This window comes from Dromiciops gliroides, chromosome 4 (genome assembly GCF_019393635.1).
Source record: "Dromiciops gliroides isolate mDroGli1 chromosome 4, mDroGli1.pri, whole genome shotgun sequence".
NCBI classification, from domain to species: Eukaryota; Metazoa; Chordata; class Mammalia; order Microbiotheria; family Microbiotheriidae; genus Dromiciops; species Dromiciops gliroides.
In genome coordinates, this window is record NC_057864.1 from 250,722,426 (window position 1) to 250,844,321 (window position 121,896).

Genomic DNA, 121,896 nt, shown 5'->3' on the forward strand with positions numbered 1-121,896 from the left:
ATACGTTTTTTTATTTGTGCCATAACAGAATTTGAGAGATGCACTTGATAACATGTATGATGCCCGTATCCCTGCATTATGGAAAAGAATATCCTGGGATTCCTCAACACTCGGGTTCTGGTTTACTGAACTTCTGGAGAGGAATGCTCAATTTTCTACCTGGATATTTGAAGGAAGGCCAAATGTGTTTTGGATGACTGGTTTCTTTAATCCCCAAGGTAAGTGCTCACAAGAAATATATGCATCTCTTACTAGTTGTGTGACCCTGGCCAAGTCACTTAACCCTCATTGCCCCACAAAAGAAAAAGAAATATATGAATCTAAAAATATTTTTAACTGTCTAATATTTCATGTAGCATTGTAGATAGGAAAATATTGATATATACACATATGAAAAGTCATCAATATATCAAAGTATACGTAAATATTCATTTATCTGCTTTTTGTTATCATCTTCAGGAAGCCAAGGCAGTTGATCTGCAGGGACATAGGAGCTCCTCTCTCATTCTGAGGCTGCCTTTAGGCACCATATCATAATAATAGTATCTGAGGCTGATTTCGAACCCAGGTTTTTCTGACTCTAAGTCCAGCACTCCATCCACTTCTCCACCTAGCTGCCTAGCAGGGAGAGCTGGATCCTCTGGAGTGGTGTTTTACACTGACCCACATAGATTAAAAGAAGAGAGAGCAATAGAGCTCTTTTGTTGGCAGAGCAGAACAGTGCAGTACAACTCCAGGAGTCTGGTGTGCCTCAGTGACTTCCTCGTGATTCCTTCCACTGAAGGAGTCATGGGCTCTTCATCCTCCCCTCTCCTAACCTTGACTTTGACTAGTAAATCTCAATTCCTTCTGTGGTGGCTTCTATACAACTCCCAATTCCTGAGAATTGTCCCATTACAAGGCTTAAAAACCTAGAGAACACACTCAAGCCAATCTAGTAGCCTTGGGATTGATTTCTGGGAATTTAATCCCAAATTACATCCTCTTCGAAGTCACTATTCCTTCTTTCCTCAGCAAGGGGTTATGTAGGCAGGGGGATCAAACCAGTGAGGATGAAGGCAAATTTTTAATCACCAGATTCCCACCTAAAGTTCACAAAGGCTTCTTATTCTTCACATGTTGCAGTGACACCTTTATATAACATGTCTCTAATTCTTTGTTTCTAATATGATTAAAATTCCTCTGTTTTCAAAAAAAAGTGAAAAAAATTGATCCATGTTTGGAAATATTAACACTACATCAAGATATGAGACTATGCATGGAAGAATAGAAAAAAGCTTCAGTTTTCAGGCCATGTAGGTGATAGATGATAGATAGATAGATAGATAGATAGATAGATAGATAGATAGATAGATAGATAGATAGATAGATAGATAGATGATGGATGGATGGATAGATGGGTGGGTGGGTGGATGGATGGATGGATGAATGGATGGACGGATGGACAGATGGATGGATAGATGGATAGATAGAGCATTCTTCAAGAGACATAAATTACTGATAGTAATTACTCCAAAAACTAGGCTGATTAGACAAAATATCATGTGGCAAAAGTCATAATCAATGAGTTGGGAAGGGTTTTTTCCTTTTTTATTAGCTTCTTTACTAAAAAGCAGGCCTTCCATTCATCTCTTCATTTGATTAACAAACATTTATTGAATGCCTTCCATATGCCAGAAACTGTGCCTGACACTGTGAAGGCAATTAAATCCAGAAAACATAATAACTTTCAGGTTTTACTATGTTGACCATTTCTTCTGTTCTCCAGTTTGACTATTTCTCTGCCAAAACCTGAGATATAACAACTGACTAAAAGTACAGAATTTTATAGTTCCATTTATAACAATAATGTAAAACATTGTACAGTAAATTCAGTTAATAAATTTGTAATATTGTCTGAATAGACTATACTTTTAAAGTTAATATGCCAAACATAATTTCATAAGCAAGCCAAATTTCATATAATACAATTTAATTTTCCTGAATTTACAAAGTGACTTGAGATTTGTATAAGATACTACAAATAAGTATTGCTTATATATTAATTTTTTGTAAAATTTTTCATTTGCCCTCTTCCCTTAAAAAATAGCAAGAAACTTTTTTTTTTATCCTGGCTTTAACATTTTTAGAAATTTCTACATTTGAGACATTTCTCCTTCTGGATGACATATCCACATTTTGGGCAGGCTGGGTGATATTTGTGCTATGTAGGCTCACATACTCCAAATAGAAAGCTTTCCATAGGCCTAAATAATGGAATGTCAGGTGATTTCAAATAATCTGTCCTTTAGCTATAAAAACAATATTACTCTATCAAACTAGCTATGCACTAATTTGAAATGATAATTTATTGATTAGTAAATTAAAATAGAATTTTAAATGAGAGGTTAGGGTAATACAAATTTAATTAAGCTGCTATTTATGAGCGACCTACCTCATGACAGATCTTATGCTAGGCCCTACAAATATAAAAGCAAAAAGAAGAGTTCCTGCCTTCAAGTAGCATTTCCTTCCACCATTCTAGTGAAGAGAAATAAAATGTACGTAGAATATTAAATACAAAATAAATACAAAAGTAATTTTTGTTGGAAATCAATCAACAAACATTTATTAAGTACCTACTGTGTGCCAGGTGGACAGCTAGGTAGCACAGTAAATAGAGTGCTGGCCATAGAGTCAGGAAGACTTGAATCCAAATCTGATCTCAGACACTTACTGACTCAGTGACCCTGGGTAAGTCACTTAACCAACTCTTTGCCTCAGTTTCCTCATCTATAAAATGGCCTGGAGAAGGAAATGGCAAACCATTCCAGTATTTTTGCCAAGAAGAGTCAGATACAACTGAACAACAATTACAACAATGTGCCAGGCATTGTGCTAAACTCCAGGGAAACAAAAAGAGGAAAAAGAGTCCCTGTCCTCAAAGAAGGCAGTCTAATGGGGAGACAATGCAAACAATATATACAAAGCAAACGGGATAAACGGGAAATAATTAACAGAGGAAAGGCACTAGAATTAAGAAAGGTTAGGGAAGGCTTTCAGTAAAAGATGGGATTTTAGTAAGGAGGGCAGTAACAACTTGGCATGAGGATAGGGATGGGGAACCAGGATTGGCTTCCTCCAGGATGTAACAGGATCTGAGCTTTGAAGCAAAGTAGAGATGCTAAGAGATGCAGGTGAGTAAGTAATACATTCCAGGTAAAGGCTACTCTCCATGCAAAAAAAGCCCAGAAATAGGAGACGAAACAGCATGAGCAAGCAGCATTTTGCTGGAATGTAAAGCACATGAAGAAGAGGGAGGCACCATAAGCGAGAAGTGACAGGCTGGTGCCAGACTGTGAAAAGCCCAAAGACCAAACCAAGAACTCTGTGCCTTATCCTAGAGTCGAGAAGAAGCCACTGGGTTTGATCGAGCATGGTCACTTCCCTTCCAGAAAATCAGTTTCACAACTAAGTGGAGGATGGATTGAAGAATTGAGAGACCAGAGGCAGGTGCCCAACTAGGAGTCTATTTCAATAGTCCAAGTGTGAAGGATCTAACTAGGATGGTGGCTGTGTGAGGAGAAAGAAAAAAACCTAAGACAAAGATATTGTGGTGAAAGACAAGACTTTGTAACTGATCTCGAAGGGAAGGGAAGAAGGGAGGAAGATTCTCAAGTTGCCAGCCTGAGTGATTAGAAGGACAGTGATACTTCTGACAGAATTAGGGATGTTAAGAAAAGAAGGGGAAGGATTGGGGGTAGGGGGGATCTAAACATTCTCTCATTTGCCTTTAACCATTAACTATCTTAATCCCTTCCATATTTCTCTTGTTTTCAAGGGAAGCCTTCAAAAAGACCCCAGTTATATCCAAGCTCCTCAGGGTTTGGAGCTTATATCCCTACAGCCAGTCTTCTGTTCCAATTGCCCTGGAAAAGAAATTGTACCTCTTATTACTTTCTGCTAATACCTGAAATGGCCGTAGGGCTACTCTTCTATGACTCTCATTTGTTCTCTGCTTTCTTTCCTTTCTCTTCTTTATTCCTTTCCTTTCTCTTCACATAAAATGGGAAATGCAATCCGTGGGCCTTGGCAAAAGTCAGAAAAGAAACACATTCAATCTCCCCCATGCAAACACGTAGGGAGCATCACATGATTTGAGAGTGCTATGATAGTACTTTTCTAATCGGTTTTGGAATCTAAAGGAAGTGTGATGATGTGAAAAGGGTCCTGACCTGAGTGTCAGGAGAAATTAGTTTTTGTTTGTTTTATTCTTTTTTTTTTTTTTAGTGAGGCAATTGGGATTAAGTGACTTGCCCGGGGTCACACAGCTAGTAAGTGTTAAGTGTCTGAGGCCGGATTTGAACTCAGGTACTCCTGATTCCAGGGCCGGTACTCTATCCACTGTGCCACCTAGCTGCCCCTGTTTGTTTTATTCTTGAGAGAAATGAGTGTTTTAACTTACTGAACTTCTAGCTCTGTGTTACCTTGATCTTGTCTCTCAATCTCTCTACCTCAGTTTCTTCCTCTACATAAAACTAGACAATTGGTTAATTTCCTTTAAACACTAAATCATAAATCATATGTTCCACATAAATTATATGTGCCACTGACTAGTTGTATGGCCTTGGACAAATCACTTAACTTGGAATCATGGAATCTTAGAGCTGGAAGGGAATTTTATAAACTGCCCATTCCCATGTCTCCTCATAAGGGAGTGACATGATGTGTTTTGTGCTTAAAGAAAATCACTGCAGTTGTTCAAAGACTGGGATTGGTACACCAATGAGGAGGCTATTGAAATAATCTTGGCAAAAGGTTATGAGGTCCTAAACTAAGATAGAAACTACAATAATAGAAATAAGGGTTTGGAGGAGAGAGATATGGAAGTTGATTGGATTTGTGGAAAGAAGAGTAAGGAGTCAAGGATAATATGGAAGTTATTAATTTGGGATACTGGAACAATATTGGTGCCTTTGACAGAAATAGGTAAGTTAGGAAGAGGGATGGGTTGGGGGGTGGAGTGCAAATAATGAGTTCTGTTATGAGAGATAGAGTAGGAAAGAAGAAGAGAGAGCTGAGAGAGAGAGAGAGAGAGAGAGAGAGAGAGAGAGAGAGAGAGAGAGAGAGAGAGAGCTCTGTTTTCTCAGCAAAGTATGGGGCAAGATCTTCCCATTGAGAGGGTAGAAGGAGAAAGTACTTTGGGGAGACAAGTGGCAGGGGAAGGGGAGGGTGATACAAAATCAAAATTACTGGCAAATTCCTGAGCTGCATCCATGAAGGGAATTTCCACACCAAGAGTACCCTATGCTGATCAAATTACAAGCTTGCACTAAAACAAAAGAAAAACAAAACAGATTTAAAATACAATTGCACAATGATTTCCCTACAAACACACGTTAAGTATTACCAATCAGGAGATAGCTTCCTTTCCTATATGAAAATATTTCTCCTATTTATGTCCATTTCACTTGACCATCTTCCTAAATACAATATGATGTCAGATACAGGTTGTATGTATCTTTTCCCTTGATGTTCAGTGATTCTGCTGCTGCAAATGATGATACCATGACTCTGAGTGACTAAAGAGACACTGAATCACCTCGTATATGAATAATTTGCTGACCGCTTAATGTCTGAGGCTGCTGTTTCTGTGATGTATTGTTTTCTTGGACATTTTGTGGTATGTGCCATTTGGGCTTCTACATATGATGGTCCTGGGTCAACCACAGCACAGTTAACGAGATATTTTCATCCATCTTAACAATCAGTTGTGCAGCAATTGACCAGATGAACTGAAGGGAAAACTTCACATGTACAATTCTGTGTTTCTGTTTTATAAATAAAGCTGTTCAGTTTAGAGATCCTACATCTGATTGCTACATGCAGCCAGTTTGCTTGTTCTGGGATTCCTCATCAATCAGAGCCTATACTTTGTGGCTTAAAAAGAGACTGCTTGGGGCAGCTAGGTGGTGCAGTGGATAAGGCACTGGCCCTGGATTCAGGAGTACCTGAGTTCAAATCCGGCCTCAGACACTTAACACTTACTAGCTGTGTGACCCTGGGCAAGTCACTTAACCCCAATTGCCTTACCCAAAAAAAAAGAGAGAGAGAGACTGCTTGTAAGATTTCTTTTGTTCACCTTGCCCCAAGTGTTCTCCATACAAAATTGTGGGGATGGCTGAGGGAGAGGAGAGAAGAAGAAAGGGGGGAGTAAGGAGGAGGAGAGAGAAAAGATGGAAAGAGAAAAGAAGGGGAGAGGAAGGAAAGGAGAGAAAAAGTATGGAGGGAATGGGGGAGAAATAGGGAAAGAGAGAAGGTGGAAGAGGGAGAGAGAGGGAAAGGGAGAGAGAGAAAGAGAGAGAGAGAGAGAGAGAGAGAGAGAGAGAGAGAGAGAGAGAGAGAGAGAATGAATATGAGAATGAGAATGTATGCTTGTATTTCAGCCGGAAGTTGAGCGGTGGTGAGCTGGCTTTGTTTGTGCCCTTCAACACCTCATTGTTGATGACCATGTTTTGCCATTTGATTGGAAGCGTAACTCATGAGTGCTGCTAATGAAACTGAGCTAGAAGTGGAATGTGATGTCACTAGTGGGTCTAGGTCTCATACCTCTATATTAGAATGGGCCGCACAGTATCATTCCTTTGTAAACATCTAGAGATTGGCACCATCTTGAAGCCAACCTATGATAAGATTTTTTTTGGTCCTTTACCAGCTTATCACTGCCATAGCAGGCTTTAGTTACCACTTTTAGCTCAGTCTCTCTTACAAGTCAAGAGTTTAAGCAAGGTAGGGTGTTGGCCCGAACAAGATGGTAGACAATCTCATCCTTCAGGCTGCTTATTCATTTGCTTTTCTATTTTGAATCTCTAAATCTCTTGCACATAGCTAACTTTTCAGGCCTTTCCCATCAACAGACAATTCTGGAATGATTTTTTTTTTGGATGGGGCAATGAGGGTTCAGTGACTTGCCCAGGGTCACACAGCTAGTAAATGTCAAGTGTCTGAGGCCAAATTTGAACTCAGGTCCTCCTGAATTCAAGGCCAGTGTTTTATCCACTGTGCCACCTCACTGCCCTGGAATGATTATTTTAAAGATATTCACAGTTTCCAATTCTTTCAGTGTAAGAACTGCCAAAAGGCCAGTGGAAATTTAGGATTATAAGGGACTTTGAGAATCCATGGAGCCTAGTTGTTTTTGTATCAAGGTAAGAGTGGTAAAATAGAAGGTTATGAACATTAAAGCTGCAACCCAAAATCATGGTTTCTCTAAGCAGAGCTCCCTAGCATATGAGTGTGAGATATCAAGAGCTTTCCCTTAGATTAACCATAGAATGGTTGTAGAAACTTTCTATCACAGTAATCTCATCAGCTCCAAAATGTTCAATTGTCACTTCTCTGAAGATGTCTCTATAATCTACATATCTGTATCTAATCTTCTGCTGAGCTCTAATCCCCACAGCTCCAGCTGGTATACTCATTAATATGCCCAAAGGCCCATGAGCTCATTATGTCTAAAGTAGAACTCTTCCTAAAATACAGATCTCACCTTGCTACTCCCCTTCTCATGAAACTTTAGTGACTCCTTATTACCCCTAGGATAAAATGCAGATTCCTCGGTTTAGCATTTCAAGCTTTCATGGTCTGGCTCTAGTCTCCCTTTCCAGACTTATTTTACATGACCACCTTTCATACTTTGAACGTTTCAGCCAAACTGGCCTTCTTGAGAATCCTCAAACTTGGCCGTCAGTCTCCTGTCTCTGCCTTTGCACAGGCTGTCTTCTGTGCCCACAATATGTACCCCCCTCCTCACCTTGACTTCTTAGAATTCCTCACTCCCTTTAAGACTCAGTTCGTGCACCACCTCTACAGGAAGCCTTTTCTGCCCCTCCTATTTGTTAGTATTTTCTGCCCCCTCAAATTATTATTTGCAAACATATCTGTTTACACATTCCCCTCCCCTCTATAGAACATAAGCTTTTTGCAGGCAGGGACTAGTTTTCATTTTGTCTTTGTCTATATGGGCACCTAGCTCTTATAGCAGGATATATACATGCTTAATAAATGACTGCTGGATTGGGTTGGATTGGATATTCCTGCTCTGACTCTAGTAGCCCTCAAAACAGTCCTGAGCCTGGATCAATAATGATCAGTCAAACTGCCTGAGGACAGAAGGAAAAAAGCCACCTTCCTTACTTCAAAAGGAATTTTCCTACCTTTATCAGCCCTTCTCTTTGTTGAGTTCCACTCTTGTTTTCTGGTGATTTTAGTTTTTAAAAAAAAGGTCCCTGTGTTGGAGGTTAGGAGAGAGTGGGCTGTCATAAACCTGTGGGGGTGGGGGGCAGGGATACAAGATTCATGTGCCTTCCAATCACAAAATGATCTCCAGAGCCTGAAAAACTGAAGAGAAAAAAGCGTGGACCATCCAGTACTTAGCTCTTTCTATACTGATTTGAATGCAGAAGGTGCTAATGTTTGATACAGAAACTTTACCTACTCTTAGTCCATGATAATTAATAAACACCAGCTGCCTTCCAAATTTACTTTTCCCGACCCCTCCCCCCCCCCATCATGTTTGTGCCTTCTCTCTGGTGATTATCCCTGCTCCATCCTCTATGTATCTTGTTTGTACACATCTCCCCCATTACACTGTGAATGCTGGGAGAGCAGGGACTGCCTTTTGCCTGCCTTTGCATCCTCAGCATTTCCCCAGTTCCTGTTACAGTGTAGGTATTTAATAAGTGCTTATTGACTTGACTCCAAAATCTAGCTGGGTGAGACGATATAGAAAGGAAAGAATACTACTGTTTTTTACAAAGCTGAACCAGCGCTACAAGTCAAACAACTTTATTCAGAATGCTGAAATTTCAGATTACTGTTATTACAGAGATTAATGATTAACAAATTTGCTTTGGTCAGAAATTTTCCATCTATAATCTTAGCCCAACAGTGATAGGGGGAGGCAGGAATCAGGGAAGCCAATGCTTCCTCTTTAGGTGAAATTGGATAGTTGTTTTAAAAATTCAAATGTGTTATAAGTCTGGAATAATATTTAATTAAAAAGAAAAAGGGAAGTGTTCATTTAGGCCAAATAACATTCAAGTGCTGAACATTTTGACCATCTGGTTTTTTTTGTGTGTGAGTGGGTCATTTCACAAAAAATAAAATGTGAAAAAAATAAAATGTGGGTTTTTTAATAACTTTCTTTCATTTATTTGTGCCTCGCTTATCTCAAAGCAACAGATATGGACAGATAACTCATATTTCTACAACTAAAGTAATGTTATTTTGTATATTAATTATTAAAGGATGGATTGATCTCATAATAAAAGTCCTTCTCCTCAAGCTTCTGTAAAGTAAAATTTATCAATAGGTAGTCTTTGAGGTTATGCAGGCTGCAGAAAATACAGCTTTTGACTCCATTAGAGGCAGTTTTATTCTAGAAGAAAGATAGCCATTCATTTAAAAAATTCAATAACAATTCAAAAACCAAATCATTTTTTGAGATCCATGTCACCACCTTCTTAGAAAATCAAAACAAAGCAACAAGGTTTGTAATGAGAGCAAGAGCTCTCCTCCATGTGCTCAGGATGAGAGTAACCCAGAGACATGGCACACCAGATCTACTCCCTCTGTCCTGTCCCCCCACTTCCCACTTATCTGGTCTTTAGTACTAATAAATTTTTTCTAATTATCTACATAAAGATTAATACTAGGGGGCAGCTAGGTGGTGCAGTGGATAAAACACCGGCCCTAGAGTCAGGAGGACCTGAGTTCAAATCTGGCCTCAGATACTTGACACTTAGTAGCTGTGTGACCCTGGGCAAGTCACTTAACCCTCATTGCTCTGCCAAAAAGAATAATAATAATAATAATATACATCCCTCATCCTATTCTAAGAGACACAAGGGGAGAGACTGTATCTTCTCTGTATGTAAGTTTTATATCTGAGCTGAGTTTGTGTGTGCTACTACCATTTGTAGGTGAAAATAAAAGGCTTATATGGTGCACTGAGCATCTCTAAAACTCCGTGACCACGTTGCTCACATCATTTACATTTGCTAGTAATGGGAAGATAAGATGAGAAATGATGCCATTAGGAAGAACGTTCCAGCTAATGCCATGAAAATTTCCCATGTAGTAGGTGCATTATTGAGGGGAGAACCTGGCTCACTCCTCACCTAAACTAAAGGCACCTGATTCTGGGCCAAGAGCAATATAAAGTGAGTGCAATCATTCCTGCCTTATAGGAATTTACAATGTGGGAGAAACTTAAAATTCCAAAGGAGAGTTCAATCATCTACTTGAATAGATGGATGGTTGGAATCAGGCTTCATGCCCAGTAAATTATGACCTCCCAAGCACATGGAACAAACCCCCTTCAAAGATGAAAGATTCTGTGGTATTATGTAGTTGAACCCAACCGAACTTAAAATCCACTCGGACCTACTATGCCTAATCTCATGTCATAGACCACATGGAGACTCAGCACTGACTGATGATAAGATTACTATCAGAGAACCACTTGAACAGCAGCCATTTGTTACCAAGAGCAAAACCTGACATGAAGTTATAAAGGGAACACACACACACACACACACACACACACACACACACACACACACACACACCCCAAACACTCATTTGGATCCTTCTGTAAATGCAGGACATCTAGAATTTAAAATGAACATCACAGTCATCAGTTCCCCTTGGTTAAGTGCCTACGGGGTGCATGTTACTGATGAGGCTGATTGTCCCAAAAATGCACTTGAGGCTCAGTGGCTACTGTCACATTTGCTGTACTTTGCTTTGTGGGCTAAAAAGCCTTTCTTCCTTGAAAAGGGTTCTGCTGCATGAACCCAAAAGGTTACATTGTTCACCTACACAAGTCTTTGCCTGCAACAACTATTTGCTCAGGTTAAATGGTTGATATTTTTCTTATGGAATTTTGGGTTCCTTTGGCAGGATGCTAAATCGTACCTCAGTAAACTAAGAAATTCATGTTCTTCTTTGAGAGTCTCACTTAATACCAGAGGACATTTGGACACTTGGGAGAACTTGGTTCAATATTGCTTGAAGCAACACTTGGGACATTACTGCTTCTCCCGCTATACTAAAAGGGAGACTGGCTTTTTCTTCTGCTTCTGCCCCATGCCTCTAAGGGTGGATCACCAGGAACCCTCCAAGATTTATAATAAATTTAGAATAAAATAAATTCTAGTAGAACAATTTTGCACAATGATATATATTGGGAATTCTCCTTAACCAGAATTCTACACTGTTGTTATTGCTGTTGCTGTTGAGTCATTTCAATTTTGTCAGACTCTTTGTGACCCCACTTGGGGCTTTCTTGGCAAACATACTATAGTGGTTTGCCATTTCCTTCTCCAGATCATTTTATAAATGAGGAAACTGAGGTAAACAGGATGAAGTGACGTTCCCAGGGTCACATAGCTAGTAATTGTCTGAGGCCAATTTGAACTCAGGAAGATGAGTCTTCCTGATTCCAGGATCAGCCTTCCATCCACTATGCCACCTAGTTGCCTCTATGCACTGCTGCCCATGAAGGCCTTCAGCACATTGGGCAGCTTCTCTGTAAAGGATTTGTGGTAAGCTATAGATAAGAATTGCATAGTATCTTGGAGGAAAGGGGTGTACACATTGATGAGATCATCCTTTGACATGCCAAAGTGTTCATGATTTGTATCCTCATGAGGCCCAATTGTTTGATCCAACAAAAAGGAATTCTGTGGTAGGATCATAGCTTTGGAGCTACACAAGGGAACATAGAGCCCAGAACACAGATGGGAAATGAAGGCCAAGGGTCACACAGCTAATAAGTGTCTAAGGGAGGTTTGGAACTCAGGTTGTCTTGATTCCAAGTCCACTGCTTTATCTACTGATTCCCATTATTATTCTGAAATTTGATCTGGAGGCAATAAAGTTCTTTCAGTTTCTTGATATTGCATTGAAGTTTGGGACATAACAGTTGTTATTAAATGCCACTTTTGAATTGCTTTTGAATGGCCTTCTCAGCAAGGCTCTTTTAAAAGAGGATCATTGTATAATGAACTTTTACAGATTTGGGGAGAGCAAAATATAGCAAATCTAATCTTAAAACAATGACAATATTGGTATTAGGTTGCCGTACCTCTCTTTACACATAATGATAAAAATTAAAGTTTCTAACATTGGACATCTTACCAATTCCTTAAATTAAATTAAATTAAATTTTTCCATTATAGCGAGTCATGATCTACAGTAAATGGAAAATGTGCTTTGGTTATAGTTTAATTCCAGCATTAATTGGAATGCTATGATTAGAATATATCTGACTCATATCCCAAGATTTTATTTTTCAGATGGAGGCCATTCACAAGCAGGGCTTAAGGGGTCTCAGGTCCCAAATAACTATCTAAGTTGGTTAGGACTCCTCTGGAATGTGTCCAGTTGAAATCTCCAGGAAAGTGTGTTGTATGGGGACCCTGCCTGAGGCAAAAAGAGTACCCTGCCATGGGTGCTACATCCCCCCCCCCACCAGGGATGCCAAATAAGACTTCACTTTATCTAGACGATATGACAAATTTTCTTCCTGGCAGGAATACTGTTGACAGAACTCCAGGGACATGGGAGTCAGTACCCATGACTCACTGGCCAGAAAGGTGTTGCTTTGATGAATAACCTCTCAAAGAAGAAGACATCACTGTTCTCTTCAGGGAGGTTGGTCTTGTAGCAGAAAGATATCTCTTAGATACAGATTGCAACTTGATGATTGACAGCTGGGTAACTGAGCAGGGTTACTGAAGGAGTTTGAACTCTTCTTATTTTTATGAAATAGATACCCCTCCAAACAGCTGACTCTTTCTTTTTCAGGATTTCTCACAGCAATGAGGCAAGAAGTGACTCGAGCCCACAAGGGCTGGGCATTGGATACGGTGACAATCCACAATGATGTGCTGAGACAAACTAAAGAAGAGATCGTAGTGCCACCTCTGGTCTGTACCATGGGGAGGTCACTTGGTAGTTGCTGGGAGTCTGATTCAGAAGGCAGGGCTCAGATTTCTAGCCCCACTCCATGCTTTTGGAGAGCCATGAACCTCCCTGTGACCATTCCTTCCTCCATAACCAAGAGATCTCATTCCTGCCACCACCTTTCCTCTCCATTCTGTCAGGGTTCATGAAAAGGGCTATCAAACACTTGGAGCCCCCATGGAGAAGTCCCCTATAAGTATGAGCCTGAGGTTGCTCAGATCTCAGCACTTGTGGTAGAATTGCAAGATCACATATTTCCCCACAAAATGACTCTTTTGAACTGAGAAGAGGGTTAGTCTCTCCCTTGATCCCTAGTCCTTTTCAAGAACCCTACTCAAGAAGCCTCAGTGGATGCCAAGTGCCTACAAAATGAAATCTGAAATCTTCAGCCTGGCACACCAGGCCCTTCATGATCTGGCCTTACTCATGTTTTTGAATGTTCTCTCCCCTCATGGCAAACAGCAGCAGTGAATGCCTAGGGCTGTGTTTTATCCAGATTGAAGTCTAAACCCTAAGTCTGCACTAAGACTTCTGGAACACCCTGTATAAAAGCTGTAGCTACTCCCATAATGAGCTGTAGGGGGGGGTTTAAGTCACCAGACCAAGTGTTGTGATTCTTGTCCAAGTCCAAGCAGGCTCTAACTCGTTAATGCCTTTTCTAAAATGTGGCACCTAAAATTGGACACAGTGCCCCAAATGTGGTCTGAGCAGAGTGGACCTTCCATCCCTGTGAACATTACATGTCTGTTATGATGGCCTAGAACCAAACTAACTTCTTGGATTACTGCATTTAGGTAGCTGACTCCCAGGGAGGTTGTACATTGTAGTTGGTGCTTTACACTCTGGTACAGTTTTTCATATTTCACACTATGAAATGTAATCTCATTCTCTTTCACCTCCTCTGTTCATCTTTGCTGAGGCCTTTTTCTTTGTTCTCCTTTGTAAAAGGGTAATGATTACTATGACAGAGAATCACTGAGTCAGAATCTTCAAGTTACAAGTAGTTTTCAAATGACAGATGAAGAAACTGAGGTCCAGGAGGGAGTTGTAACTTTCCACAGATGTACAGTTACTCAGGGGTAGAGCCAGGGCTAGAATCCATCCCTTCCTCTTACTTCCTAATCTAATTCACTTTCCAATACATCACCCTGTCTCCCTATAATTTTTCAAAATAAAGCATGCCCTCCATTTCAACACAGTAACTAACTAGCACCTTAAACCCCATTTCCTAGACCCAGACTCTTCTTCCCCTATCAGAGGCTGTTATCAGTAATTCCTCTTTGTTGTTCAGAGGAATTAGGCCCACTTCAGCCTCTGCATTGCCCAACATGAGAACCATGACTGGTGGCTCACAGCCTTTGCAGAAGTAATAGGCTAGAAATTTACTCTTAGTGTACTTGTACAATCCACTTTTGCGATTTTGTGCTCTTCAGTGGCTTTGTACCAAGAATTAGAGAGTAATTCCCCCACTTCAAATGGAAAAAAGTGGTAAAAGGATTCTTATAATGTAGTTATTTTCCCTCAGCATAGGTTGTACCCTCACTCTTCTATAAGCTGGGGGAAATTCAGTTCGACATTTTACTATCCATGTTTTACATGATATTTGCAGATTATATCATAGGATTTAGAATCGCATGGACCTTAAGAAAAAAAAAACCTGGCCCAATAAAAGCTGTAACTACCATGAGGTGACCAGATCTTGGCCGCAGGGTGTTGTCATGGGGGGAGGGGGAGGAAGGGGAGACAGGCTTCTCCCCTGTGATGCCCACTGCCATAATCCCCTTCCACACCATACCACTGTGGTAAAATAATCCCCAGTTCCCTATCACTTGGGAACTCTCTCTCATCTTTCTCCCAAACCCTCCTCACAGAGAGATGAGGCACCTCTCTCCCAGTAAACTTGTATCTTTCCATTCCCCCAGCTCAAGTGAATTTGCTCTGGGAATAAGCATGTCTCATGATAGCTCTGAAATGAATCCCCTCCTTTAGTAGTTATACTTGAGCTTTTTTCCTTTCCCCAAGCTTGAATGCTCTTCATAGGTCATCATTTCCCGATAAACTTACATATTTTTAAGCCATCAATTCCCTTGTGTTTTGTTTTCTCAGGAAGGAGTATACATTTATGGACTATATCTGGATGGAGCTGCCTGGGACAGGAGGAATGGGAAACTCACTGAATCGACCCCAAAGGTGCTCTTCACACAGCTTCCAGTGCTACATATATTTGCTATCAACTCCACAGGTCCCAAGGACCCCAAGCTCTATGTGTGTCCTATTTACAAAAAACCACGGAGAACGGATCTAACCTTCATCACAGTGGTATATTTGAGGACCATCCTGTCCCCAGACCACTGGATTCTGAGAGGAGTGGCCCTCTTGTGTGACATCAAGTAAATTCTGTCCCAGCCACAGCAAGGTCTTCATCCCTGCTGATGGCTCTGAACCTTATGACTCCCCAATTCTATTGATTTTCTTTAGGGAATGTGACATGTTTTCTTTAAAATTATGATGATAAGCTTATTTCCTCCCATGATTACTGAATTGCACTTTTGAAATACCATATTGACTAGTTGGCATTAGATACTTTTTTTCAACAACAGTATCCAACATGCAAATTCTAACTGATTTTTTTTTATTTCTAAAAATCAGTGGAGACATTCATTCCACTGCATGCTTTATCTAAGAGGATTTTATAAAGTATGACTTGAAAGAACTAAAAACCAGGTAATGATTTATTCAGTTCCAAAATTAACTTTCCCCCAGGCAATTTTTTTTCTCCAAATAAAAACAATTTATTGTTATGCCATCCGAGTGTGAGTGTGTGTTAATGTATGGTTCTGAAGGTTTCTGGTTTAGTATTCTTGCTCTATACATGAACTGGTACTCAGGAACCTAAGATAGTTCCATCCCCTACAGAGAGAAAGCTGGGGAGGTAATGGAAGAGGTGGTAGAGGGGAAGAGGGGGTAAGGGCTAGGGCAGGCAGGTTACAGCTTTTTTCTATGGAGTTTTTCAATTCCCAAGAAAGCTGAAGTGTCCCAGGATTCCCTCATTGTTATGACCAGGTACAATTTCCAAATAATGGCTATAGATCCCACCAAGTGCATCTGGCAATATGCTGGATGCTCAAGAGGCAAAAGACTTAAAAGTGGCCACGGCTTATTCTGCAGCGCATACACTGTGTGACCCTTTATTCCTCATTGGAAGAAATGGCAGTTTAACAAAACCAACATCCTCCCTGTTTTGCATATTCATGCAACTAGACTATAAGGAAAAGTACATTCCATGAAGCTCCTACACTTGGCTTCCCATTTAGAATTCTTCTGAATACCAGCTTCATTAACAACCTGATTCACTCTTTGCTCCTTCTGAGGAGGGAGTAAGCCTTTGGTTGCCATCACCATCTCTCCCATCTTATCATCTGTCAGACTCGTCCTATGTGGAGAATAAAGAGGGCAAATCAATGGAATGTCACGTGTCTTATGAGATGTACAAAGAAAATCTTGGGGGAAATTCCAGAATTTGTATTAAAATATTTTCAGACAGTAGAAAAGTTCTTAAGAAATGCAAATAGTAACAGTGAATGTCTAGGGATGTGCTTTATCCAGATTTAAGTCTAAAGCATAAGTCTGCACTATTTTTGGGAAACCCCGTATAAAAGCTGTAGATACTCCCATAATGAGTTGTTGGGGGCGACGGGGGCGGGGCTCGTAGAATTAAAGTCACCACACCAAGTACTGCAATTCTTTTCCAGTCCAAGCAGACCTGAAACAAAAGAGTGGTTATACATGATCTTCTAATCAAATTTTTAAAAAATCTAAGACAGCATTAGTAAATCATCAAAACTTACGTACTAGAGCAAATCACAGAATACTAAGTTGCTAAATCACTATGAAAAGGCAGTCATGCATGCATGACTGCCATTTTAAAACAACTTTTATAGTTCCCAGTAAAATATAGACATTTTCCTGTTTATTTCCTGCTTATCTTTATTTTTCTAATAAGAAGTATTTTTATTACTCTATCCCTTCCAAACCTCCCTCCCCCCTACACATACACATATAGAGCAAATTGTTAAAAAAAAATAAAAATACCTCAATACATATCTACAGTCTGGCAAAATAAATTCCCACATTACCTATGTCCAAAAATGTATGTCTCTGCATAAAGTTAAAGTTCACTTAATGTTCATCACTTCTCTGGAAAGAGACAAAGGGTAGGTTTCATCTTCATTCTTTTGCACTTATGGCTCATCATTGCAATAATCAAAGTTCTCAAGACTTTTAAAGTTGTTTTTTTTCCTATAACTGATGTCACCATAAATTATTCTAGTTCTGCTCACTTTTCTCTGCATCAGTTCATAAAGGTTCTCTCTGTTTCCTCTGAAATTTTCCATTTCAGCATTTTTTATGGCCAAAACATATACATTTTGCTGAAAGTGTGGTTCAGTTGCCTCAAGATTCAACAGCTTGGAGCTATAAGAAGGGCCCCATAGAATTTGAGATGCTAATATTTTCAAACATCTCTAATGCCTAATGGAAATGGGAGGGTAAATGAAAACAGCATTGACAAATATTAGAATTCTGGTCAATGCAGTGACCGGTTGTCAGTTCAGGAAATTGGGGATAAAGCATTGAGACATGGTAGACTCCAGGTGCAGCATCATGCACGTGTTGCCAGATGTGGTCAATATGTTGATTTGCATCACTGTCATTAGGAAATGACTATGTAAAGAAAGTCAATGAAAAAATGTAATTCAGAAAAGAAAAAAAAACACTTATTCCTCCCGTGTCAATTCTGAGCATGTGCAATAAAACTTGCTATGATCCCTTTTTAAAAAAACCCTGAGGAAATAAATTATTTGCATATAATATATCCATTGCCACAGATCTTTTTGCTTAATGCTGCATTTCCTGAGATATCTCAATACCACCACTGCCTTTTCATGCACCATAGAAGAAGGAATGGAAGGAAAGTGTTAAAGGACATATTCTCAACCAGAGAGGCTCATCTGTGCTCCTGAGCTGGCAGCTTCAGGCTCCCTCAGGACCTCCAGGAAGTGTCTGAAGCGTCTTGAATGGGTTCTTTCATTCATAACTGGCCCTGCTGAATTGGAGGCAAAAGCCTCGGATACCTTTTCTCTTCAGAGATTTAGTGACCTTCTTTTAATTAATAGCTTCCATTTGTTCCAATTACCATGAAGGCTATGGAGCACTTAGAGCTTAGTCGGACATCAAAAACACCATGGTCGGGGCAGCTAGGTGGCGCAGTGGATAGAGCACCAGCCCTGGAGTCAGGAGGACCTGAGTTCAAATCCGGCCTCAGACACTTAACACTTACTAGCTGTGTGACCCTGGGCAAGTCACTTAACCCCAATTGCCTCACTAAAAAACAAAACAAAACAAAACACCATGGTCATCTACTGCATCCTGGGCCATCACTGGTTGTCTTAACTCTTGTCTTGCCATGGTACTTCAATGACTCTGGAAGAAAAAGTGAAGCCGACGACTCTATACAACTCTGCCTCCCTTAAATCCAATTCACTGACAAGCAAAACATCACCAATAATACCACTGGTCCTCTTTCAAAATGAACAACAAACAACAACATCAGCTTACATTTATATAACAGTTAAAGGTTTGCAAAATGCTTGACTAGGCTGGAATCCTAGCCTTAATCCCAACTAGGTACCCCTTGGAAAATGGATTCACTTAGGCAAGCCTCAGTTTCCACATACAAAAAATGGAAATAATGCCAACCTCAAAGGATTTTTATGAAGGAAAGCACTTTGTAAACCTTTATGTACTTATGCAAACATGATTTATTACTATATAACAAGACAATATGTGAAAAGTACCAGTCAAAATTCTGCAGGAGTTCAGAGACAGGGAAAGGTCACTTCTGAATGGAAAAATTAGGAACTCTTTCCCAGAAGGGTGAGGCAATACTTGTTGAAGAATGATAAGCTTTCAAAAGGTTTCTCAAAGAGAACAGTTTTCCCAACTCCTCTTAATCCTAATGCCTTCCCTCTCAATTATTTCCTGTTTATCCTGTATACAGATTGTTTAAACATACTCCTTTGCTTGTTGTCTCCCCCATTAGACTGTGAGCACCTTGAGGGCAGGGATTATCTATTGCCTCTTTTTGCAACCCCAGTGCTTAGCACAGTGCTTAGGATATAATGCACACTTAATGTTTATTGATGGACAGAATGAGATAAAGGGACTGGCATAAGCAAAGAAGAAATATTGATGAAATGGATTGTAGTAGTTAGAGATCATTTCATCCAATCCATTCTCTTTTGTAGATGAGGAAATCAAGGCCAAGAAATTAAGTGACTCATTTGCCCAACATCACACAGGTAGTATAGCAGAGCTAGGATTCAAACCAAGCCCTTTGACTCCCCCCATCCAATCTGTGACCTTTCCACCACACATGAATGAAATTTTGAACCTGGGTAGCTAAGAGAATGGTTGTATCATCCACAGAAATAGGGGGCTTTCTCAGTCTGGTCTGAAGGGGAAGATAATACATTTGGTTTTAGACATGTTGCCTTTAGGTGCTAAAAGGCTATCCAAATGGAGATGGGAAATGTTGGGTGACAATTTGGAAAAAGGGCAGGATTGTAGATACAAATTTAGGAACCTTCATGCATAGATCTGATTTTTAAAGCTGTTATAGTGGCTTAAATCTTCAATAGCTGTCCGCTTCATAATTTTGCTCAGAGATGGCCTTGGATGGATATATTTTAGTAATTCTCATTTAGACAAAGGTTGGAATTGCTGTTTCTATGTCTATGAGATTTTAAAATGCTATCTAAATCTCTGGAAAGAATTCCAATTGTCAGCAGGCTTATCATTGTATGATGTCCATGATCTTTTTAAAAGATTTTTTCCTACAATATAGAGATGTCATACTTTATTAAAAGAACACAATTCAATAATTATAAACCTCTAAAATTCATATTTGTGCTTAGAAACAAACATTTCCAATTCATTAATTTGGTGGTTTCAATTTCTGGGGGGGAAATATATAAAAGATAGAGTTAATATCAAATACAAGTAGGCATGATGGTTTGGAAAGCAATCTAATTCTTTTTTTTTTTTTTTTAGTGAGGCAGTTGGGGTTAAGTGACTTGCCCAGGGTCACACAGCTAGTAAGTGTTAAGTGTCTGAGGCCAGATTTGAACTCAGGTACTCCTGACTCCAGGGCTGGAGCTCTATCCACTGCGCAAAAGCAATCTAATTCTTCAAATTAGAGAGTTTGTTAAAAAACAATTTTTTCTTACAGAAAATAATTGTGACTTATTCTTGAATATAATGCTGAGTTTTATACCTTTTTGTACGTTCTTTGTCAAATAGATTAGGTATACAATAGCCCACATATCCTTCCTTTGGTGTCCCTAACTTTTTCTCCATGTTTCTGGCCCTAGGCCACATGGCCTTCAAAACACATCAAATAAAATGGTACATTTACAATTTCTTTTAGCATTGTCTAATTCATCTGATTCTTCTGAAAATCCCTGATAATGGACCACAAGAGTTTGTTTTTAAGGGGAAACCTACAGGTTGAGGATAATAACCATATCTTAGGCTTTCTTTCTGTATCCAAAAAAAACCCAGGTCTTGAAGAGAATTTTGGGTTAGAAGTCATCGACTCAGTCAATTTGGAAAGAACTGAGACAGGTCACAGAGGATCAGGAAATGAAGCAGAGGTAGCTTCAATGTAAGAAATTCAAAAGTCAGTGCTTGGTGATGAATGGATGACTGAAAGATGTGAAAAAATGAAGCCTGAGAACCTTTCAAACACCAGCCACCATCTCATTCTCATTTATCTTTCATTCAGAGTGCTTTAAGGGGTGTGTTTATACCTTAATCTCCAACTCAACCAGTTAGACCACTGAGGGCTTGCAGGAAAGTCTCAATGATTTCTTAGCCCTTCCACATTTATATTCACAACCAAGACTACAAATGGAAAATCACTGAAGACTGAGGAGGAGGCCTTATCTCCTTGGAGAAATAATGAATCCATTAGGGACAGCCCAGAACTATATGGGACTATTCCATTTCTGTTTGTTTTCTTTTTAAATTTTAGTTTTCCATTCTAATATACTTAAGACCCCAGATTTAAAGCAATGTAATAAGAAATATTTACTTCCTTCTCTTTATCCTACCTCCTTCCTTTTTTTGCAGGGAAATGAGAGTTAAGTGACTTGCCCAAGGTCACACAGCTAGTAAGTGTCAAGTGTCTGAGGTCGAATTTGAACTCAGGTCCTCCTGACTCCAGGGCCAGTGCTTTATCCACTGTGCCACCTAGCTGCCCCTCCTTCCTTTTTCTTCCTCCCTCACTCCTTTTTTCTCCCTCCTTCCCTACTTCAATTCCCTGCCTTTCCCCAATAAAAAATCCAAAGAATTCATTTGATTCCTCTTTATAATTACTGTACTATCTTAGCACCTAGAAAATTGAAATGATCCCTTTTCCTTACCTGAGTTCAGTTACATCATTTCTGATTTGGTCATACATTAAAGGCATCTTTTGTTCATACTAGTTAGCACCATGGACTCTGTATACTTTGAGTTGTGTGTGGGAGATGATCAGGAAATAATGAATACCAAAAGAGGGGAAATCTCTCCTCTAAGAAAGTTCATGACCAATCTATGATTTAGGAGATAAGTACAAGGAAGTTCTCTGAGGTACCAGAGGTTAAGTGATGAACAGTCATTGAGTGTCCATTTGAACCTAGGTCTTCCAGAGTCCAAGCTCATTGTTCTCTTCATCAAGCCAGCCTGGAAAGTATAAAAGGGAAATGCATCAAGCCTCCAGTTCAGGATATCCTGGAAAATCTAGATTCTGACCTTGGAGAGCTCCCTGTCCAAAGATGGAAGAACAGAACAGACCCCAGAAAACATACACATAACAGAAACACAAAAACATTCAGCATACCTGCTGTTCTCTGAGTCACTGGTTCTCTCAGAAGATTTCCAGGGTTTTGCTATGTTGCCTTAGAGCAGGGACATCTGTACTTTGAACACATGGAGGGAAGCCATGCATTTTAGCATCTGGCTTTGTGAAAAGCTGTATTCTTGAACACTCAATTCTTCATTTACATGCAGTCTTCTGATGTGAATATAAACATGTCTGAGTAACACTGGAGAAATGAAAATGTTCTCAGTGTGCACCTGACTCAACAGCAATTCCTTATAGAAGCTATTGGGTCTACAGAAGTATTATCTGAACCTATTTCCATTCTCTCCAAGAAGTGGCCAAGAGAGCAGATTATAATTGCTCTGTTCCTTCTGGGGCCCATGTTAGTAGCTTCCTTTGAGAATATGGGATATGAGAGTTTAACAGCACATCCATTGGTTCTAAAAAACAATTTTCATCAAACAGGTGTCCTAGGGGAAATGTAGAAATTCCTCTTTGCCAGCTGATGTGTCCCCTGATTTGCCCTCCAGAAACTTTCTCTGTGTCTAGCTTCCCTAGGGTATGTTTGCTTATCATAGTCCCTCTTCATTTCCAATAAAAAATATCTAACTTGCCCTGGGACAAAGATTAGATGGTCAGGACTCTCATTTCCTGGCACCTTCTAAGTTTCTCAGAGATTGCATCTGTGAACTTTGAGTCTCTTTGGAATTTGCCTCTAGCCAACAAGTGTACAGATCTTCCTGCCCATGAATTCCACAGTTCTTCTCAAATACATAATAGGGGATGTCACCATGTGACTAAAGAATTGAGGGCCCCCCATCTGTCTTCAGTGATTTTCCATTTGTTCAGTTCTTATAGCAAAAATACTCTGCCTTCTGCCTTCTCCCTGTCTCCCTTCCATTGTTCCTCTCACATTGTCCCCATTCTAAAGGACACCTGGATACCATCATGATAAGAATCCCAAAGAAGTTGGCAGATAATAGAAAATGTGTTGCCATTTCCATCTTCTCTTTTATTCTTTCCAAACCTAAGAACTTGTTCAGCTGTTTAGACAGCACACATCAGAGAGTTTGCCTGTTATGTGTCATCCTCTCCTGAGGAAAGCTGAGATATTTTTTAAAAGAAGATTTCTTGGTGTTTATGGAATATCTTAATCACAAATCATTCCTTAAATGATTTGCTCTCCGTCTGTTACAAAATGGGCTTGCTTATCCTTTGTAGTCTTTCATGTTTGATGCAAAAGAAGTCAAAGTTGGTAGCTAGGTGGTGCAGTGTATAGAGCATTGGCCCTGGATTCAGGAGGACCTGAACTCAAATCTGACCTCAGACACTTAACACGTACTAGCTGTGTGACCCTGGGCAAGTCACTTAACTCTCATTGCCCTGAAAAAAAAAGAAGTCAAAGTCATGAAGTGCTTCAGTCATGCATTCCCTTGGCTTTCCCAAATCTTTGAAATTACCCAGGGTGTCCCCATCAGTTTCTTCTCCTAGTGTTGTTGAAAGAATATTGGGGGGGGAGAGGAAATTTTTTAAATAAATAAATTTTTTGAAAAAATTTTGGATCTCTGTTAAAGAGCATAGGCTCAAAATCTGGTTCTGCCACTGACTAGTTGTGTGACCTTAAGCAAGTCAATTAACCTTCTTGGGACTCAGTTTCCTCTTCTGTAAAATAGTGGGGTTGGACTATATGGCTTTTGTCATCCTTTCTAGCTTTAGCTCTTTGACATTATAATCCTATTATCTAAAAAATGAGGGCACTCTATTAAATGATGCCATGAACCTTGAGGTGGCACAATGAATAGGGTGCTGGACCTGGAGTCAAGAAGATCTGAGTTCAAATCCAGCCTCAGAGACTTACTAGCTGTGTGACTCTGGGCAAGTCACTTAATCTTTCTTTGTCTCAGTTTCCTCAACTGTAAAATGGGAGTACTAATAGTATTAATAATATAATAATAGTATTATTAATAATAATTAGCACTAATAGTCCCAAGGTTGTTAGATAAAATGAGATAAATTTATAAAGTGTTTATCACAATGTCTGACACATATTAGGTACTAAATAAATGCTTACCCCTTTCTCTCCTTTCCAGGTCTAAATCAAAGTTCCTAATACCATAGGAAAGAGCTTATTTATAATCGAACTTGGGAGGATGGGTCTGAAGAATCAAAGAGGCACAGAATGTTTTCTGAGCCCATTCTTGCCTCCAACACCCAACCTGCTTTTTCTTCTCTCCCAGATCCTGGCCTCCTAAGAACCCTTCATTTTTTGAGAACATGAACTCACTTTCCCAGAGTGAGAATTGGTCCCAGAGAGGCTGCTCTGATGGTACATTTGCTCACATGTTGCTCACTCCAAGATCCAGGCCCACTGAGAAAAGGTGGTCACTCAGAGTTGCTCTCTGGGGCAGTTACAAGTCAACCCCAAAGACTCCCAAGATTTATCTGGAATTTTTGCCCATTCTTTCAGAGACCCAAGTTCAGAGACGAAAGAAAAGATGCTGATCTCTTGAGGGAGAGATGGGAAGAAATGGGGAGTAATATCTGAAATATTTCCTTTTTTAAAGAAATTAATTTTTAAATCGACAAAAATGTATTTTCTATCTTCTACTTTTCCCCCTTCCATTTGGGGGGAACAGGAAAAAGGAAACAAAGGAAAAGAAATGCTTTTGTAACAAACATGCACAGTTGAGCAAAACTAATTCCTTCATTTGGCTGTGTCCAAAAATAGGTCTCGATTTGCACTTGGAGTCTATCATCTCTTTCTCAAAAGGTAGGTAATATAGGGCAGCTAGATGGCTCAGTGGATAGAGTACCAGCCCTGGAGTCAGGAGTACATGAGTTCAAATCCAGCCTCAGACACTTAACACTTACTAGCTTTGTGACCCTGGGCAAGTCACTTAACCCCAATTGCCTCACTAAAAAAAAAAAAGGTAGGTAATATGCTCCATCAAGTCCTCTGGAATCATGACTGGTCATTGCCTTGTTCAGAGTTCTTAAACTTTTTTGTGTTTACAATGTTGCTATTGTAATGATTCTCCGGGTTCTGCTCACTTCACTCTGCCTCAGTCCATATAAGTCTTCCCAAGTTTGAATCTATTACTTTCATCATTTCTTACATCACAATAGTATTGCATTGCATTGATAAGTCATAATTTGTTCAAACATTCCTCAATTGATGGCTATCTCTTAGTTTCCAGTTCCTTGATTTTTATAAAAAGAGTTGCTATAGATATTTTTGTACATATGGTTTCAGGGATACCTCCAGAGCCTTTTATATGATAATCCCTTCCACAGCTCTGGAGTTACTAAAGTTATCTGAGGAAGGCAAAATAGTTCTGATTCCTACCAGGACTTCTCACTTCAATCCTCTCTGTATTCTTCTCCAGAAGTAGAATTGGAGCTCTTTTAGCACCTGGTCTTGATTGTTTCCACCTCCAAGCATCCTTCTGGGCAACCACAAATCGATTTACATACAAACGAGCAGGCATCTGCCACATCTAGGTACAAAGACCACGGGCATTGCTTTTTTCCAATTACCCTGGATAAGACTGGCTTATCTGCCTCTAAGTCAATTTATATATTAATTTGTCATTTCACGGAGAATATTTAGCATTGTAAGAAAAAAAAAAAGAAAGCTATGCCAAATAAGCCAACTCATACAACTCAGAGCCTACAAGGAATTGATTTTTCCCCTTCTGCATCTGTTCATGAAGAAATAAATCTAAAGTTTTACTACTTTAAAAGCAACAAATGCAAATATAATTGAAAATTGCTAGGATCTGAAGTCAAGCTGTTCTGTCAAAGATGTTTATGGACTTAACCACTGGAGCCTAGCTGTTCCTTCTCTAACTTCAGACACCCAATACTGATGCTTTCTGCATCCCTCACTTCCCTTTTCAAACACTTATCCTGAGTGTCCTGTCTTTTAGGTCTAGTTTCTTAAGGATAAGTAAAGGGGAGGCAAAGAAATGTTGTTCCTGGATATTTATATATCTCTATGTCTATATAGTCATGTCTATATGTATACACATATATACATATGTATATGTATGTGTGTATATACATACATATGTACATACACACACATACATATCAGTGCTGCCCAGAAGGATGACAGTGAAGTAGGTGACCTTTGAGGGTCCTTTAGGGATGTGCAAAATTTAAGATCCTCTGATATTTGTTACCAGAGACAAATTTCTTAACTGCAGATATCAGGAGCTATGCCAGATATGGACATTCTCTACAGTCATCTTCCAAAGAAGAACTTCTGCCACCCTCAACCAGAAGAGCCCATCTCCACATCCTCAAATGATGAAAACACATTTCTAGAGACCTTTATGAATCACAGAGCACTACCTTCACCATTACCCTTTCAGGTAATAACAAAAACCAACAGCACTTAGATGGCTCTTAGGTTCATAAAGCCTTCACCCATATTTATCTGAGGACCTGAGTTCCAATCCTGCCTCAGAATGTGTGATTATGGGCAAGTCATTCAATTGCCTTCAGCCTCAGTTTCCTCATCTGTAAATTATACATAATAATAGTACTTCCCATGTCAGAGTTGTCATGAGGATCAAATCATATCACATATGTAAAATGTTTTGTGAATCTTAAAGGATATGTCAGCTATTATTACCCCCTGCCATGGAATGCCATACCAGACATAGTCATTCTCTAAGGGTATCTCCCTGAAAAGGAGAATTTCTGCATTGGAATGTATTACACTGAGACAGTTACTGAGGACCCCACCAGAATACTTTGAGAGGACCTGAGAAGAGAGGAACATCTCAGGAAGATACTGAGTAAACAATTTTGAGTTTAAAACAACAACAAAACCCCCACAACTTTCTAGTAGTGTTTAGTTGGCCTGAGGAAACTTTCTATTTGAGAATCCCAGTTAATGTAAGTTGCATTTCTCATTCTGGTCACAGTGGGTTTCTAGCCTTCAGCTGAGGTGTTGAAAGGGCTCATTGGGCAGGTCCCCAGGTGACGGCTGTTTCTTTTCCATTTGTTTTCCAGACACGTGAAATGTCGAATGTTTCCTCTCTGACTCTAAAGAGCTTTGTTTGGGTGTGGAGGACTACATATGCCCATTGGCGCCTGCCTCTGTTAACCCTCTCCTCTGCAGGGAGACACAAGACAAACACACTTCCCAGACACTGGACAAGATTGAGTAGCCTTCTGAAAGGAGCAGCCACAGTCAGGGCTGTTACTTGAAGTCCCTTTCACAGCTCCAATATGGTGAGGTGAAAGAAAAACACCAAGATGGAAATGACCCCCTTTCAGAATAATAGCTGACTATAGTCATAGTAGAGTCTCTAACGCATTCTCTCTTCACATTGTCTCATATGAAGTTCAGATCCAGTCTCAGACATTTCTAAGCCATGTGACCCTGAGCAAATCACCTAACCTCTCTTTGCCTCAGTTTCTTCAACTGGAAAATGGGGACAATAATAGCACCTACCTCCCAGAGTTGGTGTGATGATCAAATGATATGATATTTGTAAAGCTTAGCACAGTACGGGGCACATGGTAGGCATTTAATATGTGCTTGTTTCCTTTCCTTCCTTTCCTTTATGACCACACTGGGAGGTAAATAGTGCAAGTATTACAATCCTCACTTTGCAGATGATGAAACTGAAGGTCAGAGAGAGATGGGGAGAGATGAAGTGATTAGGTCAAAGTCACACAGCTCGTAAACAGAATCTTCAAGATTAGAAGCTTGCGTTTTCTTACTTAAAGCCCAGTATGCTTCCCAGTACTCCATGGTATGTTTCCAAATTTCTGGGACTGATTCATTCTCCTTCTGCTGTGAAGCAGATTTGTTTATCCTCTATAGTCTTCCCCGGGTGTCTGTCTAGGAAGACAACTCCATTCATAGTGGAAAAAGCGCTGGTTTTGTAGTCTAAGGACTCGCTTCAAACTCCAACTCCACAGCTTACTACCTGTGTGACTCTGGGCAAGTTCCCTCTCCTCTATAGGCCTCAGTTTCTTCATCTGTAAAATGGTGGGAGAGAGAATAGATCATCTTTAAAGTATCTTCCAGCTTTCTCAGTCATCCTGTCAGTCTCTTGTTATTCAGCTGTTCCAGTCCTATCCTACTCTTTGTGACCCCATTTTGGGGTTTTCTTGCAAAGATACTGGAGTGCTTTCCCATTTCCTTCTCCAGCTCATTTTACAGATAGGGAAACTGAGGCCAACAAGGTGAGGTGATTTTCCTGCGGTCACACAGCTAGTAAATGCCTGAGGCTGTATTTGAACTCAGGAAGATAAGTCTTCCTAACTTCAGGCCCAGCGCTCTATCCACTCACTGCACCACCTAACTTCAATCTCTTAACAGCCAGCTGTGGAGTTACTTCATCTGTCTCCTTATCCATCTTTCCCCAGAAGCTAAGTGGCACAGTAGATAGAATGCTGGTCTTGGAGTCAGAAAGACCTGAGTTCAAATTTGATCTCAAATACTTATTAGCTATGTGAACCTGGGCAAGTCACTGAACCCCTGTCTGCCTCTGTTTCTTCATCTGAAAAAAACAACATGATTCATAATAGCACCTTCCTCAGAGAGTTATTGGGTGGATCAAATGATAAATATTAGTAAAGAGCTTAGCCCAGTGATTAGCACAAAGTAGGCATTTAGGACTTTGTATCAATATACAGGCACTGGGGAACACAACCTCTTCCCAGTGACTGTCCTTTGTCAGCCCACACCTCACAAAGTAACTTCGTCCGCTACAACTCCAGGTTGCCACTCCCACCATGCCTTGGTCCTTCTCCAAGCACCGTGGAAGATGTGGTCAGATCTGGAAGAGGGCATTGTGGAGGAGGATTGAGGCAGATGGGAGTAAGGAGAAACCAGCTGATATGGGGAATGGGGTTTATACATCAGCAATAGGGGGCAGCTAGGTGGCATAGTGGATAGAGCACCGGCCCTGGAGTCAGGAGTACCTGAGTTCAAATCCGGCCTCAGACACTTAAAACTTACTAGCTGTGTGACCCTGGGCAAGTCACTTAACCCCAATTGCCTCACTAAAATATATATATATATATATATATATATATATATATATATATATATATATATATATATATATATACACACACACACACACACATCAGCAATAGTGGGATTCAGAATTGTGATGATGGGGGGAGTATAATGGGGTAGAAATAACCAATCAGTGAGGAATGAGTCCAGGAAGTGTACCAGTGGTCACAGAAATGTTCATTGAGGGGGACTCAAACACAATTAGACCAGTTGAGATCCAACCTCCTGACAGGTAGTCCTGAGAGGCCCCTGGAGGCCCACTTCACAACAAGCAGGAGCAGGGAGAAATATAGTTTAGTCAGGAGACAAAGGTGCCTTGCCTGCAATGAATAAGGTTCTGAGGAACAGGAGGCAGAAGAGCCTTGAGCCTGGAGAGTTCTGATGCTAAAGATGGCCCTGTGGAAGGGCCCATCAAAAGCCTTCTAGCCAACCAAACATTAAGTTTTACAAAGAACTTTTACAAAGGGCAGACAGGTGATGCAGTGGATAGAGTGCCAGGCTTGGAGTCAGGAAGACCTGAATTGAAATCCAGCCTCAGACACTTACTAGCTGTGTGGCCCTGGTCAAATCCCTTAACTCTGTTTGCATCAGTTTCCTCATCTGTAAAATGAGCTGAAGAAGGAAATATCCAGTATCTTTGCCAAGAAAACCCCAAATGGGGACATGGAGAGTTGGACATGACAAATGAATGAACAACAACAAACTGTTTAAGAGAAACATTGTGAGTTTTCTTGTCCCACCCCCTTTGCAGAGAATAGCGGACTCAAAAATGCAATGTGGTAGAATTCTATATAGGTGAACAGGGCTGTCACTCCCTCTTGTCCTCACCCTTGTGCAGGCAAGACTAATCGCCCATTGAGTGTGACTACTTCTTCAGCCATTCCTTCAGATACTCTCTTATGGGAAGACTTGATCCCCAAAACCAAGGGAAACAAACAAACAAACAAACAAAGAACATGGTGAAGAGTCTGGCTAAAATCCCAGCCAGGCTAGTCATATCACTCTAATACATACCCAGGTACTGCTGACCTAGAATAGGGATTCTCAACTAAGGTCTCTGTATTTGTTTTTTAAAATTGGTAACTTTTTCAATATAACTGGTTCCCTTTGTAATCACATGTATTTTATGTATTTAAAAGCACTATTCTGAGAAGGGGTGCATAGGTTTCACCAGGCTGCCACATAGATCTATGACCAAAAAAAAGCTAAGAACCTCTGGACTAATTGTAGGATTATATCAGCAGATGTAGAAAAAGCTTTTGACAAAATACAACACTCATTCCTATCAAAAAGACTTGAAAGCATAGGTATAAATGGATTTTTCCTTAAAACGATAAGAAGCATCTACCTAAAACCATTGGTAAGCATTATCTGTAATGGGGATAAACTAGAAGCCTTTCTGATAAGATCAGGAGTGAAACAAGGATGGCCATTATCACTGATATAATTCAATATTGTACTAGAAATGCTAGCTATAGCAATAAGAGAAGAAAAAGAAATTGAAGGAATCAGAATGGGCAATGAGGAAATAAAACTCTCTCTTTGTATAGATATAATGGTATACTTAGAAAATCCTAGAGATTCAACTAAAAATTAGTTGAAGCAATTAACAATTTTAGCAAAGTAGCAGAATATAAAATAAAGCCACATAAATCATCAGCATACACACACACACACACACACACACACACACACACACACACATATATCACCAAGAAAGCCCTGCAAGAAAAAATAGTAAGAGATATTTCATCTAAAATATCCATAGACAATATAAAATACCTGGGAGTGTGCCTATCAAGACAAACCCAAGAACTGTATAAAAATAACTATAAAACATGTTTTATACAAATAAACTCAGATTTAAATAATTGGAGATATTCACTGTTCATGAGTGAATTGAGTCAATATAATAAAAATGACAACTACACCTAAACTAATCCTCTTATTCAATGTCATTCCAATTAAACTACCAAAAAATTATTTTATTGAGCTAGAAAATGATAACAAAATTCATTTGGAAGAATAAAAAGTTATAAATATAACAGGAATTAATGAAAAAAACCCATAAAGTAGGCCTAGCAGTACCAGATCTTAAAATGTATTATAAGGTGGTAATTATCAAAACCATCTGGTACTGGCTAAGAAATGGAGTGGTGGATCAGTGGAATAGGGTGGGTATACAATAAACCATAGTAAATTATTATAGTAACCTCCTGTTTTATAAACACAAAGATTTAAGCTTTGGGCATAAGAATTCACTATTTGGCAAAAATTGCTGGAGAAACTGAAAAGCAGTGTAGTAGAAACTAGGTATAGAATAATATCTTACCAAGATAAGGTCAAAATGGATACATGACCTAGACATAAAGGGAGATAGCATAAGTTAATTAGATGAGAATGGAATATATTGTCTATCAGATTTATGGATAAGAGGAATTTATGAATAAAAAAAGAGCATTGTGAGATATAATATGGATAATTTTGATTATATTACATTTAAAAGTTTTGTATAAACAAAACCAAGGCATCCAAGATTAAAAGAAAACAGAAAGCTGGGAAATAATTTTTACAGCCAATGTCTCTGATAAAGCCCTCATCTCTCAAATATATATTGAACTGAATCAAATTTATAGGAATACAAGTCATTCTCCATTTGACAAAGGAACTCCACCCATCCCAAAGGATTTGGGGAAAGGAAAGCAGAGGAGTATGTGGATGGGGGACGAAAGCAACACATGGAGCTGGAAAAAATCAAGAAACAGGAGGCAGTGGAGGGAAGTAAATCAAAATTTGCCCCTATTACTTGCTGGTTCAAGGCAAATCCTCCAGGGGATCAAGAACTGGAATGCCAAGGTGATTTCTGCCCAAGAAAAACAGGTATTCAGGATAGAGCACCAGCCCTGGAGGCAGGAGGACCTGAGTTCAAATCCGGCCTCAGACACTTAACACTTACTAGCTGTGTGACCCTGGGCAAATCACTTAACCCCAATTACCTCACAAAAAGAAAAGAAAAGAAGAGAAAAGAAAAGAAAAGAAAAGAAAAGAAAAGAAAAGAAAAGAAAAGAAAAGAAAAGAAAAGAAAAGAAAAGAAAAGAAAAGAAAAGAAAAGAAAAGAAAAGGAAAGGAAAGGAAAGAAAAGAAAAGAAAAGAAAAGGAAAGAAAAACAGGTATATTCAGCTCCAATGTCCCAAGTTCCTTGGTAACACAAAGGCAGTGCTATAGAGATAAGGACTAAGCAGATCCATGTAGCTCTGGTTCATGAGTTAATTGATTGATTGATTAGTTGGTGAATAGCACTTATTAAACCCATAGTAAGAGCCAAGCACTGTGCTCAGAGCTAGGGAAACAAAAATAAAAACAAGGAGCGTAGAACACAACCTGTTTCTAGAAGCTACAGATATAAGACAGAGATTTAGGAGTCATCAGTTCCAGTTTCAGGAAACTGAAGAATCAAGGTTCATCCAGCCCCTGGAAAGCCTCTCCTTAGGGCCTTTATATAATAATTGATAACAATGATAACTAAAATTCATCTAGAGCCTGCTATATGACACATCCTGAGCTAAGTGGTTTACAGATATTATCTCATTTGATCCTCACAAAAACTCTGGGAGGTAGGTACTGTTGTCACTCCCATTTTACAGCCGAGGAAATTAAGGCAGGTGGAGGTTAAGTGAATTGTCTGGGATCACACAGCTAGGAAGTGTCTGAGGTTGAATTTGAACTCAGGTCTTCCTACTCCAGACTCAGTACTGGTCTATCAGCTTCACCACTTAACTGCCCTAAGCCAGCTGAGCCTGGACTTAGGGAGACCTGAGTTCACATTTAGAGACTTATTAGCTATGTGACCCAGGCAACTCTAAATGATTCAGTTACTTCAACTATAAAATGGAAGGAATACTAGCACCTACCTTGCAGGGTTGCAGTGAGGATCAATTGAGATATTTGTAAAGCTCTTAGTAAAGTGGCTGGCATATAGTAAGTGTCATATAAATGCTTATTTCCTTCCCTAGCAATGCCTTCCTATTCCAAGTAATTCTTGTTCCTGTATTTTCATAAACCCTCCATAAAGGATCTACTCAATTATCTAGATTATGGGAAAGGCATGGTTTTGTTGTTGTTCAGTCATGTCTGACTTTTCATAACTCCATTTGGAATTTTCTTGGCAAAGACTCTGGAGTGGTTTGCCACTCCCTTCTCCAGCTCATTTTACAGATGAGGAACTGAGGCAAAACATTAAACAAGGTTAATTGACTTTGCACAGGGTCACACAGCTCTAATAAGTATCTGAGGCCAGATTGGAACTCATGAAGATGAGTCTTCATGATTCCAAAGCCAGTGCTCTATGCACTGTGTGCTGCTGAAGGCATGGGTAGGCAGCAGTTATTCTGAAAAACATCTGAAGATTTTAATGGAGAACACGCTCAATATGAGTCAGCAGTATGATATAACAGCCAAAGAAGTTAATGATGTTTGGGGCTGCAATAAGAAAGAAACACCTTCCCAGAATAGGGAGGCTATATGGTCCCTCTATATAGTGTCTTTGTCACACCTCATCTGAAATACTGTGTTCCTTTCTGAGTATCTTATTTTTTTTTTAAGTGAGGCAATTGGGGTTAAGTGACTTGCCCAGGGTCACACAGCTAGTAAGTGTTAAGTGTCTGAGGCCGGATTTGAACTCAGGTACTCCTGACTCCAGGGCCGGTGCTCTATCCACTGCACCACCTAGCTGCCCCTGAGTATCTTATTTTTAAAAGAATGTTGATAAACTGCAGAGAGCATGGTGAAAGGCCTTAAGCCCATGATATAGGAGGATCAATTGAAAGAACTGGGAATATTTAGCCTGGAGCAGAGAAGACTGGGGAGGACAGTGATAGCTATCTTCAAACATATGAAAAGCTATAAAATGAAAAAGGGATTTAATGTTCTCTTCAGGGGGTCAACTGGGAAAGACTTGACTCCTCTGTTCAAGATAATGATCCAAGACAATTCTAAAGGACCCAAGATGAAAAATGCTATCCCCCTTCAGAGAAAGAACTGATGAACTCTGAATGTAGATTGAAACATTCTTTTTTTTACTTTCTTTACTTTTCTTGTTTTTTTCTGTCTGTGTTTTCTTTTGCAACATAGTTCCTATGTAAATATGTTTTGCATGACTTCACATGCATAATCAATATCAAATTGCTTGCCTTTTCAAGGAAGAGAGACAGGCAGGCGGTAGGGAGAGAATTTGGAACTCAAAAAAAATTTTAAATAATGTTTTATTTTTCTCCAAGTATGTATTAAAATAACTTAAAACTTATCTTAAAATTTTGAGTTCCAAATTCTATCCCTCCCTCCCACCCCTCTTCCCTGCCTGAGATATTAAGCAATTTGATATAAGTTAAATATCTTCAATTATGTAAAACATTTCCATATTAGTCATTTTGTACAAGAAGAAAAAGACAGGAAGGAAGGAGAGAAGGGGGAAGGAAAGAAGGAAGGAAGGAAGGAAGGAAGAAAGAAAGAAAGAAAGAAAGAAAGAAAGAAAGAAAGAAAGAAAGAAAGAAAGAAAGAAAGAAAGGAAGGAAGGAAGGAAGGAAGGAAGGAAGGAAGGAAGGAAGGAAGGAAGGAAGGAAGGAAGGAAGGAAGGAAGGAAGGAAGGAAGAAAGGAAGAAAAGAAGAAAGGAAGAAAGGAAGAAAGAAAGAAAGGAAGAAAGAAAGAAAGGAAGAAAGAAAGAAAGAAAGAAAGAAAGAAAGAAAGAAAGAAAGAAAGAAAGAAAGAAAGAAAGAAAGAAAGAAAGGGAGGAAGGAAGGTAGGCAGCAAAGTGAAAAATAGTATGGTTCAGTCTGTATTCAGAAAATATCAGTTCTTTCTTTGGAGGCAGCATGTTTCATCATTAGTCCTTTGGGATTATCTTGGATCATTGTATTGCTGAAAATAGCTGTCATTCATTGTTCTTCATTGTACAATATCATTGTTACTATGTATAACACTCTCCGGATTCTGCTCACTTCACTTTGCATCAGTTTATGTTAGTCTTTCCAGGTTTTTCTGAAATCATCCTGCTTGTCGTTTCTTATAGCACAGTAGTATTCCAACACAATCATATACCACAACTTGTTTAGCGATTCTCCAATTGATGGTCATGTCCTCAACTTCTAGTTCTTAGAGCTGCTATAAATATTTTTGTACAAGTAGGTCCTTTTCCCTAACTAAAAAAAAATTTAAATGAATGTTTAAAAAATTTTACAAGTAATTGGGAAATATTTTTTAAATAATAAAAAAAATATTTTTAAAACCCTTGATCTCTTTGGCTGCAGAGATTAGAACCAGGAAAAGTGGGTAGAAGGTTCAATGAAACAAACAAAAGACTCATATAAAAGGGACCATAATTGGAATTGTCCAAAAATGGCTTCTCCTCAATGGACATCTTCAAGAAGAGTCAATATGACCCCTTTTCAAGTCAATGTTATAGGGAGGATTTTTCATGTGTGTGGGTTGGACTAGATAGCTACAATAGTCCCTTCCAACTCTCAAATTCTGTCATTCTATTATTCCTTTGGATCTTTTCATATTCCATAAGCAGTGGTTCAGCACTTGGCCTGTCCACCATTTTTATTCATCAGTCTCCATGTCAAGCCCATCTCCTTTTCTGATCATGCATTTCCCACATGACTTCTTTTATTCCACTTCTTGCTCACAAGTCATCACTGGCAACATGCTGCTGCAAACTACTTATGTTCACCATGCACATCTCTTTGTCCCCATCGTCCTTTGCATCACCCTCAGCTTTGATTCTTCAGGGACTTTATAATGTGAAGCCATTTACCATCACCTGAAGAGCACTGATGTTAAAAAAGATCTGTTGTGTGTGTGAGTGAGCAACTTGGGAGGGCTGAATAATTTTCAAAATTCCATCCAGCCAAGTTTCCTCTTCTTCTTTTAGGCCCAAGTGCATCAATCAATCAATAAACACTTAGAAGTACCTACTGTTAGACCCTGGATACAAAGATAAAAACAAAATAAACATTACCCTTGAGAAATTTACCTAAAATCCCTCAAGAAATCCAACACAAGAGGAAACATCCAAATTATAAAATTGACATATAGAGCAAATGAATAATAAATGCTTGTTGATTTATATAATTATATTTAAAATTCATTCAAAAGAGATAATAAAGTAATGGGTTGAGTGGAGAAGGTACTGTGGCTGGGAGGACCAGGAAAAGATTCATGCAAAATCTGGCACTTGAACTGAGTACTGAGGGGAAATGTGTGATTCTAAGATATAGAGGTGAGGGAGAAGTGCATTCTAGGCATGGGGGACAGTGGTTACAAAGGAAGGGAGACAGAAGATTGGCTGGACCATAGAGTATATGGCAGTAGCATGGTACCAAAATATGAAGAGCTTTAAATAACAAACAGAAGTTTATATTGGATCTTAAAAGTGAAATAAAGTCACTAAAATTTAGTGAGCAGAGGATTAACACAGTCAGATCTGTCCTTTGGGTCAACGGATATGAACAGGGGGGATCTAGGTGACACAGTGGATAGAGCATCAGCCCTTAAGTCAGGAGGAACTGAGTTCAAATCTAGCCTCAGACACTCACTAGATATGTGACCCTGGGCAAGTCACTTAATCCCAATTGCCTCAAAAAAGAAAAAAGAATATAAACAGGTAGTTTTCAGCAGATGAAATAGCCATATGAAAAATTGCAAAAAAAAAAGGAAAATATAATTGTAAATTAAAGCACCTCTAGAGTTCTACTTCACATCCACCAGATTGGTAAAGATGACGAAAAAGAAAAATGACAAAAGTTGGAGGGGCTGAGGGAAAACAGGCACGTAAATGCAGTTAGTGGAACTATGTCCATAATAACTGCATCCTACCATTATGGATAGAACTATGCCTAAAAAGTCACTACACTGTGTATACTCTTTGACCAAATGTTACTGTTACTAGGCCCACATTCCAAAAGGATCAAAGAAAGAAGAAATGGATCCATATGCTCTTTTTGTAGTGACAAAACTGGAGACTAAGAGGGTATCTATTAAGTGGGGAATGGCTGAACAAATTATGGTGTGTGGGCATAATGGAATACTATTGTATCATAAATACAATATGAAAGGAATAGTTTCAGAGAAACCTGGGAATACTTACATAGACTGATGCAGAGTGTGGTGAATAGAACTAGAACAGTTAATACAATAAGAACATTTTAAAGACAACTTTGAAAGCCTTAAGAATTCTAATTTCAGAGGATCAATGATGAAGCTACCCACCTCTTGACAGAAAGGCAATGGACTCAAAGTGCAGGATGAGACATATATTTTTGGACAGAACCAATGCAGGAACTACATATTGACTATGCGTATTGGTAACAAGGGTTTGTTTGTTTGTTTGTTTTCTTTAGTAGTGGTCAATAGAGGTGGAAGAAAGAGGAAAAAATGAATGTGTGTTAACCGAAAAAAGTAAGATTACTTTTAAAAGTTACATTTTTTAAAAAAGAACACTTTCCTGGAGCAGCTAGATGGCGAAGTGGATAGAGCACTGTCCCTGGATTCAGGAGTACCTGAGTTCAAATCCGGCCTCAGACACTTAACACTTACTAGCTGTGTGACCCTGGGCAAGTCACTTAACCCCAATTGCCTCACTAAAAAAAAAAAAAAAAAAAAAAAAGAACACTTTCCTATCTGTGTCCAAAGCACCTGAAGTGAATGTCCCAGAAGACTTGATGGTGGGTATGAGATACTGACAGGCCAACTCAGTGGCCTGCATTCATGATAGTTATCTCTCAATTCAACAGAATCCCTTCCTTAGCATAACATTTGTATAGGAAAAGTGACTGGCATATTCTGCACTACCCGTGGGTGAAAGGATCCGTGATTGGCCAAGGGAGAACAGAAAGCCACATTTGCCATTCTCATTCAATATTCATTCAGGAAGCCCCTATTGGTCTTGTGGCTCTTCCTAAGTTCCTTGCTTCATAGCAACCTTCTTTTTCCAGTTTCTCCTCTTTACACTGGACATCAGTCTAAAGGATGTGGGGACCATCCCAGTCATTGGAAGTGGGTAGTGTCATGGAATAAAAAGAGCATTTTCCTTCATCCTTTTCAAAAAGAACTTGGGCAGGTCACCTGATGCTTCTCTCCCCATCTGTGAAATGGGGAGATTACTCACTTACTCTTCAGGCTGTCCAGGAAGGTTGGTAATGAAAATGATTCTGTGACACTTTAAAAATACTATGTGCTGTATCAACCCAAGAGAGGAATAATAACTGTAACTCAAGAGGTTGTAAATTATTTCCATCTGACTGCGGGGGAGTTGGCTTGGGCCCCAGTGGCTGATCAGTAGAGGTTGGGTTGGTGATTAAGAGACATCATTAGTGTTTTCTCACTGGAGGAGGAGTAGCAATTGGTCTAAGAAGAAACACACACACACACACACACACACACACACACACCCTTCCCCAACTCTTTGGCTTCCAGACTCAAAAGATCTAGCTACAGCTGACAAATCTAGGATAGCAATGTTGTTGGTCCTTGTGGTTATCCCAGGACAGAAGAAGCTAAATCCCTTGTCTTGGTGATATACTAATAGCTGGCACTTTAAGGTTGACAAAGCACTTTACATGTGTTATCTCCTTTGATGCTCACAATGACCCAGTGAGGTAGGTACTATTATTATCCCTGTTTTACATATAAGAAGCCTGAGGCTCACAGAGGCTCAGCTCACAGACAGTATCTGAGGCAAGATTTGAAACTGAGTCTTCTCAACTCTAAATGCTATATGCTATCTGCAACACCATCCAGCTGCCTAATGATGGGTCCATTGAGAGTAAAGAGGAAGATGTTCCTTCTTTTTGTCCTCAAAAGGGGGGGGTCTCTTAGAATTCATGAAGCTAATCAGATTTCAAACTTCTTGAGAGTAGGGTATGTATCTTAGCTTTCTTTTTATACCCACTACCTAGCATAGTGCTTTGCTTAGCCAATATTTACCGAAATGAGATAAAACTCCTTCCTTTCTCTAGCTTGCCCAGTTTTGAGTAAGGAACCTAGAGCCAACAATAAGAGGTTCCTTTGTAAAAGAGGTCCTACCACTTCCCATAAAGTCTAGAAAAGTCTTATGAGGAAAAATAAAGGCAGCACAATACAATGGGGAAAATGCTAGATACAGAGTCAGAAGTCGTTGTTCAGTTGTTTTCAGTCATGGCTGACTCTTCATGACCACATGGGTTTTCTTGGCAAAGGTCCTGGGGTGGTTTGCTCTTTCCTTCACCAAATCATTTTACGTATGAGGAAACTGAGGCAAACAGGGTTAAGCAACTTGTCCAGGGTCACACAGCTAGTATCTGTCTGAGGCTGGTTTTGACCTCAGATCTTGCCCAGTACTTTATCCACCTCTCAGGGCCTCATTTTCCTCATATGTAAAGTGAAAGCACTAGACTAAATGCCCTTTAATATCCCTTCCAGCTCTAAATCTATGGTTCTATCTGCCTTTTAAAGGAACTGATAGGGGCAGCTAGGTGGCGAAGTGGATAAAGCACCAGCCCTGGAATCAGGAGGACCTGAGCTCAAATCCAGCTTCAGACACTTGACACTTACTAGTTGTGTGACCCTGGGCAAGTCACTTAACCCCCATTGCCCCGTGCAAAAAAAAAAAAATTAGAAAAAAAAAAAAGAGGTTATGATTGCTACTGGCACAATTGCTTCCTTTGAAGGATGGACTTAGTGGTAACAGTGGCTTTGGGAAATTGTATTTCCCTCCCCCTTGGAAGATGCCAAAATAAAGCATCTCAACAGTAATACACCTTCAGGATAGTCTCCTTGATTTCAACACATCCATAGCGGAGCAACTAGAGGCACATACACCAATGGGGGAATAGAGTTCAACTCTGTCCCTTTTTAGGAGATAGTTCTTACTGACTTCCCTTGGCCTGCCTATCTGTACAGGCCCTCCATCTCTCCTCTGTTCCCTCCATCTCCCCTCTGTCTATTTCAGTGTGAGCACTGTACAAATCAGGGCTTGATTTATTGTTTTGCTGACCTTCTAGATTTAAGAAAGCGATGGAGAAAAAAAACATTATTAATCATTAATTGTTAATAATTTTAGTATTGTGTTATTGATTTTATTATTATTAACAATAATGTAGATTAAACTTAAAAGTATGTCATATGGGCTTTCTGAGAGATGGTTGTTAAACATTTACCAGTACACCAGTGGCTAGAAAGGAGTTTGGAGATCATCACTTAACCTAAAGTCTGTGAGCTTGGGTTTTGTTCTTGTTTTTAATATTTTGATAACTGTATTGCGATATCATTGATTTCCTTTGTAACCTTATAGATTTTATTTTGTATATTTGAAAACATTATTCCGAGAAGGGATCTATAGGCTTTACCTGAGGAATTGCCAAAGTAATCTATCTCACACACACACACACACACACACACACACACACACACACACGTTAAGAAATCCTGATCTTAGGGGCAGCTAGGTGGCGCAGCGGATAAAGCACTGGCCTTGGATTCAGGAGGACCTGAGTTCAAATCCAGCCTCAGACACTTGACACTTAACTAGCTGTGTGACCCTGGGCAAGTCATTTAACCCTCATTGACCTGGAAAAAAAAAAAGAAACCCTGGTCATGTCTAACCCCCTCATTTTATAGAAGAGAACTTAGGTCTAGAGAGGGGGAATTGACCTCCCCATGGTCATGCAGACAATAAATGGCAAAACTAAGATTTAAATCTAGGTCTCTTGAGTCCAAGTTCAAGCCTCCTTATATTGAGACATGCTAACTCAAATAGATCAGGACACTGGAGGTGCCCCCCTCCCCAGCCCCCATCATTCTCCTAGACCTGAGTTTTCTGCTCCCAGGATTGACTGGCACATAAGAGGCCATTATTTGCCTCCCTTCTTACCTAGCCTTAATTACTGAATTGGGTGTTGCCTCAGTCAAACTGAGATCTGGAAAAGACCTTAACTTCAAAAGGCCAAGGACTCCGACTGCATCTGGAGCCGTCTCTAGTTGTCCTGGTGTATATCTTGCCGTTGTACCCAGATGGCTCTGAAGGAGAGAGTGAAGCTGGTGGCTTTTAACAGCCCTTCCTCACTTAAATCTAATTCACTTGCAAGTCATGTCATTGCCTTCCTGACCACCTTCATGGTCCTCTTCAAGAAGGAAGGACAAACAATGAATGAAGAAATGAGTGATTCCTAACTCAGGAGTTAGCTGATGCAGTGGATAGAACATTGGACCTGGAGTCAGAAAGATTTTGAGCTCAAATCCAGCCTCAGACACTTACTGGCTATGTGACCCTGGGCAAGTCACTTAACTCTGCCTCAGTTTCTTCATCTGTAAAATGAGCTGGAGAATGGCAAACCACTCCAGTATCTTTGCCAAGAAAGCCCCAAATGGGGTCATGAAAAGTCAGACACAACTAACAACTCAGATGTCTTTTCTTCCCAGAGTTTAAATCACATCTTCCTTCTAGTCTTCTAGTCATACCTAGGGAGTTTGCTCTCTTAGTCTCAATCTTTTGAGCCCAAGCCTTTTTCTCTTTCTCTAACTGACTTTCTGACTCCACTGAGATAATTTTTTATTGCATTGTTTTCTAATCTCAAAATCATTTAGTTTTTTTGGACACTTATAGGCACCAGTAAACAGTTGACTCTATAGTCATATGACAGCTTACACAAAGAACATCAAATAAAATAATGAGGATAATACCAAAAAAGATGGATTTGAAACTCAGGGGAACAATTCAAGTTAGACATACTGGGTGATTCCCCAACCTGAAAAAACTGAAGTTATCTACAGGATTAAGAAGGGTTATGTAATTTCCAATCCTGGAACATTTTAATAGCTTCTCACATTTCTACAGAGTTAAGGTTTACACCAGGCTTTCCTCACAATAATATCCTGAGATAGGTAGGAGTATAATTGTTTCAATTTCATAGATGAGGGACCTGAGGTTTAAAAAAAAAAAAGGAAAATTACCATCACCAAGGTAGGAAGTGTTTGAGCTAAGACTCGAACCCAGGTCTTCCAGCTCTGAATCCAGTCCATCCAGAGTTATTTCCACTATGGGAGGCTACCTATAAGAATAAGACAAACTCATCTTTGTATTAGATGGTATGTGTTGTTGATTCTAAGAAGACAATGTGCCTGATTTGTTTGTGGAGACTGACTCATAGCTGATAAATTCATTGACAGAGGCTCATCTCTACACCCCCCACCCCTGTCTGCCTCCAAAGTCCCTTCTTCAATCTCCTCTTCCTAACCTCTTCCCCCAACTGCTCTTCCTCTGCTTCCGATCCCTCCCCTCACCCCACAGCAGGATCCCTGACAGATCTCTAGTGAGAGAAATTACATTGGACATCTTTTATGCAGACTCAGGCTGAGTTTAAGGGGAAATAAATCCCTGCTTTGGTCTCCAGTAAATTATTATTCTGGTCCCTGGAAATGCACTGTCTTTCTTCCTTTCTGACAGCTCAGTCACATTTGGAGTCTCTTTTCCTGAAGGAGAATGAACCCATGACACACCTCCACCTCGATCCCAGATGAGAGGATAATTGCACCCCTGAAACTGGTCATTCCACTGGGCAAAGTCCAAGAATTCAATGCCATTCAGGTCAACAGACATTTTCCCAATACCTTTAATATGCCTGAGAAGCATGTTGGGTTGTGGACTGAAAGCTGACCTTAGAGCCAAGAAGATCTGAGTTCAAGACTTGCTTCTGCAGTACTGACTGTGTGACCCTGGGCAAGTCACTTGAATTTTCAGTGCTTTGGATTATTCTTTAAGATGATAGTTTGCAGAGAAAGTGCTAGCCCAAGTCTGTATAAGAAATTTCCTTATCTAGAAGTTCCCTATGCCAATGAAATCACACATCCAGTTCCTGTCCCTGAGAGAAATGGTTATTTCTTTCTTCTATTAATAACTAATTATTGAATAAGAACCAAGGTTTTTTTTTCTTTTCTACTTCCTCATCCAGAAATCAACTAGTATGGGAAATCTTGCTCAAAGACTTAGCTAGTCTAAGATCTAATTAGAAGGTAAAAGAAATTCTAAGTTTGGGCTAATGGGAGGATTCCTGTTCATTATGTTTACTCAGGTCTGGGAAAATGTGGATCCTCCCTTTTTTCAGACAGGTGATATGGAAATTGATAAGTCTCTTTGCCCAAGACTTGGGTGATCCAAGTCATGTACCCCCAAGACCCTCATGAGAATGAGCCCACATCTCATTATAATATTCATTCTCTCATTAAGTGCTAACCAATCAGAGTTGACTGACGCTCAGGAACATCCACACTTTCAAGGGTATATAAGCTGAGAGCTTACCACCATGAGAGTCTTTGGCATTCAAGATGGCCACTGACCCCCTTTTATTAATAAATGTGCTGGCATTATTAATAAAATTATTAAATTGCCCAGAAATTATGTCTCTCCAACTTTTAAAATGCCATAGTTCCTATCCTGTTTCTAAATATACAAAGATAAAAATGCCAAAATCCCAGATCAGAAGCCTACAATCTAAAAAAATAATAATAATTGACACAAATAACATTAATACAGATTAGAATGTGATAAGCACAGAGGACGAGTCAAAAAAGAATGAAAGAGATTGGCTATATCTTTTCTGAAGGGGTTGTGGTGAGGATAAACAAAGAGCATCTAAAACAGGCTTTGAAGGAAGGGAAAGATTTTGATAGGCAGAAATATTGAAATTAGTAGAAATGAGATCAGGGAAGAACTATTAAAATTTCAAATTGCACTAAGATCTTTGGGGCACTATGGTTTGGTGTAGAAAGAAAGGTTGGGACTTATTTGGGGACTAGAGGACTTCTCTCTTCCCTCTTTGCTGCCACTGCTCCGTTTGACTATGAATTTCTTAAGGATAGGGACTGTTTTTGCCTTTCTTTGTATTTCCTAGGCACACAGTGCCTAGTACGTGGTAGGCACTTAATAAACACATGTTGACTTGGAGGCAGGCTCAAATACCACGAAGTGGATTTTATATTTTATCCTGTAGATAAACAAGACTCGCTTAAAGGGGAGTGACATGGTTAGGACTACTATGATTTAGGAGGATTATTTTGCCTCTAGACATCTGTGGGGAGAGTGGACTGAAGGGGTATGGGGTGGGACTAGAGACAAAAGAGACCAGTATTTTAAAATAGTCCTGGTGAGAGGTGATGAGGACCTGGCTGAACTAAGGTGGTGACAGTGGGAGTAGATAAGAGAAAGCAAGTGTCAGGGATATTGTTGTCCCAGTAGAATCAACAGCACCTGACAAGAGATTGGATTAGGGCTGGGAGGGTAAAGATGAAGATAGAATCAAAAGTAGCCCCTCCATTATTTCCAGTCACTATTGCTTGGGGGTATCCCCTAGATCACCCTAATGGAGACAGCCCAGGCCCAAGAGCCTTGGAAATAGGAGGTGGTGGTTGAAGTAATGGTGGTGGTTTCACCAAAAGGGAACATGATACTTCTTCTTCTTCTTCTTCTTCTTCTTCTTCTTCTTCTTCTTCTTCTTCTTCTTCTTCTTCTTCTCTCTCTCTCTCTCTCTCTCCCCTCCCCCATTTTTGCCTTGCTGCTTCAGCTAGGTTGGCTTATCTTGGTGGTGCAGATGGTGAGCCCCTTCTCCATAGGCTTTGTTCACCTGAATGACACCTACTCGGGGAGAGGCTGTAAGTCCAGGTGGTGGTCTGGGGGTGGTGCTATTCCTGGGACTCAGCCTCACTTGCATGTCAGTCACAGTTGATTAAAAAGGAAGGAATTAAAGAGCTCTGCTCCTGCACCAGGCCCTCCAACACCCTTATCTCTGGGCATAACCAGGGGGAAAATGAGACTTCTGTCAACTCTCCATTATTCAAAGCTTACTGATCAATCTCATGAGCGGTCCAAATCCCAGAAGTCCAGAACCTCAGAATTGGAAGATAATTCAATAACCAACCCCTATCTGAAAAAAACTTTTTTTCAGCATACCTTTAGATTGGAGATCTCCAATTATGGGGAATCCATCCCCTCTCCCCTCCCCCACCACACACACTCCAGGCAGCCCAGTCCAATTTTTGGAATTAATTTTAGGAAGTTTTTCCTGGCATCAAGCTGAAATTTTCCTCTCTGCAAATTCTAGATATTGTTCCTAGTTTTATCTTTTGTGGTCAAACAGAATAATTCTAATATTACTTGTGCATGACTTCCCTTCAAATATCCGAGGACAGCCATCTTGTCTACTACTCCTTCCCAAGCAGTCTCTTCTCCAAGCTAAACATCTCCCATTCTATGATTCTCCTGTGGCATGAATTTTAATGGCAAGACTACCCTTTTTACCTTCCTTCTGCTTGTCAATATCTTTCCTAGACCGTAGTGCCCAGAATTGATTACGGCACAGCACAATGCAAATATCACCTTAACCCCTTGTTTTTTCTTGCCCTCTTCCTTTTGAATAAAGGGTTAATAGGGAAGAGGCAGGATACCAACTTTTTTTGCGGGGAGGCAAGTGACTTATCCAGGTCACACAGCTAGTAAGTATCTGAGACTGGATTTGAATTCAGGTCCTCCTGATTCCAGGGCTGGTGCTCTAGTCACCTAGCTGCCCCAGGATACAAACTTAAATCTGTGCCTATTACTTCTCCTTAGCATTTCTGATGGTACATGCAGGTTTAGTTAGGAGCCTGAAGAAATAATTCATTTCATAAGCAGTTATAAAATGTTTCCTCTAAAGTAGAATACAGTCCTGGACACCAGCATAAATGCCATAGAGACAACCCTGCCCTCCTGGAGCTTAGAGCTTGGTAGGGAAGAACAAGACACATACCCAGAGTATAATGCGTGTTGGAATATGATGTGTATGAGATATACATACATGAGTAGGAGAAGGGAGCCCCCTTGAAAAGGGGACATGGGGAGGTGGGATAAGCCTTCCAGGAGGGGTAAAATTTCCAAAGAGACACATAGGGAAGAGGGTTCAATTATTCCATGAGTTATATTCTATGACGATGACAGCCAAATAGACACATAAATATTCATCAAAAATGAGAGGAAGCTGTGGATCAGAGAGAGCCAACCTCGAAAACAGGGTTCAAGTCCCTCCTGTGATATGTACTAGTTAAGCATTACTTTGGCCAAGTCACTGAACCTCTCCTTATTCTAGGCAACTAAGACTATAATTAGCAGAGATGGTGCTGATTTGCAGTGGTAAAGGGATTTTCCACATCAGGGAGTTCCTGATGCCCATAAAAGCATAGGCCCAGTCCTTACCCTATGGATGTCTAATTCTTCTGCGTGAGTTTCCTTCAGATATGTGAAGACAGTTATTGTGTCTGCCACCCTTCCCCACCAGTCTTTTCTCCAAGCCAAATATTCCCCAGACTAACACACACATACACACACACACACACACACACACACACACACACACACACAGAATGTAGTAAAAGTCTTAGTGTAGTTTTAAGCTATAAAAGCTTAAAGCCTTGATTGCCAGGTTAGTTTGGGTTTGTGGTTTTTTTTTTTTTCAGCAGGCGATGGAGAAGCAAGAATTTTTAAAACATGATTTGCTTTGATTTATTTGGGGGGAGGGAAGGGAAGAATGGGATAGGAGGCATTTGGATTTTAACCATGCAGTTATTCTAAAGGTTGGGCCGGGAGCACAAGAAGGGGAGGGCGGGTGGAGGGGGTGGAGAGCCGGGTTTCGGCGAACTCTGACAAAGTAACCACGCAGATTCATTCATACTTGCGCCCCCAATCCCCAAGCTTCGGAGCGGCGCCCCAGCGGAGGGCGCTTGTGGAGAAGGCGCAGAGACTCCGCGGCTCCTGGTCCGGTTCCCCGCTTTCCCGGGGCACCCAGCCGGAGCCAGGTCGGAGGTGCAGGGTCCCTGCCGTGTCCCTTCCTCTCCGCGCCGGGCCCCCTCCATCCAGGGGTGCCCCACCCCGGGCCGACCCGCCCCCAGCTCCTCCCTGACAGGAGGGGGTAGGGGTGGGGGGGCGGCTCCAGCCGGGCTCCTCCCTCCCCCGGGCGCGGGCCGCTAGCTCCCCGGGCCGGCTCCGCTCCGCTCCTTTCTCAGTGCAGCGGTGCCTCAGGTGGCGGACATGCTATGGTCCTGACCCGCCCGCCATGGCCAGCCCCCCAGTCCCGCTCCGACTCACCCTGCTTCTCCTAGGCACCGTGGGCAGGGCCGGCCCCCGCCCTCAGGTAGGACCCCCTGGGGGCGGGGAGGAGGGGGGGAGGAGGGAGGCCAAGCTCTGGATACTACCCCTCCACCCTGGGCTTGCTGCCCTCAGCCCCACCACAGCCTCGACCCCTCTCCCCAAGCTTCCTTCCCCCTCTCCCCATCCCAGGGGAGCTGCGGACACTGGTGTCTGTGTCCCCAGACATCGCAGGAGCGGGGGCGGGGAGCGGGCGCACGGGGCAAACTCTGAAGCCTTCAGACCTTCAGACCTTAGGGAATAGGGTAGGGACGCCAAACGGGGAAATGGGCAGGGGGGTCAGCCGAGCCCTTTGGCTACTTCGGGAGTTATGGGTGCTTTGAATCCAGGAGCTGGGACCCGAGGGGCGGGGTGTACTGGAGTCGGAGGTTCCTGCTCCCCGCCACCCTTGCAGTAACTCCTTACCCCTCACTTCCTGCCTCAAGCTCATCTGCACCCCCCAGTCCAGCAGACACACTCTCTGCACCTTCCCTCACCATAAAACTCAACCCCACATCGTCTCCCCACTCTTTCGGGCTCTCTCTTCCCTAGTTCACTGGCCTGCCCCCCTCCCCGAGACATCCGGTCGTTCAGATGGAGCCCGATGCACACGCACCTCTGTTAGGCCCCCGGCTAGCGGCCTCTCTCTCCCCTTCCCCCCCTCCTTCCTTCCCCTCCTAACCCTCCCTTCCTCCCCCTTCCCACCGCCCCCCGTGCTGCCCTTCTCCAAACCTACCCTCAGCCCACCAACACTGCTCTCTTAGCCGGATTTCCACCTCCCAGACTTACTGTCTCCCTTCCTGGGCTTTAACTGCAGGGGATGGAGAAGACTTGTCAGTTTCCAAGTCCCCTCACTTTCCTCCCATTCTCTGACACTACTCCCCTTTGCTTTCTCCTCTTCCCTCTCCCAGTTTCCATTTTCTCCTCTGCTTTCCCTCTCCTGGTTTCCATTTTTCTAGTAAGGTCTCCTAAGCTCCAGTTTTGGGGCTCAAGGAAAGCTGAATGGAAAGGAGGTGGGGGAGACCAGAGTTGGAAGCACCTTCAGAACCCTATCTCGTCTCCTCCTCCCACACTGCCCTTCATCTCTCAGACTTTGACTCAGAGGACACAACCTTAGAGTTTCTAGCTCCCCTTCCTGTGACTAAGGTGATGGGCAGCCTTGCTGCTTCTCCCCCTTATCTAGTCTCTGTCCTTCTCAGTCACCTTCTTGTCCCTCCCACTTCTGCACCTCCAGGGCTCTTTGGCTGTGCCTCAGTACCTCTTTCTCTGCCCTACCTCCCAGCCTAATTTTTGGGAATCAGAGCCTCTGCAGCAAATCATGCAGAGAGGCCCCAGTATCCCTTCCTATCCAGGCTCTCCTATCACACAGAATTCACTTCATTCCTCTCTCCCCTGTTCAGGGCTTCTCTGTCTCTGTCTCTGTGTCTCTCTCTGTCTCTCTCACCATTTCTCTCTCTCTCTGTCTCTGTCTGTCTTTGTCTCTCTCTCCCCCCGTGATTTCCTTCAGTCTTTCTGTTCAAGATCTCACTGGCCAAATGGGGTTCCCATCTCCCATCCACTCCAAGGGCCACAACACCCTGTTATTGCTTATCTCCCTATCTGCCTGCCCTTCCTTCTTTTCCTTCACAGGCTTGTTGCTGTGGAATAGGGAAAAAGGCATGATGTTTGTCAGGTGTTTTCTTGAAAGGAAGAAAAGGTGCTGGTTTTGATCACCCTTGTTCTGGTGCCATAGACTTCTCTTTTTCTGCACCACAGCCCTGGAGAATTCTCATATTTGGAATGGGGGTGGGAGAATCTTAACCTTTCCATAAGAGTCTATGAGGACCTATATGGGGCTCTGTCTTCAGACTAGGAGATGGGAAAGTCCAGTCCCTGGCTGAGAAGCCAAAAAAAGGTACCTACCAGATGTGGTGAACCAGATGTGCTTCATAACAGAGAAAATGAATAAACTTTCCTGTTCTATGAACTTCCTGTCAGAGATTCCCCCTTCTTCCCTTGTCCTCTACCTTCCCATCAACCTGATTCCTGCCCCTGGATACTCCAGGTCTGAGATTCTCTTTTCCAGCCTCCCCACAATCAGATCTGCCCTTCCCCACACCTGACCAGTCAGCCTGTCATTTCCCTTTCTCTGTGGCTGGTGTTTTCAGGGACATGAAGCAAGCCAGACCTGGTGGACTCTTTACCTTTCCTGGGCATGAATGGCATGTTTGTCAGTTAAGGTGCAGAGGCTTGCCAGGTTGTTTTAGATCTAATTTACTTAAGTCCCCAGCCCCACTTTCCCAGAAGCATATGAGATCAAGAGTAAAGCCACCACATTTACTATTCTTATTCCCCCAGTAAAAGTTTATAGACATGGTGGGATTTCTTGGATGGGGATAAGTGAGTGAAGTGAGAAAAGGAAATCCTATCTATATGACTTGTGGTAGTCCCTCTGCTTTGGCTATGGTAGAGGGTAGAAGGCCCCTTCCCACACATGCCATCTTCCCTTCTGAAGCACCCAACAGCCCACTTTATATCTGTCCTTTCCCTCCCTCCCCAGTCACCTGAATTCAGGGTTTGTCTCCTTCTCCTAGACATTTGCTCCAGCAATTATAATTTAGGGATGAGAATTATTACTTTGTGGATTAGATTAGACTTGTTACCCCTAAATGATGAGTAATGGGGGCAGCCAATGAAGTTGGTAGCCGCATTCTAACAGAGACTACTTGTGTTCTGAGGATATACCTAGGGCATGTTGGTGATCTACTACTTTCAATTTCTAGTCAGGACTGAACTAATGGGAAAGGAGTGAAGGTAAATGGAAGGATTAAGTTTCAACTCTACAAAGACATGACAGACATAATTACTAAATGATTTTCATTCATTTCTACCTGTGAGGTAAATAAGATCAGAATAATTCATTCGTCATTTCTACCCTTTCCTTCCCTCTCCACCAGAAATATCTCCCTCATCTGAGCTAATGCCATTTTGTACTCTCATAATGCACTTTGGCATTATAGGTGACATTATATTTGTTTACAGACCATTGTTCTCCCAACAAACATTAAGCTAGGCAAGGACAGTGTTTTTAATAACAAGAAATAAACATGTATTAATTACCTACTGTGTTCAAGGAATTACGTACTTGGTGCAGAATGGGAGAAGGCAGAGATGAGAACTGGACAGAGAGTAGTCCAGTTTGACAGGAAGTAATATGAGATGAAAATAGGAAAGCCAGACCAGAGCCAGATGGTGTGGAGCCTTGAATGCCAAGATCAGTAATTGACACTTTAATTGGCAAGCAATTGAGAGCCACTGAATTTTTTTTTTTTTTAGTGAGGCAATTGGGGTTAAGTGACTTGCCCAGGGTCACACAGCTAGTAAGTGTTAAGTGTCTGAGACCGGATTTGAACCCAGGTACTCCTGACTCCAGGGCCGGTGCTCTATCCACTGCGCCACCTAGCTGCCCCTTGCCACTGAAATTTTTAAGGAAAATAATAGATTGCCCAGAACAGGAAGATAACACGTAATGACGTGAAAGATGGATTGGGAAGGTGATAGATTTTGGAAGTGGTCACAAGGGCCTTAACTAGGGCTAGCAAGGAGAGAACAGATGTGACAGTCATTGCTGAGGTAGAATTGACAGGACTTGGTGACTTGGAGAATGATTGAGAGGAAAGAGTCCATGATCTATGATGTTTCTGAGGGTACCAGCTTAGGTGAGTGGAAGGATAGAATAGGATAGAAATAGAGAAGTTAAGGGCAGAAACAGGTTTCTGTTCATTGGTGGGAGGGGGACAAAGTCCTGCCTCTCCTTATATGACCTTGGATAAGTCACAACCTCTCTGGACCTCATTTTTAATTGCAGGGTTTGGTCTAGGTGGTCTCTGAGGTTTCTTCCAGCTTAAAATTTGTGATGCTATGATCCTGTAAGTTAGTTGTTGGAGATGTTGAATTATAGATGCTATGGAGCAGTCAAAGTGGAGATATCCGGTGGACAGTTAGAAATTCAGGACTAGCACTCTGGGGGAGAGGTTAGGGCCAGAGATATAGTCTTGGGAGCCATTGGCATAGAGGTGATCATTGAAGCCATGGAAATGGATTAGATTTTAAAAAGGGAGACAACATGGAGAGAATAAAGGTCAATGGCCAGAGCATTGTGGGGGCAACCTCATCTAAGGAGCAGAAGGGTGAAAGAGGAATTGTCAGAGTGCTTTGTCGCAGTAGTTGAAAATCAAGAAAGAGGAAATGATCAATACTGTCAGTGCTGACATGAAGTCAATACGGGGATAGAAAAAGGTATTAGTGGAGTTAATGTTAAAGAGGTGGTTTATGACCTTAGAGAGAGTTCTTTCAGTAGAGTGGTGGAACTGGAAGCCATATTGTAAATGGTTGAGGGATGATTGCGTGTTGAGGCAGTGGAGGAAGGAGTAGAGCCAGAAAAAGGGAAGGAGAGATGAGGGGCAATGGTCTCAGGGGAGAGTGAGGTAAAAATAAGGTAGAGACCTAAAAATTTTTGTGAATCAAGGGGAAAGTGGCAGCCAAATGGCACAGTGGAGTCAGGAGGACCTGAGTTCAAATCCAGCCTCAGACACTTGACATTTACTAGATGTGTGACCCTGGGCAAGTCACTTAATCCCAATTGCTTCACCAAAACAAACAAACAAAAAAATCAAGGGGAAAGAACTGTGAGAGAAAGAGAAGGGGGGAGGGTAGGAGAAAGGAAGAGGGGAAGTGAGAAAGAGGAATGAGACAAGAGGGAGAGAAAGGGAAGGAAGGGGAGAAGAAGGGAAGCAGAAGAGGGAGAAGGAAGTAGGAGAGGGAAGAAGAAGAGATGGGGGGGGACAAGGAGAGAAAAGGAAAAGAGGGAGTAAAGCAAAGGAGCCCAAGTGAGAGAAAGAAGAAAGTCTGTGGGAGAATGAAAGAGAAAGAGGAGAAAAACTGAAGATTCACGAGAGAGGAAATATGTAATGTAGCCAAATCATGATAGAGGTTTAGGGATCAAAGTTTATTCTAAGGAAGAGGGAGAGCTACGTATTAATCTTAGTGGTAGAGGATGAATGAGGAGTGAAAGAGAAAAATTGAGTGAATTCATATTTTTGTTCAGTCATTTCAGACTCTGTGATTCCATTTGGGTTTGTTTGTTTGTTTGTTTGTTTGTTTTGACAAAGATACTGGAGTGGTTTGCCATTTCCTTCTCTAGCTCATTTTATAGATGAGGAAACTGAGGCAAGCAGAGTAAAGTGACTTGCCCAGGGTCACACAGCTAGTGTCCGAGGCCAGATTTGAATCCAGGAATTGCTGCCTCCCCCACCCAGCACACTACCCACTACACCACCTAGCTGTCCATATTCATATCAGTTGGCCTCAATCTTCTGGGTAAATAGGAAGTACAGTCATTTGTTGTTTCAAGTGAGGAGAAAGGAGATAGAGTTCAGGGTCTGAGGAGATTCAACATTTGTAATTTGCTTCAGGGAATAAACTAGCCAATCAGAGCTGAGTAAAAGCATTACTATGAAGTGGTGAAAGCCTAGTTGAGATTAGAAAACACTGACTTGTAGCAGACCCAGGCAGAACAGTTTTAGGATTTGTTCCACTGCTGGGGAGTAGGACTGGAAAAGACAGAGAGTAGAAGTCTCCAAGGAATGTGTTTTAGTTAGCAAGGTGGAGGAAAATGCAAAGGTGAGGAATTCTACTGTGAATGAAGAGAGGATCACGGAAATGTTTGGATAGGCAGGAAAGGAACACCGCAGCACACTGAATAGCCTTAGAGAATAAGGGGGCATTTAAGGATGAAAGGTCATGAGGAGGACAAAAAACAGACATGAGAGGAGTTAGGGGAATATACAAGAAAATGCATACAAGAAAAAAGGAGTTGGAGAGCTAGAAGGATAGCAGATTGTGGGCAGAGCCCTAGGGGAATTGGAGAGGCCAGCATCTTGGAAGGGAGACAGTTTTGAGAGATGAAGTTTAAGGTGTGACCACTCCAGAAGATGAGTTTGGGGCATCAATCACTTTTGTTTCTTCTACAGCGCTTCAGTGGACTGCCTGTGTCTGCGGGCAAACACTTACCGCTCCCACATCATGACTTTCACATCCGGGGTTTTGCTATATGGCGTGTTGGATAAGAAATTAAATGGGGGGGGGGCAGCTAGATGGCGAAGTGGATAGAGCACTGGCCCTGGAGTCAGGAGTACCTGAGTTCAAATCTGGCCTCAGACACTTAACACTTACTAGCTGTGTGACCCTGGGCAAGTCACTTAACCCCAATTGCCTCACTAAAACAAAACAAAACAAAACAAAGTAAACAAAAAAAAAAGAAATTAAATGGGAATTTGGGGGGAGTTTTGCAGAAGCCTCAGACAACACACAAAGGCCAGCAGATGATGCAGAAAATGTTTAGAAACTCAGAGATGGATAAAATATATGTATAGTATTGTACAACATTAACATATTTTATCTTTTAATACCATAATAATTCAGACCTTCACTGGTGCGACGGGAAGGCCAAAAAATTTCACGTGGATTTTCCAGATAGCCGGGGTGTTGTGCCTTTAATGTGCTTGTGAAGGGCTAACTGTATATTAGGCACCTAGTGTGAGCTAGAAGCTTTCACTTATGTGACCTTGGACAAGTCACTGTCCTCTGAGCAAGGAACTGACCTCTGGGTCTCAATTTTTCCATCTGAATTAGGGGGGGGGGCGGGGCAATGAGAGTTAAGTGACTTGCCCAGGGTCACACAGCTAGTGTCAAGTGTCTGAGTTTAGATTTGAACTCAGGTCCTCCTGACTCCAGAGCTGGTACTTTATCCACCGCACCACCTAGCTGTCCCCTCCCATCTGAAATTTAAAATAAAAAGGCCACATGTGCTAATGTTCCACAGAAGATGGAGCCCACCATCCTTCTGACCATATTTTGATTGCCTCTGTGCCTTTTCTTATGTTCTCTCCACTTGGAATGCTCAAAACCTTTTATTTCCACCTTTTAAACATCCCATCCATCTTTTAGGGCCCTGTTCAAATGTACTTTGGAGTCTGCCCTTTCTCTTCAGTCTATAACCCCCCTCAAATCTAGAACAGCATTTAGATTATACATCCATTAACACTTAACCATGATGTAGATGGAAACAAGATACCTGTTTTTATATAACCCTCTAGACCAAGAACTGCATAAAGACAGGGACCATGTCCCCTCTGTTTTTTTAATCTTATTTTTAATATCTTTTATTTTTATTTCACCTTCATAGCCAGATTCCTCCTCCTGTCCCCTACCCAAGCCAGCTCTTGTAACAAAGATTAAAAAACAAAGAAGGGAAAAAAGGACTTCACAGCAGAAGCAGCCCAGCAATCCGTCAATAGTCAACTAGCATTTATTAAGCCCCTGCTTTATAAATTAAGCTCCTGCTTTGTGTCAGGCACTATGCTAAATGCTGGGGATACAAAGGAAGGTGAAAAAACAGTCCTTGCCCTCAAGGAGTTTACAGTTTGATGGGGAAGACAAAATACAAACAACAATGTGTGCCCAGACAAGATATAGGCAGAATAAATCTGAAGGAAGGAGCTAAGATTTAGGGGGACTGGTGACCAAAAATTTAGCCAAGTCTGATGGCATATTCAACATTCTGTATCCATAGTCCACCACCTCAGCAAAAACAGAAGGAGGGGGATACATTTTCTTCATTCTTTGGGGGAACTGAGCTTGGTCTTCATAATTAAACAGTCTAGAGTTTCAGGGGTTTTTGTTCTTTCTGTTTACATTGTATTCATCTTTTATATGTTTCCCTGGGTCAGCTATCTCACTCTCTGTTAGTTCATACAAATCTTCCCCAAGTTTCTTTGAATTTTAATCATCATTTCTTGCACCTGCAATTAACGTTTAGGATGAGAGCAGTGTTCTCTGTCTGGCCCACAGGTACCTGGTCCAGTTGATGTCAAGAGAGCCTATTTGGGGAGTCAGAGCTTATCACACAATTGATCCTTCTTGGTTTCCAATGACCTATTCTTCTGTCTCCTTGATATCATCCCAGGCTCCAGCAGCTAAACTGTCTTATTGGGATGGAAGAAACAGAGGCACAGCTAGGAATTTTTGTGCTTGGTCCTCACGGACCTTGTGACTGGAGCAAGCATGGCATGAAAGTACTCAATTCGGTGGAGGGGGTTGGTGAAGGGGCAAGGGCACATCAGACAGGGAATCATCCTGTGGGATACCCTGGGCTTCTGTGAGTAACCACTGTCCAGGAAGCTGCTGGGGTTGGGGCTGGGGTGGGGTAGAATTGGGTAGAACTGGGAAAGAGCTTATTCAAGAGCCTCAAAGGGGCGGCAAGTATTGTTTGTATCCTACAAACTTGTTCCCCCCCACACATACACACTCCATCTCTGGGGAAAAAAGAAACCCCTAATTGCTTACTCTGTTTATGGCTCTAGGACATCAGAGAGTAAGATCCCAATGTAGCATTTGTTCCAGACTGGAGATAAGGAAGGAGGAGGAGGGGGATTCAGTACAAGAGAACTGACTTGAAGTACCACCCAGAGGAGACAGAGGAATCCCAAATCCCAGGGCTCAGGGATATTTTCCTGAAAGGCACCTGTCACAGATATCGGCCTCATCTTCCTTGGGCTAGGGAATTGTTCTCCCCTTCCTCCTATCAGTCAGGGAAAGTTTCCTGAAAGAGAAAGGAATTCTGGGAGCCACTCTGACCCTGGTGTTAGCTGTTTGGAAGGCAGGGGACATACCTCTCCCCAACTCCATCCCAGGAAGTCTGCTTAAGAAGGTACTGTGTGGGGGCAGCTAGGTGGTGCAGTGGATAGAGCACCACCCCTGGAGTCAGGAGGACCTGAGTTCAAATTCGGCCTCAGACACTTAACACTTACCAGCTGTGTGACCCTGGGCAAGTCACTTAACCCCAATTGCCTCACTAAAAAAAAAAAAGAAGAAGGTACTGTGTGAAGCTCTATTAGTGTAGTTGCCTTGATGTGAGCTGGGCTTCCCCCTGACTCCAAAACTAGAGCTAAAACAGCTTTCTGTTCCCTGGCTCTCTGCCCTAAGAAAATGTCAGCTCCCTCTTGCATGGGGAGCTGCCTCTGCTGGCTGACAGTAGATTAGGGGTAGCTAAGCCTGTATTCAAAGGATGAGGATGGGTACTGCAGAAAGAGTGCTGGATTCATTTACAAGGGACTTGAGTTCAAATCTTGACTGTGTATCTGTATGACTTTGGACAAGTCAATCATTCCCCTTTCCCCGGGCCTGGTTGTTTCCCCCCCCCCATTTTGTGAAATAAGTGAATGGGACTAGATCCCTAAGATCCCTTCTAAGTACTGATATGATATGATTCTGATGTGGTGGGCCCAACTTTATTACCCTTTCCAAGGTTATTTGTATTTTTTAATGAACAGATCTGAGCATTAAATCAAAGAATTTCTGATAAAAATAAACTTTAGGCATCAGGCAAGGTAGATGTATTTCTTTTTGCAGAGTGAAGGCCCCCTTGTATTTCTGAAATCTTACAATCTGAGCAAATTCCTGTTCTCTCTATAGATCAAAGGACTTTTTGTTTGTCCTTCATTCCTGAAGAGGGCCATGATATCAGGGTGATGTCATGACTTGCAGTGAATTGGATTTAGTTGAAGGAGGGCTGTACAAGGTCACCAACCTCACTCCCTCCTCCAGAGCCATCTGGGTTCAGTGGCAAGATATACTTTAGGACGACTGGAGATGGCCCCAGATGTTTAAAGCAATTGGTGTTAAGTGACTTGCCCAGGGTCACACAGCAATTAAGTGTCTGAGGTGAGATTTAAATTCAGGTCCTCCCAACTTCAGGGCCACTGTGCCACCTAGCTGCCCCAGATCAAAGGATTTAGAGCTAGAAGGAACCATACAGGCCATTGGTCCAAACTTAACATTTTACAAAAGAAGCAGCTGAGGTTCAGATTTTAAGTGACTTGACCAAAAATACACTGAGCATAAAGGTTAGAGGTAGGATTTGAACCCAGGTGAGCTTTTTGAAAAGAGGAGGCTAAGACACAACTCATCCCCACACACAAACATACCTTTCTTGGTGTCCTCTTTTACCATCGCTTCTCTTTCCCTCCCTGTTCCTTACAGCATAAGTCCTTGACCCACCATGAGTAGTAGTCTCAAAACTGGGGAAACAGAATTGGGTGTCAGGATATCTGCGTATCTACTGCCTGGCTGTTTATCAGATATGGTTGTAGATATAACTTGGTGTTTTCCTGGGAAAAGAAGTCCTATACTCTGACTCTTCAGATCCCCCAACCCCTGGCTTCCACATGCTTGGGGCAACCCAAGTGACACACTGAATTCTATCAGCTAATAAGTCTCATCTCTCAGGAGCTCAGACCGGCAAGCCCAGCTACAGAGTGAACGCAAGCTAACTTCCAAATAAAACCTCCCTGGTGGTTGGAGAAAGGTATTAAAAAGACTCAGAGAAGACTCTCTTCTGGTCTTTGTTAACTCCAAGCTGGGATGCTGAGGTGTACCCCAAGACAAGAGCAGATACAGCAAGTGAAATTGAGGCAGTAGGGACACATTCTCCTCTTGGGTTACCTCTCTGATTAGGGAAGTTTGCTACAGAAGGGCATTAGGAATTGAGTTCAGATGCCAAAAATCTTGGTCTTATCACCTGAAAAAAATATCTTGGTTCCTCTTAGCATTTTCTTAGCAATCTCTACATGGGCAGAGATTTGGCAACTGATTGCCCATGAAGGTATAGGATGAGGGAGGTGTCACAGATGAATTTCAGGTCAAGAACCTTAGTGATTGAGACAATGGCATTTCCCTCCACAGAAATAGAAAAAAATGGAGGAGGGACAGGTTTAGGGCCATACTAATGAGTTCTATTTTGGACATGTTATATTTAATATTTCGATAAGCATTCAGGCGGAGAGCTTCCTAAAATACTACTTTAATCATGCTATTTCCCTGCTCAGGAACCTACTCGAAGTTCCCAATACTATGAACTAAACAGTGAATTCAAGGCCTTGCACAATCTGGTTACAGCTAACATTTCTAAGCTTATTATTTAATTAATGATGTATTTTACAATACTTTATTAATGCAAAGCACCACTGGCTCATCTGATCCTATACACTCCAATAGATGACCAGTCTTAAAAACCTGCTCTCCTGGGTCCCTAACAAGAGACAATCCATATAAAATGCATTTACAAATCTTATAGTGCTGTATAAATAGCAATTGTTATGTGGTTGTGAAGCCATATATCCCAGAGGGGAGGAACAGATAGAACCTGGCTAGCTCCCCAGATGTCCAGTGGAGAAAGTATGAATATATGGAGAGAGAATATGGCAGTCTTCCCTCCCACTACTAGAATGGGAGCCCTCTGAGAGCTAGGATTATATCTGTCCCATCAAATTGGAATCCTAAGTTGCAGATATTGAAGTGATCTGATCCAACTCCCTAATTTTGTAAGTGAGGAAACTGAGGCTCAGGGAGGTTAAAGTGACTTTCCCAAGGCTGCACAGGCAGCAAGTTACAGAACCATGGAGACCCTGTCTCTACCTTCAGTTCCTTTGCTATTTATCTATTTGTTCATTGTTCATTCATTCATTCATTTATTCAGTATGTACTTGTTACATACTGGGATTCAAAGATACATAAAGTATTTAAATTCTACTTGGGTGGAGCAGGGGTGATATGATTATGTGTGTGTGTGTGTGTGTGTGTGTGTAGAACAAGCATTTATTAAGATGTCAGGCCTGTTCAAAGTGCTTTACAAATATCTCAAACGCATAGATAAGAGAATGCCAGGCAATATGAGGCTGGCACAGAACACTAACAGGTGGGAAAATCTGGGAAGACATAATGGGAGTAAAAAGACACCTGAGCTGAGCCTAAAAGGAACAAGGCAATTGGTCAAGTTAGAGCTGGAGAAGAAGAGCATTGGGTGTGTTCCCAAGAAAGGTACGGCGTGCTGGGAGATGGGACGTCGAGGCGATTCTGAGAAGGCTGGATTGTGTCTGCTCTTCCCCCTTGCATTCCATCAACCTTTGACAAGACAGGCAGCCATGGCAGACGTAGGAAGGCCTCACTTAGATGAACACAGCAATGATGTGCGGAAGGGGGAGGGAGAGGGGGAGAAGAGGCAAATCCGGGAACTCTGCCAGTAATGATGGGCTTGGGTGAGGGGCTGTTGAAGCCTGGAAAGTTAATCTGTTCTGAAGAGCCCTCCACTCTGGAGAACCAGCCAGCTGCCTGGAGGAGGCTGATAAAACCTTTTAGCCTCCAGGTCACCTGCCCAGTCGAGTGACTAGGAATACTGGAGAGGCAGTGGTGGGGCAGTTAGAAGAGGAGAGATAGAAAGGAGGCCACCAGTCCTTCCTCTCATTCTGTGCTCACAGCTCTAGGGTAGGCCCTAGGGGAAGAAGAAAGTAGAAGATAATGCCTCTGTGCCCTAGGAACTCCCAGGCTGCTCCTGCTGCTCATGGTGCTGGGTGCCAAAGGCTACATAAAATAAATGCTACAAACAAATTTACCTCAAAGAGCCAAAGAAAAAGACTGGATGGGGTGGTTTGGGTGGCCAACCTTGGGTGCCCTGGGTTCATTGTCCTCCTTTTCCACTACACGTGTCAGAGTTGATCTCTCAATTACCTTACATGGATCAGGAGTGCTACCTGAAGCCTGTTATTTTGGTAGGGGTTGATGGGGTCACGACATAAAGGGATCACTCTAGGTCTGTCAGCTATAGGGAGCCTTGTCCTCTCTGATCAATGAAAGTAGAGGGGCCACTGGGGTGAGGAAGTGGCGGTGTTTGCTCAGATGGGCTGGGTTGGAAAGGGCAAATGGAGGAGGAGGAGGAAGATGGGAGTTCTGGCTTTCTAAGGACAGGAGGAACAGGTGACCCTAAGAAAAAATGGTGAGACAGCATAGTACAGGGGAAAGCGTGCTGGATTTGGAGTCAGATGACCTGTATTCAAATCTTCCCTTTGTTACCACCTTTGTCACTTATCACATAATTCTCTGAGACTCAGTTTCCCTATCTGCTAAATGAATTGATTGGAGTAGATCAAAGCTTTGTAAATTGTGGGTGGTGACCCCATATGGGGTCACATAATTGTATGTGGTGGTTGTGAAAAATTTGTCAGTAAATGTTTGGTTTGTAGACCAGTTTTATAATACCTGTGTACAAAAAAAAAAAAAAAGCTTATAATACCTGTGTACCCGGGGTTGAGTAAAAATTCCTTGGGCAAAAAGGGGTCATAAGTTGAAAAAGTTTAAGAAGCCCTGGAGAAGATGGTCTCTAAGTTCCCTTTTAGGTCTGAATCTATGATGTTAAGCAGAAGGGATAGCTATAAAGTAAGGATACTATGTTTTGTTTTATTGAATAACAAACTTGGCAGGTATTTATACATTCATGGCCTTCAGAGTTCCCTCTCAGGATTACACACACATTCAGGATTTAAATTCAATGAGCATTTATTAAATTTATGATGATAACAATAACTGGTGTTTATATAGCACATATTATCTCATTTGAGCTTCACAATGACCCTCCTGAGGTAGCCAGTATTATCCCTATTTCACAGATAAGAAGACTAAGGCTCAGAGAAGGTAAGTGACTTGCCTATGATCACAAAGCTAATAAATGTCAAAGGTGAGATCGGAACCCATGTCTTCGTGACTCTAGATGCAACATTCTTCTGCTCTATCAGGCACCTCTCTAGAAAACAATAACTTTGGAGTTTTCAAAGTTCTTTACATTCATCATGTCCTTTCATTTCAACATTATTTCATGCCTACTACCTTTCTGAGAAACATCTAGTGGACAAATTGGACTATAATAGAGAGTACCCAAAGGGGAGGAGTTTAAAATAAGACTGCAGAGTCTTATGGGAGTGGGAGTCAGATGGTGGAGAGTTTTCATCATCAGGCTGAAGCTTTTGTGTTTTATCAGTAGGGAGCCAGGGAAAGTTTTTGAGTAGTGGAGTGACATTGTCTGGTCTGTGTTTTAGGAATATCAATTTGATGTTCTATTAAAAATATGGTCTGAAAAAGCAAAAAAAAAAAAAAGTAGATGCTTTCCAGTTGGGGAATGGCTAAACAAATTGTGATACATGAATGTAATAAAATATTATTGAGCTATAAAAAATAAATAAATAGGGATATCACTTTGGCCACTGTGGAGAAGATGGATGGGAAAGGGAAAAGCCTGGAATCAGGGAGAGTAATTAGGAGACCCTTCTAATAGTTCAAGTGATGGCCTAAAATAACATGGGTGAGTGTTGTGTGAAAAGAGAGAAGGGGGCAGATGGGAGAGATGTGAAGAATCACAATGAGTTAACACATAAAGTGCTTCACAAACCTTAAAATACTATATAAATGATGTTGTTGTTACTGCTGCTGCTGCATTCTACAAACATTTACTAAATACCCACTAAGTACAGAGATTGGTGTTAAATGCTGAAACAGATACAGGGTGGAGATAAGTTACAGTATCTGTCCTTTTAGAGATCACAGTTTAGTAATAAGAGAGATCAGTCTTGTTACTTTCTAGCCCCCTCAATTTTGCCTATAGATGGCTGTATTCCTCAACTTGGTCCTGTGTTGGCTCCAAGTGACTCAGGTCATTTTTACCTTCAGAGAACAGTTATTTGCCTATTACCAGCAAGGTTCACAAAGAATGTACAGTTGAGTGAGGAGGTCTAGAAAGGTGGGCACAAACATGTAGATAGCCTGGGGAGAGGGAGGAGCCCAGGGCCCCTTAAACTCCCCCCCACACACACCTCTTTTCACCCAAGAAATTTTTACATGACTCCGGGCATATCTAGGTATATAAAATAAGTATACAAAGCCTTTTAGTGTTGCCAAATTTTTCATGACCCCCCACATTCAGTTACATGACTTATGGGGTCGAGACCCACAGTTTAAGAAGCTTTGTGTTAGACTACTGAGAGGCAGTGGGGCCTAGTGGATGAGTGCTGGACTTGGAATCTGGAAGACTTGGGTTCAGAAACCATCTCAGAGTGGCAGCTAGGTGGTGCAGTGGATAGAGAACTAGCCCTGGAGTCAAGAGGACCTGAGTTCAAATATGACCTCAAACACTTACTAGCTATGTGACTCTGGGCAAGTCACTTAACCCCCAAAAAAGAAAGAAAAGAAAACCATCTCACACTTATTAGCTCTATGACCTTAGTCAAGTCACTTAACCTCCTCTTACCTCAGTTTCCTCATCTGTAAAATGATGGGATTGGACTGATGGACTTCTAATGTCCCTCCTAGCCCTAAATCTATGCTTGTGCTTGGAAGGTGACAGTATTCATGTGGACGTATCCTTGTTGGTCTGTTTGATTTCAAAGCAGTTAAATGACTATACTTCATGAAGAAAATTCATCTTCACAGCTCTGCTGCTGTCAGATGCCTACCCAGCACCCTGATGCCTGCCCTCCCTCACTTACCTGGCCATTACGTTTCCATCAGCTTGCCCTCTGTGACAGGACGTTATGCTCCTGGTCTCTCCAGATAAGCTAATTTATTCTGATGCCCATATGGAGATAATGAGTTGTGTCACCTCTCAGGCAACATATTGCCTTTCAATGGGCACCTTCCATACAGAATGCCTTACCTTAAAGAAGGACTCCTTGGGCAATGATGGGAATTGTAGGCATGGAGACATAGTGGGATGGAATGATAGACTTTGCTCTATCTTTAGGGTCTCCCTTAATACTAGTGTTTTCCCTTTGAGACTATATCCAATTGACATTATATATTCTTTGTATATACATAGTTCTTTGCATGTTGTCTCACCCATTAGAATGTGAGTTCCTTGCCAACTAGGTGGCACAGTAGATAGAGCACCGGCCCTGGAGTCAGGAGGACCTGACTTCAAATCTGGTCTCAGACACTTGACACTAGCTGTGTGACCCTGGGCAAGTCACTTAACCCTCATTGCTCTCCCCAAAAAAGGAATGTAAGTTCCTTGAGGTTGGCTTATACCTTTCTTTGTCTCCTCAATGCTTAACACAGTAATTGGAATGTGGTAAATACTTTTAAAATGTTTGTTGACTGACACTAATAATAGTTAACAACCTCACACCCACCTGTAAGGTAAGTGAGCAGCCTCAAAGTAGAAAGCATACTAACAACAGAATCAAAGGATCTGGATTCAAATTGTAGTCTGATCATTTCCTGGAATCTCAGAACTGGAAGACTTATTGGCCAACCCCTATCTGAACAAGAACCCTCTCTAAAACATCCCATACAAGTAGTCATCCAGTTCCTCATTATATGTGAGGAAAATGAGGCCTGCCCAAGTAGTAAGTGTCAGATTCTGGGATTTGACCCAGAATCACTGAATTTGAGAGTTTTAGTTTGTCAGTGGCCAATTGGTCCAACCCATATGCAAAAGGAATCCCCACTAGAGTGACGCTGGCAAGGCTAGCCTCTGCTTCAAGACCTCCAAGCGGGGAGAGCCTCTTGACAGAAGCCATCCTGATTGTGGATAGCTCAGATTGTTAGAAAGTCTCTCCCAATGCCAAGTCTACATTTGCCTCTCTGAAAATTCCACTCTGTGTCCCTTGTTCTGCCCTGTGAAGCCAAACAGAATAACACGAACCCTCCTCCACATGGCAGTCCTTCAGATCCTTGGGAAGACAGCTATTATTTCTCTCCTCTATACTAAACACTTCCAGTGACTTCAAACCAATCCTCCTCTGACATGAACTGAAGGCCCTTCACCATGCTAGTAACACATTCCACCTTGTTCCCATTGAACTATGTTGCCCAGAACTGAACACTGTTGTCCAGATGAATTCTGACAAGGGCAGGAGACAGTGGGAGTATCACCTCCCTATTTCTGGAAGTTAGATTCCCCCACTTAATGCAGCTCACTTCAACATCCGAGGAAGTCATCACAACAATGCTGTAAAGAATAGGTGGTCTTATACTGAATGTACAGATAGGGAAACAGAGGCCCAGAGAAGCTAAGACCTGGAGATCACACAGCAGTGTCATGCCAAGTGAGGACTAGAGCCCAGGTCCCCAGACTCCCAGTTACGATGGATCCAGTTTTCGGACTGTTGCGGACTTTCAGCTGTATCTCCCCCCATCATATTACGTGGACCCTCTGAAATCCGACCACTCTATGCAGAGTCCATGACCCATCCCTTACAGACTCCCTGGCTTTTGAGGTCTTGGCAAGGCAATAGAATGGGCCTCCTGGGCTCTGCTTCCTGACTTGTTTCCTCACCTTGGATTAGTTCTTTTCATCTGTAGTGACTTCCCTTCACCTTAGACATAGGCCTTCTTGATACAGAATAGGGAAAGTATTCCCTGCTGTCTTGGGATTTCTGAGATAATGAAAAACAAATGAAACAACCTGGAAAAGTAATTTATATGGAATGGAAAGTGCCCTATAAAAGCAGGCGTGAGGAACAGCTCCGTGGTTAATCCAATCCTCAGTCTGAAAGGACAGGAGGCATCTTGGCCATTTTCCCCTGGGATGGGAAAGACCATATCATTCCTCTACCTAGAAACCTTCAAAGGTTCCTATTGCCTCTAACATAAAACACAAAAGTCTCATCCACATATTAAAAACCATCTGACTCCCGTCTCTCTTCCCAGTCTTATTTTAGTGTTTTAAAGGAATTTCCCTTACATTGCCCTAACCAGATAAGATGATTCGTGTAGTTTATAGCTTCTCCAGGAAAGGAGCCTCCCAAAGTCTACCTCGGCTACTCCCCACCTCGCCATCCCCCAACACTCAAGCATCTAATGTCTTCCTTCTTATTGTTGTTTCAGCCCCTTTCCTTTGATCACCTCCTCTAGGGAGCTCTCCATCCTCTCTGTAGACAGTCCAGAGGCATCTAAGAAGTGTCTATTATGTTCCAGTCACTGTACCACTTGCTAAACAGGAAATGAAGCTGACTTTGTCCTCAAGAGGATTACATTCTACTGGGGGTGAGGGCAAAAACTTGTATGCTGATAAAGAAATGCAAAATATTTTCAAGAATTTTCAAGGGATGGGGGAGTAACGTGAACCAATCTGAAAAGAGAGATGTGGAGCCAGTCTAAGAAGAATTTAAATTTTAATTATAAAGAGGAGTTTGTATTTTATCCTTAATAGGCAATAGGGAGCTACTGAAGTTTCTTGAAGAGGACAGCAATATGGTCAGACTTATGCTTTCAGAATATCAATTTGGCAAGTGGAAGATAGATTGGACAGGGGAGGGACTGGAGTTGGGTATCCAATCATCAGACTGTTGAAATTGTCCAGGTAAGAAATAGGTGATAAGGACCCAAACTAGTATGGTGTTTATATGAATCTGGAGAAGGGGATGGGTGTAAGAGATATGTGTCTAGACTTCATAAAACTTGGAAACTTATTAGGTGATGAGGGGTAGGGTGTTGAGGGAGACTGAAAAGTTGGGGATGCCATCTAGGTCCTAGGTATCATTTAACTGAATGTGGGAGTTGTGAAAATTTTGGCAACAGTAAAAGGTTATGTATACTTATATACCCAGGGTCGCATAAAAATTTCTCAGGCAAAAAAGGGATAACAAGTGGAAAAAGTTTAAGAAGCCCTGCTCTAGGTTCCCCTAAGCCTGCAAGTTAGATCAGGATGGATCTTGTGACTCCATAGAAAAGGTCCTTGGACTTTGCCTACCTTTTCTTCCCTCTCTGCCCTGAGATTAATGCTACATTCCTAGGGATTATCTGGTTTGGGCAAGGAGAGGACATCATTGGTGGGACAAGGAGTTGAGGGTAAAAGAAAACTGCAGATCCAGGGAAGGCATCCATGGGACGATCCATGGACTTGTCCCTCTCTAAAAGGATGCTGGACTTGGAATCAGTAGACATGGTTTTAAGCCCCAATTTGGGCACTTATTGGCTGTGTGATGGTGAGCAAGTCGTATAAGCTCTGAGTCTCAATTTTCTCATCTGTGTAATGGGGATAATACCTACCTCATAGTACAAATCAGCACCTTCTCTGTGCTTTATAGTCTGATGGAGTTGCCTAGAGCACTGAGAGTTTAAGTGATTTTCCAAGGTTCCATATCCAGTTTGAGTCAGAAGCCAAGCTTGAACCCTGGTCTTCTTGACTTTAAGGCTGGTTCTCTATCAAATATGCCAAGCTGCCTTTCATTACTACTACCATTTATTATTGTTGTTGTTATCTTCCTATAGGGTGCAGCTGTATCCTTTTCAGAGACAGTGTACAAGTGGAGGGAATATCAAGTGAAGTGTGAGCAATTCCTAAAAGAGACACCTCTCCCAGCCACAGGTGAGCACTCACCATGTCATACTCTATAGCCTCTATCTTTGAGGAGGCGTACACTGATTTGACTTTCCTCCCACACTCCACCCCACTGCTGCCCCAATCAGATTCTCCCCTTCTCCTGATACTACTATACCAAACAACACCCTGTCTCTTGAATATTCTGGTAAGGAAAACCTTGAGCTGGTTTCTGAGAGTTACAGAGAAATAGAATCTAGAACAAGAAGGAACCTTGGAGAGCATCTAATCTAACTACTTATTAAAGAGATGAGCAAATGGAGACTTGGAGGGATGAAGTGATTTACCCAAGGTCACCAAGATAGATAGAAGTAGAATACTCAGGCTTGAAACGAGGTTTTCTGATTGCAAATCTAGTGCTCTTTCTACTACATTATGCTGTCTCTCAAAATCCTCCCCATCACTCAGGTCTAGCTCAAATGTCTCCTCCCCAGATCCAAGTTCTTTGCCCTCTCCAACCCAACCCATAAATGACTACTCCTTTCTTGGAACTCTCAACCTTCTAAACACTTTCCATCTATTCTATGTGCTTATCACTGTCAGACTTGTATTATAAGGGGGCAGCTAGGTGGTACAGTAGATAAAGCACCATCCCTGGATTCAGGAGGAGCTGAGTTCAAATCTGGCCTCAGACACTTGACACTTACTAGCTGTGTGACCCTGGGCAAGTCACTTAATACCCATTGCCCTGCCAAAAAAAAGCTGTATCTAAACTTCAGGTATGAAAGGCTGAGAATCTAGAACTTGGGTTGGCATCATTTTTAATGGGAATCATAGATTTGGAAGGGATCTCCGATGTCATCTCATCCCACCTTAATGGGATCCCACCCTCCAAATTGGCAGGAGGGCAGAGACTGAGGTATGTGGGCACCGAGGTGGGGAGAGCAGAGGAGAAGCAATGGCTGGCTAAGAGCCATTTCTGACTATGGGGATGTTAATGTTGGAGATGTCTGTTCTTACACTCTCAAAGAACTCAGGGAAATTCCAGTTTGGGAGTACAGGGCAGGGGGTAAACGTGGAATAGGGTAGGAAAGAAGAGGCCTAAAGCCCAGCACCCTAGAAAAGGAAGGGGTGGGCTTTCCATTTTTCTCCTTCAGAGATGGACAAAGGGTCCAGAACAAGAGAGGGACATAAAGTAGGGCTGGGGGTGGTACTTACCACACACTCACAGAGAATCTAGGAACTAGAATTAAAACTCAGGGCTCTTCTCCATTTGGTCAGCCAGATTGCTCTAATCAGTGCAAGAAATTGGGGAAGGATAGATGTGAAGAGAACACTGAACCTTTGAAAGGGACCTTCCCTACTCCCATCTTCCCCTAACCAGCTGTCTTCCCCATTCTTTCTCTGCAGGAAGCATATTTTGCAACCGGACCTTTGATAACTATGCTTGTTGGCCAGATGGGATCCCTGGGACCTATGTCAATGTCAGCTGCCCCTGGTATCTTCCCTGGGCCAGCAGTGGTAAGAACCATCCTTCTGGGGATGGGTCGCTGGTTTGGGCTTGGGGTAGTGTAGATGGGAACTCGACATGCTGAGGTAAACAGAGTCCAGAGGCTCTCTGTTCTTGTCTTGAGATGGGTAGTTTGACTATACTCCTGGAATCCCTACACCCTATACCCCATCCCTGAATACTACTTTATCATCTCACCCCCACCCTTCTGAGTCTCTATGTGCCTGGGACTGGCACCATTTCACCTACCAATCTCTATTCCTCTATCTCTCAATCCTCTGAGCCAACCACCTAGTAAAACAACTAGAAAATGGAGGGTTGCATTTTCCTTCCTCTCTCATCTCCCCCTCTCCCTCTCTCTTCTCCCCTTCTCTCCTTCCCTCTTCTACTATTCTTTCCTCTGTCCTATTCTTATCTTTCTCCCTTTTTCCCTTCCCTTTTCTTCCTTCTCTATTCTTTCCATTCCTCCCCAGTCCCTCCCATATTCTTATACAGCCTTCTTCCTAGCTATCTATCATCATCCACTCCAGCTTTCTCCCTCTTTCCCACCCTCCTGTGAGAATATTCAGCATGGGGTGACTTGCTCTGTTTCCTCTTTTCTCCCCCAACAACCCCCCCCCTGCAGTGCTTGCATCATTAACAAGCCTTGGGAGGCAAAGCTCACCCAGATAGCTGGGTTTATATTTATCTTTACATCCTAGTTAGGAGTGGGGGTAGGAAGGAGTCAGGCCTCAAGATGATGATTTCCTGTTCTTTTGTGGGGTCCCCCACTTGACCTAACTGATCCCCTATCCCTTCCCTATTTCTTATCTACACTAACATCTTTTTAGAGACATTAATTCATTGAAGTTTTGCTTTTAATCTTCTATTGTCAAGTGATTTATCTGGTGATTCACCAAGCTTCAATCAAGGTGGGTTGAAGGGGACCGTGGGCCCCTGAGATTGGCCAACCCAGTACTGTAGCATGTGCTAGAGCAGAACCCCCCTAAGCTTTGGTGGGAGAAGACAAGGGCATAAAGATACATTCTGGTTGCAGTATAGTGCATTTGAGCTCAAAGGATCCCATGTCTGCTACTTACTACCTGACTGACCTTGGGCTAATCATTTAACTTCTCTGGGCCTCAGTTTCTTCATCTATAAAATGGGAGCAGGGCTATTGGACCAGCTGGCTCTGAGGTCCCTTTCAATTCTAATGATGAGTAAAGAAAGTGTTTCAAAGACCTCCACACCCCACCCCCAACACACACACACACACACACACACACACACACACACACACGCATGCATACACGCAACTTATGTGGTGACCTCTCCTACCAGTGGCACTGGGAAGGAGAGTGAAGTGCTGGGCCAGGAATTACCATGTCCTGAGGGGGAAAAAAGGGGTACCTTGCCTTGGATCTGTCTTTTCTCAGAGTGATAGAAGGGAACAGAGACATCCTGGTTTCTTGGTAGGAAGAATAGGGATTAGCTCCCCAAGATTAAACTGGGCATTGGGGTAGTGTGAGGAGGGCAGACAGGGACACTGGTGGTAAGTGGCCACCCACGCCTGCCTCTTTGTGCTTGACACCCACCTTCTCTGGCCTAGCCTGATTTAGAGCTGATGGCTTGGGAGCGGAGGGCTGGCCGGTGGTTGTCACTGGTATAATTCATTACCTATCATGCCTCCTCTGGGGCCTGGCATTTCCTAGGGAAATGGTTCCGTAGGCTCCCAGAGACAGAGAAGATGCCTAGACAGATGTGCTCCTGCAGCCTCCAAAGCCTTCCCATTGGTGAAACCTGGGAGGAGGAGCAGGCTTGCTAAGAGAGCTGCATTTTTGCAAATAAAACCCCGAGTCTCTGGGAAGGAGACAGGATCTGTTCAGGGACAGGGAAGGTTCCTCTTCGGCAAGGAGGCTCTCTCCAGAACTGGCCGGCCTATGGAGCAGAATACCTGGGGTGGGCCCACTGCTATTCCCTTCCCTCTGGGGAAAGAACAAGCCACTGTCTCCCAGGGTAAGCTCCTCAGCTAGCTACATGGGCCCCTCAGGCAGAAGTCCCTGCCCTGGGCCTCATCCCCAGTGGTGAGCTGAAATGGATTCTGTTTTGCCACATCTAATAGTACCCAGGCTGCATTGAGGGAGGTCATGTTTTAAATGGAACTGCCACTAGTCGTGAAGGTTAAAATACATTTCTTATTCAGTATTGAGTCCTCTTGGCTGTCCAGAGCCATGCAGTCACTGAAGGGTTTGGGTAAGGGAGAGACATCTATCACCCTGGCCCCTGAGCTTCAATCTTCACGAAGGAGATAAAATCCATTTACTTAAAATATTGTCATTTAAAGAAACATCTGTTAAGGACCCAGAATGTACAAGCAAAGTTAGGAAAGTGGGTGAGAAAGATACAGGGTTAATAAGGCTGGGTCCCAGCCTGGAGGACTTTCAAACACTGAGATTTCATAGGAATCTTCATATTCAAGGGTTTGGAACCCACGTGAACCTGTAACAGCCAAGAGAATAGGAAGGAGATAAGTGCTAGTCTGGGAGAGCTTCTTGAAAGTACTCAGGGTGCCTCAAGATGCTAGTTCTCATTTAGCTTTCTCATCTTTCTCCACTGGTGGGTGACTGAAAAGACCTTCAGCAGCAGCAGCAGTGAGAAGCACTTGCATTAAACCTAATTCTAACCAGAGTTTCTATTGCATAGCTTGGTGGAAGGGAGCAAAGTGTGGATGGCCTTCTACCACTTACAATGGGTCCTATGCCTGGGGAGGACCTAGGGGATGGGCACCCTGCCTCATCTCGCTTCCCTCTACCCAAAATATGGAAAGGAATAGCAATATCCTGGGTTTCTGGTAAAAAAAAAAAGAGTAGGAATTAACTCCTTGTGTGGGGGTAGGAAGGCAACTAGGTGTTGAAGTATAGAGAGAGTCAGGCCTAGAAGAAGCTCATCTTCATGAGCTCAAATCCAGCCTCAGACTGGCTGTATGACCATGGGCAAGTCACTTCACCTGGTTTGTCCCAGTTTCCTCATCTGTAAAATGAGCTGGAGAAGGATATGACCAACTACTCCAGTATCTCTGCCAAGAAAACCCCAAATATGGTCACAAAGAGTCAGACACAACTGAAATGGCTAAACTTCAGTGACTCCAGGCCCTGCACGTTATTCACTAATACACTTAGTTGCCCCTGGAGCAGTGTGAAGACTAAACATGTGAACTGCTACCTGTAATTGTTCCCTGTGGCCTGGGGGGAGATGTTCGACCTTTTTTTCTTCTTCTTCTTCTCATTATAGCCATGTGGAAGCCTGATCCTGAAAATGGATACCAAAAATTCCTCCTTTCCATGAACTCAGAGCTCCCTTTTCTTCCCTGCACTTCTCACCCCTAACCCCATTGGCCCATCTTTTCCCACTTCCAGAGGTTCTCCCCAACTACCCAGAAGTTTAGGAAGAGAACCTCAGGCTGGTCCTTACTTCTCCAGCTACAGGGAGCCCAAGCCATCATCGCTCAGCCTCTAACCCACCCCAACTCTGCCTGACTCTTCCAGGCTCCATCTATCACCTTTAATTTTATTTGAGCAGGAAATAGGCCCTCATGGTGGCCCGTTTATGAATGAACAGAGTTTTATTGCTTTCTCCATGAAGATAATGACAGGCGTCCCAGCCCCCTGCCAGCCGCCACCTGGCTCATGGGACTAATTTACTCTGCTTTCTAACACTCAGAATCACCCATGGCTACTGCCTGGCCCCCCCTCTTCCCCCACTGAGTTAGGGACCCATAGAAGTGAGTGCTCCATCAGCATAATTGCTTTTACCACCCAGACTGCTCCCTGTCCCAGGAGCTAATGAAGCAGGAAGCATTAACCTGCCGTGAGGAAATCCTGGGCACCAGACTTGGGATGGGGCAGAAGAAGATTCAGAAGGGACAGGGGGGGGCCTTAGCAGGGTCTTAACCCTTGACCCTGACCCATAAAATCAGCTGACAGATCCCTTTGGTTTTCTTAAAGTAATAGTCAGATGTATGTGTAATAAATAACACATCAATGGATGTATGATCTCACAGATATGGGCTTTTCCTCTGTTGGTATAGAGAGCAACCCAGCCACATCTTCTCAGTCTATGTAACACCTGTTCACATGCTCACCTAAATGTTAAGGACCCAGCGGTTCCACTCAACTTGATGGAGACTTTCTTCTGGGTCTCTTGACATTGTGGACATCAATGGTATAGGTAGGCTGTCTATTGGTTATACCTTATACCCTGTACATGACCATCTCAGTTTCTTTTTTTTCCCCCCAGGGCAATGAGGGTTAAGTGACTTGCCCAGGGTCACACAGCTAGTTAAGTGTCAAGTGTCTGAGGCTGGATTTGAACTCAGGTCCTCCTGAATACAGGGCCGGTGCTTTATCAACTACACCACCTAGCTGCCCCCTCAGCTTCTTTTTCTGGTGATATATCCCTCTGGTAGGGCATCTAGGTGGTACAGTGGATAGAGCACTGGCCCTGAAGTTGGGAGGACCTGAGTTTAAATCTCACCTCAGACACTTACTAGCTGTGTGACTCTGAGCAAGTCACTTAACCCCAATTGCCTTAAACATCCGGGGCCATCTCTAGTCATCCTGATGTATATCTTGCCACTGGACCCAGATGGCTCTGGAGGAGAACGTGAGGTTGTTGTTGACCCTGCACAGCCCTTCCTTACTTAAATCCAATTCAGTGGCATGACCTAATGTCATGGTCCTCTTTTGGGAACGAAGGACAAAAACAATAATCATCTCTCTGGTAACCAGCCCTGGCATCCTTTCTCCTGTCCAGTTCTTCACTGTTTATAGCCTACACATGCTTACAATGCTTCATTCCATTGCCTTTGTGTGATATCTGACTTAATTCAAGTGAGGTACAAGGCAGGAAGCCTTGTGCTTGCCAAAGGCATTTTGATATTGTCATGGAGGACACATAGTGTGGGATTTAATAATAATAACAGCTAACATTTATATAGTACCTACTATGTGCTAAGCGCTTTAAAAATATTTTCTCATTTAACTCTCAAGAGAATACTATGAGGTAGTTGCTATTATTATCCCCATTTTGCTGAGGTAGACAGAGATTAAGTGACTTGCTCAGGCTCACATAGCTAGTAAGGATCTGAATCTGGATTTGAACTCAGTTCTCTCCCGATTCTAAGGTGTTTTGCTCTATCCACTGTGCCACCCTAGCTACCTGAGTCATTTGATTGAGGTAAACCTATCTAGAATCATCTCATACAGACTCAAAAATAACTACATGAAGTTGGATTCACCTCCTTGGGTTGGATCTGTCCTTGGCCCTGGGCTATCAACATTTTTATCAGTGACTTAGATGATGACATCAAAAGCATACCTGCTCGGGGCAGCTAGGTGGCGCAGTGGATAAAGCACTGGCCCTGGATTCAGGAGGACCAGAGTTCAAAGCCAGCCTCAGACACTTGACACTTACTAGCTGTGTGACCTTGGGCAAGTCACTTAACCCCCATTGCCCTGCAAAAAAAAACAAAACAAAACAAAAAATAAACAAAAACAAAAACAAAAACATACCTGCTCAATTTGCAGATGACTGAAGCCTGGGAGAGATAGGTAGTGTTGAGTTGAGTGTTGAGTCAAGATCCTAAAGATCCAGTATATAGAGCACTGAACCCAGAGTCAAGAAGACTCTGAAACTACATCTGGGTGGGACCTTTGAAGTCATCTAATTCAACCTCTTAGCAAATGGAGAAACTGAAGTCCCCAAAACAATTGGCTGACTTGCTCAAGGTCATACAGTTGTTCACATTCAGTCATTTTCAGTTATGTACAACTCTTCCAAACCCATTTAGGGTTTTCTTGGCAGAGATACTGAGCAGTTTGCCATTTCTTTCCCCACGCATTTTACAGATGAGGAAACTGAGGTCACAGAGTTTCAGGGTCTGAGGCCAGAGATTTGAACTCAGGAAGATGAGTCTGCCTGACTCCAGGGCTAGCCTTCTATCCACTGTGCATCTAGCTGCCCATTCTACAGTTGAGGAAATGAAGGCCCAAATATATTAAGTGACTCAATCAAAGTCACATAGTTAAAAGGGTGACAAGCCAGGATTCTAACTCAAGTCCAGTGACTTTGCTTTTTCATGTTGCTTCTCATATTCAATCAGTTACTGATTCTAACATTTCACTTCTGGCAGCAGCTCTTGAATCCATCCCTTTCTCTCTAGCCTCACCGTAATCATGAATATAATGGAGAGAGCAATGAATTTGGTAGTCAGAAACCTGGCTCTGCTACTTGTCAATTATGTGAGGCAGCTGGTGGTAACAATGGATAGAACGCTATGCCTATAGTCAGGAAGACTTGAGTTCAAATCTGGACTCATATACTTACTAGCTGTGTGACCTTGGCAAGTCACTTTAACCCTGTTTTGCCTCAGTTTCCCTGTCTGTAAAATGAGTAACAGTAGCATCTAACTTCCTCAAGGATTGATTGGAGGATCAAAGGAGATCATATTTGTAAAGCAACATAGCAGAAAGTCTGGCAGAGTCAGTGCTATATGGAGTGCTTATTCCCTTCTCCTTGGTAAGTCTTCCCACTTCCAATTTTCTTAAGGATTGATGTTTACTGCTCAAAAAATCTTCACTAGCTCCCTGTTGTTTACTGATTTAAGGATAAACTTCTTGTCTGGCACTCAAGGTCCTCCATATGTTGTTGTCTTACTTGTCTAGCCTCATATCATATTATTATGCTCCATAAACTCCTATGATCTAGCCAATGTGAACCGACTCTCTGACCCATTCCCCAACATACACTTTCCTGTTTGTGGTTTTTGTTCATAGTTATCAAGGCCTGGGACATCTTCCTTTTCTTGGCCCACTGAATTCTACCCATCCTTTAAAGATCAGCTCAGATGCTTTTCTCTGATCCTATAGTGAAGTATCTACCTTTCTTCTTGGACCGTCACAGAGTAGATTTTGAGTTTCTTGGTTTTTTTGTTTTGTTTTGTTTTTTGCAGTGGGTGGGAGGGATGGAAGAGACAAGGGAGCCAGATTTCATCAAATTGGGGGAAATCTCAGATAAGGAAAATCCCTTCTCCTATGTACAGATACGTTGGTCCCAACCCGCCAACCTACACTGGCAATCCTAATCTTAGCACTTCTCTGTGGCTCTGAAGTTTTAATAACGGACCCTGTCAAATAATAAGTATGTTGTCAGAGGCAGAACCGGATCCCAGGTATCCACAATACCATATTCTCTCTGCATCTGATTCCTTGTAATATGAGGTACTAATAATAGTTATTAGTGTCTGTGTCATAGTCCCCTGGTAGATGTGAGCACCCTGAAGACAAACCCTTACCTGTCATTTGCATTTTCCCCAGCCTCTATACAGCACTTAGGTTTGTGGAATAAATTAATAAGTTTTTTTTAATCCACTAAAGTAAAAAGATAGTCTTTAGTCCCTCATTCAGAGTTATTCTGAATTCAGAGTTGGTGTAACCACAATGAATGACTTTGTGTTTATTTGTATTTGCATGGTGTCCTATAAACCTCTTCCTTGGGGGTGTGTTCCTGTTTTTTCCTTCTAAAAAAAAAAGCTTCTCAGGGAAACCATAGACTAAGTCCCCCCCAAGATAAGGACATTCAGAATACTGTTGCCTGAAAAAAATTGGTCTAGAGAGTGTTGCCTCTGCTCCAAGCTGGGCCCCAGTAAGCCCTTGACACATTGTTCCCCAGGGGATCAGAGTCAGAAGGGATCTCACATGTCATCTAGTCCACTTGTACCTAGGGAGGAATCCCCTCTATGTACCAACGAAGTGGTCACCAGTCTTGGCTTGAAGATGTTAATCAAGGGGGAGCCCTCTGCTTCCTAAGGCTCTCCATTCTGCTTCTGAACAGCTCAAATGGTTATTAGGAAAGGGTTTTTTGGTTTTTGTTTTTTGTTTTGTTTTTTTTTTACCTTGAGCCTCTCTGCAATTCCTACATATTCATTGCTCCTCCTTCTGCCCTCTGAGGCTAAGCAGAACTCTTCTAATCCCTCTTCCAGTGGACAATCTTCAAATATTTGAACCCATCTATCACCTCCCCTCTAAGGCTCTTACTATTCCAAGCCAAACTCCACCAGTTCCTTCAACCAATCCTTGTATGGAGTGGTCTTGGGGCCCCTTGCCATTCTCTTTGCCCGACGCAGGAGGGCTCCTTCAGACATTCTACAGCCTTCCCTAAAATGTAGCACCAAACCAGATGTGTTCTGAGCAGGGTTAGAATTCAGTGAGAGTGTCACACTCATTGTAATAGACACTATGCTCTCTTAACACAGCCTAGAGGGGGCAGCTAGGGTGGCACAGTGGATAAAGCACCGGCCCTGGATTCAGGAAGACCTGAGTTCAAAATTTGGTCTCAGACACTTGACACTTACTAGCTGTGTGACCCTGGGCAAGTCACTTAACCCTTGTTATCCTACAAAACAAAAATAAGAAAACAAAATAAAAAATATTATTCTAGCCGAATGGCCCAGACTCTGTTCTGAGGAGAGGTCCATAGGTTTCACCAGCATGCTAAATGAGTCCTTGAAACAAAAAAGGTTGAAAAAGCCTTTGACCTAGAAGAATAGGAATGAATAAGGATGAATTATGGGGACCCGAAGTCATCACAAGGGGAAAAACATAAATTAAGGTGTTCAAGAGCAAAAAAGCTTTGAGTCAGATGTTGTTCTTTTTTTTTTTTTTTAGTGAGGCAATTGGGTTAAGTGACTTGCCCAGGTCACACAGCTAGTAAGTGTTAAGTGTCTGAGGGCCAAATTTGGATTCAGGTACTCCGTGACTCCAGGGCCGGTGGCTCTATCCACACTGCGCCACCTAGCTGCCCCTAGATGTTGTTCTTTGCATCTGACTCTTTGTAATTCCATGGACCATACTGTCAATGGTTTGTTTATTTGTTTTCTGACAGTTACTAGAATGGTCCACCATTTCCTTCTTCAGTGGATTAAGGTAAATAGAGGTTAAGTGACTTGGCCAGGGTCACACAGCTAGTAAATATCTGTGACTAGATTTAAACTCAGGTCTTCCTGACTCCAGGCCTGATACTCTATCCACTGCACCACCTAATGACAAAAGTGAGATTCAAATACCAAGTCTCTCCAAGGTTCACAACTGTTTTCATCCTGAACCTGCTTTCTATCTTTATAAAAGGAGAGAAATTCTGTAGTTTGCCATGTACATGCACATAAGAAATTATAAAACTTTATTTGGCATATAACATTTTTGTTTAGCGTCATAAAGTTTTAAATGTTTATCAGGACACAGTCAAATAAATTAGTGAGGCCCTTGATTCTGTTTCCTGTCAGCCACCAACTGTTTTATTCTCGGTATATTTTTTGAAAGTGATTACTCCCATATCACATTCAGTTCAGTTTTTTTCTTGCTTTGGATTTGATTGAAAACAGGACTGAGAATCTCAGAGCTAAATTGTTATAAACGGAAATTAGAGCCTTCTAAGTTAGTTTAGTGAGATGAGGTTAGGCTTCTCCAAGCATTCTACAGTGCTTTTATCAGCACCAAAAAAATTCAGTTTCACTGCTTAGAAATTCAGAGTTTCTGGTTATTGTAGAGATCAATTAGTTTGTCTTTCACTATATTATTTTTGCTGATTTTTTTTTCTAGCCTCTTATGAAAAAAACAGTTGCATAGACAAACCTCATTCATTTGTAGGTGGAGTAGTGAGTGGAGGGAGGGTTCTGAACTTGGGAGTCTGGAAGACCAGAGTTCAACTCCCAATATGTGACCCTACTGCTCTGTGTCTCAACTTCCTCATCTGTAAAAATAAGGGAATTGCACTCTGCAGCCTCTAAGGTCCCTTCCAAATCCCTGTCTGTGATCACATGATCCTGTGAATTATTCCCTTGAACCATTTCAGAAGTTTTAGAGGTACCATAAATGCCCCCTCCTTTTCCCACCCCCACCTCCTCATCCTTTCCTCCCCCAGTCCCAGAATTTTTTGCTAACACTACTATAATTAGTATATTTCCATAGGATAATATAGTTATTTGCCAAATATTCCCTGTATTCCCCCAGTTCCTTATACCCCTTGAGAGTATTCATAGCTCAAGTTTAGAACCTCTGCTCCAAGCCAGCTCCCTTATCCCTTTGCTGCTTATCAAACTAAGTATGAATAAATATCTGAGGCTAGATTTGAACTCAAGAGGTCCAGCGCTCTCTCCACTGTTCCATCTAGTAGACACAAGGTAAACTTAAGGGAGAAGAGGGAGTGGGAAAAAATCCTGCCAAGAAATGACCTTTGAATAAAGTCAGGGATTGAGTGAGTCTAAGAGATGGAAGTGAGAAAGGAGAGCGGTTGATGCTTGGGGAACAACTGAAGGGTAAGCCAGGTTTGAGTTAAAGCCAGAAGGTAAAAGGGATAAGTTGAAAAGTTCAAAGATATAGGGTAAGGGGTTCTTAACCTGGAATAAGTTCTTATGAACTTATTGATAACTATTTTTAACATAATTGGTTTCATTGGGGGGGGGGGTTTTGTTTGTTTTTTTAAGTGAGGCAATTGGGGTTAAGTGACTTGCCCAGGGTCACACAGCTAGTAAGTGTTAAGTGGCTGAGGCCTCATTTGAATTCAGGTACTCCTGACTCCAAGGCTGGTGCTTTATCCACTGCATCACCTAGCTGCCCCTGATTTCATTTTTAATCCTATATATTTGGTTTTGCTTTTAAAAACATTAATATTAGGAGTCCACGGGCTTCACCAATCTGCCAGAGGGGTCCATGACCCAGAAAAGGTTAAGAACCCATGTTATAAAAGGAGTTTGCTGAGAGCAGAGTGGGAATTCCAGAAGGAGCCAAGTAATAGATGATGAGAGAAGCAGATAGGCAGGAGCCCAGGAAGAAGGTAGGAATGGAGTCAGAAGTGATGGATATGGGGGCAGCTTGGTGGCGAAGTGAATAAAGCACCGGCCCTGCATTCAGGAGTACCTGGGTTCAAATGCTGCCTCAGACAGTTGACACTTACTAGCTGTGTGACCCTGGGCAAGTCACTTAACCCCCATTGCCCCACCAAAAATTTAAAAAAAAAAAGTGATGGATATGCCTCTTCATACCAAAGCAGAGTTAGCTCCTGGAAGACCAGGGTTGGGGAGCCAATACAAAACCAGGAGAATGGTACTTTTCTTTCTTTTCTTTTTCTTTCTTTCTTTTCTTTTGTGGGGCAGTGAAGGTTAAGTGACTTGCCCAGGGTCACACAGCTAATGAGTATCAGGTGTCTGAGGCTGGATCTGAACTCAGGTTCTCCTGACGCTCTATCCACTGTGCCACCTAGCTGTCCTGAGAATGGTACTTTTAACCAGTAGAGAAATTGTTGAGGTGCTTCAACATGGAATTTGTTCCCATTGAAGTTTGAGAGCCTGCCTCCATGAAGTCGGCTCTCCAGATATGCTGCTACCCAGGCTTCCAGAGCCAACCTCTAGAAGGAGCCAGTCTTCTGGGCTCTAGGAGGGGTCAGGCAGGCAATCCCATAGGGGCTGGCAGCCTCTCAATAAAGGTTTGCAAAACCAATTAGGGCTATAGCTATGAGATGCAAAGAGAGCTTTTAAACTGCCCAAGAAGCAGAAACTGGAAAAGTCCTCAAATACCAAAAAGAGAGTGAACGCTCCTCACAAGAAGTTTCTATGCTAATTACAAGTCAGTCTTTTTCTCTTCATTAAAAAAAAAAGCTGGCCCCCTCCTGATCTTAAGGACATTTTGTTAACCCTGCTCTAATTACTTGAAAGCTATAAAAATACTCTCATTTGAAGGACTCTATAATTCAGACTTTTTTTCTGCCCGTTTTTACTTGTTTCTCCCAATTAATCTGAACTGGTATTACTTCAGCTCCACTCCCAAGGTGAGGGCCAGTCAATGGAGCAAATGATCTGAATTTAAGTTTAATGTGTGATTCTTGGGAGCAAGTCCATGGGGACCCTTTGGGGACAGGAGGCCAACGAATTATTCTCTAATACTGGAATTTGAGGTTCAGTTGTGGGGAAGAGTAAGCTTTCTGGCAATTTAGTACAAGTGGAAAGAGAACTGACTCTGGAGCCAGGAGGAGCTGGATTCAAATCTAATAAGTACCTGTATGACCTTGGGCAAGTCAGTTACCCTAACCTAGCCTCAGTTTCCTCACCTGTAAAATTAGGGGATTGGAGTATGTGGCCTCTGATATCCCATCCAGCTCTAAGTGTAGATGCTACATTGCATAAAGCTGGGCAGAAGAAGGCAGTGGCCTAGGGAAAGTTCCCCTCCAAGCTAACACCTGGGGGTAGGGAGGAAGGGGAACCTTCCATCCTCCCAATAAGAGGTCTGGTTTGCACTGCAAATAGCTTTAAAGAGGCCACAGAGAAGCTGGCATTCATCATGACTGATCTTTTCCACTCAATTCAACAAACATGAAATGCCTACTGTGTGCAAGACATGGGAACAAGATTGAATTTCGTCAGCCGTAGGGGTCTCTTTCGGTTCTAAATCTAGCATCACAATGGGCTTGGGGGAGGGGGGGGGAGGGAGAAGACAAAGATAAAATGAAGCAAGTCCCTGCTTTCTGGGAGTTTATAATCTAACCCAGTGAAGAGAGAGATGTACCAGAATAACAATGGGCGGAGGGAGTGACTCATTTGAGGTCACTTGGCCTGTGCTAGTAAGCCACAGGCCAAAAAAAGGCTAGTAAGCCTCTTTCCTAGGTGTTCCCACCTACACAGCTGAGGTTAGTTGAGGTCTGACCTATTCTCAGGCTGCTCTCATGGGAATTTTACATTTACCTTTTCAAGGTAGCAATGGCAGCTTGTGTATGTGTATGCTTATGCATGTATGAGAATGAGAGTGTATGTGTGTATTTATATCATGTGTGTATATATGTATGTGTGTGTATTGTGTATATGTGTGTATTGTGATGGTATTGTAGTGTGTGTATTGTGTATGCACCTGTGAAGGTATGTGAGTATATGTGTGTGTATTGTGTGTAGGGTATGGTATTGTGTATGTTATATTGCATGTATTGTGTGGATGTGTGTATTGTGTATGCATGAATGTGAGGATGTGAATGCACGTATGTGGTATATGTACTATGAGTGTATGGGGGAAGGGGCAGGACAGGTTGGGAAGTGGGGAGAATTGTGTGAGAGAAGGGAAGGCAACTTCACCACTGGATTCCTTTCCATTTTCCTTCCCTTGCAAATCTGGCTATCCAGACCTCTCCTACTATATACCCCTTTCAGGGAAATGTGGGTCATTCACAAAGGGCAGCTCAGGAGCTCACCAGGTATTGCTTCTGGACCTGGAGTCAGTAAGATCTGAATTCAGATTCCACCTCAGATAATGACTAGCTGTATGATCCCTGGGCAAGTTGCTTAACTTCCCTCATCCTTGGTAAAGTGAGGGTTGTGGGGTATTAAAGGAGAGGATTGCATAAAATGCTTACACCCTGTATAAATGATAGATAATTGAGCTAGATTCTCCAGCTTCCTTTGCCTATAGCTGATCCTTCCAGGGCAGAACTGAGAGTTATGACTGATATTGAGTGTTGGTTGGTGGAATTCTAAAGCAACATGCCTATGGGGAAGTCAGGCTTAAATGGGAGGTAATGGGAGGGGGCAGGGTGCCATACAGGGACTGACATTCCCTGTCAAAGAGTTGGAGGGGGCCTTAGAAATCATCTATTTTGACTTCCTTACTCCCTGTGACCTTGGACAAGTCATTACCTGAGTCTCTGAGTCTTCATTGGTTGATGCAGCAGAGTGGCTCAGTGGTTACAGTACTAGATCATAAGTCAGGAAAACCCAATTTCAAACTTAACCTCAGACACCTAGTAGGTGGGTGACCTTGGACAAGTCCTCTCTGTGCATCAGTTTCCTCATCTGCAAAATGTGTATAATCATTGCAACTACCTTCCAGGATCAAGTGAGATTATAGATTTGTAAGTGCTTAATCACCATGCCTGGAACATAGTAGGTGATTCATAAATGCTTTCTCCCTTTCCCTTCTCCCCTCGAAGACCTCTAAGGTCCCTCCTAGCTCTAAATACTTTAGAATTCTCATTTTAACTGAGACCTAAAGATGGCAAATGGCTTATCTTTGCTAAATTTCACACACACACACACACACACACACACACACACACACAGTGTAAACTATAGCCTGTGGGGACTAGAACCCAGGTCACCTCAGTCCCAGGCCTAGGTTCTCTCCAGCAAAACTCCTAGTTTCTTCTAATGTTTTTGGCTTGCTTGTGTGTCAGTCGCTTAGGACAAGAGTGATCAGCTTGTCCTCATCATCTCACTTAACAAGGCCTGTGTATGTAAGCGCTCTATCAATTATCCTTCATTAGCATTAAGTATTAAAACGCCCAGATACGTTCCTGGCCATCCCAGGGGTCCCTGGGGCACTGAGCCTGGCTGGGGAAGGAGGAGGGGGCATCATTTTTCCTCCTGCATCTTGTTCAAGATGGGCTTGCAAGTCCAAATCATTGTGAGCCTGACAGGTCTTGTCAAGACGAGGTAAAGGCCCTGTGCGTGCCAAGGAGGCTCAGGAATATTTCATGAAGCTAGACCCTCCTGCTGGAAGTAATGCCCCAATTAAACACTTGTTCTGATAAACAAGCACTGCTCAGATTGAAGCTAAGCCAGGATGGTCCATTAATCATCTCAGGATGAATTTATTTCAGCCATTGTCCCTTTACCTCCCCTCAAGGGAGCACCTAGGGGTTCAGTTTTACAGACATGAAGGTCCTTCCCTGTTTTAAGTCCTAAGATCTCCATGGGGCACTCAGTCATAAATCTGGGATGGAGCAAGACAAGAATAACTTAGTATTTATATAGTACTTTAAGGTTTGTAAAACACTTTACAAGTATCATTTGATCCTGGGAGATGAGTGCTATTATTATCTTCATTTTGCAGCTGAAGAAACTGAGGCAGACAGAGGTTAAGTGACTTGCCCAGGGTCACACAGTAGTAAATGTCTGAGGCAGGAATTGAACTCAGATCTTCTTCACTACAGACCCACATTCTACGACTGCATTGTCTAGCTGCTGAAATTAATGATATCCTGATCCTTTCCTAGGTTGTCTTCCAAACAGGTAATAATAGCGAATATATAGCACCAACTGTATGCCAGGCACACAATTATTTTCTCATTTGATGTTCATAACAGCCCTGTCTTCCTGACTTCAGGCCTGCTGATCCCACTGAACTCCACAGTTCTTGCCTCAGTTTGCCCTCAAGACTCTCCAAATTTGTACCTCATTACTTTACAGATTAAATGGGGGGGGGGGGAGGGAGAATACCCACCTAAATTAGTTAAGGAGGAGGATAGAATCCGAATAATTAGAGGAGTCTTTAAAAGTGAAGTTTTAGGACTTTAAAGTAATTAGAATTAAGATAACAAAAATCCCCTGAGGGGACCTTCTTTAATGAATGGAAAAGAATACTCTGTAATTAGCATATCAATGGTAAATTAATACCCACTTCCATAGTACTTTCGGTTTTTCTACTGTTGCTTCTCCTGGGTAGTTTTGATCTTTTGAGAGACCTTGGATTTTATTTGTTGTTGTTCAGTAAAGTCTTTGTGACCCCATTTGGGGTTTGCTTGGCAAAGATCCTGAAGTGGTTTGCCATTTTCTTCTCCAACTCACTTTACAGATGAAGAAATTGAGGCAAAAAGGGTGAAGTGACTTGCCCAGGTCACACACCTAGTAAGTGTCTGAGGCCAGGTGAGTCCTCCTGACTCCAGGTCTGGCATTGTGCCACCTAGCTGTCCCTTTGGATTTCATCCACCAGGCAAATCCTGCAGCCCCTCCATCTTGAGTTGTGACTAAAAAAGTAATCCCTTGGTAACTGCACTGCTGGGCTAGCCTTCTGGTGGAACTCATGGTGGAACCCTGGCAAGGCATTTATTTAATATCCCAGGGCCTCAGTTTTCTCATCTGTAAGTTCTAATTATTCTTCCTGTTACCTGAGTACAGGTAGAGACACTCCCTGCTTCTCAGATGGCTGCTTAGCATCCTTCAACCACCTCTTAACTGGGGGGTAGAGAGAGGAGAGATGTTCAGCTGGAGCCCAGGTATTCTCACACAAGACAGGGCCCATCAAATCTGTCAATTGTTCAACAAATATTCATCAGATGTTAAGCACTGGGAATCTAAATAAATGCAAAAATATTGTCCTTATCCTCAAGGGGCTCACATTCTGAAGGGTGTATGTGGTGTGTGTGTGTGTGGTATGATGATGATCTTATTTCCTTTTATTTATTTCCCCATCCCTTACCACAATGAATGTTAAATGATTGACTGATTTGAACACAAAGGCACTGTCCCATGTGTGAGAATACCTGGGATGCCTGGGCTCTAGCTGAGAGAGGCATTATGTAAAGAACTAGGTACATACAAGTGTGTGCATATACATATATATACACACACGTGTGCATATATGTGTATATATACATGTGTATCTGTATATATGTACATACAAGTTTTGTTTATATGTAAATTTATAATATAAATATATATTTATTTAATATATTTGTATATAAAATATATGTATGCACATGTAGATAAATATGTACACATACACACATCTATAATACATTTAGGTATGTATAGATGTGTCTGCACATGTGTCCATGTGTGTACTATATGCATATGGTGTGTATGTATATGTGCATATGTATATATTGTATATGTGTATACATATGTATACATGTGCATATAAGTTTTGTTTATATATAAATTTAAAATATATAAGTATGTTTCTGCATATATTTATATTTATTTAAATGTATTATATATAAAGTGTGTGTGCACATGCATATAATACATACACACATCACATACATACATGTATAGATGTGTGTGCATGCGTGCGTATTGCATATGTATGTATATATATGCATGTATACACAGAGAGAGTAGCTAGAAAGTAACCTCAGAAGAAAGGTCCTGGCATTAGGTGGAGGGGAGACAGACTCGGCTGAAGGATTTTGAGGTGAGACATGAAGGAATCCAGAAAAGTTTAAAAGAAGAGAAGAGCAAGGAGAGAATTGCAGAAAAAGGGACTGAGAGTGAAGAGGCAGGGAAGGTCAGGAAGGCTAATGGAGCTGGATTATAGGGCATACTTAAAGGGGGGGTATAAGGTCAGAAGACTGGAAGGTAGGAAGAGGCTTTTTTTTTTTTTTTAGTGAGGCAGTTGGGGTTAAGTGACTTGCCCAGGGTCACACAGCTAGTAAGTGTTAAGTGTCTGAGGCCGGATTTGAACTCAGGTACTCCTGACTCCAAGGCCGGTGCTCTATCCACTGCGCCACCTAGCTGCCCCGGAAGAGGCTTTTAAATGCTAACGGCATATTTTCTATTTGATCTTAGAGGTAAGAGGGAGTTTATGAAGTGGGAGGGAGGAGGAGTGACATTGCCAGATCGCTTTGACAAGGTGAATGGAAAATTCATTGCAGTGGAGCAGGGGACCATTGAGATTCTGCGTAGATGGTTACCTACTAGGGTCTAAGTGTAAAATGAAAGGATGGGACTGGATGATTATAATAATATCTAGCATTTATATAGCACCTACTCTGTGCTAGGCCCTTGACAAATATTATCTCAGTTGATCTGTATAACTACCCTGAGAGGTAGGTGCTATTATTATATTTTGTTGTTGAGTCGTTTTGGTCATGTCCAACTCTCTGTGACCCCATTTGGCATTTTCTTGACAAAGATATTGGAATGGTTCGCCATTTCCTTCTCTAGTTCTTTTTACAGATGAAGAAACTGAGGCAAATAGGGTTTAAGTGACATGCCCATGGTCATACAGTAAGTGTCTGAGGTTAAATTTGAACTCAGGTCCTCCTGACCAGGCCTAGTGCTTTCTCCACAGCACCATCTGGCTGCCTCAGGACTGCTAAGGTCCCTTTCAGCTCTAGACTCTGTATCCTATAATCCTAAACCACTTAATGGGCCTCCAGTTTCTTCCTCTGTTAAAAATGAGGAGTTTGGATTGGAGAGTGGTCCCAGAGGTCTCCTCCAGTTCCAGATGGATGCTTCCATGACAGATCCCCTCTCTCATCCAGACTACTGTAATAACTCACAGGAATCCTTCAGCCTCTAAGCAGCCCCTTTCAGAACTTGGGCTCTGAGTCTGGGAGGGTCACCTCCACAACACAATAGCCATGGGAGGGAGACTTTAATTGAGGAAATGATTCACCCCTAAATTCTCAGCCACACATTTAGTTTGCTCGGGAAACCTTTCCTTGGGGACAATGTCATGGCTAACTTCAGCACCAGCCTTGCCCAAAGTTAATGCAGACTCTGAGCTAGCAAAATCATAATGAATGAAGTTTTACTGCATTGTTCTCTTGGGGCTTCTGTATAAAAATAGTGAGGCGGATGATAGCTGAGATTTCCACTCTTCATATTATACTTTGTTCATCTTCTTTATAGAGGATGAGGAAGGATGAGGCCCTAAGTTCCAGACAGCAGTGGGGACAGCTCTCCTGAAGAAATATTTTGTGTAGCGGATACAACTGGCCTGGAGACCAGGAAGCTGTTCTTTAGTTGTGTCCAACTCTTCATGACCTCGTGGACCATAATGTCCATAGGATTTTCTTGGTGAAGAAAATGGATTGGTTTGCCATTTCCCTCTCCAGTGGAGTAAGGCAAGCAGAAGTTAAGTGACTCACCCAGGGTCACACAGCTAGTAAGTGTCTGAGGTTGGATTTGAACTCAGGTCTTCCTGATTCCAGGTCCAGCACTCTATATCCACTCTAGGATCTTTGCCAAGAAAACCTCAAATGGGATCATGAAGAGTCAGAATGAAATGACACAACAACAACAAAAAACTTTCAGTTGCTTCAGTAGGCAACTCAAAGGGCTAGAAGATGCTAACCTGAATAGGTAAAACAACCTTCTTCCTCTGGGAGTTCCCTTAACAATGAAAGCACAGATCTAGTCTCTAGCATTATTCTTTTAAATTAATTTATTTTCAGAAGCATTTATTATCTGTCCTTACCACCCTCCCCCATCAAACAATTAAAATAAAATGAAATGCTCATAGCAAATATTTTAGTCCAACAAAGTCAATTCCCACATTGTCCATACCCCAAAATGTACTAAGTTCCTCTTCAGTTTAAGTCTCTCAGCTTTCATCTTCAGTCTTCTTGACTTGTGGTTTCTCATTGCATTTATCAGAATTCTAAAGATGTTCAAAGTTGTTTTTCCTCTATAATGCCATTACATAAATTGTTCTCCAAGTTCTAAGGGGCACATGTGTCTGTATTGACCTAACTAGCCTGCATGTTGACTACCCCCTTGTTAGAAACGCAGCTCAAAGAATCCAAGCAGGCAGCAGAGTGTGGTTGAAGGCATCTTTATTCAACTTCAAAGATGGGCACTCTTCTGAATGTGCCAGAGGGTGCACTGAAGTGAGGTCCCTCACCTCTATTTATACCCCTCAAGGGGCCCCTCTGGACCAATCACATTAAGGTATTTTAATATCCCCCTATTTACATTTCAGTTATTACAGTTACTATTTATACAGAATAATGGGGGCAGCTTTTAGTTATTTCTCCCAGGCCAATAAGAAAGGAGCTTAGTGGCCTCTCAGGACATACTTGTAATGTATATAATAATTCCAAACCATACTCAGAGTATACATAGTCACAATGACATATAAATGATAAATGAATGTAAATGGCTGATAATATTAAACATTATTACATAATCTTCTTTGAGCAAGTAAACCATATCATCTTGTATATGAATTCTCTATCTAGTATGACAATAACAGATACTTGAAATGATAATCAATTTATCAAAAAGAAATAAAACCTCAATCAGCAAGACTCAATATGTTCATTGATAAACCAAGCAATAGGGTTCAATAACCCTGTAATCAAAATTGGTAATAAATGAACAGTATCCTCTGGCAATTGTAGGGAGACAGCCCCATCTGAAGCACAAGACATAGTTGTTCTAAGTTTACAAAGGAAATCATGACCTAATAGATTTACAGGGGCATCAGGCATAAGTAAAAATGAATGTTCTACTGTTAAAGGACACATAGATACCATGTGAGGGGTTAACTCTGCCACTCTTTGGGCTTTTCCCAAGACTCCTACCACATTTAAATATCCTACAGCTTTACATCCAGGGTCTAGTTTACTTACTAATACTGATTTAGAGGCTCCTGTATCTAACAGACAATGATAATGTGTCCCCAACTTTGAGGGTGACATGGGGTTCATTACTCTGGGGAGGTGAATGGATTGGTATAAGGGGGTTAATATATTCAGGGTCCAGAAAAGTGAAATTTTCAGTATCTATTGTCCACCCCTCCCCTCTCATCGTCACTCCTGTGCCTCCCTCTGAGGGAATCCATAGTTACCCTGATTCTGGTTCTGTCCTTCTGTACCTTTCTGATAGGGTCTATGGTTATACTGATTCTGTCTCTCTGTATCCCCCTGAAAAGATCTATATCCATTCTGATTCTGCCTGTAATAAGGCCTATAATTACCTTGGTTGTTTCCTCTCTGATAAAAGTTTCCATAATTATTCTGATTTTCCCTAAAGAAATGTTCAAGGCTCTCGGTCATTGCCTTCTTAAGTTCCTGTTTTCTAGTTCTACATTCCCTCAACAAGTGTCCTTGTTTATCACAGTAACAGCACACCTTAGGGTTTTTGTGCTGGCCTTTAGATGCCTGACCAGAAAGCACTGGTGCCAGAATGCTCTGCTTGGCCCTACTTTCCTCATTTGTCTTAAAGATATAGGTGGCAGGGGGCAGCTAGATGGCACAGTGGTAAAGCACCGGCCCTGGATTCAGGAGTACCTGAGTTCAAATCCGGCCTCAGACACTTGACACTTACTAGCTGTGTGACCCTGGGCAAGTCACTTAACCCCCATTGCCTCACCAAAACAAAACAAAACAAAACAAAACAAAACAAAACAAAAAAGATATAGGTGGCAATTTCTTTAAGCTTTTCTATAGTCATATCTTTCCAGCCTGGACACGGTGTTACAAAATATTTGTGGGTTTCTGGCAAGGATTTGTGGATGAACGTGTTAATCACAACATAGGAATCCTTTGAATCTAGTGGGTCCAGTCTTGTGAATTGCCTAGCAGCTTCACAAAGTCTATTATAAAACCTATTAGGTTGTTCGTTAGGCTCCTGAGAGAGTTTTAAGAATTTCTGCCAGTTTTTGGATTTTTAGACCAAGATTCCATTCCCTTCAGAAGTATTTCTCTAGCGTCTTAATTCTTGGAATTATAATGATATACAACACTGCAAGACTTCTCCAACTGGATGTCCCATTGGCCACTTTAACTGAATGCAACTCATCACCTTTCTCCCTAAATCTGTCCCTCCTCCAAACTTCTCTATTTCTGTGGAGGGTACCACTAGCCTTTCAATCACCAAATTTACAACCTTCAAATCATCTTTGACTATTACCACTCTGTCCCCCCTACCCCCTCCAATCAGTTGCTAAATATTGTTGATTCTGAGTCTCCTGAACTTGTTCCTTTCTCTTTATTTAGACTCTTTTATCTCCTCTCATCTGGAGTACTTACTCTATTAGCCTCTTAATTGCTCTTTCAGCATGCTTCCAGTCTTCCCTTCATCCAATCTGTCCACCATAGAACTACCAAAATTATATTCCCAAGACACAAGTCCACCTATGTCGCTCCCAGCAACAAATAAATAAATAAATAAATCAGTGGCTCCCTATCACCTCTAAGATAATCATAACAACAAACATTTTATAGCACTTACCAAGTGCTTTATAATTATCATCTCATAAGAACTCTAGGAGGTTGGTGCTATTTTTACCCACATGTTATAGGTGAGGAAACTGAGATGAATTGACTTGCCCAGGGTCACACAGCTAGTTTGTGTCTGTGGCTGGGTTTGAACTCAGATCTTCCTGACTCTGGGCCCAACTCTCTGTCTATTGTGCCATCTAGCTTCCTGATAAAATAGATTCTTAGTCTGATATGTAAAGCTCTCCACACTGACCAAAGAAAGGGCTATAAAGCTGTGCATACCCTTTGACCCAGCAATACCACTATTAGGTCTTTTTCCCAAAGAGATCATAAAAAAGGGAAAAGGACCCACATGTACACAAATATTTATAGCTTCTCTTTTTGTGGTGGCAAGGAATTGGACATTGAGGGGATGCCCATCAATTGGGGAATGGCTGAACAAGTTGTGGCATATGAATGTAATGGAATACTATTGTGCTGTAAGAAATGATGAGAAGGCAGATTTCAGAGAAACCTGGAAGGACTTGCATGAACTGATGCTGACTGAGAGGAGCAGAACCAGGCCAACATTGTACACAGTAACAGCAACATTTTGTGATGATCAAATGTGGTAGACTTGGCTCTTCTCAGCAGTGCAATGATCCAAAACAATTCCAAAGTACTTGTGATAGAAAATGTTCTCCACATCCAGAAAAAAAAAGAAAGAACTATGGAATCTAGATGCAGATTGAACAATACTATCTCTGTTTTTTTTTATTTTACTTTTTCAATGTCTTTCTTTTTTGACTGATTCTTCTAGCACAGTGTGACTAATGCAGAAATACGTTTAATGTGATTATACATATATAACCTATATCAGATTGCTGTCTTGGGGGAGGGAGGGGAGGGAAGGAGAAAAAAATTGAAACTAGAAATCTTATAAAAACAAATGTTGCACAGTATCTCTACATGTGACTGGAAAATAATAAAATATTTTTATGGATAAAAAAAAAAACCTCTCCACAATCTGGCTCCCACTTATATTTCTAGACTTCTCTTAGATTACTGCTCATTGTGAACCTGACATTCCAGATTAATTTTTGTTGAATGAATGCTCTGCCTTTTATACAGAATGCCCCTCCCCCTTCCCCAACCCCGGCATCTTCTATTTACCTCTGCCCCCAAAGAATCCCCAGCTACCTTGGAGGCCCAGTTTAGATGCCACCTACTTCTCTTTTGATCCCCCATCTGTTAGCATTCACTCTATCCTCAGTTATCTTTATTTACTTTATTCTCCAGTAGAATGTAAGGACTGAGAAATGCTATCTGATCTACTAGTTGAAATAGCTAGTTACCTTGGAGAAAGCACCCATGTGTAGATGGCCTTGTAGGGAAGAGGGAACCTTCAACCTTCATGGGGAGGAGGGGTAATATCAGAGTATATTCTAGGCTTAGAGATGAACATAGTGGCCCTTTCCTTTGATTTAGCTATAGATTTATGTTGCTGTGTACACCTCTATATCTCTCCTCTGGTTGGAGAGTGGGGTGGTGCACTACCTCAGGACAGTGGCTGTGCCTGTGGCAATCAGACTGAGAACAGCCTAAGGGTCGAGTCTTTGCTGGCACCCCCTCCACTCATCTGTGTTTCCCTGAGGGCAGGAATAGTGTGTGGTTACACACACCCCTCTCACTGATACTCCCTTAGGGTAGAGAATTTTCTACTCTCCACCCCTTACACACACAAACACACACACACACACACACACACACACACACACACACACAGAGCTGAGGGCTTCCTGAAGGGCAGGACCTGAGACTCATCCCATTGGAGACATAAGAACTCTGTTGTTTCCACTTTTATCTCCCACAGAATCCAGCACAAAGCTTTTGCCTCCAGCAATTACTCAGGACACTGTGGAAAAGAGCAGGAGGTAGACACTGACCTAATGTTTCTCAGGGGAAACATGACAGGCAGTAAATGGGGGCTGGCCAGCTTGTTCCCCTCAGAGCAATGGTGAAGTCGTTAGTGGGTGTGATTAAGAAGCAGTAAGCAGGGATGTGGAAAAGACTTGTCTCATTAAAGACCTATTGGCACCAAACTGCCTCTTAAAAAATGCCAAGTATGATGGTTTGGAGCAAAAGAAAGTGACACAGTCTAAAAATCTTTCCCCTAGGGTTCCTCCACCTTAAACAGACCCAGCTAGCTTGCTCCTCTGAACTTCCACTCTCTGGATTTTCCTCATGTCCAGGTCTTCCTCTCCTCACTCTCCCCTACTTCCTTTCCCCTTGAGATGCCTTGGCCTTCTCTTCCTCCTCCTAATTCCTCCATCAGCCTTGCCCACACACACTTCACCATTCCTGCCATTGTCCTCACCCCATCTTTCCTCTGGCAATGGGCAGCATCCACAAAACCATACCCATCTTTGATGCTTTGAAGAAGACCAGCATCAAGGGCATCTTTGTGGAGGAGGGGTCAGAGAAGGTCTGAGGCCACTATGGGGGTATTTGTCAGAGGAAGAAGGCTGACTTCTCACTCAGGGGAGAGGAAGAGGGGGTTGGGATGACTGAGATGGGAGTGGAAGGATTTTTCATTAGTGACTTGACACTTTTGATCCTACCTATGGGAATCTGGATTGGGGTTGGGGAAGGAGGGAGAGGGGGTTGGAGATTGGAGGCAGGAAGACTGTGAGATACCTAATAACCTAATTACTTATTCTGGCATGTGGAAGGGAGAGAGAAGCTAGGATTTGTGTTCTTTCTGGTAGCTAACTGCATCTTCCTGTCCCTATTTCCCCATATCTCCATCTCTGCCTATTTCTCCATGCTCTCCCAATAATCCTTTCTTTCATAATCTCCTGTATCCCCATTTCTTTCCATATCATTATCTCCCATTCTTTCCTCCCATTTCTTATCTCCATATGTTCTACCCAACTCCTCATATTTCCTCTCCCCAACTTTCTGTCTCCTAATATCTCCATTCCTGCTTGTTTCTACTACTCATCATATCTTCCTCTCTCCCATATTTCCATCTCTCCCAATCTCTTTCTTTGCACATCTCTTCTCCCCACTTTCTTGTGCTTCTTCGCCTTATATCTTTCTCTCTTCCCAATCTCACTGAACCATTCCTCCTCCCCATGTCTCCTTCTCTCCCATCTTGCTATCCCTCCCTTTCTTTTGTCTCCTCTCCTCCTCATGTCTCCTTCTCTCCCCATATTTCCATCTTGTCCATCTCCTTGGGTCTCCCCTCCCCTCTCAGTGTCTCAGGGACACGTGTATCGATTCTGCACATCCGAGGGCACATGGCTACACAGTGACAACTCCACCCTGCCCTGGAGGGACCTGTCAGAGTGCGAGGACAACAGGCCAGGGGAAAAGGTAAGGTGAGCTGGGGTGTGAATGGATAAAGGGAAAGGAAGGGCAGGGAGATGAGAAAAGAAGAGGGGAACAGAGTGATCCACTTGCATGTGAGAAGGAAGCAGGACAAGACATCAGCCCAGGATGGAAGGCTCTGGGAGATAGGAGGTCACCTGGATGATCCAGGTTCTGTGCAAGTGGTGCTGGGGGAAGGGGAGAAGGTACGTTCCTGCTCTAGCAGGACATTCTCCAAGCATTCTTCCCCCTACTCAAGGGACCCCTGGTCCAGTGTCCCTAGGGGCATGCAGACAACTATCCTTCTCTGATTCTCTCATCCCTTAAACCAGAAGCTCATTCTTGTGATCCAAGGGAGTGGGCAAGGAATGGGGCCATGGTTGGGGACGGTTTTCAGCCCCAAGTAGACTCTCTGGACCAGATGCGCCACAGCTAGGGAGATCACTCTCCTGCTGGTCTGAGTGGGGAGGAGGAGGAGGAGATTGGAACTTAACAGCCCTGTCCCTGTCCCTGACCCTCCCCCAAACCCACACCCACACAGAGTCACCCAGAGGAGCAGCTTCTGTCTTTCTCCATCATCTACACTGTGGGCTATGCACTCTCCTTCTCAGCTTTGGTCATCGCCACAGCCATCCTCCTTCGATTCAGGTAACTAATGGGAACTGGACAGGTAGAGCACTTGAGAGTCAGGATGGGGTACAGTGGGGATGGGATCTTATCTATAGCTGCAGCCTGAATCTAACTTTGCAAGGGAGTGTTATAGTGGGAAGCATGATGGCCTTCCAGGCAGAAGACCTGAGTTTGGATCCCCTTTCTGGATTTCACTTTGTCATCTTATGACCGTGACGGGGTTGGCATCTGAGGACCCTTCTGGTTCTAATTCTCGAGTCCTAAGGAATGCCTCTGGGAAATTCCATCTTCTCTTCACTGGACTAAAATAAAATCAGTGAGAATTTATCGAGTGTCTATTATGCTAGGAAGGAGGCGGCTGGGTGGCTCAGTGGTTAGGGTGCTGGGCCTAGAATCAGGAAGACCTGAGTTCAAAGCTAGTCTCAGACTCTTACTAGCTGGGTGACTCTGGGCAAGCCACTTAACCTCTGTCTGTCTTAATCCACTGGAGAAGTAAATGACAAACCATTCTAGTATCTTTGCCAAGAAAACCCCAAATGGGGTCATGGAGAGTCAGACATGACTGAAAATGGCTGAACAATAAAAATAACATTATACAAGCAATCTCGTGTTAGGCTTCATATAAGTGGATTCATCCTAACTCTCTCATTCCTGTTTTTCAAAGATTTCCATAATATCCAAAAAATAACAAATAGTAGAAAGGTCACTAGAATTAAGTCCAGATTTAAGGACACCCAAGTTTTCATTTCCATTAGCTCTGTAATCCCAGGCAAGCCAGTTCCTTTGTGTGGGCCTCATTTGTAAAGTGGAAGGGTGGGAATAGCTGATCTCCCCAGTCCCCTGTTGGATGATTCACTGAGATGACCTTCCTGGTGTTTATTAGCTCTCACAAGAAAGTCCTTCCCCAGGGTCAAGCCTAAATCCTTCCTGTTGTCATTCTGATCTGTTGCCTGGGGCTATAAACTAGTCTTGAAAAGCTAGCTAGGATCTGTTTGAGTTGGGGGGAAGAGAGGAGGCCCCTCCAGGTGAGGAGAATAGCATGAACCGGGCAATGTAGTGAAGAATGAGCATGATGGGTGTGAGAGGCTGGCAAGGGAAGGGGAGAATAAGGAGACTTTATTCGTGTTGGTGTTCAGGTATTTTTTTAAAAGGCTTCAAATGCTGAGTGGAAGGGTTTGGAGATGGACCTATAGACAATAAAGAGCAATGGGAAGGTTTTAGGGTGATGAGGGCTTGGCTGAAGAGATAAGGGATTGTCTGGCTTTTCTTTGTATCTCTGACACTTAGCCCAGTGACTGGCACACAGTGACTGAATAGAATTCAGGACTTGGTAGGCAGGCAGTTTTCCCAGTTCAGATATCCGGCTCCTTTTGCTTCATTGGGGGTTGGCAGGGCAGGGAAGGAGTCTCATTGGGGGGCCAAAGGGGACCTGTTTTGTATTCACCTGCTTATTGCCACAAAGGAAGGAGTGTGTTCATGTGTGGGGTGTGTGTGTATGTGTATGGTGGAGTGGATATGATGCTGACTCTGGAGTCAGGAAGACGAGTTCAAATCTGACCATAGACACTACCTAGCTGGGTGACCCTAGGTAAGTCACTTAACTATTCTCTGCCTCAGTTTCCCCATCTGTAAAATGGGGATAATAATAGCACTTAACCCCCCCGCCAGGTTGTTGTGGGGATCAAATGAGACATTTGTAAAGTACTTACCACAGTACCTGACATGTAGTAGATTTCATTCATGTGTACATATATACATATACATACATATATACATATACATACATATATACACTATATATACACATGCACACACATACATGTGTGTATACTGCTATTGCTGCTCTGTGGTATGTGTGTGCATACATGCATGTATGTGCATACTTGGGCATGTCACTTTGTACAGGGGAACTATGACAGCTGATGCCGACCCACCTGGTATAAACATGGTAGGAGGGGGTGGGATGAGGTAGGACCAGCACATGGAGGCTGGTGCCAGACAGCAGTGGGGCTAGGGACTGTGCTTTCCCCACAGACACCTGCATTGTACGCGGAACTACATCCACTTGAATTTGTTCATGTCCTTCATCCTTCGAGCTTTGTCCGTCTTCATCAGGGATGCTGTGATGAAGTGGATGTATAGTACAGCTACCCGATACCAACAGTGGGATGGCCTCCTTTCCTACCAGGTCTGTGGGGGGGAGGGGCATTAATGGGTGTATATATGGGTGTGGGTGTGAGGGGTAGTGGGGGTTTTAAAGTATGAGAGGAGGATAGTGAGGGGAGGAGAGAGTTGGGATAAGAAGGGAAGGGAATAAATATTTATTAAATACCTACTATGTGCCAGGCACTGTGCTTTATAAATATTATCTCATATAATCCTCACAACAACCTGGGAAATAGATATTATTATGAAGAAAATTGAGGCAGGCAGTGGTCAAATGACTTGCCCAGGATCACTCAGCTAGGAAGTATCCGAGGCTGGATTTGAACTCGGGTCTTCTTGACTCCAGGCCCAAAGATAGATAGACAAGTAAGTAACAGTAGTAGTTGTTTTGTCAATTAGTTGTGTCCAACTCTGTGACCCCATTCGGGGTTTTCTTGGCAAAGATACTGGAGTGGTTTGACATTTCTTTCTCCAACTCATTTTATAGATGAAGAAACTGAGGCAAACAGGGTTAAATGACTTGTCAGGGTCACTGTGTCTAAGCCCAGATTTGAACTCAGGTCCTCCTGATTCCAGGCCTAGAGCTCTATTCACTTTGCTACCTAGCTGCCCTAGGTAGCTAACCTAACCAACTAATACTGATTGAACTAGTAGTACTAGTAGTGATAAAGATGGTGATGATGATAGATCACATTTATATAGCACTTTAAGGTTTGCAAAATACTTTCTATATCAATTAACCAGGATCTATTAAGCACCTGCTGTGTGCCAGGCTCTGTTTTAGGTACTAGGAATACAAAGATAAAAATGAAACTTACTAGCTTTGTAACTCAGGGCAAGTCACTCCCTCTCCCTGTGCCTCAGTTTCCTCATCAATACAATTAAGGACTCAGACTCAATGGCTTCTGAAGTCCCTTCCTAAGTCTATGATCATATGAGACAGTGCCTGCCTCAAGGAGCTTACACTCTATTGGGGAAAACAATATGTACATGTATAAAGATATATAAAATGTATACAAAAAAATACAAGGCCATTTTGATGGGGGGAAAGCAACAATAATTTACTAAGAGCCTACTATGTGCCAGACACCATGCTAATTATTTCATAATGTTAATGCTAATAATTTGATCAAGACAATTACTGGATAATAAATAATTTGATAATTATTTGATAATCACTTGATAATGAGGGCAAACTTTAGGTAGGGAGATGATTAGCAACTGAAGGGAGGGGTGGTCAGAAAAGATCTGATGGAAGTCAGCTGCTACTGTGAGCTAAGTTGTTTTTTTTTTAAATGTCATTTCATTTGACTGTCGACATTCTTCTGTAAGGTGATCCACCTTATTATCCCCATTCTACATGTGAGGAAACTGAGGATCAAAGAGTTGTATGACTTGTCCAGGGTCATATGGGTAGTGTCTGAGGCAGGGTTCAAATCCAAGTCTTCCTAATTAGCAAGTGACACAGAGTCCAGCATTTCATCCACTATTCCACCAGTTCTTAAACTTTTTTGGTCACAGAACCTCTTTACTCACTTAAAAATTACCAAGCACCTCATAAAGGGCTTTTGCTGTTGAAGATCCAGGGGTGTTCTGAAGCCAAGCTCCAACTTGAACCAGTTAGGAAGTTTTCAATGTGAGCATGTACAACTCATCAGTTGGTGTATGCTGCACATCTGGACAGCTAGCTAGGGGGTGCAGTAGACTGCTAGACCTAAGTCAGGAAAATTCCTCTTCCTGAGTCCAAATCTGGCTTCAGACACTAACTCTGTGACCCTGGGCAAGTCACTTCACCCTGTTTGCCTCAGTTTCCTCATCTGTCAAATGAGCTGGAGAAGGACATGGCAAACCACTCCAGTATCTTTGCCAAGAAAACCCCAAATGGGATCATGAAGGGTCAGTCATGACTGAAATGATTGGACAACAACAACAACAAACCAGAGATTGATTTATTTTTGTTGTTGAGGATCTAGACTTAAAGTGATGGATAAAAAGGTTATTTATAAATATTAAATTTTAAAATGTGAAGGCTAGTTGTTAAATATTTACTAGCACATTCCTGGTTGTCCATACTGATATTTACTTTATTTAAAAGGAGAAAATCTTAGTGTTATTATTAAAATGGTTTTGATCTCATGTCCCCAGACCACACTTTGAGAAACCATTGCACTATACTAATAATGAAAATTAGTTCCCTGTACTGAGTCTAAGAAGATATGAGGAAAGGAAGAAAGAAAGTCTTCACCTTCAGGGAGTTTCTAGTCTGATGAGTTCCTGGGTCAGGGGGCCTCCAATATTGTGGGAGTAGTCTTTGCCCTTAGGATGCCTCCAGTTTTAGAATGGGGGAGATTTTGTCTCTGCTGTCAGCAAACTTCTAGTCATATAAGGGAGACATTCTCTACCCTAAGGGAGCTTCCAGTCTTTTGGGGGTATAAATAGTCCCTACTCCTAGAAAACCTTCCAACTTGGTGGGGGAGGTGGGGGAAGGAAAGTCTAGTTCTTGCCCTCCAGAAGCTCCTGGTATGATGAGGGAAGAGACAGACCCCACCCTAGGGGAGCTCCAAGTTTATTGAAGCAAAGACTTTTTAGCCATGAGCACTGACGTGGGTCTTGCCCCCCCCCCAACAGGAGTCTCTGAGCTGCCGCCTGGTGTTTATCATGATGCAGTACTGTGTGGCCGCCAACTACTACTGGCTTCTGGTGGAGGGAGTCTACCTGTACACCCTCCTCGTGCTGTCCGTCTTCTCTGAACAGAGGGTCTTCCGACTCTACGTGTTCATTGGCTGGGGTAAGGGGGCATGTGGAAAAAGGAAGCTGGTGCCTGGGTCCCTCGGGATTATCCCATAGCAAACTGCAGGTTCTCCCTGTGGGGACCTTTCTACCAGGAGGTTTGAGGCAGGAGCCATATTGGAAGGGGGAGAGGCTTAAGACAGTCATCCTTCACCTACCTCTTCCCATACAACTGGATCAGGGAGCTATAGGGCTTCAGCCACCAACTCTACACTCATCCCTGTCCAACAGACCTTTGTGCCAAGAGTTGAGAAGCTACAAAGAAAAATGAAATCGTCCTTGCCCAGAGTAAACTTACAGTTAGAAATAGGGTGATGGGAGATTGGTACCTCAGAGCCACGTGCTTTGTGCCTTTCTCCCCAAGAGAAGTCCAAGGATTTCTCTTGGTTTCCCTTCCCTTCCCTTCCCCCCCTCCCTTCCCTTCCCCCTAAATAAACTACCATCTTATTCTAAAAAAAAGAAAGAAAGAAATAGGGTGATAGTTGGGCACATCCCTTTGGGGACATGGTCACTGGTCTGAGTATTTAACAACTGGTATTTCTGCTGTGTTTTAAGTTTTACAGAGGCCATTCCTTACAACAAACCAGTGATATAGGTAGCAGTTATTTGGGGAGGTCGAATAGGGTGGGGGTGGAGGTTGGCAGAGAACCAAACCCATGATTACAGTGAGAGGCTATCTGGGTGTGAAAATTCCCTTCACCAACTCAAATCTGTGTGTGCTCTGCAATTTGTAGGGAAGAGGGTTGCCTGGAGCACAGAAAGTTTAAGTGACTTGCCCTAGGTCACACAGCCAGTATATTACACTACCTCTCTGTTGTAATTATTATCACCATTTTATGAATGAAGAGATTGAAGCCCAGAAAAGCAAAGTGTCTCATCCACAGTCACTTGTGTGGGAACTAGGGCTTGTACCCACCTCTCCCGACACTGAAGTTCCTTTATGCTAGTTTATGCCCTGCTACCCCCATCCCCATGGTCATACCCTTTTCGTAATGTCCAACCTCTACCTCCCTACTTCACTAGGTCTTCTTGGAAGAGGAATACTCTCCCTTCAGTTGGCTGACTTCCCCCAGTCCCACTCAAGGTCATAATCCCCATCCAAGAGCCCCTTCACCCCACAGGGAGGGGTCCCCACCTCTCCAGATCCTTCTCTCAGCATCCAGTTGGGTCAAAGGAATGGCCAGTAGTGTTTGCTGGGAACAAGAAGACAGAGCTTCTGTCTAGGATAGGACACTGTGGGACCTTGGGATTTGCCATTGTGTATGTTTTGGGGGAAGGGTTCTCCTGAGGGAGTCTGAGGCCACAGGTATGTTTATCTGTGCTTTGTCCCACCCTCATCACCCAACAAAATTTGCTCTCCCTGTTGGGTCTCAGAATGGAAGTAGGGAGAAGATGGGTCTTTCTGAGTACCAGATTGAGCAGAGATGGGCTTCCTTGGTTTCTGGTGGATGGAAGGGGAGGTCTGGGAAATCAAAAGATAGCTGATGTGACAGGAAGCCTGAAGCAGAAGACTGGGGAGTGAGATATCTGGAAAGGAACAATGAGTTTGAATGGAGCCCAGCTGGAAATGTTTTAGCCAAAAAAGTTTGCTGAGAATGGCTGTGCCCTTTTTTTTGCTGGAACATTTCTGGTTGTGTTTCTGCCTTTCACCAAGCAAAGACTCACCTGAGGGGAGTGTGTGGGGGGGGGAGCAGTTTGCAATTATGGGTGGTGGGCAGGGAAGGGAGATAGGACTTGGGAGCCTCCTAAAGCTGACTTGAGTGTTGGGCCTGGAATCAGGAAGACCTGCATTTGAATTTTACCTCAGACACTTATTAGCTGTGTGGCCCTTGGGCAAGTCACTTCACCTCTGTCTGTTTCCCTGTGAAATGTGGGTAATAATAGTACCTACCTTGCAAGGTTGTTCTGAGGATCGAATGAGATAGTATTTATAAAAATGCTTAGCAGCCTACCTGACATATAGTAGGTGATTAATAAATGCTTAATCCTTTCCTTCTTTGAACTGAGAAAATTTTGGTGGTAACAGCACTTGTGGAAAATATCCTGTCCCCTTCTACCTCACCTCCCTATTTTCTTGTATGTTACCCCATCTCATCCTCCTCCAAACTGTCCCCCCTTGCTATCTCTTCCATCATTGTCTGCAGCTCCAGTCCCCCTGTGTTCCAGTGTCAGAGAGACATCAGACCCTCTCTTCCTTGCACGTGCACAACCCATCCATCAACTCCTCACCCTTCCTTCCAAAGAATAACAGTGGCCTGGAAAGAACACTGACTGATTTCCAGTCAGAAGAACTGGGTTTTAGGATTTCTTCTGCTACTTACTGCCTGAGTGCTTAGCTTAGTGCATGGCACATAGTAGATATTTAATAAATGCCTGTTGACTTGACTTGATGACCTAACATGAGTGATCATGGATCAATCACAAACAAACAAAAAACCACCACCATCACCAACAAAAACCAAAGGAGTAGATTATGAAGGGACTTTAACTTTTTGTGTCCTAGGCTGAGGTATGCTGGTAAATGTTTAACATCCAGCTTTCTGGGGGAGATGGGAAAGTAATACAGGACATATTTTTAAGTTTGATCTTCATTACTAACATTTTCTCCATTACTTCCTTAAATCTAGACAATTAACAAAACAATAAATCAAGTCCTGAATTTGCAGTGTTTGCTGGCTTCAGAGGTGAAAATGCTCACATTGAAAACTTAACAATTACCTTCTACAAGGGCTGATTGGAGCTGGCTCTAGTAGCATACTCCTGGTCCTGGGCTTCTTTGGAAATATAGTGAAACCTATGGACCCTATATCTAGAATAATGTTTTTAAATGTATAAAGCGAACTACATAGGATTACAAAGGAAACCAAATATATTGAAATGCTTTTTTTTTTAGTTCACAGACCCCACATTAAGATTTCCTGTTTTAAAGGCAGTAGAAGGGAGACATGGAAGGTTGTTGAGGAGGAAAGTGACACAGTCAGACTTGTGCTTTAGGAAGATTAGTTTAGCAGCTCTGTGGAGGATAGATTGGCAAGGAAAAAGACTGAAAGCTGGGCATCCTGTTAGGAGACTGTCCAGGGCTTGAAATAGAGAGGTTGCTATGTAAGTAGAAACTAGAGGACAGTTGCAAGAGAGGTTGCCTAGATCAAATCAAGAATATTTGGCAACTGATTGAACGTGAGGTCAGAGAAGAGGGAAAAGTCAAGGAATGACTGAGATTGCAAACATAGGTGCCTGGAAGGGACCCTCAACAGAAACAGGGAAGTTTGGAAGAGGAACAAATGGGAAGGTGTTGGGCACGGGATGGAGATGATGAATTCCTTTTGCGGCATGCTGAGTTTCAGATACCCATTGGGTAACAGTTGGAGATGCCCAACAGATGATGTGAGGATGGAGCTCAGGAGAGAGATAAGGCATGGATATCTAAATCTAGGTGTCATCTGCATAGGGATGATAATTGAACCCTCAGAAGTTGAAAAGATTGTCAAGAAAGAGAGCCTAAAGAAAACAGAGTAGGACTCGAGTCGGAGGCTTTGTGAAAAGTAAGAGGACCATAAGACATGGATAAAGGATCCAGAGAGTTGAGAAGGAGCCACCAGATAGGAAGACCCAGGAAAGAGTAATATCATAGAAGATTAGAGAGGGTTAAATATGCTGGAGAAGAGGGAAAGCAACAGTGTCAAATGGAGCTAAGAGGTCATGGAGGATGATGACTACTAAGAGATCTTGAGAATTAGCAATTAAGACACCATTGGTGACCTCAGCGAGGGCAGTTTCAATTGAGTGAGGAGGTCAGAAGCTATATGCAAGGGTTAAGAAATGGGGAGGACAGGAAAGCTCATCATCTGCTTGGGAACTGTCACAGAGCAGGGAACTGACCAGCCTCCCCATCACAGAGTTGTGGAAATGGAAGGAACCCAAAAGAGCCACTTAGCCCAGGGGTCACAAATTCAACATTTCAGGCTTATTTTCAGTTTTTCTGTTGATACTACTATCTAGGATTCATTCATCTGATACACTATTTACCTGAAAGAAACAGAAAGCAAAATATGAATTGTGGGTCTTTAAATAGTTTAGAGTAAAGGGGGCTAGGGAAATGTGTGAGTGCATGAATATGTGTGTGTGTGTGTGTGTGTGTGTGTGTGTGTGAGAGAGAGAGAGAGAGAGAGAGAGAGAGAGAGAGAGAGAGAGAGAGAGAATGCATGCAGATTTTAGATCTGATCTGTGATCTGGTATAAATGTGTATAAATGTGTATAAATGGAAAAGAAGACAGTATTTGGAGTCAGTTAAAATGGATTAGAATTTTGACTCTTACTAGCTGTGGGACCTCAGGCAAATCCCTTAACCTCTCCGGGCCTCAGCTTTTGCCTCTATTAAAATAAGAGGGTTGCACAAAATGACCTCTGAGTCCTTTGCTAGCCCCTCATTTCACACATAAGGAAACCCAAAGTCACACAGCTAATGATCTAGTAACAGAGTTAGGGCATAACCCCAGTGTTTTGGTCCAGTGGTCTTTCTACTCAATCATCCTGCCCCTCAGCCTGAGAACCCTCAAAGTCCAAAACCATGTCTCCTCTGGGCTCAGGACCCATTGAAGGAGAAAGCTGGGATGTCTCTAAACTTCTCTCTAATATCTCCCTCCCCATTTTTTCTCCCCCTTTCCCCTCTTAGAAGTCTCTTAGATGGGGCAGCTAGGTGGCGCAGTGGATAGAGCACCAGCCCTGGAGTCAGGAGTACCTGAGTTCAAATCTGGCCTCAGACACTTAACACTTACTAGCTGTGTGGCCCTTGGCAAGTCACTTAACCCCAATTGCCTCACTAAAAAAAAAAAAAAAAGAAAAAAAAAAAAGAAGAAGTCTCTTAGATCTGGGTTCCAAGAAAGTCATCAAGGCACAGTGGAAGGAGTCAGTTCAAATCCTGATTGTCTCTATGACCTTGGAAATGTTAATTAATCTTTCCAGGCCTTAGCTTCCTCATGTTTAAATGAAGGGGTTGGATTAGATGAATTCCAAAGTTCCTCCCAGCAGTAAATCTTTGATCCTGTGATCCCTGTAGTCTAATCTGCCAGGGGTACCCAGTAGTGGACAGAAGAGTGGACTCTTAGGACTCAGTTAAGATAATCTGACCTATCCCTATCTGTCTGCTAGCCAAGGCAAAGCTCTCCTAAAGGTGGATGAGACAAATCACCGGATATCTGTCCCTTCTGGGAAACAGCATCATCATTGTTAGTGCTATATCACCATGGAGACCAGAAAGCGGGCAAAGGCAATGGAAAGGCACCAGGTGAAGACAGAGAGACCAAGTGTTAAGGGGGCTTCTAGGTGGGTAGGAAGACTGGTAGGGAAACAAAGCACTTTCAAGGTCTCCTGATTATTTGAAGAAGAAGGTGACTGTTCAAGTGGAGAGACAGCAAGCAGGGACAGGCTCCCCTCTCCCACACAATCTACCCCTGACCTCTACAAATAACAGCTCTTTCCCTCTTTATCTCTCAGTTTTCTTCCCTCTTTCCCCTCAAGAGAGAAGATACTCAAGAGAATGTGCCCAGTGGAGTCCCCAAGCCCTGCAAAGTCAGGGCAGTTTGAGAAACTATTGGTTGTTGTTCAAGTTAAGGATTTAAAAAAATTAATCATTGGTATCTTTTGTTTTTACCTTACCTTTGTGTCTAAATCTATCCTTTCTTCCCCTTTCCCTTCCTCTCATCCGTGAGCAATCCCTTGTAACAAAAAAAAAATTAGCAAAACCTACTAACACACAATTAAATATATGCAGCATCCCATCCCCACAGACCCCCAACTTTTCAGAAAATCGGAGAAAGTACATTTCCTCAGGGCTCCTTCAAGATCAGGCTTGGTCATTATCCTTTCACAGACTTCAGAAACTGAGGAATTTCAATAATACCTCCCAAGACCCGAATCCCATGTTTGTTTAATCACTACCAAAGGCAGCTGTGCAGGCCATAGGCAGAATATGTTTTGGTAGCTTGAGGAGAGAGCTAAAGTGCCAGGGAATCATTGTTTTCCTGAATGAGTTTCATCTTCTTATTTCTGGTTGAAATCTTCCTCCCCATTCCCCCTTCCTATCCCCCCTTCCCACAGCTTGGTTTCTCTGTTTTCTAAATAGAAAAAAAAAAAAGATAAAGTTAGCAGAGTGTTTGTAATGCTTCTTAGTCAGGGCAGGACTTTCTGTGTTTTGGTGTTTGTTTAAAAAAATTTTTTTAAACAAGAAAAAAAGTCTTTGTTTAGGAGATGTTGCAAGTGCAAAGGTCTGGTCAATTGTGGCAAGAGTACCTGATCTCCAACTGTTCCTGCCAATTCTTTCTCTATGTCCACCATGCTCCCCACTACCACCATCTCACTCTGGCTGAGGGTCAGTCTGCTAAAAATGGGCACTCTGGTGAACAGAGGGTTGAGGATTTGGGAAGAAGAGAAGAAAAAAAGTCATTTTGGATATCTGTTTTGTCCTGATTTTTGGAATTTATCACATCCGTCCCCTAGAACTTCCTTTTAAGAGCAGGAACAGAGTAACAGAATGGGACAAAACTCTAGACTCAGAGCCAGTATATTTCAGTTCAAATCTTGGCTCAGCCACTTTAGCTGTGTGACTTTAGACAAAGAGCCTAATCATTCTGGTTCTCAATTTCCTCATCTATAAAATGGGGATGATGATACATTGTTTATTTCATAGGATTATAGTGAGGAAAGTGTTTTGTAAACATGAATGCACTATTTAAAAATCTAAGTCCCTTATTTAAAAAAAAAAAAAGATTATTTCTTCTTGGATCCTGGCCCATGCATAAAGATAACCAAGAAAAGTTTTCTGATGGTGATGGTGGTAATAGTGATAATAATGGTGAAGGCTAAGGAGTATCCTGTCTCAGAAATATCCTCTGGCTTAAATAATAGAAGGAATATTTGGCTATGCCAACATGTTAAAAAAATGTTTTGTTTATTGCTCAGTTGTTTCAGTCATGTCTGACTCTGGGGTTTTCTTGGCAAAAATATTGGAGTGGTTTCCCATTTCCTTTTCCGGCCTTCACAGATGAGGAAATTGAGACAAACAGGGTGAAATGACTTGACCCAGGCTCACACAGCTAGTAATTGTCTTAGAGCAGATTTGAACTCAAGTCCTCCTGACGTCAGGGCCAGCACTCATCCACTGTGCCACACTTAGCAGCACCTAAAAATTATTATACTACCTAAATTAATTTATAGATTTAGATTTCCAGACCAAACTACCATATTAACACCTTGTCTGTAACCTAGAGCCTCAGAGAGTTACCTATAACACTAAGAGATTATAGTGACTTAACCAGTATAAGTGAAAGGGAGCATTTAAAACCATATCTTCATGGCTCCCTATGTACTATGCTACAGCTGCCTCTTAACAGTTGGGTGGTACAGTAGATAGTGAGCTGGGCCTAAGGGATCCAGCCTCTGACACTTACTAGCTAGCTGTGTGACTTTGATCAAGTCATTTAACCTCTGTTTGCCTCAGTTTCCTCAACTGTGAAATTGGGGTGTTAGCAATGATAATACCTACCTCCCAGTATTGTTGTGATGATCAAATGAGATAATATTTGCAAAGTACTTAGCACAGTGCCTTGCACATAGTAAGAATTTAACAAATTCTTGTTCCTTTCCCTTCAACTAGGCAAATACATATCAATTTCCTTCAATATTGTATTTATATTGTCATTTAATAAAATATTGTTTTCTATATTAGATGTTAAATATTATTATACATATTAAAAATAAAAGAAATATCCCTCAGAAGGAAATGCCATAAAGACATCCATATACAGACATAGACATAGACATAGACGTAGACGTAGACGTAGACGTAGACGTAGACGTAGACGTAGACGTAGACATAGACGTAGACGTAGACGTAGACATAGACATAGACATAGACATAGACATAGACATAGGCAGACCTGTACACCTAAATATACATTTTTACCTTTCCCCAAAACAGACAGCAGTGAGAAACTGAGTCTCACAGAGAAAGATAGAGACAGAAGAGATTCAGAGTAAGAGACATCAATACATAAACCTAATCAGAAAGATTTACAAAGATACAGTGCTAGAGAGAAATATGTAAATATAGACATCCTTAAGTCTCAGCCCTTACCTATAATGAATTCCCCATCTTGGTGTCTGGTGATGGATGGATAGATAGGTAGATATGTATACATTGCTATATATCTAAATATACTATACATGTGGGGCAGCTAGGTGGCGCAGTGGATAGAGCACCGGCCCTGGAGTCAGGAGTTCCTGAGTTCAAATCCGGCCTCAGACACTTAACACTTAACTAGCTGTGTGACCCTGGGCAAGTCACTTAACCCCAATTGCCTCACTAAAAAAAAAAAATATATATATATATATATATATACTATACATGTGTGTGTATCTGTATCTATCACCAGACTCCAAGATGGGGATATATATGTATGTGTGCATGTATACACATATGTACATGTATCTATGTGTGCATTTGTGTATGTTTATATGCATCTATACATACATGCCTACATAAAAATAGGGTATGGACTAGCTGGCCTCTGAGATTTAGTGATTCTCTGGTCCTTCTGCCTAGTGCAGTAGATGAGGTGTAAGGTGTGGAGAGTGAACAGTGAAGGGGAAAGACTTGGGATCTTCTGAGCTCCAATCCTTCATCACCAACTGCCTGCTGAACATTTCTATCAGGTTATTCCTTATGTATCTCAACATGTACAAAACAGGACTCATTATCCTCCACCCCAAACCTCCTCTAAAATTCTCCCCTGAACCCCACATCCAATCAGTTGCATTGTTGTCATTCAGTCATTTGAGTTATATCTAACTCTTCATGACCCCATTTGGGGCTTTCTTGGCAGAGATACTGGACTGGTTCTCTCATTTCCTTCTCCAGCTCATTTTACAGATGAGGAAGCTGAGGCAAAGAGGGTGAAGTGACTTGCCCAGGGTCACACAGCTAGTACATGTCTGGGGCCAGATTTGAACTCAGGTTTTCCTGACTGCAGGCCTGGAGCTCTATCCACTGCTAGATGGCACTAGCTGCCATAAACCCGTATCCAATAGTTGCTACATCATTTCAATTCTACCATCTCTCTCTCACAACCACTCCCCTTCTTTCCACTCAAAGGGCCACCTCCCTAATTCTCAAACTCTTAACATCTCTCACCTAGACTAATATAATAACCCCCTAATTGGTCTTACTGGTCTTATTGGTTTTTCCCATCTCTCCCCTCTCCAATCCATTTTCTGCACAGCTGCCAAAATCATCATGCTAAAGCAACCCGATCATGTCACTGCCTGTGCTCAAGGATCTTTAGTGGCTCATCCTGAAGCCAAGCTCCCACCCACCTTTATAGCTTTATTTCACCTTACTCCAGACCAACCCACTTGCTGTTCCTGGAACTCTTCATTCCACTACTCTGTTCCTTTATAAGCTGTCCTCCCATGCCTACCCTGCACTCCACCTCTTTGAATCCTCATCTTCCTCTAAGACCCAGTTCAAGTGCCTTCTCCTCCATAAAACCCCTTAATCATATCTGCTTCCTCAGGTTATCTTTATTTAAGTTCACAGGCATGCACATAGGGTGTGCGGAGTGCACCTAGGCATATTCTAATGTCTCAAAGAATTGGTTTATCTTGCGCCTTGCTTTTAAAGTTTGTATTTTTAAAGTAAAGTTTAGTTAATTGTTTTAAATTGTTTAATGAATAAAAATGTCCATTATGATTAAGTATTCAATAAATGTTTGCTTTAAAAAACAAAACATAAAATGAAATTCTCTGGCTGTACGCTCTGATGAAAATGTGCTGTAGGGACCTTTGTTTAACTCATCTGTTTGATGCATTTTATTCCTCCCTATCCCCCTTGAATATAAGCTCCCTGAGGGCAGAGACTTTTTTCATTTTCCTTTCTATCTTCAGCACCTTGCACACTGTACTGTATACGGTATGTACTTAATAAATACTTTTAAAATGTTTTGTATTTATGAAGCACCTACTATGTTATAGGCACTGTACTAAGTGCCGGAGATACAACAAGCAAAAGACTGCCCCTGTCCTCAAGGAACTTACATGCTAATGGTTGTTGGATTGAACCCAAAGGATGTCAGAAGATGGACTCACTAGGCCCTTCTCCCCACCCTTCATTTCCCTGACTCCTTGTCCATATGTATCTCTGTTTAATGTCTCTGTCTGTTGTTGGTCTATCCTGAATATATGAGAGCCAGACCTGTCTCTGTCAGTTGATGGTGATCCCCCCAGGTTAATGGATGATGATGGTGGTGACCAAGATGAGGATGATCCTATGGTGAGATAAATAGGACAGAAGCCTCCAAGTCTGAGCCCCAACTTCTTGCCAATAATGGGAATATGGATACATTGCCTAATGCTATTGGGTGGGACATCTACACAAGACAGATTCTTAACCTTTTTTGTCATAGCCGTCTTTGGCAATCTGATAAAGTCTATGGACCCCTTCTTAAATGAATAAAGTAAAACATATAGTTATTTATCTATATGTTTGTATACATATGCCTATATGTGCATACATGTGTATGCATGTATACATATATATGTATATTGCATGTTTATTTATATAAAGCAAGTTCATGGGCCCCAGGCTAAGAACCTCAGGGTAGGTATAGCTAGTGTAGGGCTCACTTCCTTACCTGTCTCCTTCTCTACCTCCCATTAGTCACTCAGTGATAATATGACCTGAGGGGTGGCCAGAATTCCTTTTGGTTGGCTGGCTGGCCCCACAGCCAGCCTCTCTCTCACTCTCTCTCTGTCTTTTCCCCCAGGTGTTCCCCTGTTGTTTGTCATCCCATGGGCCATCGTGAAGTACCTGTACGAGGATGAGGGGTGGGTGCCTTGCTCAGATGCTGGTAGTTGGGTCTCCTTGAGGGTTTCTGGGGGCTGGTGAGGGGAGCTGGGCTTAGGGTGGGGAGTCAGTCCTGAGGGGTCCATGGGAGTCCTTAGGCCTGGCTGTGTGACTGCTGTCTGTGGGGAGGTAGGGAGGAGCCAGAAGTGTATACTATGACCCCATCCCACTAGGGCCCATTTCCCCAGTCCTTATAATTCTGGGACACCTTTATAGGTCCTAGGTACTGGGACTGCATAAAGGTGTTTGGAGAAACAGCATTCCTGGTTGTGCCTTCCTGGCTGTGCTCTGCATGTGCTGTGTAGGTGTGCCTGTCTCTTCGTATTTGTATATGGCCATGATTCTTTGCCTGTGGGCTACTGTGTGTATCATATATATGTATGTGCATGTATGAATCTCTCCTTTCCCCAGATGTTGGAACAGAAACGCCAACATGAACTATTGGCTGATTATCCGGTTGCCTATTCTCATGGCCATAGGAGTGAGTGACCTTGGGGAGGTGAACCCAAGTGAAGGGAGGGAATTTATTTAAGGCTTTGGTGGGAGGTAGGGTGAGAGTGGAGGGGAGAGACCAGGGGGTTGTTAGGAATAGAGGGGAAGGGAGAAAGAGGGGAGAGAAAAAGTACATTGCTTTGTGATGTTATTGCACACCCTCCCCTCTCTATTCCACAGCTGAATTTCCTCATCTTTATCAGAGTTATCTGCATCATCATCTCCAAACTGAAGGCCAACTTGATGTGCAAGACGGACACTAAGTGCAGGTGATGGGACAAGTTACTTAAAGGGCAGATCCTCATTCTGCACTGTATTCCTTCACCTAGGCTTATGTGTTTGCTGCTCAGTGTTGGTCATGGTCATGGACGTGTGGACCTGTCTCCCCCAAATTAGGGTCATAGAACCGAAAGAGAAAATAACAGTTGATCCTTAATTATCTTTTTCTTTCTTTCTTTCTTTCTTTCTTTCTTTCTTTCTTTCTTTCTTTCTTTCTTTCTTTCTTTCTTTCTTTTTTTTAGTGAGGCAATTGGGGTTAAGTGACTTGCCCAGGGTCACACAGCTAGTAAGTGTTAAGTGTCTGAGGCGGATTTGAACTCAGGTACTCCTGACTCCAGGGCTGGTGCTCTATCCACTGCACCACCTAGCTGCCCCTGATCCTTAATTATCAATGGTCATAAGATCAATGAAAGCCTGGATGACTGAGATTCATGGATATTCCCCAGTACATCAAATCTCTGGACAAGCTTCAACATCTGCACCAGCTCTTTTGGGGTGATTTGGGAGCACTGAAGTTCCTTTCTGGCATCTGTGATGCTAAGCTGGAAAAATTGGAAACACATGCATGACACAAAGCAGCAAACAAGTTGAGGTGAAAGTACAGCATAGGGTGGTGACCTCAGTGCTCCGGGGTGGGAAGAGCAGGAGTGATCATTAGAGGCTAGTAAATCAGAGAAGAGAAAGACTTTGAGTTAGGTTAACCCAGAAATAGTAACAGAGTCAGGAATGGAACCCAAGGTCCTTTCCCCATAGGTACTGTCAGACCTGGAAGGGGACCTTAGAAATTGCCTAGTCTCTGGTTCAATTCCCTTATTTTATAGGTGAGGAAACTTGGGGACCAGAGAGAGAAAGTGAATGGCCCAAAGTCACACAGGTAGTAGGTAACAGAATCTGCCTTCCCGTTTCCCAGCTCCCCCACCAAGTTTCCCTAGCAACTCATAGATGCCTTTTTCTGATCCCCAGGCTGGCCAAATCAACCCTGACCCTCATCCCCCTGCTGGGGACGCACGAAATTATCTTTGCCTTTGTGATTGATGAGCATGCCCGAGGGACCCTGCGTTACATCAAACTCTTCTGTGAACTCTCCCTCGCATCCTTCCAGGTAACATCAGAGAGCAACGGGGATTGGCAGAGCAGCTAGATAATCCACATTGAGCCCCTTAGACCCACAGAAAGCCTCTCCTCTCTGATCTATCATTCGGCTTTCACACCTACCCTGGGAAGCAAAGGCGTGGCAGGCACTCTTCTTATCCCCACAGTACAGAGGAGGGAACTGAGTTCTAAAGATCCTTGTTTCCAGGACAGGGCGTGAAGCTGCAATGTTCCAGAGTTGGGAGCGAGGCAGAGTATTTGAGGTGGTGGGGCGCTGAGGACTCCCCAGTCTTGGTCTCTGGAGCCTTAGCTTCCTGACAATAACATTTGGTTTCAGGGGCTGATGGTGGCCATCTTGTACTGCTTTGTTAACAATGAGGTAAGGAGTGGGGAATCTTGATGGGGGAGGTGAGGGAAGGGGTGCTAAAAATGTGGGGAGAGGCTGTTGCCTTGACTGGTCCTTTGTTAGCACTGGGCGGAGAATACAACCCCTCCTTCACTAGATTTTGCAACCTACCTATGGATCCCATTCATAATCCAGCTCCTCGAGCTTCTTTCCACAGAGTACCCACTTTGTAAGGAATCTGAATGTTTTTCATCCCAGAGACATTTTCCCCTTCTCTCTGTTGACCACCAGCCTCTACCTAGGCCCCTTACCATATACCTACATTTTGCCCTTATCCAGTGGAAGTTTAGGAAAATAACCTCATTTGAATGGCAGTTTTATCCCAAGAAAATTAGAGGTCTGCCTGTTACTAAGAGATCATAAAATGAATGTCAAAGGTACAGAGAAATTAATTGATTAATTAACCAATTAGTGAATTCAGCCAACCTTTATGGAGCCATGCCCTGTGCAGAGGAAGATACAAAGTTCCCACCGTCAAATAGCTACCCATGTAGTAGGGAAATACTTTGTGTACTACAAAGAATATTAAATGCATGAGAGAGAGCTACAAAGTGCTTTGAGTACACATAGAAGAACAATATTACTCCTAGCCAGAGTATCAAGGAAGGCTACTTTAAGAAGGTGGCATTGCAGCTAAATCTTAAACACTGAATGGGAATTCAGCTAGAAAAGAAGATATTGGCAGTATAAGGAAGGGCTTCAGCACTGAATGGGTCTAGGTAGTTGGAAAAGTAGGTTTGGAGATCATGAATGGAGTTGTAGGTTTGGGAGTCACAAGCATTAAGGGGAGAATCAAAGCTATGTGAGTGGATAGAATCAAAGTGAAAGAGAGCTCAAAGAGAAGACAAAAAGTAGGACTGCTGAAATTTAGAAGGTAGGAAGAGGGAACAGCAAAGGAGACACAGAACCAGTGGTCAAAGGAATAAAAAGCTGGGAGTAGACATAAGTATGGAGCCAAGAGACAAGAGAACCTCAAGGAGGGCATGGTTGTCAACAGTGTCTGATGCTTCAAAGAGTGCTAAGAAAAGTAAAGACTGAGAAAGGCCATTGGATCAAGCAATTAGTAGGTCCTTCATGACCTTGAAAAGAGCAGACTCAGTAAAGCATGGGCTTATTGTTGTTTAATAGTTTTCAGTCCTGTCCAACTCTCTGTGACCCCTTTTGAGTTATTCTTGGCAGAGATACTGGAGGGGTTAGCCATTTCCTTCTCCAGCTCATTTTTACAGAAGAAGCAAACAGGGTTAAGTGACTTTCCCAGGGTCACACAGCTAGTAAGTGTTTGAGGTTAGGTCCACCTTACTACCTAGCTAAAGCATGGGGAATGGAGGCCAAATTACAAGTACTGAGGAGTGATTGAGTAATAAGGGAAGTGAATTCTTTAAAGAATTTTAGCAATAAAAAAAGTCAAGAGATGGGGCAGTAGCCTGAATGGGGTAATGGAGTAAAGAGGTTTCTATTTATTTTTGAAGATAAGAGAGAGTTGAGAATGCTTGTAGGCAGGTGGAAAGGAGCCAGAAAAGAGAGAAGAGCTGAAAATCTATGAGAGAGCATGCCTGAACTTTGTCTTTGCATCTCTCTCAGCACAGTGCAAGGCTCCATAAATGTTGGCTGAATTCATGAATCAGCCATGACATGGAGGAAGCAGAAAGGGATGGGCTCAAGGCCACAGGCAGAAGGGTTAACCTTGACAAGGAGGATGACCACTTTTCCCTCTAAAGATTGAAGAGGAGGAAGGGAAGGTGGCTATAGAAATTGAGAAGGGACTGATGAGCTAAGAGAGGTGTTGAGGGAGCTTGTGTCAGAGGAACCTCTGAAAAAGAGAAGTCCTCTGCTTTGAGTGCATCTATTTTTTTTTTGGTGACACAATTGGGGTTAAGTGACTTGTCTAGGGTCACACAAGTAGCAAGTTTAAAGTGTCTGAGGCCGGATTTAAACTCAGGTCCTCCTGAATCCAGGGCCGGTGCTCTATCCACTACCTAGCTGAGTACATCTATCTTTGAGGGCTTTGAGTAAGGCTGAGAGCTCAGGGAGAAAGGTTTGGTACATTTGCTGTGGGGAATGTGATGGGGATCAAGAAGAGATGAATGTAAAAGTTGCCAGGCAGCAGCAAGGACTCATGCCCTGAAGGTTCACTGGTTGTGGTTTTTTGTTGTTGTTGTTGTTGTTCAGTCATGTCCAATTCTTCACAACCCCACGGGCCCACTGTCCAAGGAATCTTCCTGGCAAAGATACTGGAGTGGTTTGCCATTTCTTTCTCCAGTTTTATGCAGCCAGGACCTTAAGTGACTTGTCAAGGGCAGCAGCTGATAAGTATCTGAGGGCACATCTGAACTCTGGTCTTTCTGACTCCAGGTCCAGTGCTCTATCCACTATACCACCTAGCTGTCCCAGCGTTCACTATCCCAAGATGTTATTTCTAAGAGCTGGCCTCCCTTACAAGGGAAGAAAATGCAGCTTCTTCATTCACTGACAGCCCTTAGGATAGAGGTGTGTATGTCAGTGGGTAGGGGCTGCGGGTGGAGGGGTTGATGTTCAAGTCCTTCTCCCCTCCAGAGAATAACTAGTGACCTTGTTCATGTGAGTCATCACCTGAGGGGGTGCCACTAGAGCCAGGCTGTTAATAAGGACAATGAAAGTCAACTCAAGGATGGTTTTCTCCCTGGCTTTGGAGAGGCAGAACAACAAGGATAGAGACGATTTGTGATTCATTTAGTTTGGCCAAGGAGAGATGGAATCTATGATCTCTTAAGGGACAGGATTGAAGAGGTGGAGGGGAGTTAGTATGAAAAATGCCCTTGTTCAACACTTTCTCCACTTTGGGGAAAACTGCTTAAATAGAAAAAAATAAGTGCTGGTGAAGAAAGAAGAAAGGATAGGAAAAGGACCTACACCATGTCAGACACATCTAAAGAGCCCAGAACTAGAGGAGGGGAGGGAAAGGTGACTTTCCCAGGGACCCACCAGACCAGGCCTTTCAGGAGGCCAGGACATGAACAGTTCTCAGTCCTTCCCCTCACTTCAATACTTCCCCCACACTCGGTGAGAAACGGGCTAAGTCAGGCTCCCCTCCTAGGTGACCTTCAGATCAAGAGCCCACCAGAGAGTGCAGAGACGACGCTGCTCTGGAGTGCCACTGCTAGAGCCCTGAGGCAGGGGCCCTTCTCCTTCCTTTGTGAGGGGTTTTCTTCCCTGCATCCACTTCTTTCTCATCAGATTCGTCCTACCTCCAGCCCACATGAATCTCATTTAAGATTTTGTGGACAGGGGGCAGCTAGGTGGCGTAGTGGATTAAAGCACCAGCCCTGGATTCAGGAGGACCTGGTTCAAATCCAGCCTCAGACACTTGACACTTACTGACTGTGGGACCCTGGGCAAGTAACTTAACCCCCATTGCCCTGCAAAAAAAAGAAAAAGAGAAAAAAAGATTGTGTGACAAAGATGGGAAGGCACATGCCAGATCCTTCAGGCTGTGTCTCACTGTCTTCTTTTTTCCAGACCCTTCCCTACCTCCAAATTGTTTCTAGTCTGGGGGCTTCCCATTGGCTTTGAGCCTTGCCATGCAGTCCCTGTACCACAGGGGCTAAGATAAGAGTGATCCCTAACTCTTCTCTGTTAGAGGTCATTAACAAAAGGATTTTTCACAGTATCTATAGAATATCAAACCTGGGAAGGTCCTTAGAGATCATCTAGATCTAGCCGCCTTGCTTATAGAAAGGGAGGAAAGGCAAAGCACAGCAAGAAGAAGCACCTTGCCCAAGGTCTGAGTTCAGACTAGAGCCCAGGCCTTGTGACTCTCAGCTCACAGATCTTTACATACTGATCTCCTCAATAAGATGGGGGAGGGGGACAGCTAGGTGGCGCAGTGGATAAAGCACTGGCCTTGGAGTCAGGAGGACCTGAGTTCAAATGCGACCTCAGACACTTGACACTTACTAGTTGTGTCACCCTGGGCAAGTCACTTAACTCTCATTACCCCACAAAAAAACAAAAAACAAAACAAAAAAAAATATGACTGGATCATAAGAACATAGATTTAGATCTAGAAGAGAGCTGACAATCCAGTGAATGTTGGCCAACCTCTTAATTTACAAATGAAGAAACCAAGGTATCAATAGGGTAAGGGTCTAGGGCAAGATTTGAACTTGGGCCTTCCTGAGTCCAAGCCCAGCCCTCTATCTACCAAGCCACCTAGGAATGAAGAGACATTGAAAACTGATCTAGTACAGCTTAAAGGTCCAAGTCTAGCAGAAGAGATCCTGCTTATTCCCTTCTTCCTACTCGTCAGGTTCCTTCTAGATTCTGGGGATGGCTCAGCAAAGTCAGTGCACTGGCACAAATGATTGGTGATGGATGAGGGGCAATCAAGACTGCCTTGCCTTCAGTTTTCCCCAGTGGGCCCTTTGGAAGGGCTTTAAAAAAAAAGTGAACAAAACGTTGAAATATGTGAAACTAAAAATGCTTGGCCTCTTGTGTTCCCTTCAGGAATTATTCACAGGTCTTATGACCAAACCTCCCATCTTCTCCCCACCCCCCTGCCTGAGTGCTGATTTTCTGCCCTGGACCTAGATCTGGGTCCTTCATTGTATGGCTCTCAGAAGGGAAGATAGGCACATTTCCCCTACCCATCCCAGGTCACAAACCATTGCTGAGGCTTAGAGCAATATCATTGGAACATGGGGAATACCTGGGGGAAGAAGGCATTAATGAAGTACCTACTATATGCCTGGCACTTTACAAATATTATTTCATTTGAACCACACAACAGCCTTGGGAGGTAGATACCATTATGATTTCAATTTTACATTTGGGGAAACTGAGACAAACAGAGGTTAAGTAACTTTTCCAGGGTCACACAGTAAGTATATGAGGCCAGATTTGAATTCAGGTCTTTCTGAGTTCAGGCCCACCACTCTACCTACTGTACCAGCTAGCTGCCTCCTCACCAAGGAGTCAACAGGGGAACAAGACTCCATGGGTGAATAAAAGTTGGCTGAGGAGGGTGAGACGGGTCCTTTCTATCTTCTACAACCACATCACTTTCCCAACACACTTTCTTCTCTTTTTTCTCTTTTCCACCTTCTCCCTTTGTAGGTGCTGCCTACTTCACCTCAGCTCCCAACATACATACCCCATATGCACACTCAATTTCTCTTCTCCCTAGATTCCTGATTATATCTTCTTGGATTCCTGTTGGAACAGAGTATCTACTTGCCCACAATCCCCATCTTTATCACCTTTTTGCTAGTGATGTTGATTGTGTAACATTGATAGGGACAGAAATGGAGAGCCCTTCAGTGGGCTCCCAGGCTCAGATATGACTTTGTGGTCAGATCCCCCAAAGCTATTAGACCATCACATTTTTCTTTTGTCCACAAATAATACATTGACCTTAATCATGTATCCTCTTTACCATTGTCTTCTTCCAGTGGCAAGTTTCTGCTTTCTCCTCCCACTTTATCCAACTATTATCAAAGATGGAAAACACTCAGACTTTCTTACCCACCCCTGCACCTAGTCTTATGAATATCTAACAGGTAGGAGTCTGAGGAATCAGTTGGGCATAATGGAAGGAGGAAAGGACTAGGAGTGAGGAGACTTGGATTCTAGCCCAGCCTCTGCTACTTATTACCTGCATGGCCTTGAGCAAATAACTAAACTTCAGTTTCCTTATCTGTAAAATAGAGGTGATAATACTTCTATTTGCCTCACAAGGCCATGGTGAAGACTACATGAGGTCATGTCCATGAAAGTGCTTTGTAAACTGCAAAGCACCATCCCTGTGTGGGGTTTCCTTGTCATTGAATGCTTCATCTTTACATATCATCACCTGATCTTCATTAGGCTGGCTGCCTGATTTCCTTTAGGTCTATCCCAATTCCTTTCAGGCTCTGGCCTCTTCCCAGCTGCTTCTGAGAGAGAAATGCCATGTGTTGCCATCTCCCAGGAGTCCACAAAAGCACACAAGTCATTCCTTGGGGCCAATTCCACAGATGGTGAGAGTGTCTCTCTATGCCCAGGGTTGCTATGGCAATACTTCAGGCCTATGGGAAAGATGGCCAGAAGGCTGACTTTGGGAGCTGTCACATCCATTCCAGCTACTGAAGACACAAAGGCATAGGAGAACTGAGGCAATGCAGGGAGAGAGGAGAGGAAGGAAGGGATATGGGAGGTAGTGTTGATTTTTGCCAAAGTTGGTTTTCTCTTGGCGTTGCTTGGAAAGAAGGAAACAAACATTTACTTTTAAGAACCTACCCTGGGGCAGGCACTTGGCTGAGCACTTTATTTCATTTGATCCTCACAACAATCTTGGGAGATAGGTGCTATAATTATCCTGATTTTATAGTTGAGGAAACTGAGGCAGAGAGCAGTTAAGTGATTCGTCCAGCATCACCTACCTACTTAGTGTCTGAGGCTGGATTTGAATTCAAGTCTTCTTGACTTCAGGACCTAGATGGTTCTAGTAAATGTTTAATAATAATAACAATTATAATAAGAAGAAATAATAAAAATTATAACAAACACTATAATAAAAATATGATGAAATAAAAATAAACCTAATATAATTTTTAAAATAATAATAATGATTATATCTAGAATTTAGATGGCTCAGAGTCCATCTAATCCAACCCTCTCAGAAGAAACTGAAGTCCCGGAAGTTAAGGGGAATGATCCATGGTCTAATAGTTTATTCATTTTTATAACTTTGATGGACCTGATGCCAATGCATCTATATGAGTAGGGGCCTAATTGCTAAAGTGCATTTCAGTACTGTGATTGGAAGAGTGAGAAATGTTTAAAAGTCTTGTCTTCATGACATCTGTCCTTGTGAGACATCCTACTCTCTAGGAAATCTCCCCATAGGTGAGAGAGACTTTTCCTCAGATATGCCTGGTTTCTTCCATTTGCTTTGGCTTCTCTATCAGAGGCTCTTGTTATCTCCTGTTCTAAGCACAGACCCATGTCACCCATTGCTCAGGTGTGAACAGCAAAGGTCAGTTCTGCTTGGCAGAAGTCCCCTTTAGAAACAGGGGCAATGTAAGATCAGCAGGCTAGCATGGCCAGAAAGAGACTGGAGAGACCGGAAATGGGATTTCCCTCTCTGCATTGGTCTTGTTTCTGTGACTTCAGCTCTGAAGTCAGCAATAGTGTGGGCTTTGGGTACCCCATCAGGTAAGTCCTGTAATCTGCCTGGCCCCATGTGTGAGGCTGTAGGAACTTGTGTGCACATGGGGGATTTCTCTGGACATTATCAGCTCTGAACAGAAAAGTTCTTTTAAGGGATGGCATGCAGGCCATTTCCCTGTGTGAGGTTAGATCAATGGTAGCTGTTGGGAAGAGGAGGAGGAAAGAGATGGGGGGGAGGCAGGAATGCAGGTTTGGCACAGAGACTTGGCAGGGAGCCCCACAGCTGGCTTACCTTACCAACAGCAGCTGCACATCTGGTGCAGCAGGAAGTCCCTACTGGAGGGAGAGACTAAACCTCAAATATGGTAGAAAGAGTGGCCCTAAGTGCAAATAAGTGCTCAGAGGAGATTCATGCTTCTGGTCCTAGGAAATTACATGTAGCATCTTGCCTGTTAAAGCAACCTTGAAAATAAGCAGTTTCCATTCTCATAATCTCAGGGACTGGCTGTGTAGCTCCCAACATGGAGTATAACATTTCTTTGAGGTCAAGGAGCCAGCCTTTGGAGACACATTATTGGTGCCAGAGTTCTTGATGATACCTCTGAGACCATCTACTCTCCAAGGCATGAGGGGAGCTGAGGCAGAGGTCACCGAAGCTGTTTGTGTCCTTTTGGCTCTAGGGAACGATGATATTGCCTTATATTTTGCTGTCAATACAGTCCATTTCCTGGGCACATGCCTTGTTCTCTTTGGCTGCTGTCTGAGTTCTGTGTGATGGACTGAGGGTGGTGTCCTGGATATATCCAGTAATTCCAATGCACACTGCATCTCTCTCTGTGGCCATTTCTACCTTTATAAAAAAGGTATGCAGGTGTGTATATTATTTATACACATTATATATACAATATATACATACAAACATAATATATACTCATACAGATATGTGGTGTTCTAGTATATGTGTATATATGCATCTATGTGTATGCATGAATGCAATGTTCCATTGTGCAGGTTGGTCATTTCTGAGCCAACTCCAGATGTCTAGAACTAATCTTGGTTTATCAATTCACTTCAACTCTCTTGCTCCCAACAACCTTCTCATCTCTGCTGCTCTCTTCAGGTTAATAGACTTCTAGATGCAAAGATATATTTGGAAGGGACCAGTTCATAGGATCACAGATTTAGGAACTTAAATACTAACCCCCTCATTTTATAGATGTGGAAACTGAGGCCAGGCTATTAGATGGAAAACAGGATTCAATCCCAGGTGTTCCGAACCCAAAGATTAAAATATAAGAACTAGAACCTAGTTCTTCCTGAGCACTGTCTCAGTACTCATCTCTATACTAGATTCCTTGTTCCTTTCATCTATTCATGTTTACCTGTTGGTTAGAAATATGGATTTAGTGGCACTCCAGTAGAGGAAAGGGATATTATTTGGTCTTTTCTGAAAGGGTCCAGACTTACTTTAGTTTTCTCACATGTAGACTATGAGACTAAAATTGGAAATATGTAGAGAGCCTCTCTCCCTCCCTCCCCCTCCCCTCTTGCTCATCCTCTCTTGTTAAATGATTTTGTGATGGATTGTGAAATGTACTTAGCTGAATCACAGAATTTAGAGATGGAAGAGTCCAATTAGGCCACTGAGCCCATCCCTTTCTCCTGAAAAGAAGAAAATGGGAGACAACAATAGACAATTTTATTGGGATATTAATTTAGGTGCCTGAAGGCCCTGACTTGTGTCTCTTAATATAAGACAGTAGATTTTTTTTTTCTCCTTTCCATCTAATGCAATAAAGAGAAGCTTTTGTGATTTGTGAGTGGTTGGTTTACGTACTTGTTTCCACTTTCTCTCCTCCCATGAAAGGTCCAGTTGGAGTTTAGGAAGACTTGGGAGCGCTGGCGACTGGAGCACTTGTACCCCCGGAGAGATTGCAGCATGAAGCCCCTCAAGTGTCCAGCCAGTAGCTTGAGCAGTGCTGGCACAGTAGGGAGCAGTCTATATGCAGCTACCTGCCAGCCTACCTGCAGCTAAGATGCCCGAGTGTCTTTTCCTCACCACCCTGAAGTCCCACCTTCAGGAGAGAGACCCAGAAGGTGGGAGGTATCTTCCTGGGTACTTGGGCAAGTATGCATGCACATACATATATACTGTCACACACACACACACACACACACACACAAAAGAGTCTTCTGCTTGATCTCCCTCTCCCCCAACCTATCAAACAGGCAAATGGATGATGCCTCCTGGGACTCGTGGACATACACATTTTCTCCAAGGAAAGGCAGCCTGATAATTCGATCACTGTGTCAGAAGAAGAGGAAAAATGACTGTAGCTAAAATGAGGATTTCTTCCTGTTAAGGCACAAGGCCCCTGGGGTTCCCCAGACAGAACAGCAAATCAACCCCAGCCCTAAATTCAAGGTCAATAGGCAATTAGTGGGGCTGGAGCTGGGAAGTGGGGGTGGAGAGCATCACAGAGAGTGGCTGATGAAATTACAAACACAACACAGGACCAGTTTTGAATAGAGATGTCACATGGCTCCTTCTGGAGTCAAGCTGCTTAAATATTCTGCTTAATTAAAAGTCTGTATAGGGAGGGGGCACTGTTTTTGTAGTCCCTGCCCCTTCAAATAATAACTTGCCTTGGGTTGTTTGTTTTGCCCACAACTGGCTCCACTGTTGAGCAGGTCTCTGAGCACAGGAATCCCCAATCGTCTAAGGGACCAAAGGAGTATTAACTGGTTCCATGAGGATTTTCCTCCCTTGGACCCTATTTTTCTCAGCCTGTAGAGCTATGGTAGACCTTCAACTGGGAGATGCAGGCATTTGAGAGGGAAATCGTCATACCTTGGATCCCTTTCTGAGGTCAAGGCTCCTAATTTTCTCCAAGGATAGCTTAGATATCTCTAATATTCCTCTAGGAAAGCTTTTGGAGCACAAGGATTGTGCTGGAGGCAGAGTGGAAGCCTGCTTTAGTGAATATGTTACTCTCAATAGCCATCAGAACACTAGGGTCTCACCAGCAAGGTTATTATAGCTACTGGAGAGGATGCTCTTTGTCAAGGG

General features: G+C 42.5%; 1 protein-coding gene across 1 annotated transcript; it reads left to right on the forward strand.

The window, feature by feature from the left end:
* Positions 1-47,040: 47,040 nt before the first annotated feature.
* Positions 47,041-120,884, forward strand: GLP1R (glucagon like peptide 1 receptor). Its single transcript, XM_043962591.1, has 13 exons — positions 47,041-47,171; positions 66,299-66,395; positions 67,758-67,868; positions 92,837-92,955; positions 93,491-93,597; positions 95,614-95,767; positions 98,374-98,533; positions 109,353-109,413; positions 109,844-109,913; positions 110,105-110,193; positions 111,167-111,305; positions 111,633-111,674; positions 120,694-120,884. The coding sequence occupies exons 1-13, from the start codon at positions 47,094-47,096 to the stop codon at positions 120,859-120,861; spliced, it is 1,395 nt and encodes a 464-aa protein (XP_043818526.1). The 5' UTR covers positions 47,041-47,093; the 3' UTR covers positions 120,862-120,884.
* Positions 120,885-121,896: the final 1,012 nt, after the last annotated feature.

What these genes read in the sequence shown, in the direction of transcription:
- GLP1R (XM_043962591.1), top strand. Translation starts at nt 47,094, where the DNA reads ATGGCCAGCCCCCCAGTCCCGCTCCGACTCACCCTGCTTCTCCTAGGC. An exon ending in AAGACGGACACTAAGTGCAG is followed by an intron (nt 110,194 to 111,166) that starts GTGATGGGACAA and finishes TCTGATCCCCAG; the next exon opens with GCTGGCCAAATCAACCCTGA. An exon ending in TCTCCCTCGCATCCTTCCAG is followed by an intron (nt 111,306 to 111,632) that starts GTAACATCAGAG and finishes ATTTGGTTTCAG; the next exon opens with GGGCTGATGGTGGCCATCTT.